At 39.2% G+C, this 121,001-nt stretch overlaps 5 protein-coding genes across 14 annotated transcripts; 4 read left to right on the plus strand and 1 right to left on the minus strand.

The window, feature by feature from the left end:
• Positions 1 to 8,706: 8,706 nt before the first annotated feature.
• Positions 8,707 to 41,069, plus strand: dus1l (dihydrouridine synthase 1-like (S. cerevisiae)). Of its 5 annotated transcripts, XR_004565598.1 has the most exons (15): positions 8,707 to 8,800; positions 9,255 to 9,527; positions 10,936 to 11,044; positions 11,271 to 11,321; positions 15,151 to 15,263; positions 15,549 to 15,631; positions 15,976 to 16,079; positions 16,205 to 16,352; positions 23,408 to 23,516; positions 31,108 to 31,196; positions 34,042 to 34,211; positions 34,368 to 34,405; positions 34,637 to 34,712; positions 35,269 to 35,505; positions 40,952 to 41,069. XR_004565598.1 is itself a non-coding variant. In XM_034190220.1 (14 exons), exons 2-14 carry the CDS (start codon positions 9,276 to 9,278, stop codon positions 35,397 to 35,399), a joined length of 1,473 nt encoding a protein of 490 aa, XP_034046111.1. In that variant the 5' UTR covers positions 8,707 to 8,800; positions 9,255 to 9,275; the 3' UTR covers positions 35,400 to 35,993. The 5 variants fall into 5 exon arrangements, 4 of the variants coding, with proteins under 4 accessions (XP_034046111.1, XP_034046114.1, XP_034046113.1 ...); XM_034190220.1 differs by lacking the exon at positions 40,952 to 41,069 and having other exon boundaries at positions 35,269 to 35,993; XM_034190223.1 differs by lacking the exon at positions 40,952 to 41,069 and having other exon boundaries at positions 23,408 to 23,504; positions 35,269 to 35,993.
• LOC117527751 (tryptase-2-like) lies at positions 36,860 to 41,796 on the minus strand. The gene is given in 8 exon segments (XM_034190224.1): positions 36,860 to 37,063; positions 37,066 to 37,117; positions 37,120 to 37,146; positions 40,084 to 40,223; positions 40,512 to 40,625; positions 40,628 to 40,788; positions 40,961 to 41,132; positions 41,553 to 41,796. Coding segments are annotated over 8 exon segments (825 nt in total). The 5' UTR covers positions 41,605 to 41,796; the 3' UTR covers positions 36,860 to 36,956.
• Positions 41,797 to 44,300: 2,504 nt separating this feature from the next.
• cln3 (CLN3 lysosomal/endosomal transmembrane protein, battenin) lies at positions 44,301 to 77,673 on the plus strand. Of its 3 annotated transcripts, XM_034189694.1 has the most exons (16): positions 44,303 to 44,569; positions 44,650 to 44,685; positions 46,842 to 46,939; positions 47,096 to 47,179; positions 51,516 to 51,595; positions 57,372 to 57,457; positions 62,385 to 62,457; positions 68,706 to 68,849; positions 73,205 to 73,347; positions 74,791 to 74,846; positions 74,928 to 74,996; positions 75,160 to 75,215; positions 75,314 to 75,407; positions 76,561 to 76,701; positions 77,136 to 77,279; positions 77,407 to 77,673. In XM_034189694.1, exons 1-15 carry the CDS (start codon positions 44,515 to 44,517, stop codon positions 77,250 to 77,252), a joined length of 1,332 nt encoding a protein of 443 aa, XP_034045585.1. In that variant the 5' UTR covers positions 44,303 to 44,514; the 3' UTR covers positions 77,253 to 77,279; positions 77,407 to 77,673. The 3 variants fall into 3 exon arrangements, with proteins under 3 accessions (XP_034045586.1, XP_034045585.1, XP_034045584.1); XM_034189695.1 differs by having other exon boundaries at positions 44,301 to 44,569; positions 74,794 to 74,846; positions 77,136 to 77,673; XM_034189693.1 differs by having other exon boundaries at positions 44,305 to 44,569; positions 77,136 to 77,673.
• A 6,527-nt stretch (positions 77,674 to 84,200) lies between these two features.
• LOC117527381 (serine/threonine-protein phosphatase 4 catalytic subunit B) lies at positions 84,201 to 100,647 on the plus strand. Of its 2 annotated transcripts, none has more exons than XM_034189696.1 (9): positions 84,201 to 84,351; positions 84,865 to 85,095; positions 88,050 to 88,101; positions 90,030 to 90,080; positions 90,531 to 90,632; positions 93,140 to 93,313; positions 93,537 to 93,663; positions 93,984 to 94,173; positions 100,109 to 100,647. In XM_034189696.1, the coding sequence occupies exons 2-9, from the start codon at positions 84,986 to 84,988 to the stop codon at positions 100,236 to 100,238; spliced, it is 936 nt and encodes a 311-aa protein (XP_034045587.1). In that variant the 5' UTR covers positions 84,201 to 84,351; positions 84,865 to 84,985; the 3' UTR covers positions 100,239 to 100,647. The 2 variants fall into 2 exon arrangements, with proteins under 2 accessions (XP_034045587.1, XP_034045588.1); XM_034189697.1 differs by having other exon boundaries at positions 84,283 to 84,351; positions 84,939 to 85,095.
• Positions 100,648 to 105,075: 4,428 nt separating this feature from the next.
• aldh3b1 (aldehyde dehydrogenase 3 family, member B1) lies at positions 105,076 to 118,532 on the plus strand. Of its 3 annotated transcripts, none has more exons than XM_034191259.1 (11): positions 105,088 to 105,171; positions 107,641 to 107,670; positions 107,831 to 108,001; positions 109,830 to 109,940; positions 110,690 to 110,810; positions 113,855 to 113,940; positions 116,015 to 116,096; positions 116,280 to 116,672; positions 117,792 to 117,958; positions 118,032 to 118,131; positions 118,327 to 118,532. In XM_034191259.1, the coding sequence occupies exons 3-11, from the start codon at positions 107,840 to 107,842 to the stop codon at positions 118,512 to 118,514; spliced, it is 1,410 nt and encodes a 469-aa protein (XP_034047150.1). In that variant the 5' UTR covers positions 105,088 to 105,171; positions 107,641 to 107,670; positions 107,831 to 107,839; the 3' UTR covers positions 118,515 to 118,532. The 3 variants fall into 3 exon arrangements, with proteins under 3 accessions (XP_034047149.1, XP_034047150.1, XP_034047148.1); XM_034191257.1 differs by having other exon boundaries at positions 105,108 to 105,171; positions 107,641 to 107,671; positions 107,796 to 108,001; XM_034191258.1 differs by lacking the exon at positions 107,641 to 107,670 and having other exon boundaries at positions 105,076 to 105,171; positions 107,796 to 108,001.
• Positions 118,533 to 121,001: the final 2,469 nt, after the last annotated feature.

The raw sequence follows: 121,001 nt of genomic DNA on the forward strand, positions 1-121,001 counted from the left end.
GGGGACAAAATTTAAAAATGCTCCAGTCATGTTGAAAACTACACCACATTATTTGTCTGATCATAGCAATTCCAAAAAGGTATAGTTTAGACTATCTATGACAGAATGTTATGGGGTAAAAATGGTGACAAAGATCAGTTTCAGTTTGTACAGGGGCCAAAAGTTAAAGTTCCTCCAGTTTTGGTAAAAAGTGATACAAATTATTGGTTGAAATAAACGGATTCATAAATGGAATAGTTTTGACTGTGATGAATGCTTCTTTTCCAAAGTAAAGGTCAAACAAGGTCAACATCCATTGGATTCTATGACGTTACTCTGTAACATAACTACAGATGGTGCAAACTATTCCTTTTAAAAATGCTATTAACCAATAATTTACGTCTTTTTTTTTTTTTTTTTTCTTTTTTTTTTACCAAAATTGGAGCAACTTTATCTTTTGACCCCTGTATAAACTGACCTTTTGTTGTGTGTTGGGAGGGGCGTGGCTGGATGTTTTGGTGTTCTTTTCTTTTCTTTGCTCTCCAGGTGGCATGAGGGCTGATTTGTCTGTGAAGAAGGTGCTGGCTGAAGAGTCTTCACCCTCATCAACATCATGGAAAGGACCTGTGATCGGTGCTCACGTGCAACCTGGACGACTTGCAGCTGAGGCAGATAGTTGGATGGCGTTCTGCATTTAAGTCATGTGTGATTCAGGCAGAACTGCCGGGGGGACGACCTTGTGACGTTCGTTTGTGAGACGCTGAGGACCGCGCCTGGGTTTGACACATCGAGCCCGTGAAGCAGGGAGGGGTGAGGACACATGCTGTCAGCACACACGAAAGGTAATTAAGTGTTTAGGTACTTGTTGATAGTAACTTGGTGTTTTGTTACACAGTATACTGGAACTGTAAAGAGAATTGCGCAGTTTGCTTCTCACTGCTGTGGCGTGAAGGATAAGTGATCCTCCACTTGTTGTGAGAAGCTGCTCATTTGCATAAAGTAAAAAAAAAGGACACTGACCTGAGTGTGTTGCTGGCAGCGTGTGTTTATTGGAAGATATAGTTGTATCTGTTGACTTACCTCACCGTCTCTTTGCTTCACAGAGAATCAGTTTGTCGTGTCCACCCGGGGTTGTTTTTGGTTGTCCTCCGGGGGTTGGTTTTTGGTTTTATTTTGTTTCCTTCCGGGTTCCGCCTCCAGGGTTGATGGGACGGTCCTCTGGGGGGGGAATTGGCTTGGGACCGACCGGCCAAGTGTGACCGGATCTGGGGTTCCGGGGTTGTGGGGAGGGTGCCTCCTGGGGTTGATGATACGGTCCCCTGGGGGGTACCGTTTCACTCCATGTATACCTGGGGACCTTTGTGGGATCACGGTTTTGGCTGTTCCTCCTGGAACTGGCAATGAAGGCCTTCTGAGGGGGGGGTTGGGCTCTGCAGGTCATTCTGGGGGGGTTGTTTGTTATTTTTCTTTTATGCATCTGCGTTTGTACTGTGTTGTGGGACTGTGTTGGGTTTTTGTGTTTGGGAGTTTTTCTTTTCCTCCCGGGGTTTGATGGGCCGGTCCCCTGGGGAGGTTTTGGGTGGGTTTTATGTTTTTTTTTGTGTGAGTGGACTTGTTCTGGGGAATGTTTTGGGGCTTTTGTTGATTCCAGCCGGCCTTCCAGCTGCGGTGCCTGTCTTGCCGTCTGCTTCCTGACGTGGACCCCGGAGGGAGGGGCTGTTCTCGGGCCTGGTCTGTTCGGTCGCCGGGAGGCTTCCCGTTGATGGGGGGGTACTGTTGTGTGTTGGGGGGGGCGTGGCTGGATGTTTTGGTGTTCTTTTCTTTTCTTTGCTCTCCAGGTGGCATGAGGGCTGATTTGTCTGTGAAGAAGGTGCTGGCTGAAGAGTCTTCACCCTCATCAACATCATGGAAAGCACCTGTGATCGGTGCTCACGTGCAACCTGGACGACTTGCAGCTGAGGCAGATAGTTGGATGGCGTTCTGCATTTAAGTCATGTGTGATTCAGGCAGAACTGCCGGGGGGACGACCTTGCCGGGGGGACGTTCGTTTGTGAGACGCTGAGGACCGCGCCTGGGTTTGACACATCGAGCCCGTGAAGCAGGGAGGGGTGAGGACACATGCTGTCAGCACACACGAAAGGTAATTAAGTGTTTAGGTACTTGTTGATAGTAACTTGGTGTTTTGTTACACAGTATACTGGAATTGTAAAGAGAATTGCGCAGTTTGCTTCTCACTGCTGTGGCGTGAAGGATAAGTGATCCTCCACTTGTTGTGAGAAGCTGCTCATTTGCATAAAGTAAAAAAAAGGACACTGACCTGAGTGTGTTGCTGGCAGCGTGTGTTTATTGGAAGATATAGTTGTATCTGTTGACTTACCTCACCGTCTCTTTGCTTCACAGAGAATCAGTTTGTCGTGTCCACCTGGGGGGTGTTTGGCGGTGGTAGGAAGTCCAGGAGCGCCGGCTTTAATCCTTGCGGGCGCTGGAGAGCGAGCCACGGATCACTCCACCAGAGGGACGTTGTTTTTTATGTTTTTACACTTTTAAACACAGGTGTATAATAAATAGTTTTTGTTTGGAACCGCTTTCTGGTTATTTTTAGCGCTGGGTCCTGTCTGACGCAGGTTCGCTCCTCAATCCGCGTCGACACATAACACCTTTGCCACCATTTTTGCTGTTTTTACCCCATAAATCCATGGAATTCAGTCATAGATAGCCCAAACTATACCTTTTTGGAATTGCTATGATCAGACAAATAATGTGGTATAGTTTTCAACATGATTGGAGCATTTTTAAATTTTGAGCCATGTGTAATTTTTTTATTGACTCTTGTAGCTTATTAGAGGTCATCTCCAGGATGGCTCCATATCTGAAAATAAACAATAGTTAGAATATGTATGCCAAATTCCATGCTTTTATCACATAGTGAACAATTTTTATGGAAAGTTTAGCTAAGCTGCACCACTATAGTTTGTCCAACATCCAGCAAATGGTACACAGGATATACAACATTTAGATGGCATGATGTAAACCAGTGGTTGCCAAGTTTTTTTCTTTTGAGCCCCACCCCACCACTTAAAGTGTCGCCTCAGGGAAAGCCTCTCAAAAAAAGTGACTTATTCCTACCCCCTCCCCCCAAATAAAAAAATGTACATGATGTTTTACCCCTTATTTCTCTTTGGTTCCCCAAACTTTATACTTTTTGAACCCTTCTTCCCAGCCTGTGGGCATGACAGCTCCCCTCCCAAATTAAATAAAATTTACGTGCCATTTGTGCAGAGACGTGCCTGTTTGGTTGTGACCCCACCATTCCGGTTCGTTCTCTTAGGTCAGGTCAAGTTAATCTTTTGGGAATTTCTGAGCAGATCCTCTTAATTTTGGATTACTTTCACATCCAGTTTTTTTTTTTTTTTTTTTAAAGAGGTGTTCCACGTGTTCGTTTCAGCTCTAAACATTTGTCACAACTGTTGAAACGAGGCCTACGTATGGTCACAGAATTGAGACTTTGAGGATGTTTAACATAAAGCGAGAGACTTATTTAACCCTTTATATAAAATATGACCCCTTTCAGACATACATATGAATGTCTATTTAGTCTTATACAATTTATTTATATAAAATTTATGAAATTATGTTCATGCATCAGCTTGGAACTGAATGATATATTTGTAAGACCAACTGCAAAGAGTCTGTATGCGGGCCGGTTCCATCAGCCCAACATTTGATTGTGATCTATCACGGCACTCTGTCCAGTGTTTGGGATCAGTGCATCCCTGGTGTCCACATTTAAATATTTATTGTAAGTGTGTGGAGATTGCTTCTGCTGTGGGTGTAGCTTCCTGAGCCTTTGTTACATCATACAGGAGGCTTGTGTCCTTTGTGAAACGCTTTGGAGCATGTTGAGTGTGATGTCTGAATCCCGTAGAGTAACGTCTAGAAAACTGTTCAACCGTTGGACTGAGCTTCTGTGTGTTTATATGTACACAGATGTTTGTGTTGTGTGTTTGCAGTTTGAATCAAGTTCCTATTGATGATTATGTAGTTTATTTTAAAAGTTGCTATAAATAATTACTTTGTGGATTTTTGATTATTGAAGAGGCAAATGGACACAACTCACTGTTAAACACCTAGATAATGTTGACCCTTTAAACACATTCCACAGGGGCTACTGACACAACTTAAAATTATCATGAAGTCCAGCACGTTACGTTAGCGAAGGGGTTTGTTGGATCGTTAGGATTACTCCAACACTAAAGAATTTCTTTTTGTTAGATAATTGGGTCTGATCTCAAATAGAAACCACAAAAAAATTACATAAAAATGTGTTGGCAGGAGTGGTAGCCAAGTAGTTAGTGCACTTGGTTTCAGCCTGGAAGGTTCTGGTTCAACCCCCCAAGCCACATTCCTCCATGTAAAGTGGAACTGTGTCACGAAGGGCATCCGGTGTAAAACCTGTGCCAATTCAACATGCAGATCCACCTTGCATGTGCTGTGGTGACCCCGAGTGCAAAACAAGGTTGCAGCCGAAGGTACTTACTTTTAAACATAGAGTTGTGTTAATGGAACTAATTTTTCTTTTTCTTTCATTGAAAGTTGATGGGAAAAACTTGTTTTTTCATGCATCAGTGGCATTTTTTTTTTTAAACAGGTGAATCATTGCTTTACCTCCACCATGCTGGTGAAGTTTTCTAAAGGTTGTTTGTTAGCAGATATCTCAAAAGGTCATTAACACATTTCAATTTAGTGGAAAGGTCAAGCTTGGGTCAACAAACATTAGATTTTACCCTTAATGCAGAAGAAGAGTAATTCTAATTAATACTTTATACATTCTCCCACTGAATTTGTCAGTTGTAGTATACAGTCTATTCTGTAGTTGTACTTTGGTGAAACAGCCCCCCACCCCCCCCTTGTCAGTTGAGGACAAAAACTGATGACTTACGTCTTGGAGAAACTGATTTTTCTCATGTAAGAATGTTCAGAATTGCAAAATGTTTGCTTTTTAGCCAAGTAGTCAGGTTTTTAACATCTTTGATTGAAGCAGGAAAAACAGAGCAAATAGTATACAAAAAATTGTGTACGAGTTAAATGGTACAAATATTCACCTCATTGCATGGTATATTCCAGCTTTCACCTCCATAAAATATTCGTACCTTTGAACGGATGTAAAAACATTTGTTTTATATAATGGCTAAAATAGATCATTTTGTTTGTAAATTAATATAATATAAAAGAAACAGGACTTACAATTTGGTACCTCCTCAGTGCAGCGAAAGAAATGTCAGAAATTAATCCAGCTTTGGTGCATCACTGCTGCTATGACATCAACAAACCAACACAAACTTTAAATAGGAGTCCAAAAATAATTCTGACGATGAAGCCTGTCAGGCTGTGCATCAAATAGTCATCCGTCAGCCATGTTTGTTTTGAAGCCAAGCGCTGGCCAGCTTGTGAGTGTGTGCACTCACATAAGCAGGAAGGCGCTTGTGTGTGCATGTACTACCAAAAAAAAAAAAAAAGACTGTATTTCCTCAGTGCAGTGAAAAATATCACGTCACAATGCTTACAGTGCAATGGATTTGTTTTGTGTGTGCGAGCGATGTGTGAAGAGTGCAATGGTACCAAACATAAGGAACCAAATTTGCACTCTAAATGCAATGCAACACAAATGGGATGAATTATCCATGTCACGTGACATATAAAGCACCAATCAAATGACAAGGATCTGCTCAGTCATTATATAAAGTCAAATAGAAATGCAACCATGATTTCTTTTTTTTTTTCTTCCAATAACAAAAATTCTAAGATGGTGCGGTTGGACCTTTAGTAGTGCTCTGCACTGTGATGAGTGCCTTTCTAGTTAACTCGCTTAATTTGCATCCTGATTGTCACTATGATATTTTATTCCATGTCAAAGCAGCAATATTTTCACCCATTTCCTAAAACAATTACTTCCTAACTTTCAGCAGTTTGATATATTTGCAGCAGCCTGTGCAATTGTTGCTAAAATGTCTCATTCTGGAACAAACCTGACCTGCTGCTTGCTCCGGACTGTTGCTGCTACAACCCCTGGCAAAAATTATGGAATCACCGGCCTCGGAGGATGTTCATTCAGTTGTTTAATTTTGTAGCAAAAAAGCAGATCACACACATGACACAAAACTAAAGTCATTTCAAATGGCAACTTTCTAGCTTTAAGAAACACTATAAGAAATCAAGAAAAAAAGATTGTGGCAGTCAGTAACGGTTACTTTTTTAGACCAAGCAGAGGAAAAAAATATGGAATCACTCAATTCTGAGGAAAAAATTATGGAATCACCCTGTAAATTTTCATTCCCAAAACTAACACCTGCATCATATCAGATCTGCTCATTAGTCTGCATCTAAAAAGGAGTGATCATACCTTGGAGAGCTGTTGCACCAAGTGGACTGACATGAATCATGGCTCCAACACGAGAGATGTCAGTTGAAACAAAGGAGAGGATTATCAAACTCTTAAAAGAGAGTAAATCATCATGCAGTGTTGCAAAAGATGTTGGTTGTTCACAGTCAGCTGTGTCTAAACTCAGGATCAAATACAAAAAACATGGGAAGGTTGTTAAAGGCAAACATACTGGTAGACCAAGGAAGACATCAAAGCATCAAGACAGAAAACTTAAAGCAATATGTCTCAAAAATCCAAAAATGCACAACAAATGAGGAACGAATGGGAGGAAACTGGAGTCGTCTATGACTGAACTGTAAGAAACCGCCTAAAGGAAATGGGATTTACATACAGAAAAGCTAAACGAAAGCCATCATTAACACCTAAACAGAATAAACAAGGTTACAATGGGCTAAGGAAAAGCAATCGTGGACTGTGGATGACTGGATGAAAGTGATATTCAGTGATGAATCTCAAATCTGCATTGGGCAAGGTGATGATGCTGGAACTTTTGTTTGGTGCCGTTCCAATGAGATTTATAAAGATGATTGCCTGAAGAGAACATGTAAATTTCCACAGTCATTGATGATATGGGGCTGCATGTCAGGTAAAGGCACTGGGGAGATGGCTGTCATTACATCATCAATAAATGCACAAGTTTATGTTGATATTTTGGACAATTGAAAGGATGTTTGGGGATGATGAAATCATTTTTCAAGATGATAATGCATCTTGCCATAGAGCAAAAACTGTGAAAACGTTCCTTGCAAAAAGACACATAGGATCAATGTCATGGCATAGGGTCAATGTCAATGAGCAGATCTGATTTGATGCAGGTTTTAGTTTGGGGGATGGAAATTTACAGGGTGATTCCATAATTTATTCCTCAGAATTGAGTGAGTCCATATTTTTTTCCTCTGCTTGGTCTAAAAAAGTAACCGTTACTGACTGCCACAATCTTTTTTTCTTGATTTCTTATAGTGTTTCTTAAAGCCAGAAAGTTGCCATTTGAAATGACTTTAGTTTTGTGTCATGTCTGTGATCTGCTTTTTTCCCACAAAATTAAACAACTGAATGAACATCCTCCGAGGCCGGTGATTCCATAATTTTTGCCAGGGGTTGTAGTTTAGTGAAATTATCTGTGTGTGCTGAAATGTTGCACTGTCATTATAATGTGTTATCCACTATGTGCTTTTTCTGTGTCTTTATATGAAACAGAATAAATAAAGGCAATTTAGTTTATCTACATCCTGGCTTTTCTACATCCTGGGCCGCTGAACAATACTGACTCAGTGGTTTCATTCTACCAGTCCTGGGCGAGATCAGGACTGTGATCACTTCTTAAGGTACCCTTCAAGTTTACAGTTTATGCATTTACACAACAAAACCTATCGTTAAATATATTATTGCATTTTGTTATGACCACTGGAATAAAAAAGTTGCAAAAATCAGGATACAGCTTTTTAAAGTTGTGCCTAACAGCAGCTACCTAACATATGGTGCTTTTCTGTCAATATTAAAGGAATATTGACTTATGTTAATACTGTGTTAAAGCCAATACCATGGCAAAAAAAGAACATTTCATGCAACTCTGTGTGACTCCCTGGCATTCACCACTGGGGAGTCACACCGGGTGGTCGGGACTGGGAATGGAAATAGTTGGGCATCTGTAATTATGTCTGCAGCACACACAAAAAGAGAAAAATCAAAAAAGACATAAATCAAAATTTAGAAATCATTTTTGCTTGTTCGCCAGTCACATCTTCATGGCAAAGTGGCATGGAGAATGGTACTGTCGAAAAGCAGGAATATGAATCTGTGCTGCAAAATGCCTTCTAATAACCTTGGCCCTTGCACTTTGAGATTACACAAAAAAATAGTCACATAAATACGTTTTTTTTTTTATTATTATTATTATTATTAAGGTCTCATGTCATACAAATATTCCTGGCATGGGGAATTTGCAATGTCACAGCAGGAGCCGCGATAAAAAATTATGCCAATATCAGGGCAAAGTAGATTTACCAAATACTAGAAGGCAGGATAAGTACTTAAACATGTCTAAATGAGAATAAAATTAGAAAAACGCTATAGGGCTATACATACTTGCACTGACAATATATATTGATGACAAGCATTAGAAGTATTAGCCACAGTATTTCCAGTAAGCATCAATTGGATTTTTGGATCAGTCTTACATCTGACATTTTTAGACCTCCACATTTCAGCCCAGTAGATGGAGATACCACCTAATCGCACCACTTACAATCCGCTGACAAATCAACGAAGAAGTGGCGGAACACTTTAGGTGGCAGGAAATGTTTCGTATCGGAGCTGTTTTGTTGTTGCAATTGGAAATTGCTGTACCGGGGTAGTCTACAAATCTTTGCAGTGTTGCAGGTGAAACTACATTAATATTACAATTTTCTTCAATATAATTACAGCATGAAGGGAACACTGGGTGGTACAGTTCGGGGAACGGGATTCAGGCTGGTTTTCTGTCGCCGTGTTTTGTGTGTTAGCGTGTTAGCTAGCTGATGGTAAGTCACGAGGAAGATAGCTGCTTGTTGTAAAAGGAGCAGCCAAACAAGCTTACTGTGTCAGCATTTTACCATATTTTCAAATTTCCTATATTGGAATATAAATGTAATTGATGAGGCTAAATAACTAGAAAATGTTTTGATATTTTACTTTTAAAACTGGTTTGCTCAGCTGGAACAGGTAAATGTGTTATTCTTCACAATTAGTTCCAGAAACATTTGATTATTTTGTCATGATCATTATCGTTGTTGTTTCTGTCAGTAAACTATCCAACACTGTGTAGGTAGCAAGTTGTGTTACTTACACTTTTCAGTTGAACCACTTAAATAGATTGATGAAGTCAGCTGTGATGGCCAAGCTGAAGGGCTTTGAGTTCTGGAAGATAACCCTGAAGGAAGCACGCTTTGTAGTGGCTCCTATGGTGGACCAGAGCGAATTGGCGTGGCGCTTGCTGAGCCGCCGACATGGTGCTCAGCTCTGCTATACTCCCATGCTCCATGCTCAGGTGTTTGTGCGTGATGCCAACTACAGGAGGGAAAACCTCTACAATGACGTTTGTGAGGAGGACAGACCTCTCATCACACAGGTGAGAACACACAGGTGATGTGACTTTAAATTTGTGTGACACTGCACTGAATTGTGCCATGTCATCTTTTCATATTTATTTTTTTATGAACAAACTTTAAGAAGAAAATTTGGTTGTCAGCAAAAACAAAACAAAACTCGTCCTTGACGTGTCACCCTGAAAAATGTGAACACCGCATGATACAAGTTATTGTGATTAAAGTTCCGAATCAGAACCAAATTTATTGCCAAGTAAGTTCTCACATACAAGGAATTTTATCTGGTGTTATTGGTGCATAATAACAATAATAAAAAAGAAAAGGAAAAAATACTTCTGTAAGTAAAGAGTCAAATAGGTAAGATTATGGCCACTGCTGAATAAATATAACGTAGCGGGATGGGGCTGTGCAAAAGGATATGATTGGTGGGCAGATGTAGAGTACATTACAGTGCAGGAATGACCAATTTGAACTTTATGGAAGTGGGGGGAAGGGGGCAGGGTAAATGGGGGGTCTCTGGCATTATTTATTAGTTTGGATGGAAAGAAGCTGTTTTTGTGTCTTGAGGTTTTAGTCCTGATGAACCTGAACCGTCTGCCAGAGGGGAGGTTGACAAAAAGTTTGTGTCCTGGGTAAGAGGGGTCTGCCACAATCTTCCTTGCCGTCTCAGGGCCCTGGAGGCGTACGGGTCCTGGAGGGATGGCAGATTGCAGTCAGTCACCTTCTCTGCTGTGTGGATGATACACTGCAGTCTGCTCCTGTCCTTAGCAGTGGCAGTAGCAGTGATGGAAGAGGAGATGTTGGACTTTTAATTTCAGTGATGACTGACCTTGACCTAATTTTGAAGGACATGGGGCAACAATATCTCCAATGATGTACTCCCACTAATGTTTCAAAGAAATAATACAGGTTTACTAAATTGGGAGCAAGGACATATCTCTTTAAGGTTAAGGTAAAATTTGTTGATGAATGGCCTTCATCTAGTTTTGAAGGTTACAGAGCCAGAAATTGTCTGTGTTCGATGAACATTGGCCTCTATATAAATTTCCAGTGATTTCATTTGCAGCAAGAATGCATCCTTTGAAGAATTAGGTAAAATTCCTACTCCAGCACTATAGCCTTAATCCTCTTTTCACTCAAACTTGTGCACCTTTCCCAAATCAATGAAATCATGACTTACATATTTGGAAACTAGTCTCCACTGTGATTATTACAATGCAGGTTGAAGTTGCCTTGTTACATTCTCATTATGACATGGCTGCATGAACATACTACCCACTCAAAAGTAGGTATAGGACAACGTACATGCCAATATCGCATTTTTTTAAAACACGTTTAACTTTTATCACAGTGCTTGCTGTTAGCATGTGTTTGCCGCTAGTATGTTTTTGAAGTGTCAAATGTAAGTCACTGGGTTGTTTTTCTTGTCAGTTCTGTGCCAACAATCCAGAAGTGTTTGTTCAGGCAGCTCTGTTGGCACAGGACTACTGTGATGCCATCGACCTTAACCTGGGGTGCCCACAGATGATCGCCAAGAGAGGTACATATCTTCATTAGTACCATCAGAAATACATTAATGACCTTCCAATCAATGTTTAATTATCACTTTACAAATCACCACCAGCTAAAAATATGCTCAGATATCTGTCATTAGATTTAATTTAGAAAGGCTTACAAAATGTGTTCTTTTTTAAAGATTTATCAAAAGGTTTGCAATCTTTTAGGGTACAAAAGACAACTAACAAATTGTTATGCTTGTTTCGAAGGACATTATGGTGCTTTTCTACAAGATGAGTGGGAACTTTTAGCAAAAATGAGTAAGTCCTCTCCCAGTCTGTTAAATGACACACTATCATTTTAAACAATGCGTATTGATGCCTTCAAGGTGTTATTTACACTCAGTGGCTACCTCATTAGGTACACATGCTCAGCTGCTCATTAAAGTGAATATCAAATCCTTTTGTGGGAACAGTGCTGCTAATTGCTAATTAGCGAGGCTAACTTTTTTGTTAGCGGGTTAGCTTTTCAGCTAACTTTGAAAACCATCAGAGGATTAATTAGCTTCCGCTAACTTTCACTCTGCTAACATTTCTTTGCTGGCATAGTGAGTAAGACTGAATGGTCAAAGACGTTTGTAAACCCTAAAATCAAGGCTGCCGTAAGGAAGTCAGCTCTCCCCCAGCAGAAGGAAGCAGGCCAGCTGTCGCAGCTGCTGGCCCAACACACAAGTTACAAACTTCCGATTTGTAACTTGTGTGTTGGTTTTTACAAATAGATGTGTATCTGTAAATGCGCCATTTTTTTCCATTTGTTTAAAAAAAAAGCATTTGCAAAATTGAAAATTCGGTTTGTGACGTGTGAGTTGGCATGTTGGCCGCTATTCACATTCCCATCCAGTAGATGGCAGTGTTCTATGCATTTTGACAGGGGGTGGGGGGTGATGAGACGAAACTGATTTCCCATAATGCTTTTTTAGCACTTGTGTCGGCTTAATGCTAAAACCTTCAGAATTAGCTCATTACTTTAAAAGTGCAATATTTTCACTTTGTAAAAATGACAGAGTTGCTGTTAATGTGTTGATAAACTGTCCGGAATTAGTCTGTTTATAAATGAAAACGAGTGAACGTGCCTTGTTTGATCTACACTTCCACCGTGAAAGGTAAGTGAGACGTCTTTGCGGCAGCCGACAGGGTGTTTAAAGACAAAAGCGCTGGTTCGTTGTTTTGGGTTTGTGATCACTTTGCGTTGAATTTACTCAGAACCTTGTGGTGCTAAAAGTCAAAACTGGTTTATTAGTCGCCAACAGTGTGCCGAGTCAATAAGTTAGTGGTTAGCTGTAACTTCCACTAATTTTTTTTTTCAGGTTTATGGGTTTAGCATCATAAAAGTTAACTTTTCAGTTAGCAGATTAGTGGTTATTGAAGCTAACTTTTCGGTTAGTTGTACCCACCACTGATCAAATCATCCAGTCGTGTCAAAAACCCAATGTGTTTGGTCATGTGGATATGGTCAAAATTTTTTGCAAGCACCAAATTGAGGCAAAGTGCAGGGGTGGTGGCCAAGTGGTTAATGCGCTTGGTTTCAGTGCAGAAGGTTCTGCGTTCAAATCCCACCCCTGCCACATTTCTCCATGCAATGTGGAGTTGCGTCAGGAAGGGCATCCGGTGTAAAACCTATGCCAATTCAACATGCAGATCCACCTTGGATTTGCTGTGGCGACCCCGAGTGCAAACAAGGGAGCAGCCGAAGGGACTTACCTTACCATATTGAGGAAAAAAGTTGATTTAATCCCTTTAATTTAATTTATTAATTTATATAGCGCCAAATCACGACAAAGTCGCACCAAGGCGCTTCACATAATTCACAACAACACAAATTAATCTAAATTCAAAATTAAAAGCAAGAAAAGCACAGTTAAAAGGTAAAACACAGTAGAATAAAAATAAATTACAAAGCAAACACAAACAGATTAAAAAATGAATGATAAGACAGTCTAAAAAAGTGGGTCTTCAGTCTTGATTTAAAAATCTCCACCGTATCAGACTGCCGAATAACAGCAGGTAGATCATTCCAAAGAGCCGGACCACGGTAGGAGAAGGCTCTATACCCCACAGACTTTTTGTTCATCCTCGGAACACACAGAAGCTCTGCGAACGCAAAGGCCTCGCAGGTACATAGGGCTTAACCAAGTCCGCCAAGTAGGAAGGCGCCAGTCCATGAACAATTTTATAAACCAACAATAAAACTTGAAAATCCAATCTGGCAGAAACCGGTAGCCAATGAAGGGATGCCAGAATGGGAGTAATGTGGTCAAACCTTCTACTTTGTGTCAAAATTCTGGCAGCAACATTCTGCACCAACTGAGGTCCTCGAATGTTAGACTGCGGCAGACCAGAAAATAAAGCATTACAATAATACAATCTAGAAGAGACAAATGCGTGAATCAGAGTCTCAGCATCAGCCATAGACAGGATGGGGCGAATCTTTGCTATATTTCTCAGATGAAAGAAAGCAGTCCTCGTAATGTCCCTAATGTGGAGGTCAAAGGACAACATAGGATCAAAGATTACCCCAAGGTTCCTCACTTTGTCAGTATGATGTATAACACGTGAACCTAGGCTAAGCGCCAGCTGATCAAATTGGTGCCGATGTCTTGCTGGACCAAGAACCATCATTTCAGTCTTATTAGAGTTCAAAAGTAGAAAGTTGCTAGACATCCAACTTCTCACTGCTGCAAGACAGTCCTGTAAAGAATGATGCCAATTGGGCTGGCTTGGAATGTTTTAGAAACTGTTGATCTGCTGTGATTTTCACAACCATTTCTAGTCAAGTCATGTCTGGGAGCATGCGCTGGTGCTTTTCCACATCCATGATACCACAGAACCACCTTGGTGCATTGCACTGGTCCATTCCCACAAGTCTGAAATAAGCATCTATCTGCCACAGCCAGTTGAAGCATGGGCATCTCCTTGGCCTTCTCTAGCTACCAGGGTCCTCAACACTCTGCACCTGCATGGTGGATCACAAACAGGCCACGTGGCCAAAATGTCAAAGTTGACACTCCTTTACAATGGAAGTAATACTTGTCATCTTAGTCTCTCTTAGTAATAATGATGGGTATTGATAAGATTTGATCAATATCTATGCCATATTCCTTATCAATTCCCTTATCAATACCTTTTGTGAATTTTCTGTGTACTAAAAGTAGACTTTACAGGTTTTCTATGTCATGAGCATTTTATTGAGTCTTAAAGTAGATAAAAATGAAATTGGTCACTGAATCTTTTATCTCTGGATATAAATAAAATCTTTACAAGATTGATCCTTGATCTCCAGACAGAAATAGAAATAAACAAAATCTGTAGTTTTTGTCAAAAGCATTTCTTTTCAGATATTATTGACACAAATTTAACTCCATAGATGCTGAGCTGAGCTCTTGCAGCCGATTACGATCCCCCCCCCCCCCAAGGATGTAATTCACAAAACACAGAGGGCGTCTCCTTGTGGGAGAAAAAAAAAAAAACGGTTTTGGTCAGTTGGCTTGAGAATGAAATGCCAGTTCCCATTGGAGTGGAAAATTATTAAGGACCCTTGGCCAACATTGTTAATCCCCAACTTGCTCCTTATGTGTAATTGAGTGCCTTGGATGGTAACATGCAGACTTCAGTGTATAAATGGGTATAGGGATGATGTAAGGCATCATTGGAAAGTGCTTTGAGAGTCTTCTTCAAATGGAAATGTGCTATGTAAATGAAGTCTGTTTACATTTTAATAGAAAGGCATCGGTAATTCAAATAACCAATCATAAAAAGAACTTGTCTGGTCTGATGAGTATCAAGTTCTGCTTCAACAGTCAGATGTAAGGGCCATAACTTAAGCATAAAAAAACGTGGAAGCATGGAGCCACCTTTCCTTGTATCAACAATTAGGCTGCTGGTGGTAATGTGTGACAACTGCATGAGGCTAGCAAGCATGTCAATATGGACCAAAATCGTGTTGAATCAGCACCATGAAGAAATGAAGCAAATTCAAAGGTAAAAATGGTACCTGCAGGTGTACCCAGTGAAGTGGCCCATGTGTGTAAAATCTGTGAAAAGTTCTCTAGGTTTGCTGTTGCAAATTACTACAAATAATCATTTTTCCCAGTCAGGTTAGCCAATGAAAAGCTCTCGGTGCCCATCACATGTAAGATCCGTGTGTTTGAAGAGGTTGAAAAGACTGTCCTCTATGCTCAGATGCTGGAGAAAGCTGGATGTCAGGTATGATCACATTCATAATTTTAATATGAATCTGTTGAGTGTGCGTCTCTAAACCATGCACAAGCTATTAAAATCAACAGCGTGCATGTAGAATGATCTAATACGGACAACATTTGTAATATCATATAATCATCATGCATTGAAGTCAAACTGTAATCTTACTTATTTTTAGGCTCAGAATGGTCATGCGCTGTGTTCCCACTGGTCTTCCTTGCACTGGTTTAATTACTTGAGCTCTTTCTCTCTGGCGCTCTCACATACACACATAAAATTCTTTTTTTCCAGCTGCTAACAGTTCACGGCAGAACCAAAGAGCAGAAAGGACCCATGACGGGTATTGCCAGCTGGGAGCACATAAAAGCAGTGCGGTGAGTCACCAGCAGCTTGTTTTAATTTCTACATATGTAGAATATCTACTCTGAAGTGTGACCTGCAGAAGTTAGGCCAGTTGTTCTCAAATTCAGTCTTTGTGTGTCCCAGCTCTGCATGTTTTCTTGTTCTCCCTCTTCTGCCCATACTCGAATAACTCTGTTCAGCCAGTCATCAACCTGAGACAAATGTGAGTCGAGCAGAGAGAAATGGAAACCATGTACAGAGCCTTTGTCCAAACCACAATAACATTTCGGGTGTTGTGCCTCATGCCAAATGCTTTATTTGTCCCAACACAGATTTTAAAGTTTTTCAACAGCTGATTGGGATTTTTCTGCCACAGGAAGGCAGTAAATATTCCAGTTTTTGCTAATGGCAACATTCAGCACCTGAGTGATGTGGAGCGCTGTATTCAGGAGACTGGAGTGCATGGAGTTATGAGTGCAGGTGCACAACATTTAGTCACAGTTTGTTCCTTCATAACAAGCTGCATTTTTTTTTTCTTTTAGCGTCAACAGTCAGTACAGCAAATTCTTCAAAATGTCTGTTTCATATTTCTATGTTGCTTTCAGAGGGTAACCTCCATAATCCTGCACTGTTTGAGGGGTGCAGTCCCCCAGTGTGGGAAATGGCTGAGGAATATCTAGAGGTGGTTAAGCAGCATCCTCCCTGCACTCTATCCTACGTACGAGCGCACCTCTTCAAGCTCTGGCACCACACGTATGTCTACCTGTGCAGTAATTTATGATGACCAATATATATGTGCCGGTAATTTGTGTTTTAATGCCTGTCACTAAGTGGTGGCGATACCGTTGGAAATGTTTTATTTACTGTATTTTCTGGAGTACAATTCACGCCAGAGTATAAGTCATGTTGGCCCAAAAATGCCTCTTTAAGAGGAAAAAATTGTGTACAAGTTGCACCGGAGTATAAGTTGCATTGATCACTTCATGCAAGGAGAAGCATGCGGATTTAGTCATCATGTTGTTCATTTATAAGGCGCGCACACACAGTGGTAAGGAGCATAGCTAACAAGCTAATTAATGTCACTATAAGGGCACAAAATGCGATTGAACTGCTTCTTTAACCCACTAAACAGATGATCGTATGTGACCGTACCACGCAATGAAACATTTTGATAACCCGGTATATCATCTATATTATCCTCCTAGGGCCTGGCATCCACATATGTGGACATGATATTTTTGGTTGTCTAGTCCATAAACTAAGTTTTGTTTCATGAGAACCTCCGGGTCTTAGGAGGTTAAAATCAAGTGGCCTCTGTGTGCGTGCATGAGTATGGATAGCTTTGATCACACAGAAGCCGGGAAGAACTGACATTTGCCGTTTGGTATGCTTTTATATATTTTGGGTCAAGGATGAATGCTGCAAAAATGGTAAGTTGTTGGGACTAATATTTTGGGAGAAATTAGCAATTTTATCTAACCAGTAAGCAATGGACATGCTGCAGTGCACCATGGGAGTTCAGGGTTTTGAAGTTTTAAATGTTATTGTGGTTTGTTAGTTTAACAGTGTTAGTGTTGATAGTTGTTGTTGATAGTTGTTTTTGTAGTTCAACTGGTTTAGTCAAGTGTCATGTTGCCGGAACCTTGACTGAAAAGTGTATTGCGTTTGATGTTTTCTGCCACCGCCTCTGTTTCTGCTTATCTAAAATTAGAGGCACCAGTTTGCGGCAGAATGTGGAAAAGACAAAAAGCTCTCCGTGTGTGCATGCATGGGTGTGTGTAACTTCGATCATGGAGAAACTGTGGACAGCTGACATTTGCCGTTTGGTATGCTTATGTATTTTAGGTCAAGGATGAACACCAAAATGGAAAGTTGATAGGACTAATATTCTTGGAGAAGCTACAGATATTAACTAACAACACTGAAGAATGGACGTTTCTAATTTCATTCTGGACTTGCATGCCATTCCAGTAGGGGGTGGTAAATCATCTTTATATTAAAGGCATGAGTGGTGTGATTATTTAGTAAGTTCAATATAAGTACATAACACAATTGCAAATATGTTAAAATACATGGATGACACAATAAAGTGAAAACACTTATTTCCATTGTGGTCCATTTAAAAATCAAATGACAAAATAGAAGTAATAAGAAAATAATAAGAAGAATATTGATGATGATGATAATAATAATAGAGTTTGTGTTAACAACCTAAACAATTTATAAATACATTAAGACAGTAATTTAACATTAAAAAATTACATAATTAACAGTAACTAAAAGGGCTGAGTTCCCCTTCTAAAAAAATTGTTGAAGTCTAAGGTTCAAAAACATTCTGGACTCTCACATCATTCCAACTCATTATACAAGCTTTGCTTATTTTATTACCACCCTTGAAAAATGTCAGCTACCTAGTTTATAAACCCTACCCAATCTAGAGCCCATGGTTCCCCACAGGCAATATGCTAGTTTATAGTTTATAAATGAATATAAGCATACAACACAAATTGTATTTTAGCCATCAGAAGCTAAGAGCTAATTAATGTTTTTGTTACAAGCGTAAACTTCTTTCAGTTGACTGAACAATTATATGTGAAGTAAATGTACAGTGTAATTTAAATTCCTGTTTTTAGTGCATTCATAAAATAAAGTCAATTTTCTTGTTGAAAGAGCTGTCCTTGTACTTTCAAATAAAGTTTCTTCCAAATAGGAAAAAAAAAACAAAATAGTCCATCTTCATTCAAAATTCTTGTCTTCCAATAAAAAACATGTTTAAGTATTTCTGATCTTATTCTGGTGGTTCCGAGGTCCCCTTCCTGAAGCAAAGCATCTTGGGACAGATTTGTTAACACACCATAACTTTGGGTGAAGAGAGAATGAAATTAAAACAAAACAGGGTCCGGTAGCTGAGAGGATCCATGGAAACAGCCTCGTGCCCGCCCAGAGGAGAAACTTTTGAGTGTCGGCAGTTAGCTGTTTAGGACTTTTCCTGTTCCTTGTTTAATGGTGGATATCACACAGACTTTTTGAGCGCTGATCTCTGTTGGATTCTGTGTGGAACATTTCCAAGTGTCAGAGTGGTCCAATGCAAACTTAGAGCAAGTTCAGTTTTAAATCTCCTAACAGCACATTTATGTGTTTCTTGTTCACATTGTTACTCTGCTATGGAATGAACGTCTGTGCGTGTGCATTTTTACAGCGCCGTTTTTTTATGTGTGTGTGTGTGTGTGTGTGTGTGTGTGTGTGTGTCATTTGACCGCACTCTTTGCTATTTGATAAAGGCATTTGTTGATTTTTATTTGCTTGAAGTGAGCCTGACTGCTAATTGTATTTTATCCAAAGCCTGACATGAGGAAAAAGTCAAAATAGTGACACCATCATGATCACTCAGTTAAAAAACACTTTGAGTGTGACCGACTTTGTATGCGTGTGGAAAGTAATCAAGGCCCATTAGGAAGTTTCCACCTCTTTTTTTTTTTAATGAAAAGGCAGTTTAATGGTGTTTTTCTCATATTCATCGTTGTGAATAGTGATTTATTTTTTTCTCCGTTATGTAAGTCACACCAGACTATATGTCGCAGCGCCCTCGCAAACTCAATAAAATTGCCACAACTTATATTCCGAAAATACAGTAAGTTGCACCTGCCAGTGTCTGGTTTATTGGTCACATACACTTGAGCAGGGGCATCGGACTGGGGGGGTAAAGGGTAATATGTATCCGAGGGCCCAGAGCATGGGGGGGGGGGGGGGGGGGGCCACAAAAAACTGGCATTTAATACATTTTTGTGTTACGTTATTAATGTTCATACTATTCATGTTGTACAAGAATATAATTAGAATGAATGTGTAAATGTTGCAAAACATAATTCTGCTCTAACAATAATATTGAAAGATCTCTCCCTCCCACCCCTGCACAGTTGTACAATGGTTTAGTCTAGGTGCACAGGTGGCACGCTTTCTCTCTCTCACACACACACACCACACATCCCAAACGGGATCTCACAGAAAGAAGTGTTTAGTAGGCTGAAACAACTGATCGATTTAATTGATTATTAAAATATACTCAGCAAAAATAAGATCTAAAACTTTTTCCACATACACAATATCACCATTTCCCTCAAATATTGTTCACAAACCAGTCTAATATGTGATAGTGAGCACTTCTCCTTTGCTGAGATAATCCATCCCTCCTCACAGGTGTGCCATACCAAGATGCTGATTAGACACCATGATTAGTGCACAGGTGTGCCTTAGACTGCCCCACAATAAAAGGCCCACTCTGAAAGGTGCAGTTTTTATCACACAGCACAATGCCACAGATGTCGCAAGATTTGAGGGAGCGTGCAATTGGCATGCTGACAGCAGGAATGTCAACCAGAGCTGTTGCTCGTGTATTGAATGTTCATTTCTCTACCATAAGCCGTCTCCAAGGCGTTCAGAGAATTTGGCAGTACATCCAACCAGCCCTCACAACCGCAGACCACGTGTAACCACACCAGCCCAGGACCTTCACATCCAGCATGTTCACCTCCAAGATCGTCTGAGACCAGCCACTGGGACAGCTGCTGAAACAATCGGTTTGCATAACCAAAGAATTTCTGCACATACTGTCAGAAACCATCTCAGGGAAGCTCATCTGCATGCTCATCGTCCTCATCGGGGTCTCGACCTGACTCCAGTTCGTTGTCGTAACCGACTTGAGTGGGCAAATGCTCACATTTGCTGGCGTTTGGCACGTTGGAGAGGTGTTCTCTTCAACTCTATGCGAAGGAGATGTGTTGCAGTGCATGAGGCAAATGGTGGTCACACCAGATTACGACTGGTATCTCCCCCCAATAAAACAAAACTGCACCTTTCAGAGTGGCCTTTTATTGTGGGCAGTCTAAGGCACACCTGTGCACTAATCATGGTGTCTAATCAGCATCTTGATATGGCACACCTGTGAGGTGGGATGGATTATCTCAGGAAAGGAGACGTGCTCACTATCACAGATTTAGACTGGTTTGTGAACAATATTTGAGGGAAATGGTGATATTGTGTATGTGGGAAAAAGTTTTAGATTCTTTTGAGTTCATCTCATACAAAATGGGAGCAAAAACCAAAAGTGTTGCGTTTATATTTTTTGTTGAGTGTAGTTGTCAACTAATTTAGTCATCAATTAGTGGTAAATAACTTTGTTTTACCGCAAATGTTTCGTTTGTTTCCCATAAATCAACTGTTTCTGCAGCGCGGCTTTCCTTTGAACCTTGAACCAATCAGTGATTCACAGATCAAAGCAGTGCTTCGATCTGGTGCTTTGTTGATTCAGTGTTTTATTTCGCTTAATCTTAATTTTTTCCCCACTAACAACCCCAAAGCATATGAAAGAGCATATGTCTGCAGTAATATTTACCTTTTTGTGTTAATCTGACGTGTTATGGTCTCTGAAACAGTGATAGATGTATTTTAGAACTTAAAATGGGACCGATGCTAACGAGTTAGCATGCATATGGCGGTTTTCAAAGTGAGGTTAGCATTAAGCTGTTGCAGCTGTCGGCACATTTGTTTTCTGCTTAATAATTAATGGCTCAGCGTTTGTTGTCGTAAAAGAGCCAATGCTATTACAAATTGTAATATTTATTAATTATTTTTATTTATATATCAATATAATAATAGCAACAACAATAATAGTAATAATAACTAATAATGCAACAATACAGTTTTAGAGAAATGGACAAAGAATCTGATAAAACAGAAAAGATTAAACCAACTAACAATGAACATAATAAATATAGAAATAACTGTTTCCTGTGAACACCTAGTGACTCTTACACCTCCACTTCATCCCTGTTTTTTTTTAAGTTTAAAGACAATTTGTTTTGGTCAAACCACACTAAGCTGTGTTTTTACACAAGAAAAAAATAAAATGCAGTAAACTGCACATTTGTGTCTTTTTTCATGAAAATATCTTATTAAATATAACATATTACACTTTAGTCAGGCCTTTAAAATACTTTTGTGGACTCTTGCTGTAATGTGTTGTCAGTGGTTGAGATAGTTGCTAGGGATGTGAATCGTACAACTCACGATTCAATTCGATTCTGATTCTTGGGGTGATGATTCGCTTCAGAATCGATTTTCAGTTCAAAGAGCTCTGAGAAATAGTTATATTAATTAAAAATGTTTGTTTAAGAAAATGCAGCTTTACAAGGTTAATCAAGTGATTCTAGATGTAAATTTACTCATCTGCTTTGCTCGTTCAGAGTGGGCTGGCAGTTTAGCGAAGCGCTGGTCAGTAGTCGACAGATACCGCAGCTCTGCTCTTTTAGCTCCGGGTGATAGTGTAGCATGTGGGCTTGCGGATTTGAAATGTTTCTGAAATACTTGACTTTCATTTTGCAGATTTTGCACACTGCATAAGTCATGTCAAGCTCCTTCTTACGCAGCAAATAATAAAATCCAAAATGTGCCCAAACATTTGCCTTCAGCAAAGACGGTGCTGGCTGAGTTAGCTCTTCGTCCACCGTGCTAAGCTGCAGCCACTGAACTCTGCAGCTCACGAGTGTTTGAAGCACGCCGGACCCCCCCCCTCGCGGGGACGCTGTAGTACAGAAACCGTTGCCTGACAAACAGTACATGCAGCGAGTAAGCAAGAAAATATTTAAGAAAATGCTTTATAAAAATCGATTCTTGGACATTTTGGATCGATTCAGATTCGGAATAAATAAGAATCGCGATTAGGACGTGAATCAATTTTTTTTCCGACACCTCTAATAGTTGCTGTAGGCATCTAAAAATGCTCATAATCGGGTGAAACCTGATGGAAATCTTTGTGTGATGTGTATGTATGTATGATGTATGTATGTGCAAAATAAAACAAAACACTACTCCGGGTATGTTTTTGACAAGAATATAACATCATAACTTTGTTACAAGGTCAAACGTTGATGTTGCATGATAAAGGCCTTTTAATAATAACTCACTTAAAGAAATAATGGCAAAACTCACATGTAAGTAAAAAAAAAAAAAACCCCAAAACGATTAATCGAAAAAATAATCGACCGATGAAATGATCATTAAAATAATTATTAGTTGCAGCCCTAGTGTTTAGGCTGAAATAAAATGTCTTTCCTAAAAAAGATTTCAAAAAAGAAGAGAAAGGACAGGGAAAGAAAACTAAATGAGGGAAAGCAGCTGCTAACCAAATTATTTGAAAAGAGAGGTGAGCTATATTGAGTTGGGGGGTCTGGGGGACCAAATTGCACCATTTTTCTACAAAATGGTGCAATTTGGTGCATTCCTGTGCATTTAATAGATGGGAATGGTGCAACTTGGTGCATTCCTATGCATTTTAACAGACGGGAATGCACCAAATTGCACCATTTTTCTAGAAAATGGTGCAATTTGGTCCCCTAGACCCCCCAAGTCAATATTGCTCCCCCAACTTTAACAAGGGTTCTGACTCCCAGGTGTGATCTAAGGTATACATAATTTAGACCTGGTTTGACTACGCATTATAAATTTGGTGTTTGGGTTAATAAAAAAGAACATAAATGTGTGTGTGTGTGTGTGTGTGTGTTGGGGGGGGGGGGGTTCGTCAATATGGCTAGTACCTAGGGCCCAGAATTTGGTGCTACTCCCCTGCACTTGAGTGGTTCTGTTCTATCTGCTTACAGTTGAGCAGAACCACGTGTGGACTGTTTTAAGGTTCAACGTTTTTCATTCTATAATCATGAGATCACTCAGATTGTAGCTGAACAATAACTGAAGTAATAGACCCATGTATATATTTTCATACAGCCACATGATTTCTGCCCATGTTTGGTTAGGCTGCAGATTCACCAAGATCTGAGGGAGGAGTTGGCCAAGGTGAAAACCCTCGAGGGTTTGGCTCACGTGAGCAAACAGCTGAGGCTACGCTGCCAGGTAACTGCTCTTGTGAGTTTCAAAAGTATCTATATTATACTAGCCAAGTGGCGTGTGTGTGTGTGTGGCTTCAATCAGGAGAGCTGACATTTGCCATTTGGTATGCTTATGTATTTTGGGTCAAAGATGAACGCTGCAAAAATGGGAAGTTAATAGGACTACTATATATATATATATATATATATATATATGTTTATTAGGAGAAGCTAATGATAAAACGCATCCCTTTCAGGTACAATAGAATCACCACCCCTCAATTGGAGTAGGGAAAAAGAAAACACATTGCTAATCCAGGTTTTTGTATCATGGAAGAAAACAATAGAACAGGTTAGTGGGGGAGGAAGCTTACCACAGTCATCCCTGTATCAGGGAAAGGACACTTCAGTGTGTGTATATTAACAATTGAACTGAGCTACTATTTTTGAAGAAATTAGCAATATTGGCTAACAGCAGAGAACAATAGATGTGCTGCAATGCGCCATGGGAGTTCAGGGTTTTAGGGTTTTTAAATGTTGTTATTGTGGTTTATGTATGTTTAACAGTGTTGTTAGTGTTTTTGATTTCCTGTGTTTTTGTAGTTCAGTTGTTAAGTGTCATATTGCCGATACCATGAGTTAGACGTTTAGTGCGTTTGATGTCTTCTGGCACCGTCTCTATGGGTGTAAAAATAAAAACATCTGGTTCTGGCAAAATGCGGAAAAGACAAAAAGCTCTGCGTGCATGTATATAACTCTGATCACAGACAAATTGGGGGGAGCTCACATTATCGGTTTGGTATGCTTATGTATTTTGGGCCAAGGATGAATGCCACCAAAATGGAACATTGATAGTCTAATATTTTACAACAGATATTAGCTAACACTGAAGAATTGATGTTGATAATTACATTCTGTACTCACAGTGGAAAGAAAATCATTTCACCATAAACCGGCCACAACCAGGTGCTCCGTGCAAAATTCCTGACAGAAAAGTGAAAAGAATTATCAGAAGAGTTTTCCAGGAGACAAGGACCACTTGTGGAAACTGAACAATTGTTTCAAAGAAAACAATAAGTAATGACAGTGAGTAAGAAAACAATGAGTAAGACTTCATTGCTGAGGGGAAAAAAAAAGCATGTTGAAGCTTGTTTAAAGTTTTGCTGCCTAACATTTAGAAAAGTCTGTGAAATACTGAGAGAATATAGTCTGGTCAGATGATACTAAAATTGAACTCTTTGGATGCCATAATACACACCATGTTTGGAGGTCAAATGTCACTGCACATCAGCCCAGAACACCATACCCACAGTGAAGTTTGAAGATGTGAACATCATGTTGTAGGGCTGTTTTTCAGCATACGGCACCAGCAGACATTTTTGATTTAAAAAAAAAAAAAAAAATCAAAAAAAAAAAAAAAATCTGCCATCTGTCAGGATGATGAAGATGAAATGAGGGTGGGCATTTCAGGAAGACAATCATCCCAAACACGCAACCAAGGAAACTCAATTGTATCAGAGAATGAAATAGTCAGTCACCTGACTTGAATCCAATAGAAAATCTATGGAAAGAACTAAACATCAGAGTTCATAGAAGAGGTCCACAGAATGTTCAAGATTTGTGTGGAAGAATGGGCCAAAATCACACCTGAGCAATCAATACATGCGACTAGTTTTTCCATACAGGAGGCATCTCAGAGCTGTTATTACCAACAAAGGCTTTTGTACAAAGAATATAATAAACTTCAGGAAGCATAGTCAGTCATTTTTTCCAGTGTCATTCCATTTGATTACATATAACTTAATTTATGTACTTATTTGTTTTGGTTTCTTGGTATGTGTGGATTACTTGTGTTGCTTCTAACATCTGGTGAAAATTTCATGTTGGTAGGACCTTCAGAAATATATTTACTGAAAAAATGGTAATGTACTTATTTTATCCGCTCTATATGGCAGCTCTTCTGGATTTTTGTCCATTATTGCCATCTTCTACCTCTTCTTCTTTCAGCTGCTCCCATTAGGGGTCGCCACAGCAGATCAATTATTTCCATCTCACCTCATTCTCTGTATCATCCTCTGTCACACCAACCCCTTGCATGTCCTCCCTCAACGCATGCATAAACCTCCTCTTTGGCCTCACTCTTCTCCAAACTGTCCCACCTGAGCTGTCCCTCTGATATGTTCATTCCTAATCCTGTCCATCCTTGTCACACCCAGAGAGACTCACAACATCTTCAGCTCTGCCTCCTGTCTTTTTGTTAGTTCTGCAGTCTCTAAGCTGTACAACGTAGCTGGACTCACTACTGTCTTGTAAACTCCCCTTCACGCTTGCAGATATTCTTCAGTCACAAATCATTCCTGCCACCTTTCTCCACCCACTCTGTCCTGCCTGCACTCTCTTCTTCACCTTTCTGCCACACTCTCCATTACTTTGGACAGTTGACCCTAATTATTTAAACTCATCTACTTAACCACTTCTACTCCTTGTAACTGCACTATTCCACTGTGCTCCCTCTCATTTACACACATGTACTCAGTCTTGCTCCTGTTGACGTTTATTTCCCTGCTCTCCAGAGTGTATCTCACATTTCCAGGATAGACTCAACCTGCTTTGTACTCACTACAGATCACAGTGTCATCTGCAAATATCATAATATATGCATATCCGTGTCTGATCTCATCCGTCAACCTGTCCATCACCATCGCAAACAAGAAAGGACTCTGAGCCCACCTCCACCTTGAATGAATCCATCATTCCTACTTCGCATCTCACTACTGTCACACTATCCTTGTACATGTCCTGCTCTTCCCTCACATACTTCTTTCCCACTCCAGACTTTCTCATACAATACCACAACTTTTCTTTTGACATCCTGTTATAAACTTTCTCAAAATCCACAATCACACAATGTAACTCCTTCTGACCTTCTCTATATTTCTCCATGTATGCTCAAAGCATACATTGCATCTGTAGTGCTCTTTCTCAGTATGAAACCATATTGCTGCTCACAGATCTTCATCTGTTTTCTAAGCCTAGCTTCTGTTGCTCATGTTTGTAACTTCATGCTGTGGTTGATTATCTTAATGCCTCTGTAGTTACTGCAGCTCTGCACATCACCCTTGTTCTTAAAAATAGGAACTTCATCTCCACTCCTCGGACATCATCTCACTTTTCAAGATTTTATTAAACAATCTGGTTAGGAACTCCACTGCCAAATCTCCTTAACATTTCCATGCCTCCACTGGAATGTTATCTGGGCCAACTAGCTTCCCATTCTTCATCTTCATAGCAGCCCTCACTTCATCCTTTCTAATCTCTTGCACTTCCTGATTTACTTTCTCCATATCATCCAGCCTTTTCTGTCTCTCATTTTCTTCATTCATCTGCTCCTCAAAATATTCCATCCACCTTCTCAACACTCTCCTCACTTGTAAGCACATTACCATCTGCATCCTTTGTCATCCTAACCTGCTGCAGTTCCTTTCCAGCTCTGTCCTGTTGTCTGGCCAATCGGTACAAGTCATTTTCTCCTGCCTTACTGGTCAACGTCTTGTACAGCTTGTTATATATGCCTTTCGCTTGGCTTTTGCTACTTCACTTTTTGCCTTATGCCACAGCTCCTTGTACTCCTGTCTACTTTCTTCATCTCTCCGACTATCCCAATTCTTTTTCGCCAACCTCTTTCTGCTTATGCTTTACTGAAAATCTCCATTCCACCACCAAGTCTTTGTCTTCCTTTTGCTGTCCAGATGTCCCACCCAGTACCTTACTAGCTGTCTCCCTCACCACATTTGCAGTACTGTTCCAGTTGTCCAAAACTGCTTCCCCTCCATCCAGTGTCTGTCTCACCTGCTCACTGAATTTCCACAGCAGTCTTCCTCCTTCAGCTTCCACCATCTGATCCTTTGCTGAGCTCTTACTCTCTTCCTCTTCTTCACCTCTAAAGTCATCCTACAAACCACCATCCTATGCTGTCTAACTACACTCTCCCCTGCTACCACCTTAGAGTCTCCAATTTCTTTTAGCTTGCATCTCCTACAAAGAATATAGTCCACCTGTGTGCACCTTCCTCCACTCTTACATGTCACCCTGTGCTCCTCCCTTTTCCTAAAGTAAGTATTCGCCACAGCCATTTCCATCCTTTTTTGAAAAATCAACTACCATCTGCCCTTCCACATTCCTGTCCTTGAAGTCCGCTCCTATCACCACTCTTTCATGCTTAGACATACTTTCCACCACCTCATCTAACTCATTCCAGAAATCTTCTTTCTCCTTTGTCTTACAACCTACCTGTGGGGCATATGCACTGATGATATTCGTCATCACCTCTTCAGTTTCCAACTTCACACTCATCACCCTGTCAGACACTCGCTTATCCTCCAACACAGTTTTAACATACTCTTCCTTTAAAATGACCCCAACACCATTTCTCTTCCTGTCCCTCACCATGGCTACAACAACTTGTACCCACCGCCGATGTTCCTGCTTATTCCCTTCCACTTGGTCTCTTGCACACACAATATGTCTACCTTTCTCCTCTCCATCATATCAGCCAGGTCTCTCCCTTTACCAGTCATTCTGCCAACATTCAGAGTTCCGACTCTCACTTCCACTCTTCTAGTGTTCCTCTTCTCCCGCTGTCTCTGGACATGTTCTCCTCTTCTTCACCCAGCAGTAGCCCAATTTCCATCAGCATCCTGTTGGGCAACGACACCTTTGGCGGTCGTTGTTAACCCAGTCCTCGACCCGAACTGGTACTGAATTCAATTGTACTCTGCATCTTTATTTTGGCTTGTTTTATGCCGGGTGCCCTTTCTGATGTAAACCCTATGCATTTATCGAGCTTGGGACCGGCACTCAGAATGTACCGGCTGCTGTGGCTGAGTTATTTCTGCACGTTGTTGTAGTGTGTGTGTTGTTGTAGTGTGCTTTTATTATTGGAGCTTATTTTGTTTTTTGGATTCTGAGAATTGTTATTGTAACTTACAGTGAGGAAAATAGTATTTAAACACCTGCGATTTTGTAAGTTCTCCCATTTAGAAATCATGGAGGGGTCTGAAACTTTCATCTTAGGTGCATGTCCACTGTGAGAGACATAATCTAAAAAAAAAATTCTGGAAATCGCAATATGTTGTTTTTTTTTGTTGTTTGTTTTTTTTTATTTATTTATTTGTATGTTACTGCTGCAAATAAGTATTTGAACACCTGTGAAAATCAATGTTAATATTTGGTACAGTAGCCTTTGTTTGCAATTTCAGGGGCCAAACGTTTCCTGTAGTTCTTGACCAGGTTTTCACACACTGCAGCAGGGATTTTGGCTCACTCCACACAGATCTTCTCCAGATCTTTCAGGTTTGGAGTTTCAGCTCCCTCCAAAGATTTTCTATTGAGTTCAGGTCTGGAGACTGGCCAGGCCACTCCAGGACCTTGAAATGCTTCTTACGGAGCCCCTCCTTAGTTGCCGTGGCTGTGTGTTTGGGGTCATTGTCATGCTGGAAGCACCCCGCCATGACCCATTTTCAATGCTCTTACTGAGGGAAGGAGGTTGTTTGCCAAAATCTCACAATACATGACCCCCATCCATCCTCCCTTCAATACGGTGCAGTCATCCGTCCCCTATGCCAGAAGAGCACCCCCAGAGTATGATGTTTCACCCCATGCTTCTCGTGGTTGGGATGGTTTTCTGGGGTTGTTCTCATCCTCTTAAACATGGTAAGTGGAGATGATTACCTAAAAGCTCTATTTTGGTCTCATATGACCACATGACCTTCTCCCATGCCTCCTCTGGATCATCAAGATAGTCACTGGTGAACTTCAAACGGGCCCCTGGACATGTGCTGGCTTGAGCAGGGGGACCTTGCTGCCCCTGCAGGATTTAAAACCATGACAGCACTCATGTGTTACTATATGTAATCTTTGTGACGTGGTCCCCAGCTCTCTTCGGGTCATTGACAGGTCCCTCTGTGTAGTTCTGAGCTTCTCAGAATCATCCTACCCCCACAAAAGTGAGATCTTGCATGGAATCCCATGACCGATGGAGATTGACAGTCATCTTGTGTTTCTTCCACTTTCTAATAAATAATCATAGTTGTTGTCTTTACCAAGCTGCTTGCCTGTTGTCCTGTAGTCCATCCCAGCCTTGTGCAGGTCTACAGTTTTGTCCCTGGTGTCCTTAGACAGCTCTTTGGTCTTGGCTATGGTGGACAGGTGGAGTGTGGCTGATTGTTTGAACAGGTGTCTTTTATACAGGTAACAAGTTCAAACAAGTGCAGTAATACAGGTAAACTGCAGAATAGAGGGCTTCTTAAAGAAAAATTAACAGGTCTGTGTGAGCCAGAATTCTTGCTGGTTGGTAGGTGTTCAAATACTTATTTGCAGTAGTAACATGCAAATAAATTATTTAAAAAATCATCCATTGTGATTTCCGGATTTTTTTTTTTTATATTGTGTCCTCGCAAAGTGGACATGCCACCTAAGATGAAAATTTCAGATCCCTCCATGATTTCTAAGTGGGAGAACTTGCAAAATCGCAGGGGTGTTTCAAATACTTATTTTCCTCACTGTAGATGTGCAGACACGCAGTAGAAGGGAACGCTGTTGTTGTTGTTTACTTCCGACTTTCCCGCGCAAAGACTGGCAGGCAGAAAACTCACCTGCACGTTAATTGTATAAACCTGTGTGGATCACACGACTTCCCAAAAATAAAATAGCAAAAACCCTGAGCACACCACAAGATCCGCAAACACAAAATCAACCATCCATAACAATTTAAGAACGTGTGTGTGTGTGCGTTATGCATTTTATACATTTCTCCAAGGAGGATGAAAAGAAAAAAAAATAGACAGGGAGGTTTGTTTTTAATTTGATGAATTGAACACAGGGTGAGCTTGTGATCCCATCTTCCACCTGCTACTGTACACCATTCTGAGCCAACCACATCTGATCCTTGAGGACTAAATGCTTGCCTAAGTGAAAATCTTTCAAAGGGATTGTCATCCATCTGGGTGCGATGTGTTTTTTTATGCATGGCGCTGATCTGTCAGTGTGGGATGGATCACCAGAGTGCATGCTTTGAACGGTGACATCTTCAAATATTATGCACAGTCAGTGACTTGAATAAAAGTTTTCTGCCTACCAGCGTGGCTCCCGCCCGACGCATGACATTGTTGCAATTCCTTCTATACTTACACATGCTCACGATGCCAATAAAGATCTTTCTGATTTATTTCCACGTACATATGTGTACCAAGTTGGGTGCAAATTGGAAGGAAAAACAAATTTTGACCGTTGTCCCCAATAACGCCAGTCCGCTCCTCTGTAAATGGGCCACCTGCCTTTGGCTACAGAAGTAATTTGTGATGGAGTGGAGTTTTGCTAATGAAGGACAGTGTTATGAGACTGGATCAATAGCCAGGGTTCACTTTAATGTTTTAGTTCTAATATGCTGTATCAGAGTGGAATAATAATATTTATGCAGTTTTGTAGGACAAGCTTAGATTTTTTTTTTTTTTTTTTTTTTTTTTTTTTGATGAACGTGATTTGTTTGATTACAGATTGGAATAATGAAAGCAGGAAGGTTGGTGTAGTTGGTCTCTGTGGTTGTTGAGTGTCTTTGTCTGTTCACACAGGAGGAGATAGCCAAAGGAAAGGATGTGGAAGAGAAGCCGGGTGACCTCCCCTTCCCCCACTGGATCTGTCAGCCATATGTCCGACCAGCGTGAGTCATTTTCTCTGTTTGCCTCTTGCCAACAAATAGTCACAAAGTAAAGTATAAGCAGCATGGGAGTAAATTCAGAAGTAACTCTCTTGCAAATGTTTTGTCGAAAGCCCTGATCCCACCGAATGATGAGCGATGAATAATGAGCCGTGTAGCATTTTTTTTTTTTGTTTGTTTGTTTGTTTTGTTACGAGTCCAGTTATTCAAGAAATGTGGGAGAATATAGTGGCTTTGAGAGGCTCTTGGAGACAGAATATTCTGCTAACGAGGCTCATCTGAGTATGGCGCTAATTTCAATAAGTTCAAAATTTAGCAACAACAGCGTGGGGCAGTTTGTGTACGAGGTACTACGAGGACAAACGAGGATTTTAGAGGCATGTTTGTGGTAAGGACGAGGCTGTTAAAAGCCCATTATCCCAGCACCTGGCGACTACGAGAACTGCACTGGGTTTTTTTGGACAGGCTATTTTGCTCCGCCTCTCGCGCAATGCGTCGTAACAATCCCACCTGCTTTTGTGTGCTGGACATTGTATATAAAATAATTATTTTGTAGCGGATAATCATTTTTTTTCTGTCAGTTTGGCTGTTTGAAACCACCTCTAATCACTTGGAATCACAGAGGACTGTTTCCTCTGGACACTTTATTTTGCAACAAACAGCCAGAATTAAATAATGGAAATTTGACTTGGGAAATTACATTGGAAAGATCAACCAGACCGGGATGCTGTCTCTCCCCATCCCTGTTTGCTCTTTTTTATTGAGCCCTTGGCACAAGCAGTGAGACAAAACACCAAAATAAAGGGATGAAAGTCATATTAAATGGGCGCTGAACATAAATCTGACTTTTTGCGGATGACGTGATTGCTTATCTCGAACAACCAGAGAAGTCCCTCCCCTGAAGAGGCACTGTTAAAACATTTGAGCACCCCTGTCTGGTTATAAAATAAATATTTCTAAAACCAAGTTTTAAAACTCAATTTTACTCCATGCAGATACATTAAAAATAACATTTAAATTTAAATGGGGAATGCAATCTATTAAACACTTAGGGGTTGAAATAATGTCAGATTTTTTCAGATATCAATACAAAAATGTTTTCACAGGTACAGGAGAGAATACAGAATTATATTGAAAGGTAGTCTACATTACCTCTGGACTTCAGCTCTAGAATTGGAATTGTAAAATGAACATTTTGCCCAGGTTTTTATTTCTATTTCAAGCATTGCCAGTAGGATCTCACCAACACACAATTTGTGACATGGGATAGATTGATTTCAAGGTTATTGGGATAATAGAGAACTAGAGTGAGATTTGGTATTCTCCAGCTGCCCAAAGAAAAGGGGGAATGTCGCTACCCCAAGTTAAAAGAATATCATTACGCATCCCAGTTGAGATATCTTTACTGCTGGTGTAATCCCTATTATAATGCAAAATGGAAAGACATTGAGAGTGGTACTTTAGAGGAACCCATACAAAATTTGGTTGGAGATAAAAATGAATATGAAACTTAAATCAAATTTGGACCTTATACTAATCATACCTTGACACTATGGTTTAAAATACTCAAAATGTACAAGACTGGAAAAGTGAATTAAGCTGAAATGGGTGGCATATGACAGTTATTTTAAGCTAGCAAAATATGACCAAAATTTATAATTACTGGACAATTAGAGGGATGACAGCTTGGTGTGTACTGGAGGAAAATGGGCAGCTGAGGAGTTTTGAAAAATTAAAGGAACAATATCATTTTGGAAAGCATGATTTCTTCCGCTATCTTAAAATGAGGGATTATTACAAAAGTGAAATAGAGGGGAACTCTTCCACAGGAGGAGAGTGGTATAATTCAAACAATAACTAAAGCCTACAAAGACAGTAACATCAAATAACAATTTATAAAGCTCTAATTGAGCATGACAAAAACACAAGTGAAAAGATTAAAGGTAATTGGAGGAACAGAGCTCCACATAAAAATTGATGATCAAGACTGGATTAAATATGTGGAGGCAATCATCACACTACTACCAGCTCTCGAACATGGAGGGAGTTCGCATGGAAGAACCTGATCCGTTTTTTTTATTACACCCAAACTTAAAAGTAAACGTTTAAAATACAACACACTTGTTGGCGGGGAATGTGGAGGAATAAATGTAGACCATGCTCATATCTTCTGGAATGTCCAATTATTATGTTTTGGGGAAATGGTTTGTAATGTACTTTGTGAAGTGTTGGGATATACAGTTCCCTTAACACCTGACTGATTTATCTGTATAATTTTTCAGAAGACACCATTTCACATAATGATGTACATTTGTGTAAAATGATGTCATTAGTAGCCACAAAATGTATAACAGGACATGGGGCACAACATCTGTGCCAACAAAAGACCAATGGACATCAACGATAAGACATTTATCTAATGGAAAAGATAACACATAGATTGAGATTACAAGAAGCGAAAGTGGAGTGTCGCCCAGGTTTCTGTGTAACCATTTGTTCTTTTTTGTTGTTGTTGTTGTTGTGGTGATTTTTTTTTTTTTTGCACTGTTAAAAACCAATACAGAGGATAGTTATCAGTAGTTTTTTTTTTTTTTTTTTTAAACCGTATTTATCACTATCATACACCTTGGACTTTAATTCTGTGCTTTTATCCTGTTTTTATTTATGCGTGCAGTGCATCGATATTTCGCTCTGTGACAGCATCTGTGATGTTTATTGCTGAATGAATGACAGTAAATAAGAGTTTAAGTCTAAAAGAAGACTGGATTTTCTTGACACCATTGCAGACTGGTAATTTCACCTTTATAGGTGAAACTGCTGTGATTTTACTGCTAACTGTACCTCACAGGCCCAAAGATCCAGTTTCCAATGGTAACAGCCAGGGCTCTGAGGTGAAGAAGGCTGTGTGTCAGAAGAGGGCACTAGAGGACCCTGATGGAACAGCTGAAAGACTCTCCAAAAACAAGCAGAAGAAGAGATCTCGCAATCCCAACAAGAACTTCAGTCCAGAACAGAAACGTGAGTTGAACGTGAGGCCATCCAGTTAACTTAAGATATATGCATTTTTAATTTGTTTTAAAATTAACACAGTGACAGGAACTGCAACAACAAATGTACATATATGACTAAAATCTCCTCACCCTGACTTAGTGACTTTCTCATTCTGTCCCACAGCCAAGTACATCAAATGTGAACAATGTGGAAATCCAAAGGTAAACAGAACATCTCCCACTTTATTACAGTGACTTTATACGTGTTATGTGCTTATAAATGGTAACACAGACTCGGTGGGCGTGTCTTACATAGCAGGATGGAATTCAGATGTGAACTTCACCGACATCTGTCACAGAAGTGTAACATGAACAATATTTCACTATAAAAGATGAATAAAAATGGACTTTATACATTGAGCCCCTTTTAATCCTGTGTTCACTTTGGTGTAGGGAAACAAGTGTGTCTTCAATTTGTGTCGAGGCTGCTGCAAGAAGAAGGCTTACAGGGAGGTTGCAGACTGTCCAAGTCAGTACACACAAATACATATGATGTAGATAAAAATCATAGGATCAGTGTGAAGCTGTGTTGCAGGATAAGGCTGTACACAGTACATAATGTACTGTATCCTTTCAGTGTCATTGTGTTGTGCAGTAGTCACACTGCTGGAGGCACAAAATCGGGTTTTTGTCTTTGGGCTGCCACAATTGTTCATGATTGCCACAAAGTATCCTTTATGGAATTGCACTGACACTTTACGCCAGATGCCCTTCCTGACGCAACTCCCGTTCTATGTGGAGAAACACAGCCCCCTGTGCAGATGCGTTGGGCTACAAAGTTACTCTAATCATTGTAGAGTGAGTCATGCTTTCAAGAAAGGCTATTAAAATAATTTGGAGAAAATTCCTGTTTTCATGTTGCCTTATACACTGTAGGAAGAAATATATATCACATTGGCAGTTTTTTTTCCAACATCACGCAGCTTTATTGCAGGGCTTTTGTTTTAGGTTCATGTGAGAACAGTAAAGTTGAATTTGTTTTGTAGCACGACTGCAATTGTGTGTTTCTCGGCTCTGGTTTTCAGGTCATGGACTGAGGTTTAAGACTAAGGCTGAAAAACGGAAACTTGAGGAGAAGGAGACTGCGAGAGGTAGCGGCTCTCTTCAGCTTCACTCAGAGCCCAGTACAGAACCAAAAGCAGAAGTGCTGCTATGAGCTGAACCGTCACTACCTTTACCTGCTAAAAAACAACCTGGCTCTTGGCTGTTACAGCGCTAACAGAATGAGGACGTCTAATAGGTCCATTTATATTTGGAGACTGGCGAAGTGCTTCTTAGTATGACTGTTAGAGCAACATCTTATTTGGAAGCAAATAATGAATACAGACTGTTTTTTTTTATTCGATAGTAACTTGCATCCAAATTGGTCGATTGATGTCAGAATTACAACACTTTATCTCCATTGTGTCTTCTGTTCATGCATTAATATTAACGTGATGGTGTTTATTCATTTATTAGGTAGGTGCTGCTAAGGTTTTAAGATTCAGTAAACTGATTTGTAAACATCGTGACAGATATGTATTTTATTATGTGGCTGCATTTTCATACTCGTGACTTAAAACTATTTATTTCTTGAGGTGAAGGTTTACACAGGTTTAAAACACGTGCCTTCTGATGAGAAATGCTACTAAATGTACAAATTTCAGGAACCTCAGTTTGCTACGACAAACAGGAGACTGCGACGTCAAAGTTCGGTCCCTTGTAAGGCGAGCTCAACGTCTGTAAAATTAAAAACAATTCACTTAAAGGTACTACGTTTGTGATGGGGTTTTTTTTTCTTCCTTCCCCAGTGTGGGTAAGATGAGTTTTCTAAAAGGTCTTTAATTGATAATGCTGTCTTGTAGAGCTTCATTTGGCCTGAAAAAAGTGAGACCAATTCCAGGATGTCTAAAAGCCTGCTCCGTCATCAGCACTGTCAGTGAGTAAACATATATATGGTTTTTGTGCTGTATCTCTTCCCTGGGTTTTGCAAGTACAATTACCACTTTTTCCGTGGAGCTAAATCTGGTAGCGGGTCTAGGTTTTTGGGGATATTTGATGGCACTGCAGTGTGCATAAGGGCAAATATACTGTAGTACAAGTTATGCAGAAATGGAGCTCCCATGTAGTGCTGTAACTGCCTAAAAACCAGTGTACACCCAATCGGTATTCGCTTTATAAGGATTCTGTCATTTGACTCAAACCATTCCAGTCAGTGTTTCACACAATGGGCTGTCTAGCTGTAATGCATTGACTGGATACACTGTTACTCTCAAATGGAATCTGATGGGGCCCTGTTTTATTTAATTTAATAACTGTAAACATTTTCATTAAAAAAAAGCATCTTTCCTGGTTATTTCAAATTTGTGCTAGTGTCGAAAAAATAATAGTGGGTTTCTTCCTTGCAACTACTCACCTGTTGACTCATGCAGAATGTAGGGTTAATTCTTAATGGTAAGATTACAAAGTTTATTGAGGTTCAGTCTCTCCTTGAAGAGACTGTAGAGATGGATTCTACTGTGTAAAAGGATACAAAGTCTTCAGGTACATGTTTGGTTTTGGACATGGTTGCTCATTGTGCCTGAGACATGTTGTACTTGTAAAACCAGTGAGGGCACACACACACACACCACATAGTACAGATAATGCAATGAAGCTTTATTGCAAACAATGTAACTGAAAATGAACAAGGTTGCAGCATTAGCTCAAAGGGCAGGTTGAATATATGGGGATTTTAAACCTCAGCAGAAGTTTCCACATCACTCTGGATATAGTTATTGATGAAGTTCAGGTAGTCAGATACTTTGGTGTAGACACCAGGGCTTCTTGGGAGACCGCACCTTGAGGACTCCCATAACTCATGATGCCCACTTGCACAAGCCTTCCAGATCTGGTCCACACACCAGTGGACCACCATAATCTCCCTATAGAGGAAAAAACAACAGATATGACCACTTTGTTGGCGGTGTACACGCAGTATGAATGCCTTTTTGGAAAATGACCTGTAGGTCTAATTAACAGCTGCTGTTTTTATTCTGTTAATTATTTCCGATTTATTCCATTAAATGTATAAAATGAGCATCACAATCTTTGCTCCCCCCACAAAGTCATTTTTGGGGAGGTGATGTTGTAGTGGTTAAATAATGGGTTTCAGATCAGAGGATCCTCAGTTCAAAAAAATAAAAAAAACAGCCAGAGCAGAAAATCACTAAAGGCCCTTTGGCAAGATTCTTAGTTGCTCCCGGTGTGTAGTGAGCACCTTGCATGGCACCACCCGGACGTCGGTCTGCGTTTGTGTGAATATGACTCATAATTGTAAAGCGTTTTGCGCTTCTAATACAGATAGAAAAGCACTATATAAATGCAGTGCATTTCCCATTTAAAGACTTAGACCAGCATCCGAGATGCTGGGAGGACAAATTGGTGTTTTTGTTTGATGAATGACAAACGATCAGTTGATTATGATTGATAAATGTACGAGTAATTCTCGTAATTCTGTCATTAATGACCTTAAAGCTACACTGTTTAGGTTTTGGTGACATCTAGTGGTGAGGTTGCAGTTTGCATTATCCTGTCACCAGTTGTACTTTCGTCTCCCTTCACTTTTTTTTTTTTTTTTGCTGCTGCTTTGGCAACAAGGTTTCCTGCTCCCCTGCTTTCTTGCGTGATGAGCAATATGGTGCTTTTTTAACAAAAATGAGGGTTCTCAGATTTGTTGGCCTGTACTAGCAGCAGTTCAGAGTATATAGGGGAACAACCACTGTGCCTTCCCTTTTTTCTCCCCTTTCTTTAGTCTTCCGGCCACAGTGCAAACTTAATGTTTTTGAGTTTTCATGTTAAACCTAGAGGGGATAGATGAGCTTGTCTGTCCATCCCCTCACTGAATCTTACAGGGTACAGTAGTGTTCAGAATAATAGTAGTGCTATGTGACTAAAAAAGATTAATCCAGGTTTTGAGTATATTTCTTATTGTTACATGGGAAACAAGGTACCAGTAGATTCTCACAAATCCAACAAGACCAAGCATTCATGATATGCACACTCTTAAGGCTATGAAATTGGGCTATTAGTAAAAAAAAAAAAGTACAACCCCTGGCAAAAATTATGGAATCACCAGCCTCGGAAGATGTTCATTCAGTTGTTTAATTTTGTAGAAAAAAAGCAGATCACAGACATGACACAAAACTAAGTCATTTCAAATGGCAACTTTCTGGCTTTAAGAAAAACTATAAGAAATCAGGAAAAAAAATTGTGGCAGTCAGTAACGGTTACTTTTTAGACAAGCAGAGGGAAAAAAAAATATGCAATCACTCAATTCTGAGGAAAAAAATTATGGAATCATGAAAAACAAAAGAACGCTCCAACACATCACTAGTATTTTGTTGCACCACCTCTGGCTTAATAACAGCTTGCAGTCTCTGAGGCATGGACTTAATGAGTGACAAACAGTACTCTTCATCAATCTGGCTCCAACTTTCTCTGATTGCTGTTGCCAGAGCAGCTTTGCAGGTGGAGCCTTGTCATGGACCATTTCCTTCAACTTCCACCAAGATTTTCAATTGGATTAAGATCCGACTATTTGCAGGCCATGACATTGACCCTGTGTGTCTTTTTGCAAGGAATGTTTTCACAGTTTTTGCTCTATGGCAAGATGCATTATCATCTTGAAAAATGATTTCATCATCCCCAAACATCCTTTCAATTGATGGGATAAGAAAAGTGTCCAAAATATCAACATAAACTTGTGCATTTATTGGTGATGTAATGACAGCCATCTCCCCAGTGCCTTTACCTGACATGCAGCCCCTTATCATCAATGACTGGAAATTACATGTTCTCTTCAGGCAGTCATCTTTATGAATCTCATTGGAACAGCACCAAACAAAGTTCCAGCATCATCACCTTGCCCAATGCAGATTCGAGATTCATCGCTGAATATGACTTTCATCCAGTCTCCACAGTCCACGATTGCTTTTCCTTAGCCCATTGTAACCTTGTTTTTTTTCTGTTTAGGTGTTAATGATGGCTTTAATTTAGCTTTTCTGTATGTAAATCCCATTTCCTTTAGGCGGTTTCTTACAGTTCGGTCACAGACGTTGAGTCAGTTTCCTCCATTCGTTCCTCATTTGTTTTGTTGTGCATTTTCCGATTTTTGAGACATTGCTTTAAGTTTTCTGTCTTGGTGCTTTGATGTCTTCCTTGGTCTACCAGTATGTTTGCCTTTAACAACCTTCCCATGTTGTTTGTATTTGGTCCAGAGTTTAGACACAGCTGACTGTGAACAACCACATCTTTTGCAACATTGCGTGATGATTTACCCTCTTTTAAGAGTTTGATAATCCTCTCCTTTGTTTCAATTGACATCTCTCGTGTTGGAGCCATGATTCATGTCAGTCCACTTGGTGCAACAGCTCTCAAGGTGTGATCACTCCTTTTAGATGCAGACTAACGAGCAGATCTGATTTGATGCAGGTGTTAGTTTTGGGGATGAAAATTTACAGGGTGATTCCATAATTTATTCCTCAGAATTGAGTGAGTCCATATTTTTTTTCTCTCTGCTTGGTCTAAAAAGTAACCGTTACTGACTTGCCACAATTTTTTTTCTTGATTCTTATAGTGTTTCTTAAAGCCAGAAAGTTGCCATTTGAAATGACTTTAGTTTTGTGTCATGTCTGTGATGTGCTTTTTTTCTACAAAATTAAACAACTGAATGAACATCCTCAGAGGCTGGTGATTCCATAATTTTTGCCAGGGGTTGTATACTCAAAACCTGGATTAATCTTTTTAGTCACATAGCACTACTATTATTCTGAACACTACTGTACATGCCTAGGCCTTTCCCAAGCCTTTGAGAAACTCACAGTGCAGGCGTCTTTCCCTCCATTCATGTCTCCTGCACACAGCATATTGTCAGTCAGCGTCGGATACACAGCCTTACAGTCGCTCTGCGAGATGATGGCAATTTTCAGTTCCTGAAGGATTTTTTTACCACCCAGTGGGACTGCAGACACAAACCAACCACACGTAGGGACAAGTATTTAACATTTTACACTCATGGGATATAGTCTATTTATTTATCTATAATTTCTTTTTGATGGAAAACAACTTAAAAGTGTGACAATTTGCTGTTGGTAAAGTACGAGGGTAGGCTGAAAAGTTCTAAAGCTCACTATGATGCAGTTAAAGCATTAACTTTATCATAGTGAGCCTTAGAACTTTTCAGCCTACCCTCGTAGTTATACTTTGTACACAGTGCATGCAAGTGGTTTTCTCCCATTGTTGAACTCACCACCATTCTTAATACTGCCCCAGCCGGTGATCCAGCACTCCGATTTGGAATCGAAGGTGTCATGACTGTTGGGCAGACTGATGGCCTTGACCAGGTTTGAAAGGTCAATTTTTTCTTCAGTCTCAACAGGGCAATGTTGTTGACATAGCCGCCCGCGTGACGTTGGTACTGAGGGTGTTGGATCACATAAGTTATACCCATGTAACGCACACCCCCCTTCAGCAGGCTGTGCGCGCCGACCCATACCATTGAGCGATGCACGTTCACATTCAGCTGTCTGACATAAACAAACACATTACAATGCTGATGGGAGTCAGCGGTTCTGCAATTCACGACATCATTTTGATGAACACCTGCAGATTCAGAAACCTGGTGTTTAGTGGGTGAGAATGTTCATGTAACGTTAACCGGTAGCGCTTTGGCTTTGAGTCTCCTCGGAGCACACTTACTCATCGAAGCAGCTTGCTGCAGTCAGCACCCACCGGTTGCTGACGATCGAGCCGCCACAGCTCCACTCCTTCTTCCCGTCGGTAGCCAAGATGTAAACCATCCACGGCCAGTCCCCTTGTTTTGCATCATTTCCTCCAATGATGGAGGTCTTCACACCATCACCAAACAAACCTAACAGGCAGGTTGAAGGTCCAAAGATTAAAACATGACATATTAATAAGTGTTAAGGTTTAAAAGGGTTTTTTTTTTTCACTCTTTTGCATCAACTTCGGCTGATGCCGTTGCATACAATGAAACTCCACACACGCTCATAGAGACTGACCACACTGATTTAATGTAAATGCCCCCCGCGGCCCCGCCTCTTGCCCAGTGGCCACTAGGATAATTTAGACAATTTGTTAGCATTGAATTTAGAGAAAGACTTCCCCGATTTCACTATTCTAGTGGTTAAATCTACACATCGATGCAAGTGACATTAAAACACCAACATAATTATTTTAAATCTACATATTCTGAATAAAAATTCATGCTGCTGTATCAAAGTAGCAAAGTTGAGTCTGTTGTTAAGATAATGAGGTTTGTGTTACTCACCTTCAATGTTGAAGACCAGTAAGAACACAGTGAGCAGTTTGGAAGAAGCCATCGCCAACTGAAGTCTTCAGACACCAGCTCAAGCTTTATATAGACAGATGGACTTCTAATCAGCACATCATGCTTCCATTTCCCCTCAACTGATGTGCAAATTAACAAGTATGTTCACTTAATGTCTTTAATTTCAAGGGTTCACACTTAGATGAAATTATAAATCACATTCAGTATTGCACTTTATGATGCTAGATGTTGCTGTGATAAAACATTAAATAGCCAAGAGATTTCTTTGTTTGAAATTCAAGAACTACTAGAGTGTATACCTGTTGGTTTTGAAGTCCAAATCTTATATATTCCTTGATTTCCTTATTTATTTATTCTTAGTAGTAGTATTTATTAGCATTCATAACAGTACATTCGCATGTTGATGAACCTAACAACGTATCCCCAATACCCAGAAGATACACAACTCATTCATGTCTGTACATGAACTAGAAAACGTTATGCTGAAATACACATGCTGCAATTTTTTGTACATGGTCTGAGAGTTATTAGTAAACGTTTAAAAATCACAATTACAATATTTTGCACAAAAAAGAAATACGATTACACAATAGAAAAAATAAAATAATACGAACTGCTAAATATATGGTCACTTGGTGAATGTACATAAATGCACAGAAAGTCAGTCATGCAGGGAAAAAAAATACATTATTTGCAAATTATACATTTTGTGTTTATTGGATATGGTACAAAAATTCAAATTTATTAATTTATATAGCGCCAATTCATGACAATATCGTCTCAAGGCGCTTCACAACATAAAAGTTAAAAATTTAAAACACAATAAAAACAACCATAAGAAGAAAAAAAACAGCAGTAAAAAAGTACAAGATTAAAAACACATAACACTAATGATGTGATACATCATTAGTGTTATGTAGCAGTATCATACTAATGATACATACAAATATAAACAATTCTTTACAACTTTTCAAAGTGATTTATAATGTTAAAAACTGACATACAAGAAGTATGTATTATATTCTCAGTGATGCCGGTATTTGGTTAGACTCTTTCTCTCCGATTGTCTGTCTGAGTTATTTTCATTAGTTACTTCATCCAACCATCAACATTCAAAGCGCATACTAAACAAATATGTAGGACTGCTTTTTGCATTTACGCAGTATCTCTAAAATCAGAAAGGTCTTGTCTCAGAGTGATGCTGAAAAACTAATTCATGCATTTATTTCCTCTAGGGCTGGACTATTGTAATTCATTATTATCAGGTTGTCCTAAAAGTTCCCTAAAAAGCCTTCAGTTAATTCAAAATGCTGCAGCTAGAGTACTGACGGGGACTAGAAGGAGAGAGCATATCTCACCCATATTGGCCTCTCTTCATTGGCTTCCTGTTAATTCTAGAATAGAATTTAAAATTCTTCTTCTTACTTATAAGGTTTTGTGAATAATCAGGTCCCATCTTATCTTAGGGACCTCGTAGTACCATATCACCCCAATAGAGCGCTTCGCTCTCAGACTGCAGGCTTACTTGTAGTTCCTAGGGTTTGTAAGAGTAGAATGGGAGGCAGAGCCTTCAGCTTTCAGGCTCCTGTCCTGTGGAACCAGCTCCCAATTCAGATCAGGGAGACAGACACCCTCTCTACTTTTAAGATTAGGCTTAAAACTTTCCCTTTTGCTAAAGCTTATAGTTAGGGCTGGAATCAGGTGACCCTGATCCAGCCCTAAGTTATGCTGCTATAGACGTAGACTGCTGGGGGTTCCCATGATGCACTGTTTCTTTCTCTTTTTGCTCTGTATGCACACTCTGCATTTAATCATTAGTGATCGATCTCTGCTCCCCTCCACAGCATGTCTTTTCCTGGTTCTCTCCCTCAGCCCCAACCAGTCCCAGCAGAAGACTGCCCCTCCCTGAGCCTGGTTCTGCTGGAGGTTTCTTCCTGTTAAAAGGGAGTTTTTCCTTCCCACTGTAGCCAAGTGCTTGCTCACAGGGGGTCGTTTTTGAACCGTTGGGGTTTTACATAATTATTGTATGGCCTTGCCTTACAATATAAAGCGCCTTGGGGCAACTGTTTGTTGTGATTTGGTGCTATATAAAAAAATTGATTGATTGATTGAATTTATGTATAACCTGAAACTGAATGGAAACATGTAAAAGTAACACTCGTCCCAAAATTCAACCCTCTGGGTTTAACAAACCTATTAAAATATCACTTACTATTACTAATACTACTGCTACTACTACTAATAATAAATAATAGTAATTATTATATATTAATTGTTTTTAACTGAACATTTTTTAAAGCTGAAACCATTTTTAATAAACATAAAAAATATTGTCCTGAGGTGTGTCAGTTCCCATCATGCAGTCGGATAGTGCTCTATTAGTGACTATTAGTTGCTCAAGTTACTAGTTAAAATTTGTGTTGTGTTATTGATGTACATTGTGTTGTGAATGATATAAGATTGATCGCAATGACGTCATTACTTTGAGCTGTTCCCCATTATCTTTGGCAAGTCCCGGACCACGACCATGCTTACTTCAAATAAAGATGACTAAATGTCATTTTACAAAAGAGCCAAATCTGTTGCCGAATGACACGAACAAATGAAAAAAAATTAACGTCTGTTCCTGCATGCTGCCTAACAAAGATGATCTCAATGTAACTTGGCCCCAGGCCTCAGTCTCGCAGGGCCACCCAAGAATCCGCCGAGTACTCGGTTGTTTCGGGGTTGATGTTTCTGTGGGAATTTTTTTTCATGAAACACCTTCCGTGTTTGGTTTTAGCTGACGTCTAAAATAAAAAAAAAAAAAGAAAAGAAGACTCTTCTAAAAGTGAAACGAAATGCTGCTTGTAATTTCGACGTTTAATGTTTGACGTACGATGTCTTCGGTGCTTTTAACGCTTGGCTATTTTTTCCGGTAACGCTGACGTGACGCTGAAGTATGATTCGGACAAACAGCATTAACGCAGATTGTGATCACAGTCCCGCCGCTAACGGTGAGACCTGGCAGCTGTCCGCTGTGCCGAAATATCAAATAAAGAGTTAATAAAGTCACTGAACCTGTGTTTTATTACAGATCGCTGCACACAATGTCGCAACTGGAGCGCATTTTTGGTAAGTATTTGACATTACAAAGTTTTAACGCAGTTTCCGAAGACAGTAAATGCCAGCACACATTCAGTTGACTGATGAAACTCCGATTTTTAATTTCATTTTATTGGGAGTCTGGGCTCTGTTTTAGACAAAGATAAACTATCAGAGAAACGCCATCTGGACTTCTATGTATTTTGAGTTATTAGTGTCATACCACTCTTGTGCGCCACCTTGTGTAATTCAGTTTAAGCTATGATAGTCAACGTATGCAGGAAGGGGATCATTACATCTTGGTAAACAGCCTTATTATGCACATGGGTATCACTGATGTTTACTTAAGATACAGTGCTTCCAGAAGTATTCACAGCGCTTCACTTTTCCACATTTTGTTATGCCTTATTCCAAAATGGATGAAATTCCGTTTTTTTTCCCCCCTCAAAATTCATGATGCGAAAAAGTTTTTGAGATTTTTGCAAATTTATTAAAAAAACTAAGAAATCACATGTACATAAGTATCCACAGCCTTTGCCATGAAGCTCAAAACTTAGACTTTGACAGAAACATTTAAAGAGAACTTTGGTATTACAAATATTACAAAATAAATGTAATTTTTTTTGTCTAGTATTCTTGCATTTAATTCATCTAAAACCACTCAAAATTGGTTAAAATAGGGCTTGCCAATAACATTTTAGAGGTATGACCCCACCAGGGCCCCTGCACCCCCTGCCGCAAGCCGCGATCACGTAATTTACCCGGCACTCAAATGGTTCTAGCTAGAACCCTGCTACCATTAAACAATGGATTTACTGCATTGCATCATGGGACTTTGGGGTTTTAAATGTTGTTGTGGTTCATGTTAGGTTAACAGTGTTGTTAGTGTTATTGAATTATTGTGTTTTTGTAGTTCAATTTGTTTAGTCAGTTTAGTTAAGTGCCATGTTCCTGTTAACATGAGTGAAAGAGTATTGCTTTTGATGTCTTCTGCCATCATCTTGTTTGTGCGTTGTGTAAAAATTAAAAGCACTTGCTTGCACCAGAATGCAGAAAAAAATGAAAAGGTCTGTGTGAGTGTGCATGGGTACAGCTGACGTTTGCCGTTTAGTATGCTTATGTATTTTGGGTCAAGGATGAACAGCACCAAAACAGAACATTGATAAGACTAATATTTTTGGAGAAACTACGGATATTAGCTCATGTTGCTAATTACATTCTGGTGTAACATTCATGCCAGCAGGAACGATAAATCATCTTTATATTAAAAGCGTGAGTGTGCGTGATTTTATTTAGTAAATACCATAATATAATTGTAAATACATTAAAAATACATGGATGACACAAGAAGTGAAAACACTTATTTCCATTGTGGTCCATTTGAAAATCACCTGACAAAATAGAAGTAATAAACTAATAATAATAATAATAGTGTGTATATAATAACAAGAACCTAAACCATTTATAAATACATTAAGACAGTAAATTAACATTAAAAAAACTACATAATTAACAGGAAATAAAAGGGTCCGAGTTCCTCTTCTAAAATTGTTGAGGTCTAAGGTTCTAAAAACATTCTGGAATGACACACCATTCCAACTCATTATACAAGCTTTGCTTAATTTATTACCACCCTTGAAAAAAGTCAGCTACCTATTTTATAAACGCTACCCAATCTAGAGCCTGTGGATCTCCACGGGCACATGCAAGTCAGTCTTTAATATTATTTGAAGTGAGAATTTGAAAACCATACAGGAATAATGTAATATATAGTAATCTAGGAGTGCAATAGAATAGATTATCAGGGTTTTTTTTTAAATTCCATGATTGCTGTACATTATATAATCTACAACAAACAACAGTGTAATGTTTTCAAATTCCATCTTTTGTCTGACAGGATAGAACACAATTAACAATGATGTAAGATGTTTTAAGACCTTTTAATCAGTGCCTTTCTAGTTTGGTTTTTGTCATTTTGTAGCATTTGTGTTAAATGATCAGCACTGAAGTGTTCTGAAATTGTTGTAAAGCTTTAACATGGCTTCATTCATAAGGACTGTTTAGTGTCACAGCTCTACATATTTCTTGCACAGAAATGTCTCTGCCTGAGGTTTAGGTGTTTGAGTATCAACATGTCTTAATCTGCTTAGTAAGTATTATCTGTTCTTTCTGATTATCTTTTCAGGCTCCTAGGATTGTGCAACAACTTTGCTTATGTGGTTATGCTGAGTGCTGCCCATGACATCCTCCAAAAACAAGAGTCGGGGAACTCCACAGGATCTGTAAGAAAGCAGCTTTTATTTATATTTTCCGTCAACAGTTGCTATTGCCATGTAAAGTTAAAATAGTCTCAATATATATAAACCCATACGATGCTGTCTTTTTAATCTTTTTTGTTTCGTTTTGCTTTTTTTGTTTTGCTTTGTTTGTTGTTCCAGATTGGGACTACATTAGTGACGAACTTTGCAAATGCAAGCAGTAGCAACAGTAGCCGCTATGACTGCAATCCTGTCTCTACTGCGGTAAATTCATATGACACTTTTGGATAACCCATGTGAACAAAGAATAATTAGTTCCTCATTTTAAAGTTGATTTAAAATAAAAGGTTTGGCACAGTTTGTAGGTTTGCAGGATTAACCTATGTCAAAGAAAGGCATTAGATGGTTGATGCATACCCTACATGTTCAGCACACTGATATATAATTTTATATTCTAAATTATGAAGGCATATTAATAGCAATATACACTCTCTGGCCACTTTATTAGGTACACCTGTTTAATTTCTTAACACAAATAGCTAAAAGCCAATCAGATGGCAGAAACTCAGTGCATTTAGATATCTAGACATGGTGAAGACACCTTGCTGAAGTTCAAACCGAGCATCAGAATGGGTACAAAAGGGGACTTAAGTGACTTTGAACGGGACTTGGTTGTTGATGCCAGATGGGCTGGTCTTAGTATTTCACAAACTGCTGATCTACTGGGATCTTCATGCACAACCACCTCTAGGGTTTGAATGGCCAAAAAAGAGAAGATGCACAGTGAGCAGCAGTTGTGTGGATGAAATTGCCTTGTTGATGTCAGAGGAGAATGTTCAGACCGATTGATTGGGCGACTGCATGATGCTGTCATGTCACTGTGGACCAACATCTCTGAGGAATGTTTCCAACACCTTGTTGAATCTGTACCACGAAGAATTAAGGTACAACCCCAATTTCAATGAAGTTGGGACGTTGTGTGAAATGTAAATAAAAACAGAATACAATGATTTGCAAATCCTCTTCAACCTATATTCAATTGAATACACCACAAAGACAAGATAGTTAATAAAGCAAAGACAAAGAGTTCACTGCGATTCTGCACAGCACAAACAAATCTGGTGCAACCAGGCAGGACCAATTTGTAAAAAAGAAGAAATAACTGGTGCAGCACAGAAATAAGTACAAAAAGTCTTTAATAAGGTGCTGAAAAAAAATGTTCAAAAGGACTCTCACATCGAAACATCAGTCCCTTTGAACATTTTTTTTCAGCACCTTATTAAAGACTTTTTGCACTTATTTCTGTGCTGCACCAGTTATTTCTTCTTTTTTTACAAGATATTTAATGTTCAAACTGATAAACGTTTTTGTTTTTCTGCAATATTTGCTCATTTTGGAATGGATGCCTGCAACACATTTCAAAAAAGTTGGGATGGGGCAACAAAAGAATGGGAAAGTTGATGAATGCTCAAAGAGCACCTAATTCAAAACAGGTGGGTTTCATGATTGGGTATATAAAATGCATCCCCAAAATTCTCAGCCATTCACAAGCAAAGATGGGGCGAGGCTCACCACTTTGTGAACAGCTGCATGAAAAAATCGTCCAACAGTTTAAGAACAATGTACCTCATCATTCAATTGCATGGAATTTTAGCGATTCTATCATCTACAGTGCATAATATAATCAGAAGATTCAGAGAATCTGGAGAACTTTCTGCACGTAAGCGGCAAGGCCGAAAACCAACATTGATTGCCCGTGACCTTCGATCCCTCAGGCGGCACTGCATTAAAAACCAAGATCACCGTGTGAGCTCAGGAACACTTCAGAAAACCATTGTCAGTTAACACAGTTCGTCGCTACGTGTACAAGTGCAAGTAAAACCCTACCATGCAAAGCGAAAGCCATACATCAACAACATCCAGAAATGGCGCCTTCTCTGGGCCCAGGCTCATTTGAAATGGACAGACGCAAAGTGGAAAAGTGTGCTGTGGTCTGATTAGTCCACATTTCAAATTGTTTTTGGAAATCATGGACATCGTCTCCTCCAGACAAAAGAGGAAAAAGAACATCCAGATTGCTACCAGCGCAAAGTTCAAAAGCCAGCATCTGTGATGGTATGGGGGTGTGTTAGTGCCCATGGCATGGGCAAGTTACACATCTGTGATGGTACTATCAATGCTGAAAGGTACATCCACGTTTTGGAGCAACACATGCTGCCATCGAATGAACGCCTTTTTCAGGGACGTCCCTGCTTATTTCAGCAAGACAGTGCCAAGCCACATTCTGCCCATATTACAACATCATGACTTCACAGTGAAAGAGTGCGGGTACTAGACTGACCTGCCTGCAGTTCAGACCTGTCACCCATTGAAAATGTGGCGCATTATGAAGCGCAAAATACAACAACGGAGACCCTAGACTATTGAACAACTGAAGTCGTACATCAAGCAAGAATGGGAAAGAATTCCACCTACAAAGCTTCAACAATTAGTGTCCTCAGTTCCCAAATGCTTGAGTGTTGTTAGAATCAAAGGTGATGTAACACAGTGGTAAACATACCACTGTCCCAGCTTTTTTGAAATGATTTGCAGGCATCCATTTCAAAATGAGCAAATATTTGCACACAAAAAAAGTCTTCACTTCAGAAAACCATTGTCAGTTAACACAGTTCGTCACTGCATCTACAAGTGCCAAGTAAAACTCTACCATGCAAAGCAAAAGCCATACATCAACAACAACCAGAAACGCCTTCTCTGGGCCGGAGCTCATTAGAAATGGACAGACGCAAAGTGGAAAGGTGTGCTGTGGTCTGATGAGTCCACATTTGAAATTGTTTTTGGGAAATCATGGACATCATGTCCTCCGGACAAAAGAGGAAGAAGAACATCCAGATTGTTACCAGTGCAAAGTTCAAAAGCCAGCATCTGTGATGGTATGGGGCAGGGGTGTGTTAGTGCCCATGGCATGGGGAACTTATACATCTGTGATGACACCATCAATGCTGAAAGGTACATCCAGGTTTTGGAGCAACACATGCTGCCATCCAAGCAACGTCTTTTTCAGGGACGTCCCTGCTTATTTCAGCAAGACAATGCCAAGCCACATTCTGCACGTGTTACAACACCGTGGCTTCGTAGTAAAAGAGTGCAGTCCAGACTATTGAACAACTGAAGTCGTACATCAAGCAAGAATGGGAAAGAATTCCACCTACAAAGCTTCAACAGTTAGTGTCCTCAGTTCCCAAACACTTATTGAGTGTTGTTAGAAGGAAAGGTGATGTAACACAGTGGTAAACATACCACTGTCCCAGCTTTTTTGAAACGTGTTGCAGGCAGCCTTTTCAAAATGAGCAAATATTTGCACAAAAACAATAAAGTGTATCAGTTTGAACATTAAATATTTTGTTTTTGTGGTATATTCAATTGAATATAGGTTGAAGAGGATTTGCAAATCATTGTATTCTGTTTTTATTTACATTTTACACAACGCCCAACTTCATTGTAATTGGGGATGTAGTTCTGAAGTTAAAAGGGGCTCCAACCTGGTACTAGCAAGGTGTACCTAATAAAGTAGCCAGTGAGTATATGCAGGAACAACACATAGTCAGTGGCAGATCCAATCATACCAAATGATGGCTCGCTGTTTACTAATTAGTATAAAATTAGATCAGTATAAGGTTAGCTCATTGATGAGGCTATCGGGTTAGCCGGCTGCACTGTTTACCGGGCCAACAGGTGGAAACGTGTGTGTATACATAAACAATGAGTGGTGCACAACTGTGAACATCATTGGGACTCACTGCTCTCCAGATGTAGTGTCTGGAGAGCAGTGTCTTAATTTGCAGATTTATTTATAATGCAAACACCCCATTAGTGAGCAGAAGCTAACTGACTAATTAATATTATAGTACGAGGCACATAGAATTCAGGAGCAGACTACGTTTTGTACCAATGAACAAACGAAAATGTCAAGACAGAGCCAAACTTGCACATTTATTTCACTAAATGTAAATAACTTTTTAATTGATTTATACATTTTTAAAACCTTATAGTTAGCCTTACCTTAGCCTAACTGTGCGCCTCATTGTACTTCTGGCTGTTTGGCAAAGTGCAAATTTGAGTGCTAAGTAGTATGAAGGTTATAATGTCTCTCTCTATTCAAGAATGTATGAAGATATTCCCTATGTACCAGAACATGCTATTTTAGTTTGACAGTATGATTTATTAATTTCACTTTGGTAACACTGAGTACATCCCTCTCATTCAGATCCTCATCTTTTCTTGTTTTATGACTGTCGGCATCCAGCTTAATGGGGCATTACCACCACCTTCTGCTCCAGAGTGTGGATCAGACAGTATCTCTTTCAGATCACTCCACAGGAGCACATTGTTGTTGTTGTTTTTAAGTATATATGACTCTGAGTAGAGCCACTGCTTCTTCACATTAAAAGGAGCCAGATGAGGTGGTTTGGGAATGCGGCAGGATCCTCCAGGAAGAGTTAGAGAACTGATCTACTGCCACCCCAATCTGGACCCAGATAAAATGACTGAATGCTCTGTTTTTGTTGGTCTGACTGAGATTTTTGTTTTTTCATCCCAGGCTGTGCTGTTAGCTGACATCCTCCCAACGCTTATCATCAAGTTGGTTGCTCCCTTTGTAATCCACAAAGTGCCTTATGGGTAAGAGAATCCTGGCCATTACAAAACCCATTCTGAAAAGCTTTAGATCATTGCAACTTTTCTGCCTTTTACTCGAATAGTGCAAAATCTAAATCCATTTCACACATGAGGCTGGTTAATGATTAAAAACAATCAGTCTAGAACAGCAGAGATTTTACATTTAAATGTTTACTAGCATGTTGCCCGTGGGGATCCATGGGCTCTAGATTGGGTCCAGAATGTTTTTAGAAGCTTAGAACTCAGCAGTTTTTATAAGAACTCAACCCATTTTTTTCCTGTTACTTATGTAATTTTTGTAATGTTAATTTACTGTCTTAATGTATTTATAAATTGTGTTGTGAAAGTGTAGGAACACGGACCCACAACAGGGGGCGCAAATGAACGGACAATGGAGGAAGTCAAATAACAACACTTTACTGTTGTGAATAAGCACAACAAACACAGCAGATTACAATAATAGACAAAGAAGTCAATTCACAAAATGTGTCACGTGGGCAGGCTCGAAGATAAGAGACGTCTGTCCAAAGCAGAACCGGAACCACACGATTTCCTCTGCCACCGAGCCCCGGGAATACTGGAGCCGCCAAGTCCCGAACTCCCAGGTGGCCACTGCCTCCGCTTGTCGGATCTGGTACTGCTGGCGAGGAACAAAAACTGTTAAATGTGGGTGCGTTTGCACCCAGCAACACGTATGGTGGGAAAACCACCTCCACCTCTCGTCGGAAGAAATGTCTGCTATCCAACACACAAGGTAACAAAGTATTAATGTCAGAAAGACAACACAGTCGGCTGAGTACTTTACCTCCTTGGTAGAGCGATATCTCGGCAAAGAGGTGGAGATGTCGTCTTGCTGATATACCACTGCAGATCAGATGATTGGTGACAGCTGTCGTAGGTGATAAGTGACAGCTGTCACCCCGGCTGCTCCTGTGAGGCGGCAGCGCCCTCTGGTGCCTGGAGCCCGCACTCCAGGCAGGGTGCCCTCTGGTGGTGGTGGGCCAGCAGTACCTCCTCTTTAGCGGCCCACACAACAAATTGTTTAGGTTCTTATCATATACACATTAATATTATTTTATTTTTATTTCTATTTTATTTGATTTTTAAATGGACCACAATGGAAATTAGTGTTTTCACTCTCTTGTGTCATCCATGTATTTTTAACGTGTTTACAATTATATTAATGTACTTGCATTGAACTTACTAAATAAAATCACTCACACACACACTCACACTGTTAATATAAAGACGATTTATCGCACCCTGCTGGAATGGTGTGTTAGTCCAGAATGTAATTGGTAACATTAGCTAATATCCATATTTTCTCCAAAAATATTAGTCCTATCTACGTTCTGTTTTGGCAGCATTCATCCTTGACCAAAATGCATAAGCATGCCAAACGGCAAATGTCAGCTGTCCTCTGTTTGTCCGTAATCAAAGTTACACGCATGAACGCACAGGTTCTTGTCTTTTCTGCATTTTGCCGCAAGCAGGTGCTTCTAATTTTAGATATTCAGAAAAAGTGATGGCGGAAGACATCAAATGCAGTACACTTTTCAGTTGTGGTACCGGCAACATGAGACTTAACTACTAAATCAGCTGAACTACAAAAACACAATAAATCATAACACTAACAACACTGTTAAACTAACATGAACCCCAAACTCCCATGGTGCATTGCTGCACAATGTCTATTGTTTACTGGTTAGCTAAAATTGCTAATTTCTCCACAAATATTTGTGCCACAACTTTCTGTTTTTACAGCATTCATCCTTGACCCAAAATACATAAGCATACCAAGCGGCCAATGTCAGCTCTCTCAATGGCATGATTGCAGACACACACACACACACACATATACAGAGGCCACTTGGCTATTACAACCCCTGGCAAAAATTATGGAATCACCGGCCTCGGAGGATGTTCATTCAGTTGTTTAATTTTATAGAAAAAAAGCAGATCAGACATGACACAAAACTAAAGTCATTTCAAATGGCAACTTTCTGGCTTTAAGAAACACTATAAGAAATCAAGAAAAAAATAGTGGCAGTCAGTAATGGTTACTTTTTTAGACCAAGCAGAGGGAAAAAAAAAATATGGACTCACTCAATTCTGAGGAATAAATTATGGAATCACCCTGTAAATTTTCATCCCCAAAACTAACACCTGCATCAAATCAGATCTGCTTGTTAGTCTGCATCTAAAAAGGAGTGATCACACCTTGGAGAGCTGTTGCACCAAGTGGACTGACATGAATCATGGCTCCAACACGAGAGATGTCAATTGAAACAAAGGAGAGGATTATCAAACTCTTAAGAGGGTAAATCATCACGCAATGTTGCAAAAGATGTTGATTGTTCACAGTCAGCTGTGTCTAAACTCTGGACCAAATACAAACAATATGGGAAGGTTGTTAAAGGCAAACATACTGGTAGACCAAGGAAGACATCAAAGCGTCAAGACAGAAAACTTAAAACATGTCTCAAAAATCGAAAATGCACAACAAAACAAATGAGGAACGAATGGGAGGAAACTGGAGTCAACGTCTGTGACCGAACTGTAAGAAACCGCCTAAAGGAAATGAGATTTACATATAGAAACGCTAAACGAAAGCCATCACTAACACCTAAACAGAAAAAAACAAGGTTACAATGGGCTAAGGAAAAGCAATCGTGGACTGTGGATGACTGGATGAAAGTCATATTCAGTGTTGAATCTCGAATCTGCATTGGGCAAGGTGATGATGCTGGAACTTTTGCTTGGTGCCGTTCCAATGAGAGTTATAAAGATGACTGCCTGAAGAGAACATGTAAATTTCCACAGTCATTGATGATATGGGGCTGCATGTCAGGTAAAGGCACTGGGGAGATGGCTGTCATTACATCATCAATAAATGCACAAGTTTACGTTGATATTTTGGACACTTTTCTTATCCCATCAATTGAAAGGATGTTTGGGGATGATGAAATCATTTTTCAAGATGATAATGCATCTTGCCATAGAGCAAAAACTGTGAAAACATTCCTTGCAAAAAGACACAGGGTCAATGTCATGGCCTGCAAATAGTCCAGATCTTAATCCAATTGAAAATCTTTGGTGGAAGTTGAAGAAAATGGTCCATGACAAGGCTCCAACCTGCAAAGCTGATCTGGCAACAGCAATCAGAGAAAGTTGGAGCCAGATTGATGAAGAGTACTGTTTGTCACTCATTAAGTCCATGCCTCAGAGACTGCAAGCTGTTATAAAAGCCAGAGGTGGTGCAACAAAATACTAGTGATGTGTTGGAGCGTTCTTTTGTTTTTCATGATTCCATAATTTTTTCCTCAGAATTGAGTGAGTCCATATTTTTTTCCCTCTGCTTGGTCTAAAAAAGTAACTGTTACTGACTGCCACAATTTTTTTTCCTGATTTCTTATAGTGTTTCTTAAAGCCAGAAAGTTGCCATTTGAAATGACTTTAGTTTTGTGTCATGTCTGTGATCTGCTTTTTTTTTTCTACAAAATTAAACAACTGCATGAACATCCTCCGAGGCCGGTGATTCCATAATTTTTGCCAGGGGTTGTATAATATAGACAGACCTAAATGCACAATGTTTCTCAATTCCGTTGGTAATATAACAGTTTGTGTTTCAGTCAAAACCTTATCTCAACAAATTAGCTGTATTTTGGCCTTATTATTATGAATTATATACATGTACATAGGATTTCATATACAAGTTCATGTTTTTTATACAGAGTGCTGTGTGTTGATTAGCAGCAGAAAACACTGGCTACTCCACCATGTAGACAGAGTGAGACGACATGCACTTTTTTAGTGAGTCAAGTTTAACTGACTCATCAAAAAAATGCCTTTATCATGGTGATTCTTATCGGATTCCGGCAGAGTTCTTAACTATGCATCAATAGGATGCACAGCACATTTATCAGTGCGGCTTTTGAGGAAATCGCCACAGAAGCGGAGCACGAAGCGTGTACGACTGAATGATGAGCCTGCAAAAGTGCAGGCTCTCCACTCGTGATTTTTGCTGCAACTGCATCAAACTTAATGTAGTCATCACTCAAAAACAGGTCATATGACACAAAATCGCACTTGGGTAAATTTTGTTCATGTATTCCTATTTGTCGGGTGGGGGTGGGGGTGGGGGGTCTGTATGGATCACTGATCAGCTGTGATCAATTACACCACTATCTTTTAGTGATGCATGGGTCCATTCATGAGGGATCCAAACTCTCTTGATACTTTAGTTCATCGTGAACATCACTAGCTCCGCGAACAGACAAAATGATTCTTGCACAGGACATAACCAGCGCTGCTGTGCTGTCATCCACTGCATCCCCATTCACACCTTCATGGTAGTGCAGAGAGAAGAATTGGCAAACAGGAAAATGGATCAAATCTAGGCTCACGTTTCCCATATGCCTTCTGGCAAAATGCAGCTGAAATTTCTCATGTTCTTTTTTTTTTTTTTTTTTTTTTAAGAAAATCCTCTTCTACAAGACTTTATCATGAAGCTGTAGAACTGGTGATGCAACAGAAAAAATTGTACTATGTCCTCAAAAAATGTTCATATTTGAAAGTGAGGTGCAGACTGGCAGTCACTATTGCCTGACAGAGTTTGGTTCAGATCTGATCTGGATTGTGGATATTGTGGACATTTGAATTTAATATTGAAAAATCCATTTGGTGTACATTTTGCATTATATCGCAATCAAAAGTGCCTTAGTCACTCTCATTTTTCTGTTATGGATTTACCTAGACCACCAAAATTGGATGGAGGTTCGACTTTTATGCCTGTTTGTCTATCTTCCAGTTATTAGTCGGAAACCATATACCAAAAAGCAATGAAAAATTGTGCATAGCAGAGACAACCAATGTTCTGTGAAAATTATCTGAAAAGGAATCCAGAAACAAAAAAAGTTGAGAAAAAAAACCCTGCCACCACAAAAAGCTTTCATTCTAGTCCATGAACTAAATACATACTCCTGACATTTGATCACATCTAATTTAGCTGATGAAAAGCCACTTCTAACAGTACTTTGACCTTCAAAATATTTCCAAGGTTAAATTTTGTGAAATTGGAAACTCGTGTTGGCAGAGGTTTGAGCTTTATGAGTGCTGTGCTCTAGTTTTTAATATGTTTGCAAAAATTTCTAAAAGCTTTTTTCATGTTGTCATTATGGGGTGTTGTGAGTACAATTTTTAGTGGGAAAAATATTTGCTCCATTTGGAATAAGGCTGTAACATAACAAAATGTGGAAAAAGTGAAGCGCTGTGAATACATTCTGGAGGCACTGGATCCTGTACCTCTTTAGGTTCACATTCCAGCCTGGGTGACCTTCACTGAATGTCTCACTCCACATTTCCTGTCCATCTTTCACTGTCACTGTCAAAAAATAAACCAACAACAACAACAAAAAACTCTAAAAATTGTTCCCCTTCCCTAATAAAATATATATTAAAATAAATAAACATGCCATTTTCCTTTATCCCATACCACACTAATCATGTTTAACTACTTTTCTGCTCCTTGATCACTGGGAATACTTTTAATAATGATTTGAATAAATTTGATGGACAGAAGTTCATCTTGTAAGTGAACAAAGTTTCACAGAGTTCAAAGTTTCAAAGAGTTCAGAGTTTAAGTGTTTAATTTCAGACTGAATGTGGACTCCAATCAAACGTATGTGGGGGAAATGGTCATTTGTTAAACTAGCACAAGCGGAATTGTTATACACATAAAAATTTGATGAAACACGCTAATGGCGATTTTTATTTCCAGCTTCCGAGTGTTGTTCTGCGTCTTCATGGCGGGTTTAAGTTTTCTCCTCGTGTCCTTCTCCTCCGCTGTGTGGATGAGCATTCTGGGTAATCGCATCATTACATTTCTGTTATTTAATTTGTTTTCTTGTATCATATTAATGTATCTTCTTCAACTTTTGTAATTTATTGAAAGCAGTAAAATGGACAGTGGATCTGATAGCATTTGTGATCTTTCATTTGGTTTCACTTCCTGACAAACTGGTCTGCGTTCCACTTCGGGTTTATCATTAAAACTAATCTAAACACTTAATTTTCAGTGGACTGATAGATGTTTCCCACAGCAAGTCACAATGAGACTAACTTCCAATGAAGTTGGGACATTATGTAATATGTAAATAAAAACAGAACACAATGATTTGCAAATCCTCTTCAACCTATATTCATTTGAATACACCACAAAGACAAGATATTTAATGTTCAAACTGATAGACTTTATTGTTTTTGTGCAAATATTTGCTCATTTTGAAATGGATGCCTGCAACACGTTTCAAAAAAGCTGGGACAGTGATATGTTTACCACTGTGTTACATCACCGTTCCTTCTAACAACACTCAATAAGCATTTGGGAACTGAGGACACTAATTGTTGAAGCTTTGTAGGTGGAATTCTTTCCCATTCTTGCTTGATGTACAACTTCAGTTGTTCGACAGTCCGGGGTCTCCGTTGTCGTATTTTGCACTTCATAATGCACCACACATTTTCAATGGGCGACAGGTCTGGACTGCAGGCAGTCTAGTACCTGCACTCTTTTATTACGACACGTGCAGAATGTGGCTTGGCATTGTCTTGGTGAAATAAGGAGGAACGTCCCTGAAAAAAAATGTTGCTTAGATGGCAGCATGTGTTGCTCCAAAACCTGGATGTACCTTTCAGCATTGATGGCACCATCACAGATGTATACGTTGTCCATGCCATGGGCACTAACACACCCCCATACCATCACAGATGCTGGCTTTTGGACTTTGCACTGGGAACAATCTGGATGTTCTTTTTCCTCTTTTGTCCGGAGGACATGACGTCCATGATTTCCAAAAACAGCTTAAAATGTGGGCTCATCAGACCACAGCACACCTTTTCACTTTGCATCTGTCCATTTCAAATGAGCTCGGGTCCAGAGAAGGCGGCGGCGTTTCTGGATGTTGCTGATGTATGGCTTTTGCTTTGCATGGTACAGTTTTACTTGGCACTTGTAGATGTAGCGACGAACTGTGTTAACTGACAATGGTTTTCTGAAGTGTTCCTGAGCCCACACTGTAAGATCCTTTACACAATGTTGTCGGTTTTGAATGCAGTGCCATCTGAGGGATCGAAGGTCACGGGCATTCAGTGTTGTTTTTCGGCCTCGCCACGTATGTGTAGAAAGTTCTCCAGATTCTCTGAATCATCTGATTATATTATGAACTGTAGATGATGGAATCCCTAAATTCCTTGCAATTGAACATTGAGAAACATTGTTCTTAAACTGTTGGACTGTTTTTTTTCACACAGTTGTTCACAAAGTAATGATCCTCACCCCATCTTTGCTTGTGAATGGCTGAGCCTTTTGGGGATGCTCCTGTTATGCCCAATCATGACACTTACCTGTTTCGAATTAGGTGTTCTTTGAGCATCCATCAACTTTCCCAGTCTTTTGTTGCCCCGTCCCAACTTTTTTGAAACGTGTTGCAGGCATCCATTCCAAAATGAGCAAATATTTGCACAGAAACAAAAAAGTCTGTCAGTTTGAACATTATATATCTTGTCTTTGTGGTGTATTCAATTGAATATAGGTTGAAGAGGATTTGCAAATCATTGTATTCTGTTTTTATTTACATTTTACACAACGTCCCGACTTCATTAGAATTATGGTTGTACTGTTTCTCATACAATTTTGATTTATAAAGGAAAGAATCAATGTATAAAAAACAGGACAACCCTAATTCTAACTTGATATGTCAAGTTAATGCGCGTATTTTCAAACAAATTTTAATTTTCTACCTTAGTTTTTAATGTCTTTTTTCCTTTTTTTTAAATCATATTTTTATAACAATATTTTATATGGACAGTATTTTATTGTCTTTCTACTTTGTCATATTTTTTTATGTTTAAATTGAAAGTGCTCCATGAAGAAATGTTAAACCTTGCTGTTATTGTTATTTCCTGTGCTATGAAACTGAAACACTAAAACATGTTAATGATGTGTCTGATAAGGCACAATAGCTGGTAATACTGATTAGACTGTTGAACACATAAATTTCGCAAAAAAACAGTTTGAAGTAAAATGTGGACAGCATTAAATTGGTCGTGACGGAATACAAAAAGACTATTAAATCAAAAATGGCAGTGCTGCAAACAAGAACCAAACTATGAGCATTAACTGCTGGTATAGAGTGCATCTATAATCTTGTATACTGTATGTTTCAGAATATAAATTGCAGGGGGATTTATTTTTTACTACTGTGACTTATATACTGAAAAATCCTCTGTTGTGTGTTATTCATAATTAAATTATAGTAACTATTTATAGAGGACTTTCACGGGAATCAAAGCACTAAACTAAATAAGCTCCAATAATAAAAAATAAATAAATGCTAATATAAGAAGTACACAACAACAATGCACAAAAATCCCAAATTAATGAGCTGATGATACAGAAAAAAGTGTAAATTGTACAACAGTGCGACATATATATATGGGTCTTTCCTTTTCAAGAGGACTTTTTTAACAGGTGTGACTTATACTCGGGAAAATATAGTACAGTATAAAATTCATGTCTGTGTAAAAACCTTCACATTGTCTGTCAGAGTCCAAAAACAGTTATGTTATTGTCTAGAATACATGGAATACCTTGATTATGTACATTAGTTGAGAATAACTTAATAAAAGCACTGAAATCATGTACTTGTGTACTTGATGATCTCTACTTTTGCATGACGTGAATGTCCCCTGGTGGCATTTATGTGAATTAATCTTTAATATACAACCCCTGGCAAAAATTATGGAATCACCGGCCTCGGAGGATGTTCATTCAGTTGTTTAATTTTGTAGAAAAAAAGCAGATCACAGACATGACACAAAACTAAAGTCATTTCAAATGACAACTTTCTGGCTTTAAGAAACACTATAAGAAATCAAGAAAAAAAGATTGTGGCAGTCAGTAACGGTTACTTTTTTAGACCAAGCAGAGGAAAAAAATATGGAATCACTCAATTCTGAGGAAAAAATTATGGAATCACCCTGTAAATTTTCATCCCCAAAACTAACACCTGCATCATATCAGCTCTGCTCGTTAGTCTGCATCTAAAAAGGAGTGAACACACCTTGGAGAGCTGTTGCACCAAGTGGACTGACATGAATCATGGCTCCAACACGAGAGATGTCAATTGAAACAAAGGAGAGGATTATCAAACTCTTAAAAGAGAGTAAATCATCATGCAATGTTGCAAAAGATGTTGGTTGTTCACAGTCAGCTGTGTCTAAACTCTGGACTAAATACAAACAACATGGGAAGGTTGTTAAAGGCAAACATACTGGTAGACCAAGGAAGACATCAAAGCGTCAAGACAGAAAACTTAAAGCAATATGTCTCAAAAATCGAAAAATGTACAACAAAACAAATGAGGAACGAATGGGAGGAAACTGGAGTCAAACAGAAAAAAAACAAGGTTACAATGGGCTAAGGAAAAGCAATTGTGGACTGTGGATGACTGCATGAAAGTCATATTCAGTGATGAATCTCGAATCTGCATTGGGCAAGGTGATGATGCTGGAACTTTTGTTTGGTGCCTTTCCAGTGAGATTTATAAAGATGACTGCCTGAAGAGAACATGTACATTTCCACAGTCATTGATGATATGGGGCTGCATGTCAGGTAAAGGCACTGGGGAGATGGCTGTCATTACATCATCAATAAATGCACAAGTTTATGTTGATATTTTGGACAATTGAAAGGATGTTTGGGGATGATGAAATCATTTTTCAAGATGATAATGCATCTTGCCATAGAGCAAAAACTGCAAAAACATTCCTTGCAAAAAGACACATAGGGTCAATGTCATCACATAGGGTCAATGTCAATGAGCAGATCTGATTTGATGCAGGTGTGAATTTGGGGGATGAAAATTTACAGGGTGATTCCATAATTTTTTCCTCAGAATTGAGTGATTCCATATTTTTTTCCTCTGCTTGGTCTAAAAAAGTAACCGTTACTGACTGCCACAATCTTTTTTTCTTGATTTCTTATAGTGTTTCTTAAAGCCAGAAAGTTGCCATTTGAAATGACTTTAGTTTTGTGTCATGTCTGTGATCTGCTTTTTTTCTACAAAATTAAACAACTGAATGAACATCCTCCGAGGCCGGTGATTACATAATTTTTGCCAGGGGTTGTATTAGTTCACGCAATCGCCAATAGGATGCAAAAATGCATAATCTTACCAAGTACGTACATTTGCCTTCTTGTCTAAATATCTAATAAATACTTAATATAAGACAAAATAACTTAACAAATACAATGTCAGTAAAATCTAAGAACTTGTTTCTAGATAAAGCATCCCAAAAATCTTAGTAAGTGAAAGAGTGTTGGAAATATCTTGTTTTGGGTCTCTCTCTTTTTTCTTTTTTTCTTTTTTGACTTTCCATAAAGTTTTATGCTTCCTAACATTAGAAAAATAATCCTCCAAATGAGTTTCCTCAGCTAATGTCAATACCTTATTTTTATCCTATTGGTTTTTGTTTGTTTGCTTGCTTTTAACAAGTATGTAATTGAGATGAGGTCTAAATCTAGACTACAAATTGCACATATACTTGGGAAGATTTTGCAGTGAATATATTAACACATTTGTTTATCTGTAATCTGAATCCTAAAAGTAATTTATTTGTCACACAGGAAAATGCATTTTTTTTGTCCTCTTCTGGTAATTTTCTGCACTTTCTTAGGTTTTCAAAGAACCCTGGTCCTTGGTTCACTTCAGTCACTCTGTCATTGTACTTCCAGGTGTGATCTTTGCCAGTATCGGTGCAGGGCTGGGAGAACTGTCTTTCCTCTCTCTCACTGCCTTCTTCAGCAGGTAAAAATAATTTTCTTAACATCATAATTAGCAGCTACATATGAAGCGTTTCATTCCCGCCCATACGCAGCAACGTGCCGACTCCAGAAACAGTTTTTCTTGTTCACCAAAGCCAATCCCACTTTATTACTCCATCTTTGGGCCATGAACATCTTCAAATGTCTTTTTTTTGAATGAGTTATTTCAACAAACTGTCTATTGCACTTGTCCCTGCCCAGTCATTAACCTCCACAGTATTTCCTGTTGTTTGCTGTATTTTCAGTCTTTTGCAAAAACAAACAACGTGTCACTAAAAATTAAACCAAACTCAGCAAGTTTGCTGTCCAAAGAACAATCCCAAAATCCCTGAATTCATGAGCAACTTTAATAATAGCACATTACGCCAATGTCACAAACAGCACCATCAAAAAAAAAAATCAATCTTTCAACACTGTGCTTCAGGTGAAGCTGTTTGACACAATTACACTGTTTTCCAATATAATTCATAAGTTTTTCAGTTGGTGTTCTGCTTTCCACATGGACTTATTTAGCGTATATTATTTTGAGCTAAGCGTCATGTAGCGGGCGAAGCTCACTCATAGTACAGGGCGTCCTAAACAGGAAGTGCCAAAATTGAAGTCCACAGTAAAACAGGAAATGTTCAAATGTGAAACACTTCCTGGATTGACAGACAAGATCCCATGGAATCTCACGGGAACTCAGTGGCAAGCTCACATTCAAACAGGAAGTGCTAAATTCTCAGTCACAGTGAAACAGGAAATATCAAATGTTGAACACTTCCTGGCATGGGTGGAGCTAGAGTGGAGGCCGGGGTTTCACTGGACTCCCCTGAAATCTGATTGGACACAGATGATTGACATGTCACAGCACTACACGTCTGGTTGAAAGACCTGCATTTTCAAATCAGTGAGTCACATTGACTGCTAGGTTCCTCCTGTCCAGTAGTTTGTGCTGTGTACCACAAAAAGTTCAAATCCACCTTAGTAGAAGAAGAAAAATGTTTGCTTCAGATTTGAACTGAACACGTCGTTTGAACTATGGACTTCTAATCACACCAAACTTACATTGGTGAGTAAACGACCGTATTTTATGGCAGAAATGAGGTCCAGGTTGATAAAAGCAGCATTTCTGCTTTAATTTGGGTTGCCTAACAGACAGCAGCTGGTTCATGCTCTGTTGGCTTATTAGTGCAGCAGATAACTGAAACAATCCTTCAAACGGTGATACAAGCATCAAACTTAGCACAAATACAGCTGGAGCAAAATTAATGGAGCAACTTTAATTTTTGACCCCTGTACAAACTGAAACTGACCTTTGTCACCATTCTTGCTGCTTTTACCTCATAACTCCATAACATTCAGTCACAGATTGTCCAAACTATACCTTTTTGGAATTTTTATGATCAGGCAAATAATGTGGTGTAGTTTTCTATATGATTGGAGCATCTTTTAATTTTGACCCCTGTCTGGTTCTTCATTTGAGCCCTACCTGGCTGCCTATTGACAATTCAAGTGGCCAATAAGGTTTTTTTTTAAGCATTAATGTCTATGGGTTATTTATGCCAAATTTGATGCTTGTATCACCATTTGCAGGATTCCACTCTAAATATTCTCTTATCTGCTGCACTATATATGAGATGTAAGATGTTGCTCCTCAGTGTTTCTCCACTGCCCTCAAAAGTATTAGAACACTTGGTATTTCACACATTTTAATGTTTATTCCATTTCAAATACATTTTTTTCTAAAATTATCTTCCTTAACTCAAACTGAAAGCAAATCTCTACAACTTGATATAAATTAATTAAAAAAATATAAAATCCAGTCATGTAGAGGAGGATTTTCTTAAAAAGAAGACCTGAAAGTTCAGCTACAATTTGACAGAAAGTACATTTGAGATGAAAGCCTAGAATTGATGTTTTGGTGAAAGAAACTTTTGTATTTCTTCATAATTGATGTAAATAAAGTGCAAGACATATTCAGTGACTTGGAAATGTTCATGTTTCCATCCCCTGACTTGTCTAAAGAAAACTGGCAATAAAACTGATTATTATTTACAGGTTTTATCAAGTTTTAGAGATAATCAGTTTGAATTTGAGGAAGATAATTTCAGAAATTTTTATTCTTTATTTTTTTTTGTATTTCTTGTATTTAAAATGGCATAAACAAATTAAAATGTGTGAAATTCCAAGTGTTCCAATACTTTCGGAGGGCACAGTATCCTAACCTTATGATGAGTGCAAAATGAGTGTGATATTATTACCATTTTGTTTAAGAATGTTTAATTTTCACTGTTGCTGCACTTTGTGTCAAATCATAGTCATATTGTATATCATATTGATATGAAAATTCAGTAAGGTATATCTTCTATTATACATTCCAAATCTAAGGTGTAATTCTACTAGTGTTTACTAAGGTACATCTAAATATCTTTAAAGAAAAAAAAGAGAGTAGAGCCACTTAGGTGTCTGGTTTTGAGAACCAGGCATGGTAGGTTGAAAAGCTTTTATATCCCCTGGGAACTCTCCCTACCCGCCTAAGCAGCTCAAGAATATGGACAGCATGTATATAAGTGACATTTACATGACAATTTATATGACAATATTGAGATACAATAATTTGGCCATATTGTACAGCTCGACTGTCAACTAGCTGAAAATTCTGAATATTAATTTACATCTACATTAAAAAATGCTTAAAGTGGCAGGGAGTTAAGAGGGCTGTAATTTGGGGGCTCAGCTCAAAAGCAAAAAAAAAAGAAAAATTATTTAAAAAGTGGGGAGTATGGAAGGTGGGTCCCCCCCCTCGGGTCCCCCCAGAAGCTGAAAGGTTTTTGCCATGCTAATACTCCCCTGAAGCATTTACTCAGAATAAAGTCTGAAGGACCTAAATGACATGCTGCCGAGCTTCGCTCATTCATGTCTGTGACATATGCATATTAAGAATCAGCTCCTCCTATTCTTAGAACTGAAGGGTCTGCTTTGGGGCATGGTCCTGCTCACTGTGCTGTGCTGTCTTCTTACTTCCTCTTTTTCCTGAAATGACACTTGTGCTTAAACTGATAAGAAGTTGTTTTGGGCAAAAAACTGCCAACTGAAGGACTGTCAGCAAGTCTTATCACCACCGTTATACCACAGAAATATTTGCACATCTCAGAGTTGCACAACATTCTGACAAGTTTAATCTTCTCATCTTGCTGACAGAAGAATTGAAAGGTTTTAGTCATGCTCATGCTCCCAAGAACAATTTTACTGAAAAAAGTCTGAAGGACCTAAAGGACATAGTTAGATGGTGAGGAGCTTTTCCAGGCATGTGAGAGGCAAATAAAGAGAAATGCCTAAAGAGGAGGGGGGGTCTGTGGGGGCTCCACCCCCCAGTAGCTGAAAGGTTTTTGCCATGCTAATGCTTCCCTGAAGCATTTACTCAAAATAAAGTCTGAAGGACCTAAATAACATGGTGAGATGTTGACGAGCTTTGCTTGTTCATGTCTGTGACATATGCATATTATAGAACAAGCACAATCTGAGATTTCTGACATCCGCCAAGGGTTGACGAGAACTCAGAATAATAGATATGTGATTCACATCGTGACCCGGACTTTACCTGGATCTGGATTCCACATCATAATGCAGTAATTGCACACTGATCCAGAATGGTCCAGATGTTGCAAGGTGATATTTAATTCACAAACTGAAACAAAATAGTGTCTTTCTAATCTAGGTTTTACATTGTGATGTCGTGTCCGTGAAGTAGTTTTGATGTAATCCTTAAAAGTCTACAAAGTGAAATCCTGATCCAGAATCCGGATCAAGATCACTCCCAAAGTTTAATGGAGTCTTCCAAGGCCTAACACCAGTGTGTGGTGAAAATTTGGTGAAAATCCGTAAAGTACTTTTGATGTCATCCTCAAAATCCAACAAAATGAAGCGTACAAATTTAAATCGTGAACCACAATCCAGATCTGGATCACCTCCAAAATGTAATGGAGTCTTCATGGCCTAATATGTATCTCTGGTGCAAATATTGTCAAATGCATGCAGTAGTTTTGACGTAATCCTGCTAACTAACAGACAGACAAATAAATAAACGCCAGTGATTTTATTACGTCCTTGGCGGATGTAAATTAACAACCAAGTATCTTTTAAAGGGGGCATTTTGTTATTTTTGTGTCAAATTGATATAAGATAATGAAGCACATTAAGATGTCATTTTGCAGCCCTTGGCACAAGACCTCAAGATGATAATCAAATGTGGTTTGGAGAAAGTTTGTTTGTTATCCCTGTAAATATGATATTTATTTAGAAATGGCAGTGCTTGAGCTTCATGTGTATTTATTCATAACTTTATATGCAATAAACACATAAGAATTGAATGTCTTAAAATTTAACTTGACATTAGAAATCAGATTAAAAATTAGAAACACATATCAACAAACAATATGCAAAATTTAGCATCTCTATCAAACCCACACTATGACCACGTCACCATCAAGATCTGCACGAAAGTACATAATATAATTTTAATCATTACATACATACTGTGATTGCATGCAGGTGGAAGTGGAGGGGAATTAAAGAAAAAAATGCATAAACATTTATTTATTTTTGCCCTTTGTTGTAATTTTGCAAAGTTGGAAAAAACTATTAACATTTACATATTTATTTGTTTATTTTAAGGTGCCTGTATTATTTCATAAGATTTATAAAATTCTGGGGGGAAATGCAGTATATGATAATTTTTGTAAAGGTGGTGCTGGAAACGCTTCTGCATCAAACGCTACACCAAAAATGCTAACAGGTTGTGTCTTGGCCCATGTGCTGCTCCTCTACTACATGTAATGAAAATCAGTCCATACTGTGTACAACACAGTTATTTAATTGACAAGCAAGATATCAAAGTGAAACTGGTAGAACAATTCGTTGTCTATCGCGGCACCAACTTGTTTTCACCTGCAATTTCAGGTGTGTGCACAATCGCCTTTGACGTAACACGTGTTTGAAACAATGTGCTGTTATTGAATTACTCGAGGTGGATGGATGTGCATCCATGGGCATTATTGACGAATGAGTGTTGTTTATGGCCATGCCTGTTTGGGCGTTAGTACAGTCAGGAGGTGGGCAAGGAGTCTGAAGGGTGGAAATCCAGCAATGACAAGTCTGCATGACCAGGCCCACGGGGGGCGCCACATAACAACCACAGATACACACCATCAAGAGAGGGTTTACGAGTTCCGACCAAATATGTGGATACTTTGCTAAAGCTGCCCATACTTGAAGCATATTCACCCTGGAAAAGATGCACTTCTTCAGCATGACAACCACACACGAGTCAACAAACACAGAATGTATTACAGGGGCTCAAATCTCACTATACCCAGCGTAAAGTCCGGATCTCGCGCCCTTCTACTTTTTCCCTTTTGCCGAGACAAGACACCTGATTTCTTCATAGATGGGACACGCAAAGTTGTCTGACATACTGCAAGATAGAGAACATTACAAGCTTTAAGCTTATATGCAAACTTTTCAGCCGGCCCTCATATGTTTGTGTAATCCTGGCGATAAATGAACAAATCAAAAGACAGGAGAAAGAAAACACAATCTTCTTGTTAAAGGTAATTAATTCAATTTAAAATGAAATTACTCACTTATCTTCAACTGCTTACTCCAATTATGGGTCACAGGGTTGCTGGAGCCTATCCCAGCCATCATAGGGCGTGAGGCGGGGTACACCCTGGACAGGACGCCAGTTTGTCACAGGGCCACTTATAGACAAACAGACACATTCACACCTGCACGCACACACCTACGGACAATTTAAAGTTTCCAATCTACCTAACCTGCATGTCTTTAGATGTGGGAGGAAGCGGAGGCACCTGGAGGGAACCCACACAAACACAGGGAGAACATGTAAACTTGACACAGAAAGGCCACAGGTGGGAATCAATCTCATGAAAATTCAGTAAGGTATATCTTATATATTATATTCCAATTCTAAGGTGGACTGCGCTACCCTAAAATTAAATTACATTAATTAAAATTAAATTCACTTAATTTTATCTGAATTTATTTTAAATCTAAATACATTTAATTCAAATATAATTAAATATTCTGTCATACTTGGTTTCAAAATATTGTTTTCCATTGATTGATTCATATCTCGTCAGGTATTTGACTGTCCACATGTTTGTCTGTGTGTTGGTCAGGTTAATGTGTCTTTGTAATGTGCTGTTTTTGGTTCCCTGCCCTCCACAGGAATGTTCTGGAAGGATGGGGTTCAGGCACTGGTGGCGCTGGTGTTGCTGGAGCGTTTCTTTACTCGTCCTTCACACAGGCGGGTCTGTCACCCCGGGAGACACTCCTCATAATGCTGGTTATCCCTTTTCTGATGTTGATTAGGTAGGTGCGGCATGATAAAGATAAGGTATCCGCACACCGTAATTTGTTTTTAACACTACATTGCCACTAATTGCTATTTAGTGTCATTTCAAGGACATGTTACGTGTTATTTAACGTGCCATTCAACAACACGTCAAAGTATTCATGAGTGTAAGTCTAACTGTGCACATGTGGTCTCGATTAGTGGTTGCTGACATACTTTATTGCTAATTAAACCTCTGGCTTGGCAAGTCAGCAAGTGTGTTTCAGAAAACATTTTACTCTGTATTTCTTGGCGGGTGAGGTCAGTCTGAGCAAACGCAGAAACTGACAATAATAACAAACAGAGTGAAATGAACATTTGTACATCAGATCATGAAACTACTGACCATATAAAAGTGATAGCTCAGCATTCACATTGGACCTGCGAATAGATGCTTGGGGAAAAAGTCAGGAATATCTTATTTTCAGGAGCTGTAGACTGTCTACCAGCTCGCGGATGTGCACGAGCATTGCACACACCGCATAGTTCAGTACAACGTACAGAGAGGAGACAGACACTTTGCTCTCAACTCTTAATTTTGAGAGTCTGTCTGATTTGTGATCCAGATGGGTGCTGATTCTGTGACAACAACACTTATGAGCGTGCACAAAGCTGTGTCTCTCAGAGATACTCTGTTTTTAACAGGCTCAATGTGCACACGTAGCATGTCTTCTCACAGTGAAGAGTGGTTGCTGCCGTTACTGACTGCATTGAAATGAACACTGTTATCACTTTAAAAACAAGTCATCGTGACACAACATCACACCTATGCAAACTTTGCAATTAATATGCGGCTCTGTTCTTATGGCCCAGTCACACGGCACACGACGATTCCTGAACGAAGGGAAAAAGTAAAAAAAAGAGTCACAATTCGTTGAGAAAAGGTGGATGAAAGAGCTTTATCACGGAATAGCCTGTGAAGCAAGAGCACAAAAGGGACGAAAGAGGAAATTAACAAAACCAAAGCTAACGATCTCGAGGCTTTAAATGAAATGCACCTGGAGCCACAGCTGGAGCAGTGTGTGTCTGCATCTCTGAGTTCCAGTACTCAGCGCTGGGAAGGAGCTCATAGCGCCTGAGTTCTGGAGAAACTGCAAACAGAAGCTGTGGAGATCTCTGCGCACGTCAGTGGGTCCACCTGCTGTGGTTCCTCGTCCGGAACAAAAGAGGGATCATCTCCATCATCAGAATCCTTGACACGCTGCGCACCCCGTCTTGCTCTAATTAAAAAAAACAACAAAAAACTGGTGTGCAGTGGTCACTGCTGTGTCATTGTATTACATTACTAAGCTTATATACACACACATACTCAACAAAAATATAAACGCAACACTTTTAGTTTTGCTCCCATTTTGTATGAGATGAACTCAAAGATCTAAAACTTTTTCCACATACACAATATCACCATTTCCCTCAAATATTGTTGACAAACCAGTCTAAATCTGTGATAGTGAGCACTTCTCCTTTGCTGAGATAATCCATCCCACCTCACAAGTGTGCCATATCAAGATGCTGATTAGACACCATGATTAGTGCACAGGTGTGCCTTAGACTGTCCACAATAAAAGGCTACTCTGAAAGGTGCAGTTTTGTTTTATTGGGGGGGATACCAGTCTGTATCTGGTGTGACCACCATTTGCCTCATGCAGTGCAACACATCTTCGCATAGAGTTGATCAGGTTGTCAATTGTGGCCTGTGGAATGTTGGTCCACTCCTCTTCAATGGCTGTGCGAAGTTGCTGGATATTGGCAGGAACTGGTACACGCTGTCGTATACGCCGGTCCAGAGCATCCCAAACATGCTCAATGGGTGACATGTCCGGTGAGTATGCCGGCCATGCAAGAACTGGGACATTTTCAGCTTCCAAGAATTGTGTACAGATCCTTGCAACATGGGGCCGTGCATTATCCTGCTGCAACATGAGGTGATGTTCTTGGATGTATGGCACAACAGTGGGCCTCAGGATCTCGTCACGGTATCTCTGTGCATTCAAAATGCCATCAATAAAATGCACCTGTGTTCTTCGTCCATAACAGACGCCTGCCCATACCATAACCCCACCGCCACCATGGGCCACTCGATCCACAACATTGACATCAGAAAACTGCTCACCCACATGACGCCACACACGCTGTCTGCCATCTGCCCTGAACAGTGTGAACCAGGATTCATCCGTGAAGAGAACACCTCTCCAACGTGCCAAACGCCAGCGAATGTGAGCATTTGCCCACTCAAGTCGGTTACGACGACGGACTGGAGTCAGGTCGAGACCCCGATGAGGACGACGAGCATGCAGATGAGCTTCCCTGAGACGGTTTCTGACAGTTTGTGCAGAAATTCTTTGGTTATGCAAACCGATTGTTTGAGCAGCTGTCCGAGTGGCTGGTCTCAGACAATCTTGGAGGTGAACATGCTGGATGTGGAGGTCCTGGGCTGGTGTGGTTACACGTGGTCTGCTGTTGTGAGGCTGGTTGGATGTACTGCCAAATTCTCTGAAACGCCTTTGGAGACAGCTTATGGTAGAGAAATGAACATTCAATACACGAGCAACAGCTCTGGTTGACATTCCTGCTGTCAGCATGCCAATTGCACGCTCCCTCAAATCTTGCGACATCTGTGGCATTGTGCTGTGTGATAAAACTGCACCTTTCAGAGTGGCCATGGATTATCTCAGCAAAGGAGAAATGCTCACTATCACAGATTTAGACTGGTTTGTGAACAATGTTTGAGGGAAATGGTGATATTGTGTATGTGGAAAAAGTTTTAGATCTTTGAGTTCATCTCATACAAAATGGGAGCAAAACCAAAAGTGTTGCGTTTATATTTTTGTTGAGTGTGTGTGTGTATATATATATATATATATATATATATATATATATATATATATATATAAAACAAAACTGTCAAAACAGGGAATAAATATGTGTAAAGATGATTGAATATATCAGAGCAGTAAATTGATCAGTCCGTGTGAACGCGCATTGACTCACGTGCGGTTATTCCACCAGCTGCAGCTGATCCACAACGTGAATTCTGCCTTCCAGAACAGCTCTTTATATAATCATTTTAATTATCTACCTGTTGCCACATGTACAGAAGGGCTGGATTGTCATTCCTACAGTAATATTGTTATATTTAATAAAAATAATAAGCGCACGCAGGAGCTGCTGCTCTCGCTACTGCTGCATTCCAGTACTGTCGGAAAATAAACAACTTTTTTATTGTTTCAAATTCAGCAGTTGCTTGTGGCACAATAATTAATTGTATCCACAAAACATTTAATTCTTCCCTATATAAGGTGTCTGAGCCCATTGAACCCGGCTCCCCTCCCAAGTAAAAAAATCCAAGCAAGCAGGCTGAGTTTGGCCTGTAATTTCCAATGGTACATGAAAGCAGCAGCAGCCTCAGCGCTCACAAACCGGCTTCTGCACGGTGTGAAAACATTTAGCTGGTCGAACAAAGTCAGATTAAACAATAATGTTACAAAAACTAAACAAACGATTAGCAAACATCAAGAACGACAGTAAAATGAAACACGGACGAATTGAGGTTTTCGTTGTCCTTCATTCAAATTTTTCAACAGTTTAAAAATCCTGACGAAGCGCCAGCTGCAGGAACGAAGCTGCGCGAAGGTTAAACGATGCCAACGAAAGTCAACGAAAGTCCAGATTTCTTGTTTCTTCAGGGTTTCGTTGCCCTTCGTTAAGTGCCATGTGACTGGGCCATTAACGTTAGCAGCAGTTTGTCGACTACATTCCATTCAACAGTGCGCTGGGACATTTGCTCAGAGTGACACAAACACTGTCGGAAACACTTGCAAAAATAAGTACTAACAAGTACTTTGTTTTCGGCAGTCTCTGTAGCTGTTTGTTTCGATTCTTGTATGCTTACAGACTGTTCACAGAAGTGTACAAATTAATACAAATATATCATCACATGACTTCTAGTTGCCAAAATCTGAGTTATGAATTCTGTGCAACATGTCCTTCAATAAAACAGCCGCTTTAGCAACAAATTTATCTCTATGCTACAGTCAAACTTCTATTTCTGCTGCTATTTTCAGCCTTGTATAGTTTAGTCCACACTGTGTTTCATAAGCCTGATATATTGGAAAAACTAAAATAAAATTTACACTCCAGACTTAAAAAAGAATAAGATTTTGCTGCATGTTTGCACAAAAGCACTTATGATTATGGTCCAAAAATTTAATGGAAAAAAAAAATCAGCTGTTATGTTAACTGTGTATTTCTTTTTCTTTATCTCTCTTTTTTTCTCCTGTCTCATATTAATCAAACACATTTACTCCTTGGGTTTCTTACCAACCACCACCAGCTATTTCTTCCTGCTGGTTTCACCGCCTTCACTACCTCAGTGGAAGAGGAGTGAGACAGAATGTCTGGCTGTATGGCCGGAAGAGAGGCAGCACCTGATGGATGAGTCTGATGATAAAGAACAGCAGGAGGAATCAACAAGAGGTACGCTGTCACTTATTCATGCACACAGTTGTTGGGTATGAGCACTGCTGCCATAGTACGTGTGTAAAGTTGCTTAAAGCAATATTATTGCTCTGCTGACAGTTTTTTTATAGCACTGCCTGCAGAAACATTAACATAACACAATTCACATTATGCATATTCTTTAAAAAGCGTAATCATTTGGAATAATTAAGAATGTACATAAAAAAAAGTTCTTTGGACAGAGTTATTCAGCACCATTTTATTCGCTGTTGTTGTTGAACTGTTGTGTCAGTGCATTGCAGTAATGCAGAATGTCAGTTTTTCCATTTGATTGGACAGGAAGAGATTTGGTAATATCATAACAGATAAACAGAAGGTGCACTTCCAGGTTCTATTTCCACTTCAAAATTTAAATTACTCCAGCTTCGTGTGCACTACTTTCTATGTGATAATACAGTGGGTGGAGCCATGCCAGATGTTTGTCTGCTTCTGGTTTTTGTGTTCACCAGTCGCAAAGTCATATACAGACTATGTTTATAATGCGAAGACAGGGTTCCTGCAAATCCAGAAAAGTCTTAAAATGTATTAAATTTGGTAATCCAAAAATAAGACCTCAAGTGATGTTAAAATGTCTTGAATTGGTCTTTTTAAAATTAATAATGCCAAAATGTGGGAACTAGGATTTTATTCATGTTTTCTTCTGACATTGCAAATTTAAAATGTCAAAATAAACAGCAGTCTTTTTTTTTTAATAAATCAGTAAAAGCCTCTCAGATAGCAGAACCAAGAAGTTCAAAATTGGACAAAATTGCATTCATCAAAAGGATGAATGTGCTATATTTTGAACATGGTTTGAGATTTTTAACTAAATTTTACAGTTTGCCCATGAGGCCAGTAAATGTGCACCTCCCCCAGAAAATTCTGAGAGTGTCCTCTGAGCCTCTGGCTGAGTTCACGTAAAACAAAACTAAAGTCTCAGGATCTGTTTGTGGCTGGGAGTGAGGCCACAGCAGTTCATCCTACCATAAGTGGAAATCTGCTTAATAATTCATGACAAAAAAAAAACCTGTGAAAATACAGAGTGATGTTTCTCAAGTGCAAGATTTGACCAGATGATTTTGCAATAGGACAGGTCATAGGTCACCAAATTATTGGGGGTCTTTGAATATTCAGAGCAAAATTCCATTTAAATCAGATTTTGATATAATCACAGGGAAAGTGCTCCAAATTCAACAACCATAATGGGTAAATTAAAAAAATTTTTTTCATGAGCCATTCTGTCCACAAGGTCCTTTTAGAGACTAGTTGGTTTATGATGCTGCATGAACTGAAGTGGTGTCGGGTTCTAACCACTTGTGACTGGTCACACTTATTTATTTATTTAAAATTGTGCTTTTTGAAAGCACTGCTGTTTGCTACTGAGTAATTACACACTCCCTGTTCTCTTCCTCATAAATGTAACAGAGGGCACAAGGTCAAGTCCTCTCAGCTGCACAGAGAAACTGCACGTCATCAAAGTAAGTGTACTTTTGACTGTACATCAGCCTGAAATGTGTTTGTCATTGCACATTGACATTCTACCTGATTCCTGTGAACAGGGTTTACTGAAGTTTGTGCTTCCCCTCGGATTGGTTTACTTCGCGGAGTATTTCATAAATCAGGGCCTGGTAAGTTTTCTGGTGCCCTCTGGCTGTACTTTCATCTGTGTGTGTGCTGTCAAAACAAACTAGAATTTCTGGTCTGTTTGTTATTGTTCATGTATTTGTATCCTGTTCATAAATTTGCAGAATAAGTTAATAATAAAGTAAATGCAGGATTCTCCTTTTCCAGATGGAGCTCCTGTACTTCCCAGATTTTTACCTGACCCACGCGGCACAATATCGCTGGTCAGTTCATCTCCCTGGAAAGTTATTCAGAAGAATTTCCCCCTACACTAAATAAGGTGGTTTAAGGACACAGATGCTTAAAATGTCTTTTTGCTCAGGTACCAGACTCTGTACCAGGTTGGTGTGTTGGTGTCTCGGTCTTCACTGTGCTGTGTGAAAATCAGGAAACTGTGGGCACTTTCTTTGCTGCAGGTGAGAAATTATCACAGTGGGTTCTTGCTTTTTGAACTTTACAGACAGGTTGTCTCCAAGCATTGGTGATTAACATTGTTCAAACAAAGCTGACCCCAGAGAAATATTACATTGACTGAATAATGTTTTGTATTTGTTTTTATTATATTGAATAAGATTTTCATTGGACATCAGAATTTAGCTGTTTCCTGTTCTGATTAAGTGCATTTCTGCCTCTCACTGTCCACCACACCTGCTCCTAATCCATCATCAATCCAGCATCCACTAATCTAAATCTTAAACCCATTTCACACCTGGCCTGCATCGAGTTGCCTTGTTATGCAGGAATGGCTGCGTAACTGCACGCACATGTGGTGGGGGGGGGGGGATTTTGGCCCAGCTCTTCTTCTGTGGTTTTGAAGCTTCACTGCCAGTAAAGTTCAGCAGAGTCCAGCGGGATGAATAAAATCTAGCAATGCAGGTATGTACTGATTAAAAAAAACTAAAGTATTTTTCACAGGACTGGCATAGGGTAGCGTACAATTGCGGAGGCTTTGTGTAGAGTAGCGCGGTGTTACGTAGAGTTGCATAGAGTAGCAGAGTGTTTCATAGACTTGCTTAGAGCACTGGACGCAGTGCTCTACTCTGAATGTCTGCAAAAAATTTTAACATGTTTAATTTTTTGCGTCCCTTTCGCGGACCCCTTTGCATCCCTCAGAGTATTGTCATGTAGGGCTGCATAAGCTCAGCGTAGGGCTGCATAAGCTCAGCGTAGGGCTGCATAACTTGTCGTAGTTGGTACACCGCATTACGCAACTCTACGTTGGCCTGGTGTGAAAGGGTTTTAGGAATGTTGATTGCTAGTGATTGTAGTTGACTTGCTGTCAAATTCCACATGTGGCAAATTCATCATTTAGTTCAAGCAACTAAAACTAGTTCGGTACCATGTTGAGTTCCAAATTCTTATTTATTCTCTATTACATTAACAATCAGTAACCTGCATCAGACTGTCATCCCACCCTCTCATCCACTTCATGCTCTGGAATCTGGCACCAATGGGGCGAAGGGCCTAAAAAGATTTACCACTACTTCTTACTGATGACTCTTTTATAGCTGGCATCTGTTGATCATTCTCATTATTTCCCCACCTCTCTGTCCTCTCCGGCCTCCAAAGGTGGTGAATGCAGTGTTTCTCCTGTTTGCAGTGAGATACCTGTTCCTGCCCAGCGCCTGGGTGGTGTTTGTTGTTATCCTCTATGAGGGTCTGCTGGGTGGAGCTGCATATGTCAACACATTCTACTTCATCAGCATGGAGGTCAGACCATGTTTCTGTCGAGTTTGTTATTCAAGGGATCCATGTGTTCACTTTAAAACCTGAGGAAAGTTGGAAGACCATTACCTGCCTCAAGCGAGGGCCTCCATTGTTTTTGATAGTGTCGGGCTGTATTCTTTATCTTTAATACCTATTATTATTTAATAATAGGGAGTTAAGTTGAGTCATATAGTAGTTAGCTAGTGGATATGTTGTAAAAATGGCACATACATATTTTGTACATGTGCAATAGTGTTTACATGTTTTAAGCACGATTACCCCTGATCGTTCAATGATGCAGAGCTTTTGCACAATTATTTTCAGAAGCTTTCAAATCTTTTGCTGTGTTGTGCTTTGAGGTTAAAAAGGAAAATGTGTGTGTGCGTGCGCACTGTTCTTTCCGTCTGGCTTCATCGGGGCGTCTCTTGTCATTTCAGACTGCAGACAGATACAGGGAGTTTGCCATGGCGGTTGCCAGTGTGGGAGATAGTTTTGGCATTGCGCTGGCTGGACTCGCTGCGTTTCCTGTGCACACACACTTCTGCTCTGAGTGAACCCACCTGCACACTGGAGGAGGAGGATGACAGCGTGAGTTTCAGATATCTGCAGAAACAATGTCAGAGCGTACTACCAAAGCACAGAACATAAAAGTGGGGGAAAATGCCCAAAACATCCTGTTTTCTTTTATGTTACACATAAACTACATACAGATGTGTAAAGTTTTACTGACCATTGCTTTTTAGTTTGTGTTGGAGTTGGGTTGTTACACTGTTTTATTGATAATGTCTTTAATCCTGTCTTTAATCATGTGGTTGTCTGTTGTTTATGATTTCTTTTAATTTATTTGGGGGATAATTGTATTTTATGACTGACCAATTTTGATTGCCAAGGGTTGTGAGGATTCAGGTTTTGAAAAAGCTTGTCTGTTTTCCTGTACATTTTGAAACCAATTAAATAAAACCAAATAACATTTTACATTTAATGTCAGTTGTTTTAATTATAATATACAGTACTTTTGTTCATCTAAGGTAATATTCAGCTCATTACTGTGTGGTTATGAGACCTGGATGCTCTCTTTCCAAAGATCTTTTTGTAGCATGAGAATGACTTTTTGTAGCACAAGAATGACTTTGCGTCAGATGAGGAATATCACTTGCATCATGAAGTAACATCAGCTATGACATTCTGGCCATGTGGTGTGCATGATCCAGCATGCAGGTGCCTCAGTGTTGAGGTCCCCAACAGCTGGAGAAGGCCAAGGGGATGTCCACATTTCACCTGGCTGCAGCAGATAGATGGTTACGTTTGAGAAGTGGGATGGACCAGTAGTCTGCCTGAGTGGTTGCTATCCGGTAGCCAAGGCAGTTATGTGGAGTGCCGTAGGTGGTATTGTATGGCATGCATCAGTGCATGCTGGACTTGACCTGTGTCCAAAATGGCTTCAGGATATGAAGCTTCATAACACAGTGTTTAATACTGACATCTGCTGGACAAATTGATTAAAAACTGGTTAATTTAATTTCTCTGTTTGGAAATCTATTAATGCATAATGTCTTTTATCATGGACAGATACTGCCTTTAGAGCACTTCTGAATGAATGAATGAATAAATTTATTCAGCACACACAGTCCAAAACAACAACAAAAAAGTGGGGGGAAGTAAAAAAAAAACCAACCAGTCCCACTCCCATTTTCAACCACTTCAATCTCTTCAGCTTAAAGGACACAATCCGAATGATACCGAACAAATTTATGTTTACAATATGGCAACACACAAAACTCAACCTTCTTGAGAAGATACATATCTTGAAAACATCATGTCTTTATATTGATTTTTAAACTGATTGATATTTAGACATCATTTGAGTTCATCCATCAGGTTATTCCATAGTCTAGGGCCACACATGGAGACACAGAAACCTTTCCTGGTCGTCCGAGCGAGCCCTGTAAATTATATTTTCCCTCTCTCTCAGTAAAAAATTCTTGAATTCTAAAGGGCACTTGTTTATTTTTCACTTTGTACGTTAATTGAACAGTCTGAGAACAAAGTCATATCGTGAAGTTTTAATATTTGAGATTTAATGAACAGTGAGTTGATGTGGTCTCGATAACCTGCATTATGAATTGTTCTTAATGCTCTTTTTTTGAAGAATGGTGGTTGCAATGTAATTTTATAATTGTTGCCCCAAACTTCAGCACAGTAAGTCCGGTAGGGTGAAATCATTGAACAATACAAAGTATATAGTGCTCTGCAATCAAGAACATGCTTTGCTTTATTTAATACTACAATACTCTGTGATACCTTGTTTTGAACATGTCCAATATGAGCTTTCCAGTTAATTCTTTCATCAATAATGACGCCTAAAAACTTGTTCTATGTTTACCCCTTGTATATTTAACTGAATTTGTATGTCTTTATATAATTTCCAAATAACATTCATTTAGTTTTAGACAAATTTAATGATAATTTGTTAATATCAAACCATCTCTTTTCCTAAATCGGATAATAATTGTTGCAGATTTTCTCCTGAGCAAAACAGATTTGTCTCATCTGCAAAGACAACTGCTTTAAGCAAATCTGAAACTTTACATAAATCATTGATGTATAAAATAAATAATTTTGGGCCCAACACAGAACCCTGTGGAAGCCCACAAATGATGCAGTCCCCGAGTTTAACAAACTGTTTCCAGTTTTGTAAGTAACTTTTAATCCAACTCAGAGCAGCCCCTCTGATCCAATACAGTTCCAATTTTTGAAAAAATACATTGTGATCAATTGTGTCAAAAAGCCTTTCTTAGGTCAATAAATAAACCTGCTACTACAACCACTGGCAAAAATTATGGAATCACCGGCCTCGGAGGATGTTCATTCAGTTGTTTAATTTTGTAGAAAAAAAGCAGATCACAGACATGACACAAAACTAAAGTCATGTCAAATGGCAACTTTCTGGCTTTAAGAAACACTATAAGAAATCAGGAAAAAAATTTGTGGCAGTCAGTAACAGTTACTTTTTTAAACCAAGCAGAGGGGAAAAAAATATGGAATCACTCAATTCTGAGGAAAAAATTATGGAATCATGAAAAACAAAAGAAGGCTCCAACACATCACTAGTATTTTGTTGCACCACCTCTGGCTTTTATAACAGCTTGCAGTCTCTGAGGCATGGACTTAATGAGTGACAAACAGTACTCTTCATCAATCTGGCTCCAACTTTCTCTGATTGCTATTGCCAGATCAGCTTTGCAGGTTGGAGCCTTGTCATGGACCATTTTATTCAACTTCCACCAAAGACTTTCAATTGGATTAGGATCTGGACTATTTGCAGGCCATGACATTGACCCTATGTGTCTTTTTGCAAGGAATGTTTTCACAGTTTTTGCTCTATGGCAAGATGCATTATCATCTTGAAAAATGTTTTCATCATCCCCAAACATCCTTTCAATTGATGGGATAAGAAAAGTGTCCAAAATATCAAGGTAAACTTGTGCATTTATTGATGATGTAATGACAGCCATCTCCCCAGTGCCTTTACCTGACATGGAGCCCCATATCATCAATAACTGTGGAAATTTACATGTTCTCTTCAGGCAGTCATCTTTATAAATCTCATTGGAACGGCACCAAACAAACGTTCCAGCATCATCACCTTGCCCAATGCAGATTCGAGATTCATCACTGAATATGACTTTCATCCACAGTCCACGATTGCTTTTCCTTAGCCCATTGTAACCTTGTTTTTTTCTGTTTAGGTGTTAATGATGGCTTTCGTTTAGCTTTTCTGTATGTAAATCCCATTTCCTTTAGGAGGTTTCTTACAGTTCGGTCACAGACGTTGACTCCAGTTTCCTCCCATTCGTTCCTCATTTGTTTTGTTGTGCATTTTCGATTTTTGAGACATATTGCTTTGTTTTCTGTCTTGACGCTTTGATGTCTTCCTTGGTCTACCAGTATGTTTGCCTTTAACAACCTTCCCATGTTGTTTGTATTTGGTCCAGAGTTTAGACACAGCTGACTGTGAACAACCAACATCTTTTGCAACATTGCGTGATGATTTACCCTCTTTTAAGAGTTTGATAATCCTCTCTGTTTCAATTGACATCTCTCGTGTTGGAGCCATGATTCATGACAGTCCACTTGGTGCAACAGCTCTCCAAGGTGTGATCACTCCTTTTTAGGTGCAGACTAACGAGCAGATCTGATTTGATGCAGGTGTTAGTTTTGGGGATGAAAATTTACAGGGTGATTCCATAATTTTTTCCTCAGAATTGAGTGATTCCATATTTTTTCCCTCTGCTTGGTCTAAAAAAGTAACCGTTACTGACTGCCACAATTATTTTTCCTGATTTCTTATAGTGTTTCTTAAAGCCAGAAAGTTGCCATTTGAAATGACTTTAGTTTTGTGTCATATCTGTGATCTGCTTTTTTTCTACAAAATTAAACAACTGAATGAACATCCTCCGAGGCCAGTGATTCCATCATTTTTGCCAGGGGGTGTATTTCCCTTTGGTCCACATGTTTATTGATCTCTTCTATGGAATCAAGCAATGCCAGTGCAGTGGACCTTTTCGCTCTAAAACCATATTGACTTTCATCAAACAAGTTGTGCTGTTCTATAAATTTATCCATTCTGCTGTTGTAAATTTTTTCCAATATCTTTGAAAATTGTGACAATAGAGACACAGGCCTGTAGTTAGTAAAAAGATGTTTGCTGCCAGATTTAAATAAAGGTATCACTTTTGCCACTTTCATACTGTTAGGAACAATTCCAGTTTGAAATGATTTATTAAAAATATATGATAATGATTTTGTGATTTCAGTAATTATTTGCTTTACTAAGGACATATGTACCTCATTATGATCCATTGACTTTACTTTTACATGTACTAACTACATTAATAATTTCCTTTTCATCGACTGAAAATACTGCCTTTTGAGCACTTCTGTAAATGGATATACACATTTTTTTATACTATAGACAAAAAGTAATATTTGACCAGAAATTTCAAATTCTTCAGCAAATAAAATTTCCTACAAGAGTAAACAGAGATTTCTTCTGGCCTCCAATCCAGGTCCGGATCATCTCCAAAATTCAGTGGAGTTTTCCATGCCCTAATATCTATCTGTGGTGCAGATTTGGTGAGAATCTGTGAAGGAGTTTTTACGTAATTCTTCAAACCCTATATAAAGTGAAATCCTGATCCAGAATCTGGATCACCTCCAACATTTAATGGAGTCTTCCATGAACTAAATTTTAGTTTTGACGTAATCCTGCTAACACACAGACAGACAAAAAAATGCCGATGATTTTATTACATCCTTGGTGGGCACAACTAGGCCCTTTTATTACCTACTTTTTTAGTTTGATGTTTTTTGATTGAGTTCGCATTTAAAACATAAAACTGTACAATATTATCTTTTAAAAAACACTAAAATACCACCACATTAAATTAAATACTGAGGATAATGATAAAGTCAAATGATTTACTTATATTGAGTCTTCAGTTAAAACAAATTAAATAAAACAATTTTTTAATTGTGTGTATAAACATGTTCAAAATTCATTTTACATGTGTTCTGTAATTAAAAAGAAAATGCTCAAATGTATTCCCTGAAAACCTACTATGTCTTCCGATTTGATGTCTGTAGCCCAAAATGACAGAATGTTCCACTGTACTTTACATTGCATTGAATAAAGTTGAGTCTTTATGTGTGTGTGTTTCTACTGTTTGTTAGGAATAATAGTGCATTCAAGACATCGTAAAGTCTGAAATTTTGGGTATTCATTAGCTGTAAGCCATAATCATCAAAATTTAAACAAACTCAGCAGCTGAAAGAGTGCAGAATAAGGACATCTTAAAGAAAAATTAACAGGTCTGTGTGAGCCAGAATTCTTGCTGGTTGGTAGGTGATCGAAAACTTATTTCATGCAATAAAATGCAAATTAATGATTTAAAAATCATACAATGTGATTTTCTGACTTTTTTTTTTTATTCTGTCTCTCACAGTTGAAGTGTACCTACAATAAAAATTACAGACCTCTCCATTCTTTGTAGGTGGGAAAACTTGCAACCTCGACAGTGGATTAAATACTTAGTTGCCCCACTGTATAATATGAGTTTCACTTTTTTAATTGAATTACTGAAATAAATTAACTTTGATGATATTCTAATTTATCAAAACCTGTGTACCCAAATGAGAGTGTAACATCATGGCAAAATAACCACATACTGTACGTCCAAAAGCGTAACATCATGGCAAAATAACCACATACTGTACGTCCAAAAGCGTAACATCATGGCAAAATAACCACATACTGTACGTCCAAAAGAGCGTAACATCATGTCACAATAACAATTAGGTCAATGCATCCTCTGTGGCCTTCTCCTCTTTTAAAAATAATAGAAATAGTTCCCATAGCTTCTTAAAGTAGAATATTTATCTTATATCATAAATATGTTTGAGAGCTAGGGGATTTGACAATGTGGCTTGTAAACTGTCTGTAACAGCTTTCCATGAACTGGTTATGCTGTGTTTTGCTTAACAAATCAGAAAAGACATGCACATCCAAGATGTGTAAAAAAAAGGTGTGCTAGATCAAAAAAGAGAAAAAAAATCTGTACAACCTGAACACTCCCACACAAAAAGCTTTATTTAGATACAGATGGCAGTAGTGATGTTTCGGGTGCTGGCTGCCCTTCAGACATAATTAGTGCCATGACACACCTGCATATGTACTGAAACTAATTACTAATTGCCATCACCTGGCAAACAACCCAATGAAAAAATAAAAAGATAAACATCTTGTGGTTATCTTAGCATAAACAACAAAATACAAACATCAGGTATGAGCCATCATATAGTATTATACTGTTATCTGAAAGAAAAAAAAGAAAAAAAATATATATATATATATATACATCTCATACAAAATGGGAGCAAAACCAAAAGTGTTGAGTTTATATTTTTGTTGCATGTAAGTTAAGTAGCAGAGGTGGCCAAGTGGTTAATGCGCTTGGTTTTAGTGCAGAAGGTTCCGGGTTCAAATCCCACCATTGCCACATCTCTCCATGTAAAACCTGTGCCAATTCAACATGCAGATCCACCTTGGATTTGCTGTGGCAACCCCGAGTGCAAACAAGGGAGCAGCCGAAGGGACTTACTAGCAGAGGATACACTTTTTTTTTTTTTTTTACCCAGGGCAGTGGTGTTATTGAGAACCAGCAGGAGGCAGCAGAGAGTTGGACAGCCCGATTTTTTTTTTTTTTTTTACCTGTTTTTCATTATCACACACCTTGGTATTCTGTGCTTTATTCTGTTTTATCCATTTGGGCAGTGTCTCGATATTTTGCTCTGTGACAGCATCTGTAATATTTTTTAAGACTAAATCTAAGTCTTGAACACAATATAAAACGAAAAAGTATGCATGTATGTATTTATAGTTATTCATTTCAAATGACGCGATACCCACCGTTTATGACGTAGTGTTTGCTTTGAGAAGACAATTTGGTGGGTCACAGAATTTTGTGTAACACCGGAAGCAGTCAGGTCGTGAGCGCTTATTAGCACGAACCGGCAAAGAGAAGACCTCACCGGTGACCAAATCCACGGAATGAAACTGTTTGATACTTGTTTCCACTTGTCATCTACTTTATGGTATTATCTGTTCTGTTTTATCAGTTTCATCAGGTTTATGTTGCTAATTTGATACCTGTCGTTACCACTAGCTGCTTGTTGGCGAAAATAACGAACTACGCCGCTAGAACAGGTTAGCTAGGTGCTAATTCGTCATCCAGCTTTAGTAATATATATTTTATTTTTTTTTATAAGAAAATTTATTTATATAATATATTGGAAGCTGTTTTAAGACGTTATCACTAATTCTCGTGAGACATTTCGAAACAAAACGCTGGCTGACGTCGTTAATAGCAAACGTGCTAACAGTTAGCTTGCTGTTAAGCGACGCCCATAGCAGGCCTCACATTCCTTGACGAATGTCTTTCATCAGGCGCACTTAGGAATTTGTTGTACCTTTTAGTTGTTGTGGGGACTGGTTTAAAGTTAACAGTTCGAAGTTCTCACTAGCCGTGTTTACGTCCCGGTTGATGTGTTGTTCTTTGGTCAGGTTGTACTGTATTGTTGAACTGATTCAGTGTGCTGTCTTCACAGATTTCTCTGGTAAACATTTATACAAGTTTCTGAAGAGCCCAGTGTGACTCCAGAGAGTGTTTTTCCTGTGGAAGGAGGAGTCTGCTGTTTGTTTGACCTCAGTGTGCACGCTGCTCTACATATGTGTGTGACAATGGGGGACATCAGTGACCTGGACAGACAGATAGAGCAGCTCAGACGGTGTGAGCTCATTAAGGAAAATGAAGTCAAAGCGTTGTGTGCTAAAGCAAGGTAATAATACACACACACATACATGTTTCTGCTGATGTTTCCTAATAAGCCTGTTCAGCATCTTGGGCTGATGGGAAGGCATCGGGTTAAACAAATACACGTGCTTGACGGCGGACGCGTGATCAACATAATATCGCTCACTACTGCGTGCGGTAAATTGCATTTCTCATCAAAAGTAAGCATAATAAATGTAATAAAAATAATAAAAAGCACTGACAGCTGCGCACATGGCTTTGTTTGTCCCGATAGCCGCCAACCGGAATCGCGCGCCGCACATGCTTACTTTTAATGCTGGCTTATTTGCCATGCTTCCAGTCACCTCAAAGTCACTGGGTACTGGCTTTTTTTTTTTTTTTTTTTAACACAAGCTTAGGTAAAGACACTTGACCTGAATATGACTTATTACAATATCTCTAATTGCTTCCCTATTACAGTGTAATAACACGTATAGTGAAAAGGTTTGCAGCTGTAGTAAATTGTGTGTCAGTTTCACACAGTGAGGAATGCAGATATGTACTTGGTTGGAGTTCTGTATGGATGCACTGAGAACTGTATTTGGAATAAAAGTTTAATGTAATGGGTAAAAAAGATGGTAGAAATATCTGCTGTTTTCATAGGTCCCACAACTTAAACTGGATTGGGGCAGTTATAGGAATTACCCTGTTGCCTATCTGTGGCTGTGTTTCAATTTAGGAGCAACATCCTTTGAAGGTTGCACGCTACAGATAGATGATCAGTTTAAAAAAAATGTGTGTTTGTGTGTGTTGGGGGTGGGGGCAAATACAACTTTCAATTTGTTTTTGCTTTCTATTTGTTAAACAACTTGAAAAACAATGAAATCAATGATTTTTTTCCTGTGGTCCTATCTGGTATTTAAATATATTTTAAAATATAATAATACCCTGTTCCTTGCTATGGAAGTGCCATGAACACCTTGTTGCATCTCATCTGATTGCTGCAGCCTGGTCGTACTGAGTTCTCCTGGGCAGGCATACTAGGGCTGCAGCTATTGATTATTTTATTAATCGAGTATTCTATCAATTATTGTGGCGATCAGTTGAGTGATCGGATAAAAAGTACTTTTGCGTTTTTAAACATCATCAGTAGTCCAGGGCTGTCCCTACTAAACAATGGCACAATGTCGCTGTGCCAAAGTCTTGACATTTTGCTGAAATTGCAGTGGGATGTGGCTTTGTTTTGTTTTTTGTTTGTTTGTTTGTTTTTACCATTTTTAGATTTTTATTTATTTTTTTAAGGTTGGTGGACTGGGTCCCTGCGTGATTTAAAAAAAAAAAAAAATTTTATCCCTCTTTCTCTGTGCTTCAGCAGATGCATTTCAGCTGGAGGTTGAACATGCAAGCCTCGAGGTCGGTTTTTTAAAATTATTATTTTATTTAAGTTACAGCGTGTGCAAAGCGTTGTGTGTTGCCCAAAAAAACAAAATTAAAAAGCGAAACACTCAGTGAGTCTGCGCAAAACACAGAAGAAAGAGTGGACTTTTGCTGAGAGGGCCTTCTTTCAGAAACTGTTTATCAGTGTGGCAGGGGACGGAGCTGTGACTTGACCGGTGTGAGCGGAGTGCTGAGAGTCCCTCACACCAGGCAGAGAGAGACAGCTGCCGGGTGAATAGTCAATCCCCATGTAGAGCGGACTGTGTGTTTTTTTTAAACCAGACAAATACACTGGTTCACTTTAAATGCGCAGTAAGTGTATTTCAGATGATCAGCGTGGACTGACTTTCTCTTAAAAGGCTTTATTTTACTCCGTGTGTCGTGTTGGTAAGATGTAGCCTTTTGCGCTAAATTCATTCGCGTTTACACTGCATATGTGCATGCTCTACTTTTCTTCTGTTTTTTTTCTGGGGATGTTACAGCACCACAGACAGGCCTGGCATATGTATTACAACACTAAACAAAGCTTCGAGGCACACAATTTGCCTTGAACATTTTTTGTAATCGAATTATTCAAGTTACTCGACTAATCCTTTCAGCCCTAAGGCATGCTACTTGGAAAAAGATGGTTGTTCTGGAGCGCTGTGTTCTTGGTCACTGTGGCCCCACCTACGTTTGGCTCAGGATGGTGTGGGGAAGCCCTGATGCATGCACAGTCTTGAGCTCCTGATATTTTCGAGTGATTCTTTCCATGATCCTGATGTGCATGATGTCTGCACCAGACTAACTCTAGCAGAGCGCAAGGTGGCAAGGTGGTTACACCACTGGTAGCGCACTATATGAAGGTCTCCATGAAAGAAAGAAAGTCTAGTAAGGCATCTTTAAGGAGGATTAATTGGTGTTAGAAGAAGAAGAGGATCATATTTAACGTGGGTAACCAATGAAAGCACGAAGCTTGTTTCCAGAAGGGCCCACGTGTTAGGTTTATATGTATTATTTATATGCCTGTGCAGAGGTTTAACACTTAAATTCTGGTATTTCATCACAAATGATTTTGGATGTGAAATCACAGTATGTGATTGTTTAAAATTTTTATGTAAATTCTGTTTTGTTTGTAAAGCACAGTCTTCTGAAGTGCTCTTTAAATAAATGTGATTTGGTAATGCATGCAGGCAAGAACCCAGGACATAGGTATAATTTTGTGAGCTTGTTCAGGTATCTAGTTTTCTCAACTGTTTGTTTGGAAACACAGGCAGTAGAAACTTTGAAAGCTGAAGAGAGTAAAATGAGTGCTTTCAGTTAGTAGCATGCAAATATTTCAGCGACATGTTCAGAAGTGCCACCCAGTTTAGGAAAAGTTGATCTGCAACCGCGAGGTCTGGGCGGCTTTGCTTGAGCTGCTGCCCCCGCGACCCGACTCCGGATAAAGCGGAAGAAAATGGATGATCTGCAACCAGCAGTGATTATCTGTGCAATTAGCCTCATGTAGCAGGAAATTAAATGCATGGTAGCAGAACCGAAAATTGTTTATATTTAATATGTTTTCTTCCATTCTGTTTCCAGAGAGATTCTTGTTGAAGAAAGTAATGTACAGAGAGTAGACTCTCCTGTCACTGTGAGTAACAAGTTTTACTGGCTCGTTTTCTAAAGCTATGACTAGGGATGGGTATCGATAAGATTTTATCGATATTGATGCCATTATCGATTCTGTTTATCGATCCGATTCCCTATTGATTCCCTTATCGATACCTCTTGTGAACTGTGTACTAAAAGTAAGCTTTACAGGTTTTCTATGTATTTCATTGAGTCTTAAAGTAAATAAATATGAAATTGGTCACTGTATCCTTGATCTCTGGACATAAATAAAAATAAACAAAACGGTGTTTCGCTTTGAAGTTATTAATTCCGACTGGACTCTATCGTTCTAACTTGACTCAGCAGAGAGCCGCGCAGTGTTTGGAGCTGTGTGAACAGAACGGAGGATGATTCTCATTTCTTTCTCGCAAGAAGACAGGAGTCCCAGTTACTAACTTTAATCCACACAAAAGTGACTCACGATTTCACATATTTGGGAATGAAAGTGGTGAAAAACAAAAAAAGCTGAAACCCAAAATTACCCCCAAACACCACGTGCACAAAAATGTTTGAATTCTAGAAGTTCTGAAATGCAATCTGGGACTATTCCAGACAATAAACTGGAGTGAGTGCAGCATCCATTTAGTGAGAAAAAACCCAACTTTCCTTATTCAAATTCATTCCAGTAGTATTCTGCTCTTACTAGGATGCAGCAGTTTTCTAGCTTGGCAGATAGTTCTGGAGGAAATCACTGAAGAAATTAACACATTGAAAATATGGTTTGACCGAAACAAACGGTCATTAAACTTAAATAAGACAGGGATGAAATGGAGGAGTAAGAGTTACTAGGTGTTCACAGGAAACACTTATTTATTTATGTATGTATGTTCATTGTTAGTTGGTTTTATATTTTCTGTTTTTAATTCAGGTTCTTTTTGTCTCGTTCTGTAAAATTATATATAATCATTAGATTAGTTATTATTAGTTATTGTTGTGCTTGCTGTTATTAGTAATAAACAAAAATTAATTAAAAAAATATTACAATTTGTAATACATTTGACTCTTTACAACAAACGCTTGACAGCTGCAACTGCTTAATGCTAACTTAACATTGAAAATGCCATAGACATGCTAACGTGTTAGCATCGGTCTCGTTATAAAATACATCTATCAACTGTTTCAGAAGACCATAACAGGTCGGTTTAACATAAAGGTAAATAATACTCACAGCCATATGCTCTTTAGGGTTTTAGCGGGGGAAAGCGAAAGAAAAAATTAATCAACAAAGCAATGATCGAAGCACTGATTCGATCTGCGAATCACTGCTTCGATTGGTTCAAGGTTCAAAGGAAAGCCGCACTGCAGAAAAATTGATTACAGATCCGCTGCAGGGTCTGTAATCAATGTAGAGATATTATAATTTTCCTGACAAACACCCCCAAAAGCAACGGCCACTCTGAAGGACCGATAAGGGAATCGTTAAGTAAAAAGGTTATTGATTTTGTCTTTTTGTCTTTCTGATGCCTGATTTTGTTTCGGGAGTTGTGTTTGTGTTGGCGATCCTCCTGTCCTGTGCACCAACAGCAATTCTTGTATATTCGTCCGTGAATTGTTCTGTGAATTATTTCTGTCATTTATGTTTGTAGCATGGCCCAAGCAGAGGATCACCCCTTTGAGTCTGGTCTGCTTGAGGTTTCTTCCTCAGAGGGAGTTTTTCCTTACCACTGTTGCTCTGGGGGTTGGTAAAGTTAGACCTTACCTGTGTGAAGCGCCTTGAGGCAACTCTGTTGTGATTTGGCGCTATATAAAGGAAATAAATTGAAATTGAATTGAATGGAAAAATTGATTTCGGTGGATCGAACCATTTCTTAACGATACCTGAAAGGAACCGGTTCTCGATACCCATCCCTAGCTATGACTGATGGTATGTAAATGCAATGACATTTCTTATATTCTTCCTGATTTTAGGTGTGTGGCGATATACATGGTCAGTTCTATGACTTGAAAGAGCTATTCAGGGTAAGTTATTTATTTATTTGTTTGTTTGTCTTTGTTTACAGCACACTGATAAGAAATACACCACTGGCTTTGACCAGATCCTGACCTGCATATTTATTGTGGCTTTTTGTACACCGGAAGTCCTTTCTTGATGCAAACATACTCATTTATTTGGGCTTGGGACCGGCTTCCAGAATGTACTGGCTGCACACCCCATGTGGCCGAGTTGAATTTCTACATATCACGTAGAGCTAAAATTAAACAATTTTTAAATAATTTTAATATTACGGTTGATATTTATTACCACTGATCACAAATGGTTGTCTGTAGTGTTTTTCTGTAAATCAAGCATATTGACTTTTCAGGTTGAAATTTTTGTTGATTTTATTTTTGTGAGAGGAACAGTGGCGAAAGGGTGGAGAAAATAAATTCTGTTCTCCTGAGTTTAACTGTTTTTGTTTTATCTGACAGGTTGGTGGAGATGTTCCAGAGACAAATTATCTTTTTATGGGGGACTTTGTGGACAGAGGGTTCTATAGTGTGGAAACTTTTCTCCTCCTTCTAGCTCTTAAGGTACACTTGAGTTTTATTATCACTTATTCAATGAAATTAAGTGATGCCACATCTGCTTCAGTAGTTGTTTTTCTAGAGGGTGTATGAGATTTTTTGAGATATGAATGATTTTCTTTGTATCATTTACTTTCTTTGTTCCACCCTACTGTTAAGCAGTGACTGCTGAAACACTATGTAAAAGTTGCTATGTCCACAGTCACTACAATCACAGCCAATGTTTGTAACTCCTTCACCGTCGTCAAAGGTGTATTTTATTGCATTGCACTGTTGCAAATGTGTTTTCAAAAGGAAAGCTTTGAATAAAACAGTTTTCACCATAAACTTTGCAATGATCCTTGATATCTTACTAATAATGATTGTCGACTCTCTGTGGCCGTTTGATACCATCCCCGAGGGATATACAGTAGCGTTCAGAATAATAGTGCTGTGTGACTAAAAAGATTAATCCAGGTTTTGAGTATATTTCTTAGTTACATGGGAAACAAGGTACCAGTAGATTCTCACAAATCCAACAAGACCAAACATTCATGATATGCACACTCTTAAGGCTATGAAATTGGGCTATTAGTAAAAAAAAAAAAAAGTAGAAAGGGGGTGTTCACAATAATAGTAGCATCTGCTGTTGATGCTACAAACTGAAAACTATGATGTTCAAACTGCTTTTTTAGCAGCAGAAAAGCATGTTCAACAGGTGCTGGCTTCATCCTTAAATAGGGGACACCTGATTCACACCTGTTTGTTCCACAAAATTGACAAACTCACTGACTGAATGCCACACTACTATTATTGTGAACACCCCCTTTTCTACTTTTTTTTTTTTTTTACTAATAGCCCAATTTCATAGCCTTAAGAGTGTGCATATCATGAATGCTTTGTCTTGTTGGATTTGTGAGAATCTAGTGAATCTACTGGTACCTTGTTTCCCATGTAACAATAAGAAATATACTCAGAACCTAGATTAATCGTTTTAGTCACATAGCACTACTATTATTCTGAACACTACTGTAGGGTTCAAACTCTCCCTCAATACAAATCATGTCCTACAGGGTGTTCAGGGTATTCAGAGCTCAATTCTTGTCTCCCTTGTTCCCTTGGGAAGATAGGGATCTTTCCCCCATGCTTTAAGTATAGGATTGTTGTTGTTGTTGTTGTGTTTTTTTTTTTTTACTACAGACAACTCTGGAAAACAGGATGTAACTGTTGATATTTTAGATCTTTGGCTTTTACTGCTATGGAGCTGCACCTTGCATAGCGGTCCAGTATGGTGCAGTACATGTTAAAATCTCAAGTTTCTGTTTGTTGTTAAATATTACACTGCAACAAATTGTTTGGCTGTGTGCTGCCAGGAGCTACTGAACTACAGTTTACAACAGAAGCCTTATCGACACTAGCTCCATCTTATAAGCCAGCAGTCCCCAACTTTTTTTGCATTATGGACCAGTTTCACACAAGACAGTTTTACCACTGACCACGGGATGCATAACAAAATACAATAAAGTGCATAATATATAATATGATTATTACATATATAATGTAAATGCAATTATATGGAACATAAGTTATGTTTTTACTTTTTATTCAATAAATGTTTTTTCATATATACCATGCAATTCAACTCACCATAATGCAAAGTCAGTGGGAGCCCTGAGCTTGTTTCCCTGCGATGAAACGGCCCCATCCCTGTGTGTGTGTGTGTCTTTCTTTCTCTTTTCTCCAAAAGCTTGTCATTTAATATAGAGTGCTTTGTGAATCACCTGTTGTGATGAACCCATAACTTAAGTAGGACTCTAGGTATTTTCTTTTAAATGCACCTTTATTTTTGTTGCCAGTCTTAGTCTTCTGTCAATAGTCTTTCCCCCTTTTTAAAGACATTCTCTAGCAATGTTTTTTGGGATTGGGTGGGCTTGCCTATGCATGAGGAAAAACTACAATTGTGCCAAATGCGGGTAGAGACACGGATAGTAGTAGTCATTTTTCCAAAATAAAATACCCTGCATAAAATATAAAAATTTTAGAAAGTTTTTGTTCTTTCTGTGTGTCCCGTGCCAAATAATCCATGACCCGGTTAGTTGCGGCCCCTGTGCAATGCCACTGAAGCAATTTATCTGAAGGGTGGGGTTGTAGATGGCTTCTCTTGTGCCTTGACACTTGCATGAATTTGATCCCTGCACTGGCACACAGTCTGGCATGCCAGTGAGTAATCACACCATAAACTGTGCATGAACTGCGCGCCAGTGCGCAAAGAAAATTTTTAAATGTTCAAAACTTCTGAGCAAAACTTCAGAAACGTGTCCATGTACATTGTTTATTGTCCACTTAGGGAGCATAGCAAATGGGTGGCCACTAGTTTATGTAATCATGATATACGTATATAATTAATCGTCACATTGGGACAGGCTGAATCCGTTTTTCTCCTGAGTTCATCAGAAAATAGCCAATATCCAGACATGCTGCAGGTTTGGTTTGTGAAGTCTCCCCATTCACGTGTTTTTTGCCTTGCCCCACAGGTGCGCTATCCAGACCGGATTACCCTGATCCGGGGAAACCACGAGTCCCGGCAGATCACACAGGTCTATGGCTTCTACGATGAGTGCCTTCGGAAATATGGTTCAGTCACTGTCTGGAGATACTGCACTGAGATTTTTGACTACTTGTCCCTTTCTGCTATCATTGATGGCAAGGTGAGATTTCAGCCCAGTCTTCTTTTTGATCATGAGCAATTTATGTGCGACTGTCTGTCTGTCTATCGCGCTCTCTATCTAATACAACAAATGATATAATATATAAATAATAATTGATGAATAGTGACTTAATCACAACCAAACTCCATTTTATAAAGGTAAATTGTCCTCAAGTGCGATACTTACTTAGCTTTAATACTTTGCATTCTCCTCTGTCTTTCAGATCTTCTGTGTGCATGGTGGCTTGTCTCCCTCCATCCAGACACTGGACCAGATCCGAACCATTGACAGAAAGCAGGAAGTGCCCCATGATGGGCCCATGTGTGACCTCCTGTGGTCAGATCCTGAAGGTATAGAGACATGCACTTAAGCCCTTTTTAAAAAGCAGCATTGTTGGATCACTATATTACAGATCATTTATGCTCTACAGCAAAAGTATGCAATATGTAAGTATATAGATAGTGAACAGCTTATATGATTTGGTTGTGAAAAAATGTCAGATTTATTTTATTTATTTAATCCTTGTTACACAGTTTCCATCATTTCTACACTGGAGGGAATATTCCTATACAGTAGTACATTTCTCAACAAAGGCTAAATAACTGGTATTTTGAGGTCACAGTTGACTGTATCTTATCTATGTTGTAATACCCCATGTGATCGCTTTCAGACACCACAGGGTGGGGGGTGAGTCCCAGAGGTGCTGGCTACTTGTTTGGGAGTGATGTGGTGGCCCAGTTCAACGCTGCTAATGACATTCACATGATCTGCCGAGCTCACCAGCTGGTTATGGAGGGATACAAGTGGCACTTCAATGAGACTGTGCTCACTGTGTGGTCAGCACCCAACTACTGTTACAGGTAGGAAGAAGCACATTGTAGGTCCGTGATGGAAAAATGAATTACTTTGTCGCACCACCACGTGGGTGTATGATTTGCATAAGATAAGTTGTATGCTTCTTGCTTTGAGGCATACAATATATTTGTTTGATTGTGCTGCATTCTTTGCCAGAGTTTAATTAAATGGTCAGACTTGACTTTTTTTTATGCATGTGGTTACTACTATTATATATCCTAACACATTTTGTATGAAGTGGTGCAGTCAGAAATTCTTGTGCTGCAGAGCATGGTATGTTTTGCCCCTATAACTGGTTTGTGTCTGTCCAGATCTTTACTTGAATCATGAGATGTTAATATGCCACTTTATAAAGCATACCTTTTGCAGATTAGATGCATTTGTGCCCAGGACTGTCTTTCCTTCATTATGGCAAATATTCCTCAGGATGCTGGATGCATTCTTCTGAGATTTGGGGTCATTAATGACATAATGGCATCATGCACCTGCAACACAGTTGCACCACCAACTACAACTATGCTTTCATGTTTATACTAAATTATGGTGCTACCTTCTGAATGTTATGGTGGAATTCAGGATTTATCAGACCAGGCAGTTTTAAAAAATTTGTTTGTACTGTTGCTCACTGGGTCTTTCTTTGTTTTTGGACCATCCTTTTTAGGCCCTAGAGATGGTTGTCTGTATAAATCCCAGTAGATCTGCAGTACATGGAAAAACTCAAACCAGCCTGTCTGACACAAACAACTGTGCTACATTCATAGCTAAACCTGATTTATGCATCTCTGCAGCTCTGTACCCACACAGAGCCCTCTGTCATTGCAGGGGTCTTGCCAGCATTATAACAGCGTAATGGCCTGTTACACTGCTGCCTGAAAAAATTACGCTGCAGTTGGGCTTATGCTGTTTCTGAGAGTGTAGTGGGAAAATTATCTTTTTTTTTTTTTTTTTTTTTTTTTTTTCCCCATCAACCTCAGTCAAAGCCATTTAAAGGTGGCAATCGTGACTCAGTCAAAGCCATTTAAAGGTGGCAATCGTGACTCAGTCAAAGCCATTTAAAGGTGGCAATCGTGACTCAGTCAAAGCCATTTAAAGGTGGCAATCGTGACTCACTTTTCTCCTGATTAAAGTTGCTACGGACTATCGTCTGTTATTGTGGGCAAGATAACAGAATCATCTGCCTTTTCACACCATAGGTTTTGGGTTTGTTTTGTTTTTTTTTTTGTTGTTTTTTCCATTCCTCAAAACATGCCTCTTGTACAGCTGCTAAAGTTCTCCTTGCAGTGAGCCACGCACAGAGTGCCACAGGCTAGGGGAGACTGTGGGCAGCTTCTCTAGAAGATTTTTAAATTTATAACCCTCTGAAACACTGTCGCTTGCATTTTGAGAGACAGATTTTGTGAAGTAAACCCATAGGTTTTTTATGTTTGTTACAGCCTTACTTTAAAGCCTAAAGAAATGAGACATCAGACCGAAACACAGAACAGTGTAGGCAAGTCAGCAACATCAGAACTGGTAATTTATAATTTATTAAAGAAAAACCTTATAGGTTTTTTTCTTACATTAAATAATTTGTAATTAAAATAGTTTTAAATTTAGAAATCTTTGTAAATTAAAACCATAACTTATCTGTTGTTGTTTTGGGTAAAATTATTTGATTGACATGATAATGAACCTTGGACATTTATTTTTAGCCAAAATAGCATGAAAAGTAATGTGTACATTTTTAAGTCTGGCAGATTCCTTCATTCATATCTGCATTTCAACCGTGAAAAAAGACACCGTAAATAAACATAAATATTTATTATAAACACAACAGGGGATGATGTAATGACTGCAGTGTGTTTGTTCATTAGGATTTCTCAATGTGACATAAAACTCATGATTAAATCATTTTTTTAATGTAGTCATTTCAACATTAAATTACATCCTTATTGACTGTGTGATTGCTATCAATGTTGTAATCAGGACAGTAATTACTAAAATATGAATTTCACTATTCTAGTGATTGTGAATGTTTTAAAATTATGCACAGTAGGGGCAGGGCTTCTTCTACCTGTGCAAATGTTTTTTGTTTTTTTTTTAAAGACCAGCAAAAACCTGTTTTCCCCAGGATGCCAGCAGAAACCTGTCTAAAACCAGTTTAGTCAGTTTAGCGCATCTAAAACTGGCAAAACCTACAAAGCCCTTGGTGAAAATCTTTGAAGTCCTTGTATAAATTTGCATTTATATGTCATATACTCACTGTGTATCTCTGGAGCAGGGGTGGTGGCCAAGTGGTTACTGCACTTAGTTTCAGTGCAGAAGGTTCCTGGTTCAAACCCCACCCCTGCCGTATTCCTCAATATAATGTGGAGTTGCATCAGGAGGGCATCCGGTGTAAAACATGTCAATTCAACATGCAGATCCACCTCAGATTTGCTGTGTTGACCCCGAGTGCAAACAAAGTGCAGCTAAAGGGAATTACTTTTACTCACTGTGTACTACCTGTACATCAAATACCGTATTTTCCGGACTATAAGTCGCACCACCCACTTTATCCATTATAAAGAAAAATAAACCATAAATAAGTCGCACTGGACTATAAGTCGCATGGACATACGGGTATGTTAACTTCACATGAAAAGTTCAGATGATAATATTCTGACGGCTACCGTTTTCGGATGCATATTTCACCAGTCGTAACTTGTAATCTGCAGAGTATGATTTTCTTTTTGGTGGCATTTTTTCGGGCCTTCTCCGTTGTCTTGTTAACAGTAATGTTGAAATTGTTATTTTTCTATGGTAGTCATAAGTCGCAGGAACAGTCAGTAATGTTGAAATTTTTATTTTTCTATGGTAGTCATAAGTTGCAGGAACAGTCACACAAGCCTTGAGTGCCCTCTCGTGAGCTGCATTTTACCTACGGATATGTTTGTATTTTGCAGACTACATTGCGAGCCAAACCATAACCCGCACCATTGCTGAACGGTTCTTTTCTAACATAATACCCGCTGTGGACCATAGTACGCACCAGGTGTCAGCTGCCGATGTTCGTGTAGCACCTACCTGCGCAGCTCATGACCTCCCCATGGTGTCAACGCCATCTCCTTCCAAGTGCAGACGCTAATCCTCTGCCGTCGCCCACCCAGTGCTTCCACGCAGCTCTCAGCGTCAACTTAAACACTCTGCTCACACTGATATCCAAGGGTTGAAGCTGTTTTGTTAGCCCTCCCGGAATAACAGCAAGCACCGTGTTCGTCTGCTTCACACGCTGTTTCACAATCATTGTCTGGGTGAGGTGAGGAATACGCATCCAATGTTCTGTTCTCTGATTGGTTATCGCGACCAGCGTGACCTATAGGGCAGCCGCCATACTACAGTGCCCATGATGCATTGCATTTCCGTTTCTGGTGGCCATTTGAAAACATAGAGCGACTCTGTCACGTAAAATTGTTTTATTAATGTAAATTAATTGAGAATCTGCCGGTATATTTTTCATTTATAAGTCGCTCTGGAGAATAGATCGCACCCAAAACAAAAAAGTGCGACTTATTGTCCGAAAAATACGGTACCTGTTTAATTGTAGAATGGTTTACTAGCTATTTCTAATGTTGCAAAAATTACAATTAGATCAGTTTATGGAGAAGGGACAAATATTAGTATTATTAATGTTGTTAATATTATTAATAATGTGCAAATTCATTGATAACACTTGTTTTAGAATGTTTTATAAAACCCTCCTTAATATAAGTAATGCAGTTACATCATAATTAATAACATTCCAATTTAATTTACTGTCAGTATGATTTGAAAGAAATCACCAGTTGGAAATTGTAATCCTAATTGATAACAGCACTATACAGTTGAGGTGTATGACTGCGGATGTCTCCTCTGCATTACCACATGAAACATATTTTTGTTGTCAAATTAGCCCATGTTTGAGTGGATCAAAGGATCACACTGCTTTTGAAGTAGGTGTGATCGTCAGGATTGAGGGAAAGATTAATGCAGCAATGTACAGATATATCCTGGATGAAAACCTGCTCCAGAGCGCTCTTGACCTCAGACTAGAGGACAGTTGATATTTTAGCAGGACAATGACCCTAAGCACACAGCCAAGATATCAAAGGAGTGGCTTCAGGACAACTATGTGAATGTCCTTGAGTGGCCCAGCCAGAGCCCAGACCTGAATCTGAACATCTCTGGAGAGATCTGAAAATGGTTGTGCACCGACGTTTGTGGCATCATATTCACGAAGACTTGAGGCTGTAATTGCTGTCAAAAGGTGCATAAGTATTGAGCAAAGCAAAGATGACCAATGTAATGTGAAAATTAACAGAAAAAGAATTCAGAAACTGAAAAAGTTGGGGGGGGGGGGGATCTGACAACCCAAAAAACTTTGATTCAAGTGCATGAACTACATACATACTCCTGACATTTGATCATGTCTAATTTAGCTTATACATAAAAATGGTAAAGGGACTGCATTTATATAGCGCTTTTCCATCTGCATCAGACACTCAAAGCGCTTTACAATTATGCCTCACATTCACCCCGATGTCAAGGTGCTGCCATACAAGGTGCTCACTACACACCGGGAGCAATAGGGGATTAAAGGCATTGCCCAAGGGCCTGTTTGTCTTTGTGAATAGCCTGTAACCCACAATTTTTCATATATCATTATGAAATTTTTACAGAGACTTCATAGCCTGACAAGAACTGATTCAATTTTTAAAGGTCATAGGTCAAAGATCAACATCGGGGAAAAATCTTGAAAATTGGAAAAATCCCTCTCCTTTAACATTGAACAAATTTTCAAAAAATCGTAACTGTCAAAGAAGATCACATTTCTTTATATTTGGGAGCATTATATAGGATGGTATCCTTTATCGACTGACATAGTGATCCGCATTAGAGATTCTTTTTTTTTTTGCCATTTAAATTTAACATTGAAATCCCATTTAATGTATATTTTACATTATATCTTAAACCTGCCCCAATCACTTTCATATGTGAAAGTGATGTGCAGACTGACACTCACTATTGCCTGACAAAGTCTGGCAACGTCTTTCCACGTCTACCTACTCAAGTCGCACCAGATTATTTATTTTATTATTTTCCTCCGGGTGCTCTGGTTTCCTCCAGATCCAAAGACATGCAGGTTAGGTGGATTGGAGTCTTTAAATTGTCCGTAGGTGTGTGTGTGTGGGTGTGTCTGTGCTTGTTTGTCTGTTTGTGGCCCTGCGACAGACTAGCGTCCTGTCCTGGGTGTACCCCGCCTCGCACTCTGACTGCTGGGATAGGCTCCAGCCCCCCGCGACCCTTAATTGGACTAAGCGGTAGAGGATGAATGAATTATTATTATTATTTTGTAGAAGTGGTGCATTTCAGCTCTTGATTGGAGTTAATTGCATGGGAATGGAAAAGGGAGAGTGAACAATGGATGTTGATAATTACATTCTGGACTCACACGCCATTCCAAATCATTATAGAAATTTTGCATAATTTGTTGCCACCCTTGAAAAATGTCAGCTACCTATTTTATAAACACTACCCAATCTAGAGCCTGTTTAACTCCATGGGCAATGTGCTAGTTTTGCATTATACTATATATCGTATCTCAAACAAAAGTGCCTCAATCACTCTCATTTGGGACAGGGTGGTGCAAACTGGCACTCTCAATGAATAGACTAAGTTTGATCCGCATCTGATCTGTATTGCGGATTTAGCGGGTTTTTGATTTTAACATTGAAAAGCCCTTTTAATCTTTATTTTGTACTATATTTTAGCTTCTGAAAAGCCACTTCTGCTAGGACTTTGACTTTGAAAATTTATTCCAAGGTAAAACTTTGTGAAATTGGAAACTAGTGTTGTGCCCTCTATGAGCGCGGTGCTGTAGTTTATTTCAAGATATGTATGTCTTCTTTTGAGACTAATGCTCTGATTTCTGTCAACAATTAGATGTGGCAATGTGGCTGCCATCCTGGAGCTTGACGAGCATCTACAGCGGGAGTTCATCATATTCGAGGCAGCACCACAGGAGACCAGAGGCATCCCCTCTAAGAAGCCTGTTGCTGACTATTTCCTGTGATGTGTTTTAGCAGCCAGCCGTGATGTGTTGACACTCTCAGCACCATTTCCCACCAGCCACCCTCCATCCTGATGTCGGACAGTTCTGTTAGCCTGAACTCGCAGCAGTCGGACAGAAAACCTGCTGAGTTGTTGAACTTTAGCTCGAAGAGCTGGATTGTTTAGTTTTGTTTTTTTGTTTGTTTTTTTGCCACACCATACTGTCCAAGCGTGACCGAGCGGTTACTGTGGAAAGTTTTAGGGGTGAGCTGGAAACTGGAACCATGACTGTTGTGAATTCTCCTCTTTTATAAAATGGCCATGCTGTTTTTATTTCCCCATTTCCTCTGCCTTCTTCCATTTAAATCTGTTGTCCTACTATCTTCACGTTGTACATATGTCTTCAGTTTCTGCCAGATCCCCCCCCACCACATAACGTACATTGTCTTAGTTTTAATTATGTTGGAAGGAGTTAGATTTTGGGTTTTTTTTATCGTTATTTCAAGATAAGCCGATGTAGGACATTTCAATATTTATCACTTTATAAATTCCTTCACTTTGATTTGTTAAAGTGTGTGTGTGTGTGTATATACACACACATGTATATACATACACACACACATATATATATATATATATGTGTGTGTATATATACATACACACACTCACACTTTTTTGTATAATTGTTGCTGCCAGAATTAAATGCCTCCCTCCACTAATGTTTAACTGTCATCTGTATAACATTATTTAGCATAACCAGTGCTGGTGCACAACACCATCAAAAATAAATGCAGGAAAGTGAATGACTGGTCAAAAGAGTCTATATTCACTATTATTTTCTGTCCTAATGCCTTTTAATTTGAAAATTTCTGTAGGTATGTCAGTTGTGATATTGTGGGAATAAAGTTTTGTATCAATGCTGATATATTTTCAGTAGTGATTTAATGATAAATGCATGCTGACAATAGGTAGGTTGTTTGGTGTACTGCACCCTGAACTGAAGTCGTGGCTGCTCTTGTGGGATTGCACAGTTTTAGAACTACAATTCGGACTTCAGTTATCCTTTATAGCTTTTGATTTGCAGAACAAATTTGGCCATGTTCATGTAACATAATTCCATTCCATTCTTTTCTTGACAACAGTGGATTATAAATACAGGATGTGTGCCCACCACCACCTTACCAAGCCTGTGGATGATATCGCAGTATCTTTAGTAAAGCTTTATCAAAGAACTTGTTCTTTTTTCATGAAATAGTGTGTGACTGAAGATCAAGATCTAAAAACTAAACTACAATCTAAAAAGTTTTCTCTGTTAAAGGTGAGCAGAAATGAAGTAGACACCCCTTTAAGAAGATATAAAATAAAAAGCTACAGTCGTTTATCTGGGCACAGTGTGATGCTGTTGGGAGTCTTACACTATTGGATTTGAGCAATTTTAGACTTGTAAATGTAAGACAACTTATTCTGTCATTACATCATTTTTAACATTTTATGTGCATATCGAACATGATTTATACTGATGCACATCTTAATTTCCCCTCATAAACTAAAGTCCTTGTTTACTTTGGGCATTCATATGCAAGGTTGAGTAGCATTACTTTGAAAGAATACATGTGGATTACATGTATGTATGTACATACATTTGGATTACTTGTAATCTGATTACTTTTGGATTACATTTCAAAGTAATCTTACCCAACCCAATCATGGTGTCCTACAGGAGTAATAATTCGCAAAGACTGCAACACTTAACATTTTGTCTAAAACTGGCTGCTGATTGGTGAGATATGGCTTCTTTGTGTGGGATTTTCATTCTTTTACATATTTTGATGTGACATCTGAAGCCATGTTTCTTCTTTTGGAAAATCTGACATTTGAAGACCGGCCCACAGACCTCCACTGAGACAATTGGACATTGTTTATTACATCTGCCAAGGGCGTAATAAAATCATCAGTGTTTATTTATCTGTGAGCAGGATTATGTCAAAACTACACAGATTTTGTTGAACATTTCGCCACAGATAGATACTAGGCCATGGACTCCATTAAATTCTGGAGATGATCAAGATTTCACTTTCTATAGGCTTTTAAGGATTGCAAAACTATGAAACTACTTCACAGATTCTCACCAGATTTGCACCACAGATAGATATTAGGACATGGAAGACTCCATTAAATTCTGGATGTGATCTGGATCAGTATTTTACTTTGTAGACTCTTATGTATTATGTTGAAACATTTATAAAGCGCTTTACAGCACCGACTGGTGTCCAAAGTGCTTAACATTAAAAACAAATTGACAAAAATAAAACACATATAGAATAAAATTTTAAAACAGCATATAAAAAACAGAACGTCACCACCCCACTAACTGTTAAAAGCCAGTTTAAATAAATAAGTCTTTAACTTAGATTTAAAAAGTGCTAGGTCAGGAATAGTATGTAACTCAAGAGGTAGCTCATTCCACAGTCTGGGGCCAGCTACCGCGAAAGCATGATCACCCCAGCGTTTATATCTTGACCTCGGAACATCTAAATAAAGCTGGTCAGACGCCCTTAATGTCCTACTGTAGGTGCGCAAAGTTAAAATTTCAGACAAGTAGGGAGGTGCAAGTCCATAAATAGCTTTAAAAACAAACATTAGAATTTTAAAATCAATTCTAAAATGAACTGGAAGCCAGTGGAGTGAGTACAGGACGGGCGTAATATGCTCACGGAAAAGTGTTTGTTAAAAGACGAGCAGCAGCATTCTGCACCAATTGGAGACGTGCAAGAGACGACTGATTAATGCCAGAATAAAGTGCATTACAATAATCAAGTCTGGAGCTGATGAAAGCATGAATGGCTGCCTCAAGATCACGTCTACAGAGAAAGTGAAACTACATGGATACAACATCATGATATAAAACCAAGATCAGGAAGACACTATTGTGAATTAAATATCACATTGCAACATTTTCATCAGGCGGATCATTCTGTATGCAATTATTGCATTGTGTTTCTGTGAAGGCTCTCAGTTGTCCAGGTGGTTTCCATAGTAAAGAAGCTTGACTCTTTGACTGGACTGGGTTGCTTGATGCGAGGACGTTTCTCTTCAAATCGCAGAAGCTTCTTCAACTAAAATTCTTGCTCTGGTAGTCTGACTTCTGTCTTGACTCTGAACAAACAGATGTCACAAAAGCTGGAGTTTTAAACCTAACCAGACCCCTCCTACCGAGAGGCAGACTGCTATGGCTAGTGACTAAACAATTGCTTTAATTAGCTATTGTGTTCTAGTTAGCGCCCTCCTAATGACAGGGTAGCTGTCCCTCCTAACAATGGGACTGACGCCTCTCCTGACAAGTCTCCTGATGATGTGAATGACTCATTACCATGAACAATAGACTGAAACTGCTCTGACCTGAGTACCCCATTGTAAACAGGGGACAAAGTGTGTCTCAGACCCCTTCCCGGTTAAGGCTGGGTTTCAACTCTTTCACATACAATCCCTCCTTCACCCCTCTCTCAAACCATTTCTTCTCTCTGGCTAAGATTTTAATTTCCTTGTCCTCAAATGTGTAGTTAGTGTCTTTAAGGTGGGGATGAACTGCAGACTGAGGTCCACCGGCGCCCTCTCTGCGGTGTTGGTATAGCCTTTTGTGTAACGGCTGCTTAGTCTCACCTATGTAGTGTTTGTTGTGTTGCATTGCATTGCATTGTGTTGTGGAATCTGGATCCAGGTCACGATCGGCTGTGAGTCACATTATTTTGAGTCCTTGTCAACCCTTGCTGGACATCAGAACTCTTGGAATGCTCTTGTTTTTTAATGGAATGCTGAGAAAATACTGCAGTACAGTAGTGGGGAAAGTACTCACATATTTTACTTAAGTACAAGTAATGCTGCTCTTTAGAAATTAGGGGTAAATCCAGTATTTCAGATTAGTATTGGTCTGATGGCCAAAGTTACTGTATGTGATCTTGGAAAAACAATATCTGAGCTGAATCCCGAGTAGAGTAGATATTTGTTTTAACCATTTTAGTTGATATTTTGCTGGATAAGTAGGTTGGCGAAATACATCCCGCCAAATGTATTTATTAATAGATTAGTTGTTTTTAAAGGTAAAATGTTTGGTAGAAATTGGTATCACCACATAATGAGGTTTCCAGTATCAGACCAGACAAAGTATGTCAGTTATGTACTCTTACAAAAGGACCAGAGCTGAAAATCTTAAGTCAAAGCACAGATGTATTAGCAATAAAATATAAAATACCTAAGTACTTATTATGCAGAGAGGGCCATTTTCAGATTAATGATGATTATATTGATAGATCATATTTCCTCTTGTAAGTAAAGCTATTTTCAATTTATATATTATATATATTACTGTACATGTTGGGCAGATTAAGTTTCCACCGTGCAATAAAGCCTACTGATATAATTTATGGTGATATTTTGTGTTGCTATCTACGGGGTAAAGAACTAATGCTGGAGTGAAAAGTGCAGTGTAAAATACAGGTACCTCAGTTTCTGCTTGGTTGAATATTTGTACTGGAAATTCCAGCATTTTTTTTTTCGGGTAATCGTGTGTTAATTAACCTGATGGAACTTGCACAATCACGAGTTCTCGTCCAACGAGTATCACGGCGAGTTTGTCGAGTTCAGGAGCAGCTCGTTTCTCTCATTCTCTCTCTCTCTCTCTCTCTCTCTCTTTCTCTTTCTCTCTCTCTCTCTATCTGTCGCTCTCTCTTTCTCTCTCTCTCTCTCTCTCTCTCTCTCTCTATCTCTCTCTCTCTCTCTCTCTCTCTCTCTCTCTCTCTCTCTCTCTCTCTCTCTCTCTCTCTCTCTCTCTCTCTCTCTCTCTCTCTCTCTCTCTCTCTCTCACATCAACTCGAACGAAACCAGAAAAAACAACACCCGCGAAGCAGACGCGGTGCTACGGCGAGCTGCGGGGATCAGAAAAGCCAGCAAACAAACAGGTAGGTTTAAATGCCTGAGATTTGTGTGTCAGTGATATTTTACAACATGGAAGTTTACTAATACGAAGTTTAAGTGTCGTTTGGTGACACCGCGAGTTACGGAACACATCCGTCAACTGTTTTTACGATCGACTCCGGTTTCGCAAAGCGAGAAAGAGCAACATCATCTAAAATATCTCGTGGGCTTTAAATCGGTATGTTTCCTCTTTGCTTCTGGAAATATTCACATTATGGATGCTAACTTGTGTTCCAAGTCGCTTCGTATTTTTTGTGTGTGTATATGTTCATTTTCTATTTTTACACAAAACAAGTGGCCTTTATACTCCAGAAAACATTATAGCGAGAATGACTGGTGTTTAAACGCTAAACCAGTTATTACCAACGTGTAGGCCGTGGCCCCTTGATGGGTCACAAAGGTACGACAACAGGGCTGTTTGAAATTTCCACAAATATTTGATTATTACCCTATGTGTCGGCAAAGCGGTGTGCAGGGTATTGTTTTTTACCTGTGTGGGGGGGGGGGGGGGGAGCAAGATAAATAAAAAATGGCTGGTTGGACTTCCATCAAACTTGGTGGGAATATTACTTGGATGGATATCTAGAGGTGATTAGATTTTCGAGTAGTTTGGTCAAAAGTTAACGTCAATGAAGGCAGGGTAGAACAATTTTTAGGGGGGGTTCGGTCAACGATACCAGCTTCCTCCCACATCCAAAGACATGCAGGTTAGGTGAATTGTAAACTTTAAATTGTCCGTAGGTGTGCGCGCATGTGTGAATGTGTTTGTTTGTCTATATGTGGCCCTGTAATAGACTTGCATTTTGTCCAGGGTGTACCCCGCCTCACATATTATGACTGCTGAGATAAGCTCTAGCACCGCCCCGTGATCCTTAATTGGAGTAAAGCTTGGCAGACACGTACCATATTTTCAAATGTTGTACTTGGCTCCAGCTCAAACTGTGCGACAAAACCGCAGGGTGTAAAAGTTCAGAGCGCATGATTAATGTTCTCACACTATACGGCCCAATGCTCTGATACGATCTGACTGGTCACATTGTACGTTCAAAAACCACACGTTGGAGTCATATTTCCAGAAGCAAAATGGAAACAGAAGCTTTCTTTTTATTTTTATTTTTACAAACTTTATTTACATTTCTTAATTAAAAAAAAAAACTCTCGATGGGAGACGTCAAAGTAAAAAAAAAAAAATACAAGACTTTAAATGAGTTGAAGAATAATGGGGGGAAAAAGAAACAGAAGCTGCTCTCCCAAAGAGACAATCACTGTTTATGCTCTCTCCGGTGTTTGCACATGCACAGTGCGAGAGACGTTTGTAGCGCTGCTTCAACAGCGGGATACCCTCACTACAGCTGACCAGAATATCAAGCAGGTTTGATTTTCATCCAACCATACGATTGCCAATCAGGAGGTGGTCATGAGAGATTAAACGTAGCTCGTTACTCCATGTATACTACACGATGCAGGGCGCACGATTAAGCTGAAACTCAGCGCGATCCAAGAAATTCTCGCACAAGTGAAAAATCGGCTGAAAAAGGGCCAAAACTCGCACAGCGTATATATATATATATATATATATATATATATATATATATACACACACACCAGGTGTACCACAAAAATAAAGCCATAGAAAGCCTATACGCTTTTGGGTACTGACACCACGAGTTTCTCCTAGTTTCCCTTTTTGCTCGGTTACAGACATGTATGCATTTACTTGCTCATTTATATTGTGGTGTGCAGGATATCTATCAGCCCTCTGATGCCTTTCATTTTTAAAATGTAATAATCCAACATGGTGTGTAAAATTACATGGTAATAGTCCTACATAGCTGGACATAATAAAGATGTTCTACACAATCTGTATCAGAAATATTCTGGAACTGCAGCTGAACCATGTTCAAATTCTCCTTCTGCGCAAGACTTGTGGAAGTGCAAAAAGCCATGTACAGAGGTGTAAAAAAAGGAACTCATTGCCACACCATTTCTTCCATGCAGGAGTCCAGTTGTGATTCCTGTACATATGTCACAGATGTCTACAACAACCTTTTTCAGAGATACAATTTTCTTATAATAGAAGAAAATTCATAATTGTAGAACATTATGAATGTTTAACGTGAAATACCAACTATATGTAACATTTGAAGGTACACAAAGACAGTTTTTGTACAGTATGACTCTTAAAAATAACACACATACGATATGGTATATGGTATGTACACTCGTATATGGTATGTACACCACAATACTAAATACACCTGTGTTTATAAAAACACATACATATATAAGCATCGACAAATGATCATGATTGGTGTTTAAAATTTTTGTGCACATCTCCTGTGTCCTCACAGCAGTTCTACAACCATCATATCAAATAGTAATGCAGCCATTACTTTAATACACACACAAATATCATATCCAGTGAAATAATAAATGTAATCTGTTTGTTGTAGTGCTACCTAGAGGCTAAAAAGAGACATAAAGGCTGAGTACAGAGCCTTTCTACTCATTTCTGTTCAATTTTGATGTTTATTTAAGATGTTTAACATGCAAAATTCGCATAGTTTTACTTCTCAAATGTGACTTTGTTCCTATTATTTTTCTTCAGTTCCTATTTTTGGAGTGCTGACACTTTTGGGTCACGGGTGAAGGATGGAAACCCATAGTCAAATCATTGACAGGCTTCGTTCAACATTCCGGGCGGGCGTCACACTACCAGAGCAGTTTCGTCGTTCTCAGCTGTCCAACCTTTTGCGTATGGTCCAAGAGAACGAGCAACAGATTTTGGATGCCTTGCACAAAGACCTCGCAAAGGTACAAAACTCTGTGTTTTTTATGAAATTTGGAAGACAGCCTAAAATTAATCCACCTCCAATCCATCCACCTTTATTTGTATAGCACATTTTAAGAAACAACAAGGTTAATAAAAGTGCTGCACAACAGATAAAGTATAAAAATAAAGTTAAAATACAGTAGATTAAAAACATATAAAAACAAAAAGAAGATATCAGATAAGATAAAACACTAGAAGATAAAAACACAATAAAAACAGAGACAGAAGACCACGCAGCTCTTATGCAGTATTAAAAGCCATGGAATAAAAATAAGTTTTTAAATGAGATTTAGAAGTATCCAGGGTGAGGGCCATTTTTGATATGAGTGGGCAGCTCATTCCGTAACTTAGGGGCCACCACTGAAAAAGCACGGTCCCCCCTGGTCTTTTGTCTGCTTTTTGGCACAACAAGACGGAGCTGATCAGCAGCTCTCAATGCTCTCGTGGGGCATAGATATGTATAAGATCAGCAGTATACTGAGGTGCCAGGCCATTTAGTGACCTAAAAACAAACAGTAAAACAGACAGGGAGCCAGTGGAGAGAGGTGAGAATGGGGGTGATGTGATCATGCTTATGAATACCTGTTAAAAGATGAGCAGCCACGTTTTGGATTAACTGTAAGCGGGCAATGGAGGCCTGGTTAATGCCAGTATACAATGCATTACAGTAGTCCAAACGGGTCGAGATAAAAGCATGAATCAAACACTCAAAATCATTAAAACATATGACAGATTTAATTTTAGATAAAAGCCTCAGATGATAAACTCAGCAGTTAAAACTAGTTTTTATCTGTTTATCAAGTTGAAAATCACTGTCCATTTTAAAATGGACTACGCTTGTATAACACTTTTCCATTTGATGTTGAAGCTCAAAGAGCTTTACAGTGATGCTTCACACTCACTCATTCTCTCTCTCTCTCTGACACACACTGGTGTCAGCATACTTCCATGCAACTACCTGCAGCAACAGGAATTAAGGACCTTCACATCAAAGCGTCATGCACATACCTCATAAATAATGAAAGCAGAAATGTCAAGTTATTTGCATACACAGAAATGCAGCAGAACATATGCAGGTTTTTAAAAAATGCCTGCACAAAAAAAAAAAAAATTATCAAGCTTATCTACAAAGTACAAACTGAGATTGAAATAGGTTTTGTGTCATTTACCAAGAAATAGAATACATTGATCTACTGATCATGCACATTGATGTTCATGAAAATAAAGCAGCGGAGGCAGTAAATGGCTCTGCTGGCTGGCATAACAGATACAGGAGAAGTAGACTCGGCCTGTAGCTAAATGTACCCCAAACCTAACCCGGGCAGAGTGTTTAGGCCAGGCTGGGTTCTCTCAAAGGCCAAGTTCTCGTGTTAGCAGCATAACAGGGTAGAATCCGTGAACAGCACAGACAGGAAATCTGTCTATGGGTGGTTTTAGCAAAATGACAAGTATGTAACAAGTGTCAGAACCTTGGCAGTGACACAAGGTTGTATACCTGGAACAGCAAATTCCATTTGTACGTTCTCCACAAAACATTAATTCAAGAGGCTTCCTCGTGCAACCTGCATTAAGGCAGGAGTTTGTAGCACAGCTTCAATGTTCTCTTTATGAAGAAAAAAAATATTTTCAAACATGACATTTGCCTTTGCTTTTCAAACATTTGAATTAAATTTTTATTTTAGGTGTATGAAAAGCTCACACCTGCCTGTTTATACCATGTCAAGGTGTTCGATTGGCAGTAGGCTGTTTTTAATTTGTCTGTCACATCTCCATAAGCAGTAACTTTTTATTGCTGTTATCGCACACAAGCCAAGATTTGAAGCCATTCTGTCCGAGATCGACATTGTGATTAATGAGCTCCACTACACCATTTCAAACCTCAGAAGCTGGATGCAACCGGAATATGTCAGCAAAAACCTGGTGGGTACCATCATTATGGATCTGTCATGTATGCTGCAATTTTTTTCACATTGCACATGCAACATTCTTTTATAGGTTGATTTTAACCCTTAAGCGACCGAGTTGGGTCATTTATGACCTCAGCCATATATTTTTGTGCACCATTTTTCGAATTTTAATCGTAAAAAAGTTTCCTACCAAGAATTTGTCAATCTATTTGTCCTGCATTTGTTCATAGATTTTTGCAGGGATCAGACGATCCGTGTGGCAAGTATAATCCAAACTTGTGCTGGGTTACTTATGACCCCGGGAAGATCTGTGAGATTTTTGACATAGTTTCAGATGGTATTGTAATTTCCCAACTCTAATCATTATATTTTACTGTTTTGCAAGGAAGCATGGCCAACAGACCTAGAATAGAAAGATTTACAGCTGCACAAGTATTGAGACTGATTTTTGATGCCCAGAGTAAGGATGAAAAGGATGAATGATGGACAAATATATTAGAGAGTGAAATAAATATGAAGAAGCCTAAAATAAGTATTCCAATATAAAGTCAGTTGGGGTCATAAATAACCTCCCTCGGTTATATTAGTCCGTAAAATAGCTTAGTCACTTGAGGATTAAACAAGTTACAGCTCTTCAAAATGTCACCTTCAGATTTTCTTTGTTGGCTCATTCTTTTGTTACAGTATTTTTGACTTTACATTTCTGTAAATCTCAGTATTGTGGCACCAAATATTTATTACCTTGTATTTGTAATTTTTCAGGCAACAAAGCTAGATGACTGTTTTGTCCGGAGGGAACCGCTTGGGGTTGTTTTAATCATTGGGGCATGGAATTACCCTTTCCAGCTGTCTCTAGTGCCCACGATTGGAGCCATTGCGGCAGGTATTCCACCACACCCAGTGTCTTTCTTACAGCATCGCAGTCTGTAGACAGTACATCGCTCATTAATAACAACAAAAATAGTCCTCGAAAACTGTTAGTCTTGCTAAGTCTAGAAAGGTTGATGTAAAATTGTTTTGTTGGAAAATCAAAAACATATGGAAAAAGACAGCAAATGTGAACTTGAACACAACGATTCAATATACAACCTCTGGCAATAATTATGGAATCACCGGCCTCGGAGGATGTTCATTCAGTTGTTTAATTTTGTAGGAAAAAAGCAAATCACAGACATGACACAAAACTAAAGTCATTTCAAATGGCAACTTTCTGGCTTTAAGAAACACTATAAGAAATCAGGAAAAATAATTGTGGCAGTCAGTAATGGTTACTTTTTTAGACCAAACAGAGGGAAAAAAATATGGATTCACTCAATTCTCAGGAAATTATGGAATCACCCTGTAAATTTTAATCCCCAAAACTAACACCTGCATCAAATCAGATCTGCTCGTTAATCTGCATCTAAAAAGGAGTGATCACACCTTGGAGAGCTGTTGCACCAAGTGGACTGACATGAATCATGGCTCCAACATGAGAGATGTCAATTGAAACAAAGGAGAGGATTATCAAACTCTTAAGAGGGTAAATCATCAAGCAGTGTTGCAAAAGATGTTGGTTGTTCACAGTCAGCTGTGTCCAAATACAAACAACATGGGAAGGTTGTTAAAGGCAAACATACTGGTAGACCAAGGAAGACATCAAAGCGTCAAGACAGAAAACTTAAAGCAATATGTCTCAAAAATCGAAAATGCACAACAAAACAAATGGGAGGAAACTGGAGTCAACGTCTGTGACCGAACTGTAAGAAACCGCCTAAAGGAAATGGGATTTACATACAGAAAAGCTAAATGAAAGCCATCATTAACACCTAAACAGAAAAAAACAAGGTTACAATGGGCTAAGGAAAAGCAATCGTGGACTGTGGATGACTGGATGAAAGTCATATTCAGTGATGAATCTCGAATCTGCATTGGGCAAGGTGATGATGCTGGAACTTTTGTTTGGTGCCGTTCCAATGAGATTTATAAAGATGACTGCCTGAAGAGAACACGTAAAAAAAAGAAACCTAAAATTCAACACAATGAAAAAGGTATGGCCAGAGCGCAAATTAAAAAAAAAATTATAAGAAAGTAGCAAAAAAAGATATGAGGGAAATTATGTACAAATCTGTGGATATTACACATGAACAAATAATGCACTCATTTCAAGTGTGGCATGTGACATGGCTGTTTGGTTCCAGTGACATTCTAACTCTAACAGCAGTTGGGTAGAAACTGTTTTTTCAGTCTATTTGTACTTGTTTTAATGCTCCTGTACCGTCTGCCTGATGGCAGTAGCTCAAACAGAGAGTGACCAGGGTGGGGTGAGTCCTTTAGGATGGTGTTGGCTCTCCTGAGACAGTAAGAACCATGAAGGTCCCTCAGTAACTTTTTTTTAGTACGTTTTATTTTTAATATAACTAATGTAGAATAGGCCGTTGTTACATTCTTAATGCACATGCTTGGTAGTGTGTAACTCTCACGTGACTAAGCGTGGGCTGCTGTCGACATGGGGATCATAAATTGCTCTCACAGTTTATTCCACAGGGTGCTGTTCCACTATGATCGCCCACAATCCAGAAACGCCCTAAAACAGGATGAAACTGCTTAATCCATCTTGCCTCCTAACAGGCTGGTTTATAAAGTGCGGACCTGGCAACCTGCCTGAAAACGAAAGTAAAGAACTCTGCCCTCGGCCAGGAGTTCAACTGCTTTCAGTGCACGTTTTACTGTTTCAAAATGCTTGAATAATATTGAGTTGGGTCTTTTCTTTTCATGATGACTGGAGCAGTACACTTTAATGTTTTCAATGAATGAATGAATGGAACATTGCATTTTTATAGTGTTCTGCAATCTGCCTGATGGAAAACGCGTCTGTTTTTTGGCTTTCCTCCCAAACACAGCTGTCATTTGTGTGAAGCACACTTGAATCAGGACAATAATGTACTTTCACGCAACTGATTTTTAATGGTGTAAGACTGAATGATTTTCAGGAATAAAGATTTGACAAAAATGTGCGTACAGTGTGTACAGGATTACAGCTGAGTGTCACAGACTGAGATGATCTATTAAATATTGTTGTTGTTACGATTGTCACGTCTGGGACACATAGGGGGACTTTATCCACTTAGGGGACTTTAGGGGACTTTATCCACCTTTCTTTGGGCAAGTTACAGGCATTTGTCACAGTGTTATCCATATTTTCAGTCATGTCTGTGCATTCACACGGAGCCTGCATGCCCGCAGTAAAAGGCTCTGCCCACCCCACGGCGTTCTATATGAGCAACTTGTGGAGTACTCGGTGTGCATGAGCCAAACAATGTAACAATGGTCTATTGATGCAGGGTTTTTTTTTTTTTGCATTTACTAGTTGTTGTCTTAAATTGTAAGTGGTCTCTCTCCCACTCTCTCTTTCAAAGAAAGAGTTACTGTCTTAAATATAACACCAGACTACAGCTTAACTTTTTCCACAGTGATGTAATTAGAGAGCGTTCTGAAAAAAAAAACCATACCAACAGATCCAATAGTCCTCTCTTTGTCTTTAACTGAGAGTGAAATATGAAACCCAGTGGGAGCCTGTTTATCCCTCAACTATGTAGCTGGTGTAGTAAGTAGGAAATTGTTTTTTTTGTTTTTTTTTTCCCACCATTCTTGTATCATGCCGTGTGTGTGGTCATGTTCATGTACATGATAATTCATTAACTGTAAATGACAGAGATCTTGACATTTACACCACTTGTTCTCCCTGGAGAGTAAATAATCTGATTAGATTTTTGGTTTGTTCAGTGCATATATTTGTGTGTTATTGAGCATGGACCGCCCCCAACCCCCCAGATCATTAAATACTTTTGATGACAGTATTGCAGTTTGTCACAGTTTTTTCTATTAAGCATCTGTTCAATGTCATTGATTGGTCACTTTCTGGATGATGTTGATGTCATTGCTTAGGAAACTGTGTGGTCATCAAGCCTTCGGAGATCAGTGCAGCCACAGAGTGTCTAATCGCAGAGCTCATCCCCAAATATCTTTCTCAGGTAAAACCACTTTTTAAAAAAAAAAATCTCGTCTGTACTGTTTTTGTAAATGTTCTAAAATTACATAACGTGCATCTGGAAAGTATTCACAGTATTCATTATTATTATTATTATTATTATATTATTATTATTATTATTATTCATTACAGTATTCAGAATTCACAGTATTCCCTTTTCCACATTGTATGTTACAGTCTTATTCTAAAATAGATTAATTTTTTTCTCAAAATTCTATACACAATAACCCATAATGACAATATGAAAAAGTTGTTTGTTTTTTGATATTTTTGCAAATTTATTGCAAGTAAAAAAACTAAGAAATCACGTGTACTTAAGTATTCACAGCTTTTGTCATGAAGCTCAAAATTGAGCTCAGGTGCATCCTTGTTCCACTGATCATCCTTGAGATGTTTCTGCACCTTAACTGGAGTTCACCTTGGGTAACTTCAGTTGATTGGACATGATTTGGAAAGACACACACCTGTCTACATATAAGGTCCCACAGTTGACAGTGCATGTCAGAGCACAAACCAAGCATGAAGTCAAAGGAATAGATTGTAGACCTCTGAGACAGGATTGTCTCAGAGGTCTACAAGGTACAAATGTCTCAAGATACAAATTTAGGGAAGGCTACAGAAACATTTCTGTACCCTTCCATAAATGACCACCCCAATGACCACAGTGGCCTCCATCATCCATAAATGGAAGAAGTTCAGATCCACCAGGACTTTTCTTAGAGTTGGCTGCCTGTCTAAACTAAGTGGTCGGGCATGTAGGGCCTTAGTCAGGGAGGTGACCAAGAACCCTATGGTCACTCTGTCAGAGCTCCAGCATTCCGCTGTGGAGAGAGGAGAACCTTCCAGAAGGACAACCATCTCTGCAGCAATCCACCAATCAGGCCTGAATGGTAGAGTGGTCAGACGGAAGCCACTCCTTAGTCAAAGGCACATGGCAGCCTGCCTGGAGTTTGCAAAAGGCACCTGAAGGTCTCTCAAAACAAAATTCTCTGGTCTGACGAGACAAAGATTGAACTCTTTGGTGTGAATGCCAGGAGTAGTGTTTGGAAGAACCCAGGCACCATCCCTACAGTGAAGCATGGTGGTGGCAGCATCATGCTGTGGGGATGTTTTTCAGCGGGAGGAACTGAGAGACTAGTCAGTCTGGATGAAAACCTGCTCCAGAGTGATATTGACCTCAGATTGAGGTGAAGGTTCATCTTTCAGTAGGGCAATGACTGTAAGAACACAGCCAAGAGATCAAAGGAGTGGCTTCAGGACAACTCTGTGAATGTCCTTGAGAGGCCCAGCCAGAGCCCAGACCAGAATCCAATTGAACATCTTTGGAGAGATATGGAAATGGCTGTGCACTGATGCTCCCATCCAACCTGATGGCGCGTGAGAGGTGCTGCAAAGAGGAATAGACAAAACTGCCCAAAGATAAGTGCACCAAGCTTGTGGCATCATACGAGTATTTTAAAAAACATGATGCTGTAATTGCTGCCAAAGGTGCATCAACAAACTATTGAGCAAAGGGTGTGAATACTTATGTACATGTGATTTCTTAGGTTTTCTTATATAAATATATATATATAAATATATATAAATATATAAATTTGCAAAACTTTCAAAAAAAACCTTTTCCATGTTGTCATTATGGACTATAGTATTCTTTATGCTACACCTTCCAAAGTCCTCAATAAACCCCAGTATATCCAGAACACTGCTGTCTTTCTGCTCACCCATGCCAAGACAACATAACCCCTGTCCTCCAGAATCTTCACTGGTTCTTGGTCTCAAAGTGTATCCAGTTCAAAATTCTCCTCCTCACCCACAAAGTTCTCTATAACCAGGCTTCCTCCTACCTCAGATTTTGTCCTCCACACACCTTCACACAGACTCTGTTCTTCTCTTGCCAACCTCCTCACCGCAGGACCAAGCAGTGAACTTGGAGTGACTGAGCTTTTGCAGTAGCTACGGCCCCAGCTGATCAAATCCTTCCTCAAAACAACGCTTTTCAGAAGTGGTTTTAATGTTTGATAATGCATTTTTATTATTCATTTTTATTAATTTTGCAGGAGTGCTGTGCAGTAGTTTGTGGTGGACCTGAGGAGACCAAGGCACTCCTGAAGAATCGATTTGACCATATCTTCTTCACAGGCAAGAACTTCTAGGAGAGATCAAAAAGCTGTATTTTGAAAACAGTTGTGTATAAAGGCTGCTGAAGCAGAAAATTTTCTTTTAATATTATCTAACTGATAACATTAATGACACATTCCCAGAATAAAGCTTCTCCATTCTATTTATTTGTTTATTTATTTTTTAACACTTTTCAATGCCCAGGTTCTCAGGCTGTTGCACGCAGCATTTTGCAGGTGGCCTCAGTCTACCTGACCCCAGTGACAGTGGAACTTGGTGGCAAGTGTCCGTGCTTCATACACAGTCATGTGAACATTGCAGCTGCTGCCCACCGCTTGGCGTGGGCTAAGTTCTTTAACGCCGGCCAGAGCTGTGTGGCACCAGATTATGTTCTGTGCTCGCAGGCCACTTGTGACGCCCTGGTTCCTGCCTTACGCAAAGCCCTGGAAGAATTTTATGGCAATGAGCCTCAGACCAGTTGCGATCTGTCGCGGATCGTGTCGCACAAGCATTGGAATCATCTGACAGAGCTGCTTAAGAAGTCCAAAGGCAAAGTTGTTGTAGGAGGAGAGAGCGATCAGGAGACCAAGTACATAGGTGGGTAAAGCAGATGTACAAAACACTGTGTATGTGGGTGTACTTATTGTGCATTTATAGCCTTAATGATATGAAAGGCACGGTGGTGGTAGTACCAGGAGATTTAGTCTTAACAAGAAGAAGAAAAGAGATCTATCAGCAGATCTTCCACTTGTAGCTGAGGGAAGGAAAACGGTCTTGAGGAGGGCAGAAGAAATGCTACAGCGACTTCCTGAAGCACAACCTCAAGAGCTGCTCCATCGACTGGAAGACATGGGAAGAACAAGGGAGGGATCAAGCCAGCTGGTGAGCAATGATCCACATGGGAGTGGAAGTCTTAGAAAAAATGCTGATGAACAACAAAGAGGAGAAAGAGGAAGGAGAGAGGGAAAAAAAATCCTAACCATCAGAAGCTTCCCACAGCGACCACATGCAACGTCTGTCAGAAATGTTGTGTATCAAGATTGGACTTGTTCAGTCACCTCTGTGTTCACTTTTTTTTTTTTCCACTTTCATGAATGGAAATATGGAGTTCCACCGAGAGATTGCCACAATGAAGAGACTGTCCGGTAAATGGACTTTCACTCAGGGACAGTGTGAGAAGTTTGAATATCCAGTAGGGACTTTGAGTAGAGCTGCTGCTTCTTCACATTGAAAAACCAGTTAAGGTGGTTCAGGGTCCTGATGAGGATGCCCCTGGTCATCTACTTAGAAAGGATTTCCAGACACGTCCAACTGGGAGGAGGACCAGGGGAAGACCCAGGACACATTGGAGGGATTATGTTTCCAACCTGGCTTGTGAATGCCTTGGAATCCAGCAGGAAGTGTTGGAGGACTTGGTGGAGGATAGGGAAGTGTGGGGTGAGCTACAGACCTGGATAAGTGGCAGGAAATGAATGAATGAATGAATGATTAAATAATAGTTATGGCTCAGATGTCAGAAGCTTTTTAAAAAATGTATAAATTTGAACATATTCTGTACCATTTAATTTTACATATAACAGGAATATTGAAAACAATGTTTTGTTAATTACCTTTAGTCCAACTGGAGCATTTCACTTTTCATGAATAGGTTGCATGGATATAAATGGATAATGTGGCAAAAATATATGATTGTGTTCCCTGTTTTGTTGGCTTCAGCTCCCACGGTGGTGGTGGATGTCTTAGAAGATGACGCCCTGATGGAGGAGGAGATTTTTGGGCCAGTTCTGCCCATCTTGACAGTCGAGTCTCTGGAGGAATGCATCAGCTTCATCAACAACAGGGAGAAGCCACTGGCTCTCTACGTTTTCTCTGATGAGTCCTCTGTAAGAACATGCAACTCTGCCAATTTGCTTCATAGAATTATTATGTTTTACATGTTTTTTTTTTTTTTTTAAGGTTGTAAACAATGTGCTGGAAAAGACCAGCAGTGGAGGGTTCTGCTCTAATGATGGGATTGTCTACATGACCCTGCCAGGCCTCCCGTTTGGAGGTGTAGGTATGTATGACCCTGGTTTGAGTCTTGCATTCCTGTGTTGTAAATGTTCAAAAAAGTACCACAGCTCAGATGTTTTACAACTGAAATCTGAGAGGAAATGTGGTAATATCGAGGGCATGAGAGCTATAGCGAAATCAGGTTGTGCACATTTATGTCCCGTTTAGTCATAATGCATTCTGTGCTGCATCCTTCCAGGTGGCAGCGGCTTTGGCCACTACCACGGCCGCTGGGGCTTCGAGACGTTCAGCCACCGGCGCGCCTGCATGCTGCGTGGCTGGGGTCTGGAACGACTGAACAGTTTGCGCTACCCGCCTTACCAAGATGACAAACTGGGCTGGCTGCGCTGGACCGCCTCTTTGAAGACAAGCTGCTCCATCATGTGATGATGAAAGCAGCTGGGGTTTGGAAAGGCACAGGAGTGTTTTTATATATACGAGTATATATTCACTGGCAGTTAAGATTATCAAATAGTCTGAATAAATCAATCAATCAATCAATCAATTTTTTTTATATAGCGCCAAATCACAACAAACAGTTGCCCCAAGGCGCTTTATATTGTAAGGCAAGGCCATACAATAATTATGTAAAACCCCAACGGTCAAAACGACCCCCTGTGAGCAAGCACTTGGCTACAGTGGGAAGGAAAAACTCCCTTTTAACAGGAAGAAACCTCCAGCAGAACCAGGCTCAGGGAGGGGCAGTCTTCTGCTGGGACTGGTTGGGGCTGAGGGAGAGAACCAGGAAAAAGACATGCTGTGGAGGGGAGCAGAGATCGATCACTAATGATTAAATGCAGAGTGGTGCATACAGAGCAAAAAGAGAAAGAAACAGTGCATCATGGGAACCCCCCAGCAGTCTACGTCTATAGCAGCATAACTAAGGGATGGTTCAGGGTCACCTGATCCAGCCCTAACTATAAGCTTTAGCAAAAAGGAAAGTTTTAAGCCTAATCTTAAAAGTAGAGAGGGTGTCTGTCTCCCTGATCTGAATTGGGAGCTGGTTCCATAGGAGAGGAGCCTGAAAGCTGAAGGCTCTGCCTCCCATTCTACTCTTACAAACCCTAGGAACTACAAGTAAGCCTGCAGTCTGAGAGCGAAGCGCTCTATTGGGGTGATATGGTACTACGAGGTCCCTAAGATAAGATGGGACCTGATTATTCAAAACCTTATAAGTAAGAAGAAGAATTTTAAATTCTATTCTAGAATTAACAGGAAGCCAATGAAGAGAGGCCAGTATGGGTGAGATATGCTCTCTCCTTCCAGTCCCCGTCAGTACTCTAGCTGCAGCATTTTGAATTAACTGAAGGCTTTTTAGGGAACTTTTAGGACAACCTGATAATAATGAATTACAATAGTCCAGCCTAGAGGAAATAAATGCATGAATTAGTTTTTCAGCATCACTCTGAGACAAGACCTTTCTAATTTTAGAGATATTGCGTAAATGCAAAAAAGCAGTCCTACATATTTGTTTAATATGCGCTTTGAATGACATATCCTGATCAAAAATGACTCCAAGATTTCTCACAGTATTACTAGAGGTCAGGGTAATGCCATCCAGAGTAAGGATCTGGTTAGACACCATGTTTCTAAGATTTGTGGGGCCAAGTACAATAACTTTAGTTTTATCTGAGTTTAAAAGCAGGAAATTAGAGGTCATCCATGTCTTTATGTCTGTAAGACAATCCTGCAGTTTAGCTAATTGGTGTGTGTCCTCTGGCTTCATGGATAGATAAAGCTGGGTATCATCTGCGTAACAATGAAAATTTAAGCAATACCGTCTAATAATACTGCCTAAGGGAAGCATATATAAAGTGAATAAAATTGGTCCTAGCACAGAACCTTGTGGAACTCCATAATTAACTTTAGTCTGTGAAGAAGATTCCCCATTTACATGAACAAATTGTAATCTATTAGACAAATATGATTCAAACCACCGCAGCGCAGTGCCTTTAATACCTATGGCATGCTCTAATCTCTGTAATAAAATTTTATGGTCAACAGTATCAAAAGCAGCACTGAGGTCTAACAGAACAAGCACAGAGATGAGTCCACTGTCCGAGGCCATAAGAAGATCATTTGTAACCTTCACTAATGCTGTTTCTGTACTATGATGAATTCTAAAACCTGACTGAAACTCTTCAAATAGACCATTCCTCTGCAGATGATCAGTTAGCTGTTTTCCCAGGGAATCTGATGCATGAGAATAAATCTCATGCATCAGTCAGAGATGTATGACAAGCATGTCTGTGTGGTTCTATATGCAGGTAATTGTTGCCCTAAGTTTATTTTTTGGCATACATTTTTTGTTAACTTTCTACATTCACAGGGAGGTGTGGTTTCACTCAAAATAAACTGAACTATATTATAATAGCACAGTGGCGTGTGTGTGTGTGCGTGCGTGGCTTTGATCATGTAAAAACCAGGGAGAGCTGACATTTGCCGTTTGGTATGAATATGTATTTTGGGTCAAGGACTATGAAAATGGAAGGTTAATAGGACAAATATTTTTGGACATATGAGCAATTTTAGCTAACCCGTAAACAATGGACATTGTGCTGCAATGCTCCATGAGAGTTTTGGGATTTAAATGTCATTGTGGTTCATGTTAGTTTAAAGTGGATATGACAATTAAAGACAACATAGTCTTATTACATGTAAAAAAGGTTTACACTTACATTTCCTACACTGTTTACACTGTTTTATATTTTTATTTTGTAAATCAGCAATATTTAAGGTAAATTTTTTTACTTAGCTTGGTAGTAGTGCTGTATGTCGAGCATGTATAGCATATTTGACAAAGCTGACTTTGACTTTCACTGCCTGTAGACCATATCGGCTTTGCACGCTTGGCGGCCATTGTTTACACTTTTT

The sequence above is a fragment of the Thalassophryne amazonica genome, chromosome 16, assembly GCF_902500255.1.
Source record: "Thalassophryne amazonica chromosome 16, fThaAma1.1, whole genome shotgun sequence".
In the NCBI taxonomy this organism is placed as follows: Eukaryota; Metazoa; Chordata; class Actinopteri; order Batrachoidiformes; family Batrachoididae; genus Thalassophryne; species Thalassophryne amazonica.

What these genes read in the sequence shown, in the direction of transcription:
- LOC117527381 (XM_034189696.1), top strand. Translation starts at nt 84,986, where the DNA reads ATGTGTGTGACAATGGGGGACATCAGTGACCTGGACAGACAGATAGAG. An exon ending in GCGTTGTGTGCTAAAGCAAG is followed by an intron (nt 85,096 to 88,049) that starts GTAATAATACAC and finishes TTCTGTTTCCAG; the next exon opens with AGAGATTCTTGTTGAAGAAA. An exon ending in CCTGTGGTCAGATCCTGAAG is followed by an intron (nt 93,664 to 93,983) that starts GTATAGAGACAT and finishes GATCGCTTTCAG; the next exon opens with ACACCACAGGGTGGGGGGTG.
- aldh3b1 (XM_034191258.1), top strand. Translation starts at nt 107,840, where the DNA reads ATGGAAACCCATAGTCAAATCATTGACAGGCTTCGTTCAACATTCCGG. An exon ending in GATTGGAGCCATTGCGGCAG is followed by an intron (nt 110,811 to 113,854) that starts GTATTCCACCAC and finishes GTCATTGCTTAG; the next exon opens with GAAACTGTGTGGTCATCAAG. An exon ending in CCTCCCGTTTGGAGGTGTAG is followed by an intron (nt 118,132 to 118,326) that starts GTATGTATGACC and finishes GCATCCTTCCAG; the next exon opens with GTGGCAGCGGCTTTGGCCAC.
- cln3 (XM_034189694.1), top strand. Translation starts at nt 44,515, where the DNA reads ATGATTCGGACAAACAGCATTAACGCAGATTGTGATCACAGTCCCGCC. An exon ending in ATCCACAAAGTGCCTTATGG is followed by an intron (nt 51,596 to 57,371) that starts GTAAGAGAATCC and finishes TTTTATTTCCAG; the next exon opens with CTTCCGAGTGTTGTTCTGCG. An exon ending in AGAAACTGCACGTCATCAAA is followed by an intron (nt 74,847 to 74,927) that starts GTAAGTGTACTT and finishes TCCTGTGAACAG; the next exon opens with GGTTTACTGAAGTTTGTGCT.
- dus1l (XM_034190220.1), top strand. Translation starts at nt 9,276, where the DNA reads ATGAAGTCAGCTGTGATGGCCAAGCTGAAGGGCTTTGAGTTCTGGAAG. An exon ending in GGAACTTTTAGCAAAAATGA is followed by an intron (nt 11,322 to 15,150) that starts GTAAGTCCTCTC and finishes CATTTTTCCCAG; the next exon opens with TCAGGTTAGCCAATGAAAAG. An exon ending in TGGAGAAAGCTGGATGTCAG is followed by an intron (nt 15,264 to 15,548) that starts GTATGATCACAT and finishes CTTTTTTTCCAG; the next exon opens with CTGCTAACAGTTCACGGCAG.